This window comes from Gossypium hirsutum, chromosome D05 (genome assembly GCF_007990345.1).
Source record: "Gossypium hirsutum isolate 1008001.06 chromosome D05, Gossypium_hirsutum_v2.1, whole genome shotgun sequence".
NCBI classification, from domain to species: domain Eukaryota; kingdom Viridiplantae; phylum Streptophyta; class Magnoliopsida; order Malvales; family Malvaceae; genus Gossypium; species Gossypium hirsutum.
This window is the reverse complement of record NC_053441.1, coordinates 65,764,984-65,880,634: the sequence shown is the minus strand read 5'-3', so window position 1 is coordinate 65,880,634 and position 115,651 is coordinate 65,764,984. Positions and strand designations below refer to the sequence as shown.

Here is a 115,651-nt window from a genome sequence, read left to right as displayed (position 1 = left end):
ATAATTTCAAGATTTAAATGGAGTAGAAAATTACTTTTTTTAGGGATAAATTACACCCAATATCATTAAATTATTTGTAATTTTACGTTTTAGTCATTTAATTTAACTTCAAAAAGTTACAAAATGGACAATGAACTATTCAAAAGTTTTCATTAAGTAATTGAACTATTCAAAAGACAATGAGTTGTTAAGGTTTTTTTTTTTTAAAAAGGTCCAGTTAGTGAGCTCCAAATGATGATTCAAATATCAGTACGGTGGATCAATACCCATCGACAAGTAGAATAACATTAAATCCAAGTTGATTTAACGGTCAGTGTCAGGGATTGGAGAAGAAAGATGTTTGGACTTTAGTTTGCAGATTTATAACGTCCAAAATTGTTTCATGAAAAAGAAAAAGAACTATATAAGAGAATGAGAAGGATAGTTTTCAGTTAGTGTAGGCAGTGTGAATAGAAAAAGCCATATAGCAACGATTTCAACATCCTAATGACTTAAATAAAAAATTCGTATAATAAAGAGACCAAAGCTATAATTTTAGGATAATAAAGAGAGAACTGAATTTATTAAGGTTAAATTATAGCTTTGGTCTCTTTATTATCCTAAAATTTGAGATTTAAGATTTGATTGAAGAGTGGAAACAAAATTGGAATGATGGAAAATTAAAAGGGTAAAAAACTAAAAGGATGAAAAATGTAATTTTCTTTTTCCAAAATTTGAGTTACTGGTACAGTCCATATTAAATTAGATTTAAACAAAGCAATTTAAATAAATTATATAAAAATAAATTTTAATTAATTTTAATAAAAATATTTTTAATTATAAAAAGAGGGATTTCAGGAATCATGTCAGCTTTGGGTTGAAATTTTTAATTATAAAAATATTTACTTACCTTATTTCACTAACTTAATTTCTCCTCTCTCACATATATACAAATTATTCTAATTTTCTCTACCAAGAAAAATCTTCAAAAAATTGCTTCAATGGAATCTCGTGCAGAAATGGTAGATGATTTTATTTTTATTTTTATTTTTATTTTCTATCACTTCATCTCTAAACTAATTTATTTTCTTGGATTTTTTATTTTAATTTTTTTGCATGCAGTCTTGTGTTTTGAAAGTGAATATCAACTGTGATACATGCAGAAGGAAGGTGATGGATGTGTTACAAAATCTCCATGGTAATTCATTTCCTTTTCTCATATTGTAGTAATTTAAATAGAAGAAAAAAAACCCTTTTTTTCCCTAGAAAATGTTTTCCTAGAAAGTAATTTCCCCCTTCTTTTTGGATTCAGGGGTATATTCAGTTGATATTGATGCAGAGAAAGGGACAATGAAAGTTTCAGGGAATGTAAACCCAAATCTAATTTTGAACATCTTTGAAAAATATGGGAAACATGGGGAAATCTCTTGTGTTAAATTTGAAGGTGATACTAGGGACCCATTTTACCATCACCATTGTAACTATTATGGTGGAAATGGGTTCATTCCTTATGGATCAATTCACCCATATCCATTTATGCAAGGGCCAGACCCTTACTTTCCATGGTTTGATGGTCATCACTATGCCCCAACACCTTTTCCGCCACCGCCACCGCCACTGCCCCCTCCACCTCCACCGCCGTTGCAACCCGTGATTAACTATTTTCCACCTAAAGCACCACCAGCAGTTGAATTTGAACCCCCTGAGGAGATGAATCCAGATAGGTGCAATATAATGTAAAATGATGCTATATTGGTAGCATTGTTGGACATTGGATTTATTTACATTTTAAAGTTTAGTGTGATGAATCCGGGATGTACGTTTCATTATGTATCTTGATAGTCTATCCGTATTCGGGTAGTTTTGGAATCTAGGAGCAATCGTATGGATCATGCGTAATTGATATTACCTCGTTTTTTGTGTCTAGTAATTATAAAAGTATTATGCAAAGTCTTTATCAAGCCTCTTATCGAAGAGTAAACTGGTCATTTCTATTAAAGTTTATCAATTTCTATTGTTCAAAATTAGTGTAGCTGATGGAATAATCAGATAGTTATACTTGACAATTTTTAAAGGTAGCCCAATGGTCAAATTGCTTTTTAGGGCCTCCCAGAATTAAAAGATTTAGCTTTGGTCTCTTTAACCTTTGGTTAAATAAAAAAAACATTATAATTTTAGTCCTTTTGAAAAATTAATAATTCAATTCAAGTTTTTTGATACAAATTTTTAGCTTTGGCCCTCAGTCCCTCAAAACAAAATTTCTGGCTTCGCCCCTAGTAGAAATAGATGAAATTTTTAACAGAAGAACCATTTTGCTTTTTTATTTATTTAATATACGAGGACTAATTTACTTACTGTTTTTAGTAGAGGAGACAAAATGTAATTCGACTCTTAGTACAAAAACCTCCATAATACTTTTATCGTCTAATAACATAGCAAGGAAGATTTGGTATTGAATTGATTTCTTGTCTATATATTCTACAATTAGTACAACAAATAAGTATTGAGAAGTGAAGCTTTGTTTTGTATTTAGATAAACTTTTCTCAATGAATGTAAATAATTGATCTTCAAAATCTCATTAATATGTTTGTTCTTATGTGTGTATGTATATATATATACATATTCTTTTTGCTCCTTTTATATAACCACTTCATTCAGCCAAAAATCTATGTCATTTTTATTCAAGGGTCATTTTGATCTAGTCTTAAATGTATAATATTTTTTCTCGTGAATGTTGGAATCCTAATTAGAACCGAGAAACAAGTAAAGAGTTTTTAGGCATAATAACAAATTAAGCTTTTAATACTTATATTTTTTTTGTCAATTTGGTCATCAATCTTTAAAAACGAATCAAATTATTGTTTGTTTAATGGAAATATTGACTAAAGCGTTATATTTTCAAACATGGTAGCCAGTATGACAATCCATTTGTACATTTTTCTTTTTAAATTTTATGAACTTTTTTTATATCATTTTTTGGATTTTTTAAAATTTTTAAAATTTATTCTTTTTTAAATGTTAATAGTAAAATTTAGTTAAAAAAGAATAAGGATCAAATTGACAAAAATATAAACATTGAGGATTAAATTTAATTATATATTTTTTAATTTCAAATAGTTCAAAAGTGTACTTTCTAGAGCTTTTCACTACATATGTTATAGGAATCAAAATCTTGTTGATCCAATTTACTCATTGGTTTTATGTGATTGAAAATGAAAGCTCTTGAATTTGTAACCACAAAGGTGTAAAGGAACCCTGGATTGTTTAGGTCACTTTTCAAATTTCAATCTATTTTCTGTGTGAAATATCCAATTTTTTAAATTTCTTTTGCGGGTTTAGATTAAGTTAAAATATGTCATAAGTCTTTGTGCTTTTTGTGAGGTTAAATTTTTATTTTTAGAAATTTAGTCTTTTTTTTAATTTTAAAATTTAAGTCTAACTGTTAGCATTATTAAAATTATTTTATTAAATTTAAATTCATTATAATGTCATTCTTTTAGTTACATTGCTATCAAGTGAATATTTATTTTATTTTAAAATATCGCACCAACAAATTTAATAAACAATATTAACAGTTAAATTTAAATTTTAAAATTTAATCATGGTTGCAACTGTGAAAAAAAAGCAAATAATTGGAACAAATGTAACCCTATTTTTGGACACAATAGATTTGCCAGATGGCATTATTTGTAGCTTTCAAAATCATGACAATCAAGAACTGAAAAGAAGATGAATATATCAATGGGAATAGGTGCTTACAAGTGTCTTAAGCTTTTTAAAATTTGGTATAATTATAAATTAAATTTTTAATGTTTATATTTTTATCAATTTAGTCTTTTTTTTAATTAAATTTAGTTATTCACTTTTTAAAAAGAGTTAAATTTAACCACTAATTTTTCACCAAAGGTTGAATTGTTGTTTTTTTAATGGAAACATTGATTAAAATGTTAAATTTTTAAATACGACAACCTGCATGACTTTAATATTTTTATAAATTTTAAATTATTTGTTGATATGTTATATAAAACAAATAGAGTTATGTTAGCATGAAGTACATGTGAGTTGTCACGCCAATACCATTAAGTTTAACCAGCATTTCCCTTAAGAAAAAACGACTTGCCTCTGTGTAAAAGATTAATGATCAAGTTTAGTTTTTTTAAAAAGGAAATGTGATTAAATTAAAAAAAATTAAATGTTAAGGGCTAATTTATTATTTTGACATAATTTTTTAGTTATGAAGTATTGGTATCCAAGATTGCCTTATGGGTTAAGTCAATTGATTGCCATAAATGCTTATATTTAAGCCAGTTATTTTGTTCCAAGTTGCTTTAGTGCAAAGCTAGGAAGGCATTAATATATGTTATAGGGACATATAACAACTAATATTATCACAGTTTTGGTAAAAATATCATGGTGACTGTTGACACCATTTTTGGATGAAAAACGGAGTCGACTTGGGTTTTGAAAATGAAAACGAAAACGAGAGTCGCCACCAATCCTTTTTGATGAGGTGTGATTGGGTCACCTTGAAAAGATGGTTGTTTTTAATAAACAATTTAATTTTATTAAAACAACAAGTTTGGTCCACGAAATTCAGAAAAACGGGTTCGGGAGTCGGTTACGCACGAGGAAGGATTAGCACCCTCGATACGCCCAAAATTGGTACCTAGTTGATTACTTAATGTCTTAGTGTTGAAAAACTAAAAACTTTAAAGAAATTTAAAATACGATCCGAAAAAAAACTCGAATGGCATGGATTAAAATTCAAGAGGATATTTGGCTATTCGGTCAATCGGGAAATCGAAACCCAGCACATTAGGGCACGTTCCTTGAATTTTCGAATGCAAAATATTGCCTTATTTTGAAATTTTTGGAAGGATATTTAGCTATTTGGTTGAACGAGAAAAATCGACACCCAGCACCTTAGGGCATGTTTTCTCGAATTTCTAAACGCAAAATATTGCCTTTATTTAAAAAAATCCTCATCTCGAGAAAACGACATGTCATATCCAATGCATTAGGACACGACGTATCAAATTCCCGATGCGAGAGTACATGCCGAAAAATTTATTTATTTAAAAAGACTTTTAATTATCTCGGGTTTAGAAAAGGGATCATGCCCAGTAAGTTAGGACACGATCTTTTCTTAATTCCCGAGATCGTTTGAAAACTCGAGTTTGAAAATATTCACGTGTTTAGATTTATTGTGAAAATCGAAACCCAGTAAGTTAGGGCACAACTTTTCAAATATCTAAACACGAGATTTAATTTATTTGAAATGGATTTTGATATATTGGGCAAAATGAAACACGATGCTAATATGTATTGCGATATATATATAAAAAACATATGTATGTGAATTATAAAATATAGAAAATATGTAAGAAAAATATAGATTTTAAAATATAAATAATATGTATAAGTATGTGTATATATATATAAAAACACGTACATACACATGTATATATATTATAAAAGTATAAATATGTACATATATAAATAAAAAAATGGGTATGTGCATACATATATATTACATAAAATAAATGATATAAGTATGTATAAAACAGTGTAAGTATGTACATATATATGTAAAAAAAAGACATATATACATATATTTTATAAAAATGAATGATGGATATAGACGTATATGTATGTATGTATAACAAAACATATGTATGTATATAAGCTAAAAAAACGTGTCTATAAAGAGATATATAGATATATATAATAAGATATAAATATATAATAAGATGATATATATAAATAGTTATAATAATAATAATAATAATAGGACAAATATATTCAAAATTTAAATAAGTAAATATAAATAAAATATAACAATAACAATGTAAAACTAAATGGTATAATAATGGTGACGTAAATATACATATATATAATGGCAAAATATAATAATAATAGCTAGATTAGTTAATAAAACAACAAAAATAACAAAATGGGTCAATTTGTGATAAAAATAAAATTTAAAGGGTAAGACTATAATAAAATGCACAAAGGAGAACCAAAATAGAAGGGCGCGAAAGGAAGAAGGACCAAAGGGGTAATAAACCCGATTTTCAGGCCACGCGTCCCTTCCTTAGGGGCCCAACTAATTGAGGATCAAATTAAAAAAGGGAACAAATCCGTGGTCCAAATTAAAATAGGAGAAAAAAAGACAAATGGTCCAAATTGAAACAGACTGAAAATGCGGAAGGGCCTGAAGCGCAAATAACCCCTTGATAGAAAACACGCGGATCCTTGGCAGGCGGGTCGGGTGGATCGGGTCTAAAGACTAAACGACGTCGTTTTAGGGCTATGATGCCAAGCCCTAAACGACGCCGTTTAAGAGGGGTATAAAATTCTAATTTTTTAGCAAAAATTCATTCTCTTCCACTCTTCAAAAAAAAAAACACAAAATACTCTCTCAACTCTCCCTCTTCTCAGTCCCTCCTCCGGCTAGGGTCCGGCCGCCTCCGGTCATGGGGCCGTCGCGCCGGCCACCGTACACGGTGGCCGGAAAATTCAAAAGGTATGTTTTTTTTTGCCTTTTTTTATATGTTATATATATAGTTTTAAAAAATAAAAGAAACAAAATCGAACACAAATAATTCGAAAAGAAAAATAAAGAGAAAAAAAACTAGAAAAAGAAAATAAATATACCGAAAATGGGGTTGTTGAATTTGTTTTTTTATTTCTTATTTCTTGAATTTCTTTTTGCAAAAAAGGGGGGGGCTTGTTACAGAGATGATACTTGGCTTTATAGCCAATTTTACATGCTATTTTAGTCTTCTTTTTCTTTTTCTCTGTTTGCCACTGTGCTTTGCGTGATTTTCTTCTTTGCAGGCAAGTGGGGTGATGGGCGAGCGGCGCGAGTCAGAGGGTAGGTGGCTGAGATGATTGACGGCGGCGGCAGATGCAGAAGGCCCTAGGTGCGGCGCACCTAGGGTTAGGGTTTCTTTTTTTTATTTGTGTTTTGGGTAATGGGTTTTGTAATTGGGCTTGGGTAGGTTTTAAATTTTTGGGCCTGTTATTTGGTGAGGCCCGGGTAAATTTGGGCTGTACAGCTGCCCCTCTTTGCTCGTTGTCATGTAACGAGAACAGAGCAAAGACTAAGAAAGACCAAATTTGCCCGGTCTCGCCGAGTCTTGACCTCTTGGTGCCTTTCTTCTTCAGATAGCCTTTTCGCAATCCACTGTGCCTTGTTGTTTCGATCCACTCTACTGCCCTTCAGAGAGATCGAACTTGTAGCTTCAATCTTCTTCGTACCAACTTCAGGGGGACGAGATTCGTTGTTTTAATCTGCTCCGCTACAACTTCAGGGAGGTTGGATCTGTGGTTCTAATCCGCTCCACTGCAACTTCGGGGAGATAGGCATTGGCGCTCCGGCCCACTCCGCAATGTCGGGGAGATAGAATTATTGGCTTCTATGTACTCCACTGTAACCACAGGGAGGTAAAACCTAATGCGATCTACTCTACTGTAACTTCAGAGAGATAAGATCCTTTATTTTAATCCGCTCCACTGTAATCTCAGGGAGATAGGATTACTAGCTTCAATCTGCTCCGCTGTAATCTCAGGGAGATAAGATCTGAAATTCTTCAGTCTGTTCCACTGTAATCTTAGGGAAATAAGACCTGGTGCAATCTGTTCTACTGTAACTTCAGAGAGATAAGATCCTTGGTTTTAATCTGATGCGATCTACTCTGCTGTAACTTCAGAGAGATAAGATCTTTTATTTCAATCCGCTCCACTGTAACTTCAGGGAGATAGGATAGTGTCTTTGATCTGCTCCGCTGTAATCTCAGGGAGATAAGATCTCTGGCTTCAATCTGCTCTACTGTAACCTCAGGGAGATAAGATCTGAAATTCTTCGGTCTACTCCACTATAACCTCAAGGAGATAAGACCTGATGCGATCTACTCTGCTGTAACTTCAGAGAGATAAGATCCTTTATTTTAATCCACTCCACTGTAACTTTAGGGAGATAGGATAGTGTCTTTAATCTGCTCCGCTGCAATCTCAGGGAGATAAGATCTCTGGCTTCAATCTACTCCACTGCAACCGATGGAGGCAAGGCTTTGTTTTCGATCTGCTTCGTTGTTAACGCAGGAAAGCAAGATCTGCTATCTTCAACTAGCTCCATTGCAGCCAATGAAGGCAAGGCTTTGTTTTCGATCTGCTTCGTTGTTAATGCAGGAATGCAAGATATGCTATCTTTGACCAGCTCCACTGCAACCAATGAAGGCAATGCTTTGTTTTCGATCTGCTTCGTTGTTAATGCAGGAAGGCAAGATCTGCTTCTTTAACCAGCTCCACTGCAACCAATGAAGGCAAGGCTTTGTTTTCGATCTGCTTCGCTGTTAATGCAGTAAGGCAAGATCTGATTCTTTAACCAGCTCCACTGCAACCAATGAATGCAAGGCTTTATTTTCGATCTTCACTGATTTGTTCTCTGGGAAACATGACTTGTATAATGAACCTAATTATGCCTAAAGATTAGGATGGAATGATCAAAATGAATCAAATGCTCCTAACTAGACATGTGTGAACGGTGTTTGCATGAATGCAAAATTTTTTTTTTCCGAGAATGATCCTGCCGAGGTTATCATTACTCGAAGTTTATTAAGGCTTTGTGACTGACGTGCTACAACGTCTTCTCACTTGACTGACTTCTCCAAAGCATCACTTCAGTCAGATTGCCCCCACTGTGAAATCCACTAGGACACAAAATTTGTACCATCATTCTCCCACTGCAACCCAATAGTAGAAATATGTGGCCTTTCCTCAATCTTCTCCTATCACAATTCAAGGATACAGGACGCAAATCATTCTAGTTCCTCACACCATTCCCAAGGTGTCATTCTCATGTGCAAATAAATGATCTCTTCTCCGAGGTAAGCTCTTACTATTGCCTGATGATCATTGCTTGCTTGTTCATTTAAGCTTTGTCGCCAACATGACGTCTTGTCAATCAATACATTTGACAACAAAAATCCAAAGAGAGAGTCTAAATTTAGACTATTCCTTCTCAAATTTCCAACCTTTAAGTTTGGTGTGTTCTAAACAATAGTCCTGTTTCAGGTACCTGCATTATTTAGAAACTTTTCAGAGTAATATGTAAAACTTCCTTTGTGAAAGTTTTATTAGTCCATTAATCATTATTCCAATGCAACATGTTTGCAAAAAGGTCATAACAATAGATAAGAATAAAGTTGGTTCTGAGCATAACTCGAAAGAACAAATTATCAAAAATAGTAAAGAAGGATGACAAAGAAATTGATTAGGAACGTGTATCTTGGAAAAGAATGAAATATGCCAAGAACAACAAATAATATGAGAATTGGGTTCCCTAGATATCGCAGCTTGAACTTCTCTGTACAAACTTTCTGACGACCCTTTTGAGTTGGACATGTGTTTAGGAGATCTACAGTGCTCTGTCGATGCCCCCAAGATGTCGCCTATCCTTTCCTGTTGGTTCAGGCATAGCAAGATCACCACATGCCCCTAATCTGATCACTTCATGCCTCATTCTGATCAATATTTGAGCTGCCCTTTTCGGGTTTTCAACTCAAATCCCCTTTGGCCTAAGGTGCCCTTTGCGGGTTTTCCCTTAGCCTCTCTATTTTTACTTTTTCATTTTTTCATTTTTTTCACCCTTTTTTTTTTACTCAAAGTGCCCTTTTGCAGGTTTTCACCTTGGTCATTCCTTCCTCTTTAAACGAAGTGTTTCTTGACTGGATCCGAGTTTATAGGATTAGCAATCTCACTTAGGATCAGTGCTCCTCTAAAAATGGTCTTCTTTACAACATAGGGACATTCCTGGTTTGGCATTCATTTCCCTTTAGAATCCTTTCGTTAAGGACGAATCTTTTTCAACATCCAGCCCTCTTGTGGAATTCTCTGAGACGAGCCTGTTTATTATGGGCTCATATTATTTATTTTTGGTACATCTGACCCTGATGAATAGCATTTAACCCGTTTCCTAGGGCCAACTGATCACATTGCGATTGGATCTCTTCAACAAGCAATAATGAGATTTTAATAGGTAGAACTACCTCAATCCTGTAAACCAAAAAGAGAGGTGTTGCCCCAGTACAGATGTTCGACAAACAATGAGGGCATATGGTAATTTCTCACGTCAATCCTTGTAAGTCTCAGTCATTTTCCTTCAATTTTCGATGTTCAACTCTAGGAACTTCAGTGACGAATCATGGTGTCCACTTCTGAGTTAATTTGAGACCTCAGCTATCATGCTATTGTTTAAGCTCAAAGCATTCTCCAACACCATCCTCTCTGAAATTCTGTATCAGTATAAGATGACCTTGATCCATGCAGTAGCCTCTAAAAAAATGAAGCAATGCCCATCAGAAGTCTTCGATAATGGTGATGTCCATGCCCTATTTTGCTCAAAATTTGAGTCGCCCTTTTTCGGGTTTTCAACTCAGATCCACCTTTGGTCAAAGCGCCCTTTGCGAGTTTTCGCCTTGACCTCTCCTTTTTCTTTTTTTTTCCTATTTTTGACTTTGATTTTTTTTATTTTTATTGTTTTTCTTTTGATATTTTGATATTTTGATTTTTTTTTGAGTCTGAACTCATGAGATCAGGCAAGTCCTGGTCATGTTTTTCGACCAGAATCAATGTTATTCTAAAGTCTTCCACATAAGATCTTCCACTTTCATCTTGTATGCGAAAAACCTTCTTTGGTACCAGATTTCTTTCATAGAGCCCTTTTGGGACGCAACTACGATAGAAAACTTTGGATCTTCCTCTTTAATCAGGATAAAGTCCAACATCTTGAAGGGATGGAAACTCGACTTCAAATGGACAAAGCTATGCTGACTCAACGAGAGAGGCATTGCCCCGGTAAAGAATTGCATCGTTCGCACTGTAAATTTCTGCCATCGTGCTGTTGTGCAGGCTTTAAGAATCGAGGCATACCCTGGTATGATCATACAAAGACATCTTTGAACTCTAGAGGTAACTCAACAAGGTATTGCTTCGTTTCTGTGGTCAGGTCAATTCTAGTCTTCATCAAGCTCACAATTTCTAATGATTCCTTGAGAGGTAAGATCTGTTTATCCACTTGTTCTACCATCCTCAACAAGTCTAGAGATAGGCTACAATCTATGTCATCTTCAAAGGCGTGAGATCCCTCTAAACACATGTCTCACTCAAAAGGAGATTCTAAGTCTGTAACAGTGTCATTCATGTCATTGATATCCAGGGACCTACTGTAGGTACAAAAGAATATACAAAGAATGTATGAATTTAAGAATAATTATTTATACAGTATGATTATGAATAAATGAATGATGTGGAAGAAAATCCAAAAGAAAAATAATCAGACGTAATTATTCAAAAAGAATATTGGCTCAAAAGTGAATGCAAAGATGTATTTTATTAGAATAATAACGTTCAGACATTAGCCTATTTCACAAAGGAATTTCTATCGCTTCTAGGCTAAAAACAACAAAATGTTCTGAACATTACTCTAGATAAGCCCTAAAAACTAAAGGGATTTTTTCCGCAGCCCAGTTGCTTAGAACACTCCAGATTTATAAGGGCAGATATCTAACAAGGTTCCTTTTCATTCGTGTCTTCAAATATGTCATTGGTGTGAACGCTTGCCAACATTGAACGTATGTTTTCCTCCTCTTTAATTTCCTCACGAAGCTTCATCCCCTTATCGTCCATCATGTCTTGAACCAAGGCCTTGAATTCCACACTCTCTTGGGTCTCGAACCCCCTCTCATGATGGAAATCACAATGGTTCCGTGTCTTTCCCTTATTTCCTCCTGAATCAGAAATAACTGATCCCCTTCCTACCTTCATGTCTACCCCATTATCAATATGGCTAGGTAGTAGATTTTTTGCGCTAGACGAGTCATCAAATCTGACAACCCCCATATTAATGAGCTTTTCAACCCGTTTCTTGAAGGCAATGCAGTTCTCTATTGAATGCCCCGTAATTCCCGCATGGTAGTCGCATTGTACGTTCGTGTCATACCATTTGGGATACGGAGGCTGTATGGGTTTTAAGTAGAAGGGGGACACCACACGTGCATCAAATAAGCTTCGGTATAACTCACTATATGACATCGGAATTGGTATGAACTGGAGCTTCTCAGTACCTGGCTTCACTCCAGATTCTTACTTTGAAGACCTCTGATGGCTGGTGGTTTCTGTCTTTGATCGGCCCACGTGATTGGTTTTGAGTGGCCCTTGTTATATATATTCGCATTATTCCCCCTATTCCCCTTCTTCTTTGGGGCCTCTATAATATCTGGGTACTCTGCCCCTACCTGCTTCATTTCTTCTAGATCATCACGTGCAACAAGAAAATTGTTCCTCAAATTGGATCTTGGGCCCATCAAGCCACTTACTGGTGCTGTTGTACCAGTCTGATATTGTTGAGATCTTATGGTAAAGAGTGCCCCTTGTGGACGCCCATCCGGCTGGACTTGGACACTTATCGGAGTATAATCTAGGGAATGGGCAAGATCCTTATTATCAACCCCAAAGTGGACCACTGGGTCCTTCCTTTTTTCTAACTCTCCAGCTGGCAGTCGGTTGAACTGACTCATCAAGGTTCTTTGTAATTCTAGCATCTGATCTCTCATCTCCTGTTGAAATTCAGTCAATTGCTCCCGCATCTGAATCTACATTCACTCTAATCTCTCCAACCTTTGGCCCATTCCTTAGTTTCTATTCGGGTACCGCAATAATGTTGGTTTTCCAGATTTTCTGAAATGATTTTATTCGATTAGGTTTTTTTAATGGTCATTAATGCATAAGATGTGATGCAATGCATGAAAAGAATGCAAAGAAAAAAGAGGCACTGATTCTAATTCAACTTCATTAGAAAACTTTACTAGATAAAGAGTTTCTTTACATAAAATAGACTACATATATGGCTTTGCCCTTACACTCAAAGCCTTAACCTTTCTAAGAAGCCAAGCTAATTCTCTGCCCCTGTCCGACTCTGACTCATACTTCAAACTTAATAGATCAGCCTGAACCGCTAGAGTTTGCAGATGATCAGCTACTTCGCGCACTTGAGCCATCGCCTCTCCCATAATATAATCTCTTTCTCTAATCTGCTCTTGAGACCGACGGAATTGTCTTTGCCACTGCTCATTATTTTCTTCCAGAAGCTCTATCCGGATTTCACTATTTTGCAATGCATTCTCTAGCCCTCCTATTTGTCCTTTTAATTCTTCAATTTTGTCTAAGCTCGCCCTTAATTCAACCGTAGCATTACGATTACAGTACTGGTGAAGCGATCTTTCTAGTTCAGTTATCCGGACCTTCAACTCCGTCTTCTCGTCTTGGCAAACTAGTAGACTCTTTCCCAAGACGACTTCTCGAGCCCGAGTATCCTGAAATTTCTTTTCCCATTGATTAACTTTCGTCTTTTCCTCCTGAATTTCTTGTCGCCATTGCTCTGGCGTTTTACCCAAGCCAGCAGCTCTTACCGACCTACGCAACTTCTTGTAATCTGTCTTCAGGCTGTCCAAATCTTCTTCTGCTTTGTTATTTCCTTTTCTCAATTTATCGGCCTCTAATCTTTGAATGTCCACATCCAGTCCTAACTGCATTTTTTCTTCCTCTAGTTGTTCTATCTTCTTCCCCAATTCTAAACTCCTTTTTTCAAATTCTTGTTTGATGATTTCTATCTCAGAAGGCAAAACTTGTAAGTGTTCCTCTAAAGATCGAGCAGTTTCTGAATTTGACGCCGGGATGTTGTCGTTGATCCTTTGATCACGCCACTGACTATACTTGGGGGTAATTGTCGGACCTACGGCTAAGATCTTCATTCGACGAGTCTGGTTCCAGGCACTAGATATTTCTCGAACCTTCTTCTTGTAATTGTCCTTACTATAGGAAAAATCACAATAGGCCAACCCCTGCGTTGCTGGTATGAATTGTCGTGATCTATACTGTCTTGATACGAGTAGAGGAGCATATCCGATAGCTCCCCATATCCCGAGCAGCGGAACCCAGTCGAAATCTCCACATCGGTACAGTATCTCGTCAGGAATTAACCAAGGAGCCCTCCATTCAATATCTTCATCCTGGAGATTCTGGAGTATCTCTATCCATTTTTCTTCTGAAATATCATATCATCTTGGCGTGGCCACCAATTCTCCTAGAGGGGAGTAGCTATCAGAGAATACCCGATAAGAGACCTTTTCGACTTTCCAGAAGTGGCTATGGAACCATGCCAATAAGAGCTGCGCGCCTCCAATAAACCTTCTCTCCCCTGCTTTTCGACACGCATTCAAGGATCTAAAAGTTTCAGCGAGTATTGCCGGAACCGGTGTAACCCCTTTACTAAGCCGATCAAACAAATCAGATACAGCCTCATCTATGTGTCCTAAAGCTTTGGGGAAAACCACTAGTCCATAGATACCTAAAGCGAAGACATCGACCCTTTTCTTTAAGTCAGGATGTACAAGCACCAAATCTCGCAAACTTTTCCAAGGAACACATTTATTGTCGCCCTTCTGTTGGATCCGGGCGGCGACCCACTGCTCGCTCATCCCAGTGATGTTCATTAATTTCTTTAACAACGGAGGGACACAAGCAGCTCTGGAATAAGCCTTGTCGACTTGAATCTTTGGGCACCGAAGCAAGGTCGTATACTCCTCCACAGTAGGCGTCAGATCTACTTTCCCAAAAGTGAAACAACTGTAGGCAGGATTCCAAAACTGAGCAAGGGCTCGGAATAAATACTTGTCCACTTTGACACTAAGCAGATAAGGTAGGTCGCCGTAGTTACAATAGAACAGCTGCTTGGCCTTGACATCCCATTGATCCCAGACTTCTTTCATTCCTCGAAGGTTATTCTGGATTACACTGATACAGGTAAAATCCCACAATTCTGACACGTACCCTTCGATAAGACTATCGCCTTTCTCCCGTTGTGTTGTTTCAGCCCATATTCGCACAGCCGCATTATCCTCTACTTTATCAACAAACCCCTTTTCCATGATAAGCTTTCTACCAAGAAACTGAACGTAAATCGACACCTCTTTTAGAATGAAGATGCCATGCAATCACAAACAAAGTAAATTAGCATTAAACACAGAATAAGATTTAAAATAAGCGATAATAAATACAACATTCATTTAGGTAAGCACTAAAAATTTGGAGTAGCTCTACCTAGGTCAGTTCCTATGGCTCATTACATGTGGTTTGGTTCTAAAGTAGGGTACCTGAACCAGCAAATTCCTCGATCCTCACCCATTATAGGCTCATACGGACCAAGTTCGATTCAGGGGGATACATTTCCCTATGGCCATGCGGAGATGAAAATCTCACGAAGACATAGGTACGGATATATCCCGAAAGCGATTCACTATCCCATGCGGAGGTGAAAACCTCACGAAGGCGTAGCTTCTCACTCCCACTTAAAGGTGTGACCAACGGTCATGCAATGCAATGCAGAAAGATACCAAAATTTAAACAAACAGAGCAAATATAAACCCCAATGGTGATGATTATGATAAAGACAGATAAAATGCGATGAAAGGATCGTAATTTTAAACCGAATTTTCAATTTTTGACAAAAGACAAAAAGTAATCACCACGTGGCTTGACCCTCTTATCGGTCTCCCCAGCGGAGTCGCCAAGCTGTTGACACCATTTTTGGATGAAAAACGGAGTCGACTTGGGTTTTGAAAATGAAAACGAAAACGAGAGTCGCCACCAATCCTTTTTGATGAGGTGTGATTGGGTCACCTTGAAAAGATAGTTGTTTTTAATAAACAATTTAATTTTATTAAAACAACAAGTTTGGTCCACGAAATTCAGAAAAACGGGTTCGGGAGTCGGTTACCCACGAGGAAGGATTAGCACCCTCGATACGCCCAAAATTGGTACCTAGTTGATTACTTAATGTCTTAGTGTTGAAAAACTGAAAACTTTAAAGAAATTTAAAATACGATCCGAAAAAAACTCGAATGGCATGGATTAAAATTCAATAGGATATTTGGCTATTCGGTCAATCGGGAAATCGAAACCCAGCACATTAGGGCACGTTCCTTGAATTTTCGAATGCAAAATATTGCCTTATTTTGAAATTTTTGGAAGGATATTTAGCTATTTGGTTGAACGAAAAAAATCGACACCCAGCACCTTAGGGCATGTTTTCTCGAATTTCCAAACGCAAAATATTGCCTTTATTTAAAAAAATCCTCATCTCGAGAAAACGACATGTCATATCCAATGCATTAGGACACGACGTATCAAATTCCCGATGCGAGAGTACATGCCGAAAAATTTATTTATTTAAAAAGACTTTTAATTATCTCGGGTTTAGAAAAGGGATCATGCCCAGTAAGTTAGGACACGATCTTTTCTTAATTCCCGAGATCGTTTGAAAACTCGAGTTTGAAAATATTCACGTGTTTAGATTTATTGTGAAAATCGAAACCCAGTAAGTTAGGGCACAACTTTTCAAATATCTAAACACGAGATTTAATTTATTTGAAATGGATTTTGATATATTGGGCAAAATGAAACACGATGCTAATATGTATTGCGATATATATATAAAAAACATATGTATGTGAATTATAAAATATAGAAAATATGTAAGAAAAATATAGATTTTAAAATATAAATAATATGTATAAGTATGTGTATATATATATAAAAACACGTACATACACATGTATATATATTATAAAAGTATAAATATGTACATATATAAATAAAAAAATGGGTATGTGCATACATATATATTACATAAAATAAATGATATAAGTATGTATAAAACAGTGTAAGTATGTACATATATATGTAAAAAAAAGACATATATACATATATTTTATAAAAATGAATGATGGATATAGACGTATATGTATGTATGTATAACAAAACATATGTATGTATATAAGCTAAAAAAACGTGTCTATAAAGAGATATATAGATATATATAATAAGATATAAATATATAATAAGATGATAAATATAAATAGTTATAATAATAATAATAATAGGACAAATATATTCAAAATTTAAATAAGTAAATATAAATAAAATATAACAATAACAATGTAAAACTAAATGGTATAATAATGGTGACGTAAATATACATATATATAATGGCAAAATATAATAATAATAGCTAGATTAGTTAATAAAACAACAAAAATAACAAAATGGGTCAATTTGTGATAAAAATAAAATTTAAAGGGTAAGACTATAATAAAATGCACAAAGGAGAACCAAAATAGAAGGGCGCGAAAGGAAGAAGGACCAAAGGGGTAATAAACCCGATTTTTAGGCCACGCGTCCCTTCCTTAGGGGCCCAACTAATTGAGGATCAAATTAAAAAAGGGAACAAATCCGTGGTCCAAATTAAAATAGGAGAAAAAAAGACAAATGGTCCAAATTGAAACAGACTGAAAATGCGGAAGGGCCTGAAGCGCAAATAACCCCTTGATAGAAAACACGCGGATCCTTGGCAGGCGGGTCGGGTGGATCGGGTCTAAAGACTAAACGACGTCGTTTTAGGGCTATGATGCCAAGCCCTAAACGACGCCGTTTAAGAGGGGTATAAAATTCTAATTTTTTAGCAAAAATTCATTCTCTTCCACTCTTCAAAAAAAAAAACACAAAATACTCTCTCAACTCTCCCTCTTCTCAGTCCCTCCTCCGGCTAGGGTCCGGCCGCCTCCGGTCATGGGGTCGTCGCGCCGGCCACCGTACACGGTGGCCGGAAAATTCAAAAGGTATGTTTTTTTTGCCTTTTTTTATATGTTATATATATAGTTTTAAAAAATAAAAGAAACAAAATCGAACACAAATAATTCGAAAAGAAAAAATAAAGAGAAAAAAAACTAGAAAAGAAAATAAATATACCGAAAATGGGGTTGTTGAATTTGTTTTTTTATTTCTTATTTCTTGAATTTCTTTTTGCAAAAAAGGGGGGGGCTTGTTACAGAGATGATACTTGGCTTTATAGCCAATTTTACATGCTATTTTAGTCTTCTTTTTTCTTTTTCTCTGTTTGCCACTGTGCTTTGCGTGATTTTCTTCTTTGCAGGCAAGTGGGGTGATGGGCGAGCGGCGCGAGTCAGAGGGTAGGTGGCTGAGATGATTGACGGCGGCGGCAGATGCAGAAGGCCCTAGGTGCGGCGCACCTAGGGTTAGGGTTTCTTTTTTTTATTTGTGTTTTAGGTAATGGGTTTTGTAATTGGGCTTGGGTAGGTTTTAAATTTTTGGGCCTGTTATTTGGTGAGGCCCGGGTAAATTTGGGCTGTACAATGACTCTTATATTAGGAGTTATAGATTATATTTTTCTCCTTTTATTAAAAAATGAGTAAATTAATCTCTGTACATTAGATCAAATAGCAAATTGGTCATATCTATTAAAAATCTAATCAATATTTATTGTTAAAAATTGGCGTGATTGACAAAATAACCAAACAATTACGTTTAATGTGCCATGTGTACTTCATTTTGATGTACATGGATTGGTGAAAAACCGATTTGCTCTTTGATCTAACTTACATGTATTAATTTGTCTTTTTTTTTGTTGTAAAAATGGCAAAATGCAATCTAACCCCTAAGACAGTGACATTCATGATACTTTTACCTCTTAATTTTTTTTTCTTTTGGTTACAATATAGGAAGTTGAGACTTAATGCTCAACCAGATCGCCGACTTCAGCTGATTTACCCTTTGTCTCATGCCATAACATCTAGAACCATTTGAGCAGGGTTGTCAAAAACATGAAAACCAATTATGCAGCATCGAACCCATTTAGTCATTGCATCAACAACCATATTTGCCATTCTTGGAACCTATCTTATTTCTACCTTTCAATTCCTCTCCATCCAATTCCGGATTTCTTGGCTTAGTTTCGATAATCCCACCCTCTTTGGCCTAAGTATCAAAATCCACCCCTATTTTGCAATCACACTTGATTAGTAGTCGCCGTACCCCTTTATTCCAAGTCGTTTTTAGACCATCAACAATCGCTTGAAGCTTAGCACCTATATTTCGCCTATAACCAACTACCCATTGTCCTCCTGATCCTCTCACTAAAAAAAATATGCAAATTAATCTCTATACATTAGATCAAAAAGTAAATTGGTCATTTCTATTAAAATTTTTATCTATTTCTATTGTTAAAAACTGACGTGATTGACAGAATAACCAAACAGTTAAACTTAACGTGCCACGTGTGTCTCATTCTAATGTACATGGACTGATTTTTAATAGTAGAAACAGATGAAATTTTTAATAGAAAGACTGGTGTGCTCTTTGATCTAAGTTACATAGACTAATTTGCCCATTTTTTTAGTAGAGAGGGCAAAATGCAATTTGACCCTTAAAATTAAGACCTCCATGATACTTTTACCTTCCAATTTTTTTTTTAAAAATTTTTCTTGAAGTAATATTAGTGTTGATTTTCTTCTCATAACATAGATGAAACTTCATGGTGACATTTATGTGTAAATGCAATTCAAAATATCTTGGAAGCTGTCAGAAGGGGATTAGTTGTTAGATTAATTTTCCTTTATTGCTGTGGTGATGTGTAGTAAAATAAATCACTAATTTTTGCCACTACCAAACTATAATTTGTCTATTTACAAAAAGACACCCCAAAGTGTTGAAAAAGCATCATAGTCAATTTTACAACAGCAGAACACAATATCAACAAATCAATCAATTAACTTAATAACCCCTTGGACTAGTCCTAATTGCCATCATGTTCAAATTTTAGTATTTGCACCACATTCAATTTAATCTCATCTTTAAGAACTTTTGGATTTAATCACACTTTTTGTTTTTATGTTTAAATATACTATTAGTCTTTAGGCTTTGAAAAAAAATTAAAATCTATTTTCTAATTTAAAAAATTAAAAAAATTAAGTCCTTTTGTAATGATAAATTTAGCCTTCAACATTTACATCTTTTGTCAATTTAGCTGGTATTCTTTTCTTTTAGCTAAATTTGATTATTAATCTTTTGAAAAGAGCCAAATCACTTTTTTAACGGAAATACTAACTAAAACATTATATTTTTAGCGATATTGGCGTGACAACCTGCGTGGTAGTCCATGTATGCTCCATGCTAACATGACATTATTTGTCTATATATCACGTCAACAAATAATTTAAAAATTATAAAATATTCAAAAGTAGCATAAAATACACATGAATTGTCATGCGAACTACCATGCTTAAAAATTTAATGTTTTAGTCAATATTTTCGTTAAAAATACAACAATTTGACTTTTTTTTGAAAGGCTGATGGTAGTTTTAGGGGCTATGGATGAGTAGTTTTAGGCATTATGTTAAAAATAACAAATATGAACACAACTGAGATTGTTCAAAAAAAATTATTGCATCGGTCTTTTTTTATATTTTTTCTTGAAAAATAGTATTTTCCTTTAAAAAATAAATTTTAAAATTAAACATATATATTATTATGTTATAATTTCATAATAAAATTATCAATTATTTGTTATAAAAATTTAAAAAAATCATAAAAAATATAATCAAGTGTACAATGGATAGAGATGCAACCTAATGGGATACTAAATTAATGTGATTAATTAAAGCAATTGAAAGTGAAATTGAAAAGACCAGATATAAGATAGGAACCATAAGATACATAGAGGCATTGGAGTTTCCCATTTAATATTTTATTTTCTCTATCATCCACCTGTATCAATAAATTAGTTCTAACTGGTTGATTAGATCCTAAATAAGTTCATGAAATTGAAATGCCACCATGAATTTTCCTTTTATCTTTAAATTTGAAAGTTATTGGCAACTTTGAAAAAAATTGTGGCTGAAGTCTTAGTTCGATTAGTATAAGTATTGTTGTCAATGCAAGAGGACGTGAGTTAGAGTTAGCTGAAGCGTATTTTCTTCTTATTTATAGGTTAAGGAGGGGCTATGAGCTATGGGCTATGGGTAGCATTGTGTTAAAAAAAATAGATATGATTAAAACTTATAATTAGATCGTTCAAAAAAATTACCTATAATGATAGTGTTACTTGGATTTAGATTTGAGTTTTAAATACGTATAATGATTTATTTGATCTATTAACTTTATAACAAATCATTTTAAATTTTCATTTAAAATTTTTTTTATCCCTTTTAGCTTTTGGGTTTGTATTGTTTGTCAAATTACGCTAATAGATGAAAAAAATAATATATGTTAACTTTATTGATGTGGCATCCACATGGCAATCCACATGGATGCTACGTTAGTCATTAATTAATTTTAAAAAAATAAAAAAAGATTTTTTTATAAATTTATACTTTTAAATAATTTTATTGAATTTTTAAATTAAAAAATAATTAATTGTTGATGTGGCATCGTGCCATTCCATGTGAATGTCATGTCAGCAAAGTTAACAAATGTTAATTTTTCTATTTATTTTGAAGTGATTTGGTGAATAATGCAAGTTTAATAGCTAAAATAAATAAGAAATTAAATGGAGTGTTATTATTATTATTATTATTATTATTATTTGTAAGATTGAAGGGTCGAATAAATTATTTTATCTTTTAAATATAAGTATGTGTGTATTTTCTTTTGAAAAAAATATATTATTATAATCAGAATCTAGGGGATGGCAGGGGCCCGCCCCTTCTAAAATGTAAAATTTCTATTTAGGGCCTTAATTTTTTTTAAAATTTTAAATTAGTAAAAATAAAATTATACTTTAGCCCCTAAAATTATAAAAAATCGATTTAATCCTTTAAAAATTATAAAGATATAGACTATAAAAAATAAAAATTTCATTTGCCCCTAAAAAATTATTCTGACTTCACCCCTACTTATAATCATGTTCGGATATATATTAAATACGAAATATTTCAAAATAAAATAAGAGTCCAACATGAGTTAAAAGCAAAAACTAAAGGGGCTAATATTGTATTATCAAACACATGATTTACATGAGGTGAAAGCACGACATTAATCCTTTAAAACAACAAGGATTTTTATTGCAAATGAGCTATAACTAGACCTGCTAATTTCGACCTTAGTGCAAAAATTTAATGTGATTAATTCTAATTCAAATTTGATTCAACACAGTTTTATCATAAAAGTCATCCGTTTGAATCCGTTTACTAAACTCGGGAAAGAATTAAATAAAAATGATTTGAACCCGAATACTAAACTTAAATAAAAAACTTGAATTTAAATATCGAACCTAAATGACCTCTAAAAACTAACCCAAACATAAAAATTTTAGACCGACTCGACCCAGAATCAACCTGAATCATCCCATCCCATCAACAGGTCTGGTTACTGCTTCAGACTACCTAAACTACAACCATTTATGTACAAAATTATAGTGAAAAGGAGAAGAACAGAAATATATATATTATACAAACATGGAAACTATATGAACAATATGGAGATTTTGATTCTTTGATGATGATTAAACCATGACTAATTGTTGTTGAGCTTCGATCCTTAATCCTTCCTTCATTTTTCTGATAAATTCATCAAATCTTTTGTTCATCTCTTCAGTACTTAACACATTGTTTCCTTCCATTAATTCTTCTTCTTCTTCTTCTTCTTCTTCTTCTTCTTCTTCTGGTTCATAGTGTTCCCTTTCTTCAATATCTTCTTCTTCTTCTTCTTCTTCTTCTTCTTCTGGTTCATAGGTTTCACTTTCTTCATTGTCTTCAACAAAAGGTTCATCAATTGAGGACCCTTTTGCCTCTTCGTCAACAAAACCAGCGTTTTCTTCCTTCTCCAAGTCCAACAATGGTGTTGAGGCGTCCAAGCGGGTCGACTCAGTTTGAGGGATGTATGTATAGCTTTTGAAAGACTGATGATTATAGTGATCATCACTAAGATTACTCTGCTGTGATGAAGAACTAATGAGTCCAGAAAATTTTGCAAGGAAAACAAGGAGGCCATTGCAAAGAAGGAATATGAAGTTTTTATCTATGTTATGGCTAATAAACTTGAAAGCAAGTGTGTTATGGAAAGTGAAGCTAAAGGAATGGAACAAGGAAAGGCAATATGAGTGAGAAAAAAACAAGGAAAAAATAGAAACTGAAAGAAGCAACTGAGTCAGATTTCTATGGAACTGAGTTTCTATGAACTGACTCATCAGTGATTGCTTCTGCTTCTGGTTTCCTGTTTGATCCATTTTTTTCCTCTTTAAACTCTCCTTTTTGGTGTTGGAGACTTGAAATTGGGAGATGCAATGGGATGTCTATGTTTGGTAATTTGTAAGGCTAAGAAACTAAAGGGGTATGCCCTTTTTATAGAGGAATCAAATTGATTTGAGTTTTTATTTGATTTTTTAAAAATTTTATTTAACATTGCAACTACCAAGTTTGGGTTTAAATTTCCAAATACAACTTCTTTTATAATAATTAAATTAGGATTTTTTATAAAAAAAATTTCTCCTTATATCTAATGTCTAAGTCCTTAACTATTACCATCTTTCAATTAGGACTTCTCTGTAAATATATATTAAAAAAATTTTTCTTAATAAATATTGGAATAGGATAACATAACTTGAACTTATATCAGACGGGTGTTTGATAAAAATTTTAATCACCGCTTCATATAAGTAAAATGAAGAGCTAACTAATAAGTAGTATATGCGATTTTTTTTAAAGATTTAGTTATTATACTTAAAAACTCATCCAATCATTAATATTGTTAGTGTTATTCAGAAAAATACCAATTTGACATGTTGATTAGACTGCCTTTATATAATGTCGAGTTGACAAGTTTTGACGAAAAATACTAACGGTTTTGGTGATTGAACTAGAACTTTTAAAGTATATGGACTAAATCTCAAATTTCATAGAAGTATAGAGATTAACGACAAAATTTAACCATTTGTTAATATAATTAATGGAATACCAAATTAATGTCATTAAAACAAGACAATTATAGATGGAACTAAAGAGACCTGATATCATATAGGAACCATAAGATACATAGAGGCCTTGGCTAGGAGTGTCCTTTCTCTATCATCCGCCCGTATCAATACGTTAGTTCTAATTGTTTATCATCAACTCATTTAATTTGGGTTACAAATGAATATTTCTCTCTTTTAAGCCACTGTTATTTTGCTTTAGAATTGAGCTAATTCGAGTCTAAATACTGTTAAGTTTGACTTGAAATTTGAAGTTCAATACTTGGTTTGAACTTGATCGAATATCTATTTTTAAGTTTGATCTTGGGTCGAGATATAATTGAGTTACTCGAATTTGAGCTCAATTAAGCTCAATAATTAAACTTAGGGTTAATAATATATATATGTGATAAGGTAAGGTAGGAAGTTTGAGTGCACTTACGAAACTCTTTGAGCTTAACAACTTTTCCATAGAGCTTGAGATTAGGCTAGCATAACGTTTCTAATTACATTTATTTGAGTTACCATGTGTCATTAGAAATTATGTGAATACTTTATTTGACATTTGAACATGAGTATAACTCGAAATTAAGCTAGAATGAGCTTTAAAATGGTTTTGAAATTATTTTAGATTTATTGGTATCATATAATGATGTTTGGGATGACTCAGAAGTGTTTTTGAACTAATTTTGAGATCCCCAACATTAAGTCTTGAGATTAAACTCTTTTAGTAACGAGAATAGCAAGTCAATAGTAAAAATTTGTAGTAGGAAGTCCAAGTCTCAAGACCTATAGGCCCAGTATTGAGATTTGTTGCCTAAGTCTCGAGACTTAAGCCAATATTACACCTTCAAAACTTGTATTTTTTTTTTGTCATTCTAGGTTCTCGGAACCCCATTTTATGTTGTGGGTAAATTCAAACACCTTGGGAATGGTTCAAAATAATTTCAAACATGTGTTCAAAGCTTGGTAAAAGTCTGAAATTGTATTAAATAATCTTGTTAAGTGATATTGCTATTCCATGTCGGTAGTCGAACCATATAAGGGGTGTTACAATGTCTTCCGTCATTGTACTTTCAATTTAAAAATCTCAATTTAGATATTAATATCGTTTGTATTTTTCGAAAAAAATGTCAATTTGGCATACTAATTAGGCTACCCTCGTATAATACCAAGTTGATAAATTTTGACGAAAACTAGTAACGGTTTTAGTGATTGCACAAGGATTTTTAAATTGAAAAAGTAAGATACTTAAATTATTTGCATTTAAAGTATATAGACTAAATGTCAAATTTTAGAAAAGTATAAAGACTAACAACAAAATTTTAACATTTTGTTAATATAAATGGAATACCAAATTAATGTCATTAAAGCAAAACAATTATAGATGGAACTAAAAAGACTTGATATCATATAGGAACCATAAGATATCATATATAAGCTATTCGATTTTGAGCTCATTTATCAATTTTATACTCAATTAAGCTTAGGGTTAATAATATATGTGAATGGTAATAACATAATTTAATAATATAAAAAAATTAAAAGTTCGATGAAGCTCGTGAGTTGTTTGAGTGAAATATTACTAAATTTGAATTTGACTGTGTCCATTAACGATACCAAAAACATCGTCATCCTCAGCTTTTTCACTGTGTCCATCAGCGTCGTGTATGGGTGAACCAATATACATTGTCCACCCACTGGCTCTTCTGGACCTTGTTGGTTAGATTGTGTTTCCTCTGTGTAACTTTATCAAGGTTCCAAGGCCCCGAGCATCGTGAACCCTGATTTACTACTGTGCCATTCTTCGATGCCTTCATTACCCAACCTAAAAAATTCATTACCCAAAACCCGAAATGATTTGACAAATGATCAACAATGACTAACTGTTGTCAAGCTTCCGTGCTTAATTCCTCTTTCACCTTTCTGATAAATTCATCAAACCTTTTGTTCAAAGATTAGTATTTGCACCACATTCAATTTCATCTCATCTTTTAAAACTTTTGGATTTAATCACAATTTTTCTAATTTTTATGTTTAAATATACTATTAGTCTTTAGGCTTTGAAAATAAATTAAAATCTAATTTCTAATTTAAAAAATTAAAAAATTTAAGTCCTTTATAATGATAAATTTAGCCTTTAATATTTACATCTTTTGTCGATTTAGCTGTAATTCTTTTTTTTTAGCTAAATTTGATTCTTGATCTTTTGAGAAGAGCCAAATCACTTTTTTAATGAAAATGCTAACTAAAATATTATATTTTTAGCGATGTTGGCGCGAAAACCTACATGGTAGTCCATGTATGCTCCATGCTAACATATACACGACACTATTTATCTATGTACCACGTCAGCAAATAATTTAAAAATTATAAAATATTAAAAAAAACATGAAGTACACATGAATTGTCATGCGAACTGCCATGCTTAAAAATTTAATATTTTATTCAATATTTTCGTTAAAAATACAACAATTTGACTTTTTTTTGAAAGGTTGATGGTAGTTTTAGGAGCTATGGATTGGGAATGAACTATGAGTAGTTTTAGCCATTATGTTAAAAATAGCAAATATGAACATAATTGAGATTGTTCAAAACAAATATTGTATCGGTTTTTTAATATTTTTCCTTAAAAAATAGTATTTTTCTTTAAAAAATAAATTTTAAAATTAAAAATGTTATAATCTCATAATAAAATTATCAATTATTTGTTATAAAAATTAAAAAAAATCATAAAAAATATAATCAAGTGTACAATTGATACAGATGCAACCTAATAGGATCCTAAATTAATGTGATTAAAACAATTGAAAGTGAAATTGAAAAGACCAGATATAAGATAGGAACCATAAGATACATAGAGGCATAGGAGTTTCCCATTTAATATTTTATTTTCTCTATCATCCACCTGTATCAATAAATTAGTTCTAATTGGTTGATTAGATCCTAAAATGAAATTGAAATGCCACCATGAATTTTCCTTTTCTCTTTAAATTTGAATAGTTATTGGCAACTAAATTACTTTCAAAAAAATTGTCCTTCAAGTTTTAGTTCGATTGATATAAATATTATTGTCAATACAAAAGGACGTGGGTTCGAGCGCGCTGAAGCGCATTATCCTCTTATTCATGGGTTAAGGAGGGGCTATGGGCTATGGGCTATGGGTAATTCTAAGCATTGTGTTTAAAAAAATAGATATGATCAAAACTTATAATGAGATCGTTCAAAAAAAATTACCTATAATGATAGTGTTACTTGGATTTAGATTTGAGTTTTAAATACGTATAATGATTTATTTGATCCATCAACTTTATAAAAAAATTATTTTAAATTTTCATTTATTTTTTTATCCTTTTTAGCTTTTCGGTTTGTATTGTTTGTCAAATTACGCTAAAATAGATAAAAAATTAATGTCTGTTAACTTTGCTGATGTGGCATCCACATGGATGTTACGTTAGTAATTAATTAATTTTTAAAAAATAAAAAAATATTTTCTATAAATTTATACTTTTTAATAATTTTATTGAATTTTTAAATTAAAAAAATAATTAATTGTTGATGTGACATCATGCCATTCCATTTGAATGTTAGTCAGCAAAGTTAATAAATGTTAATTTTTCTATTTATTTTGAGGTGATTTGGCGAATAATACAAGTTTAATAGCTAAAATAAATAAGAAATTAAACGGAGTGTTATTATTATTATTTTTTTGTAAAATTGAATTGTCAAATAAGTTATTTTATCTTTTAAATATAAGTATGTGTGCATTTTCTTTTGAAAAAAATATATTCTTATAATCGGTGGCGAATCTAGGGGATGGCAAGGGCCTGCCAGCCTGGCCCCCCTAAAATGTAAAAATACTATTTAGGTTCTTAATTTTTTTAAGATTTTAAATTAGTAAAGGTAAAATTATACTTTAACCCCCCTAAAATTATAAAAAATCGATTTAATCATTTAAAAATTATAAAGATAAATACTATAAAAAACAAAAATTTCATCCACCCCTAAAAAATTGTTCTGACTTCACCCCTGCTTATAATCATGTTTGGATATATATTAAATACGAAATATTTCAAAATAAAATAAGAGTCCAACATGAGTTAAAAGCAAAAATTAAAGGGGCTAATATTGTATTATCAAACACATGATTTACATGAGGTGAAACTACGACATTAATCCTTTAAAACAACAAGGATTATTATTGCAAATGAGCTATAACTAGACCTGCTAACCTCGACCTCAGTACGAAAATTTAATGTGATTAATTCTAATTCAAATTTGATTCAACACAGTTTTTATCATAAAAATCAACAGTTTGAATCCGTTTAATATTAAACTCAAGAAAGAACTAAATAAAAATGATTTGAACCCGAATACTAAACTTAAATAAGAAAACCCGACTCGACCCAGAATTATCCCATCCCATCAACAGGTCTGGTTAATGCTTCATACAACTAAGACTACTACCATTTATGTACAAAATTATAGTGAAAAGGAGAAGAACAGAAAAACATATATATTATACAAACATGGAAACTATATGAACAATATGGAGATTTTGATTCTTTGATGATGATTAAACCATGACTAATTGTTGTTGAGCTTCGATCCTTAATCCTTCCTTCATTTTTCTGATAAATTCATCAAATCTTTTGTTCATCTCTTCAGTACTTAACACATTGTTTCCTTCCATTAATTCTTCTTCTTCTTCTTCTGGTTCATAGTTTTCACTTTCTTCAATATCTTCTTCTTCTTCTTCTGGTTCATAGGTTTCACTTTCTTCATTGTCTTCGACAAAAGGTTCATCACTTGAGGACCCTTTTGCCTCTTCGTCAACAAAACCAGCGTTTTCTTCCTTCTCCAAGTCCAACAATGGTGTTGAGGTGTCCAAGCGGGTCGACTCAGTTTGAGGGATGTATGTATAGCTTTTGAAAGACTGATGATTATAGTAATCATCACTAAGATTACTCTGCTGTGATGAAGAACTAATGAGTCCAGAAAATTTTGCAAGGAAAACAAGGAGGCCATTGCAAAGAAGGAATATGAAGTTTTTATCTATGTTATGGCTAATAAACTTGAAAGCAAGTGTGTTATGGAAAGTGAAGCTAAAGGAATGGAACAAGGAAAGGCAATATGAGTGAGAAAAAAACAAGGAAAAAATAGAAACTGAAAGAAGCAACTGAGTCAGATTTCTATGGAACTGAGTTTCTATGAACTGACTCATCAGTGATTGCTTCTGCTTCTGGTTTCCTGTTTGATCCATTTTTTCCCCTTCAAACTCTCCTTTTTGGTGTTGGAGACTTGAAATTGGAAGATGCAATGGGATGTCTATGTTTGGTAATTTGTAAGGCTAAGAAACTAAAGGGGTATGCCCTTTTTATAGATGAATCAAATTGATTTGAGTTTTTATTTGATTTTTAAAAATTTTTATTTAACATTGTAACTACCAAGTTTGGGTTTAAATTTCCAAATACAACTTCTTTTATAATAATTAAATTAGGATTTTTTTTAAAAAAAAAATTCTCTTTATATCTAATGTCTAAGTCCTTAACTATTACCATCTTTCAACTAGGACTTCTTTGTAAATATATATTAAAAAAACTTTTCTTAATAAATATTGGGATAGGATAACATAATTTGAACTTGTATCAAACGGGTGTTTGATAAAAATTTTAATCGCCGCTTCATATAAGTAAAATGAAGAACTAACTAATAAGTAGTATATTCGATTTTTTTTTTAAGATTTAGTCATTATACTTAAAAAGTCATCCAATCATTAACATTGTTAGTATTTTTTAGAAAAATACCAATTTGACATGTTGATTAGACTGCCTTTATATAATATCGAGTTGACAAATTTTGACGAAAAGTACTAATGGTTTTAGTGACTGGACTAGAACTTTTAAAACATATGGACTAAATCTCAAAGTTCATAGAAGTATAGAGATTAACGACAAAATTTAACCATTTGTTAAAATAAATGGAATACCAAATTAATGTCATTAAAACAAGGCAATTATAGATGGAACTAAAAAGACCTGATATCATATAGGAACCATAAGATAGGGTCCTTGGCTAGGAGTGTCCTTTCTCTATCATCCGCCCATATCAGTACGTTAGTTCTAATTGGTTATCATCAACTCATTTAATTTGGGTTACAAATGAATATTTCTCTCTTTTAAGCCACTATTATTTTGCTTTAGAATTGAGCTAATCCGAGTCTAAATACTGTTAAGTTCGACTTGAAATTTGAAGCTCGATACTTGGTTTGAACTTAATCGAATATTTATTTTTAAGTTTGATCTTGGGTCGAGATATAATTGAGCTACTCGAGTTTGAGCTCAATTAAGCTCAATAATTAAACTCAGGGTTAATAATATATATATATATGAGATAAGGTAAGGTAGGAAGCTTGAGTGTACTTATGGAACTCTTTGAGCTTAACGTGTTAGTTATTTGAACCCATAGGTAAAAACTTTTCCAAAGAGCTTGAGATCGTATATAGGGAGGATCGCATTAGAGTATGAGGTCGGAAGGCTGTAAAGTAATTAATTTTATGTATTAGTTATGATGGTGTAATGACATGTACATAAAGTTTTAGGCTAGTCTAACTGTTTATAATTACATTTATTTGAGTTACCATGTGTCATTTGAAATTATGTGAATATTTTATTTGACATTTGAACATGAGTATAACTTGAAATTAAGTTAGAATGAGCTTTAAAATGGTTTTGAAATTATTTGAGATTTACTGGTATCATATGATGATGTTTGGGGATGATTCAAAGTGTTTTTGAACCAATTTTGAGGTCCCCAACATTAAGTCTTGAGATTAAACCCTTCTAGTAACAAGACTGGCTAGTCAATAGTAAAAATTTGTAGTAGGAAGTCCAACTCTCAAGACCTATATATAGGCGCAGTATTAGGATTTGTTGCCTGAGTCTCGAGACTTAAGCCACTACACCTTGTATTTTTAGTCATTCCAGGTCCTTGGAACCCCATTTTATTCTGTGGGTAAATTCAAACACCTTGGGAATAGTTCAAAATAATTTCAAACATGTGTTCAAAGCTTAGTAAAAGTCTGAAATTGTATTAAATAATCTTGTTAACTGATATTGCTCATCTTTGCCAGCTTCTTCATCAGTGTGATCTCCATTAACGATACCAAAAACATCGTCATCCTCAGCTTTTTCACTGTGTCCATCAGCGTCGTGTATGGGTGAGCCAATATACATTGTCCACCCACTGGCTCTTCTGGACCTTGTTGGTTAGATTGTGTTTACTCCGTGTAACTTTATCAAGGTTCCAAGGCCCCAAACATCGTCAACCCTGATTTACTACTGTGCCATTCTTCGATGCCTTCATTACCCAACCTAAAAAATTCATTGCCCAAAACCCGAAATGATTTGACAAATTATAAACAATGACTAACTGTTGTCAAGCTTCCGTGCTTAATTCTTCTTTCACCTTTCTGATAAATTCATCAAACCTTTTGTTCATCTCTTCAACAAAAGGTTCATCAACTGATGCCCGTTTTAACTCTTCTTCACCAAGACCAGCATTTTCTTCCTTCTCTAACAATGGTGTTTTGGGATCCAAACTAGTTGACTCAGTTTGAGTAACATATTCATAGCTCTTGAAAGACTGATGATCATTATTATGCTTTGATGAAGAACTGATGAGTCCAGAAAATTTTGCAAGGAAAACAAGGAGGCCATTGCAAAGAAGGAATATGAAGTTTTTTTCTATGTTATGGCTAAGAAACTTGAAAGCAAGTGTGTCATGGAAAGTGGAGTTTAAGGAATGGAACAAAGAATGAGAAAAAAACAAGGAAAAAATAGAAACTGAAAGAAGCAACCGAGTCAGTTTTCTATGGAACTGACTCAGTGATTGCTTCTGCTTCTGCTTTTCTGTTTGATCCATTTTATTTCTTCAACCTTTCCTTTTTGTTGTTGGAATCTTGAAATTGGAAGAATGCAACGAGATTTGTAGGTTTGGTAATTTTTAAGGCTAACAACACAAGGGTCTTTGATTGAAATATATATATATATATATAGATAGATAGATAGATGGATAGAAATGGAAGTTTAACTATAAGGCTCAACTAAGAAAGTTAAAAGTTGGGTTGTTTAACATTTATCTCTTATCATTACATCTTGAACCATTGAAGGGGGTGAATGAAGAAGTGAAATCCCTTTGCATTACTCCTAACCTTTCTGGTTATAGCATTTGCTGCCATATTTGTTGTTCATGGCACATATTGAACCTTAACTTGTCAGTCCCTCCCTATCCAATTGCAAATTTCCAAACCCAGTCTTGGTAGTACAACCCTATCGGTCCCATGAATCAAATCAACCGCCGCTTTGCTGTCACTTCTGTCGACGTATCCTTTCCTCCCGAGACGTTTTGAGCCCATCAACATGTAATTAGCAAGTTAGATTGAAATATTCATTGATGTTGTTTTGAAGAAAGATATTGTTTAACATGTAATTAGCAAGTTGTGGTTTAATCTCAATATAAAATATTTTTTAATTACAATAGTAGTGGTTCAATTATGATTTTTTTTGTTACGCAACTACGAAAGTAGCTTTTAGAAAAGCTTTCATATTCTTCTCTCCTCAGTACCACCCCAAAGGTCTCCTCCGAAAGTGATGCAAAATGAGAATATCTTCAACTTCGGATCGAATTGGTAGCCATGGCTGACAATGGAGAACACAGGGTTGAGTTTCTTCATATTTACTTGTTATACAGTTTTATTTTTACTTCGCATTTTACAGATTGAGTTGGGGTTTGTACTTGCTCCTTTCAATAATGTTGTCTCCAAGGTTTGAAATCATTGAACCCAATCACTTGATGGTTTACTTGGTTATACCTTAATATCTTCTTGAACTTGGCAATTAAGTTCACTTTGATGCTTGTACTTTTTTTTTGTTTACTTTGGCACTTGAATTTGATAACTAAATCCATTTTGATCCTTGAACTTGAATTCTATCAATATTTGATCAAGTAACTAGTGTTCTTGGAACATGACCGGATCGGTGGATCGAAAATGACTGGATCGAGAACCGATTGATATATTGGTCCAAACAAAAGGGTTGAACTAATTGAATCGAAAATAACTCAAAACTGACAAAATTGAAAATTGATAATGGACCATGTTTAATAAAAATTATTTTTTATGAATTTTTAATTATTTATTTAATCATTGTTTGTCTAGCAGTTGAATTGATCAAATTGATCGAATCGAGCACCAATGGTTTGATCGGTTTAACCAACTAGTTCGATTATTAGATTGTTGTATGTTACACTCTATGATTGTACCACGTCATCACCTAAAAATTTATATAATTTTTTTTAGTTTTCAAGTGATGATGTGGCACAAAATTAAAGTGTTGCGCTATAATTTTTTAAATTTAGGGACCAAAATGAATTTAGTTGTCAAATTCAAGTGTTAAAATAGAGAAAGAAATACAAATACTAAATAAACCTCATTATCGGACCAAAAATGATATTACCCCTTTTCTGTTTCATGGAAGTTTTAGTATGTAAGCCATTGCTTTTCGGGGGTCCCCAATTGATTATATTATAGAGTAAATATGTCAATTTAGTGAAGTTGGTTTTAGACGAGGGTTTAGGTACTTTTTAGTTTTGTTGTAATTCAATTTAGGTTTTTTTAATTTTGGATTATGTCGATTTTATGATTTAAATTTTTTTTAGTTTGGATCATTTTAGGTTTGAATCATTTTGATTATTTATTTGGATTTAAGTCATTTAAGATTTTAATTCTATTGGATTTAAATCAACTTTAAATTCGAAGCAGTTTAGATTCGAGTTGTTAACGTTTTATTATTAAATTAGGTTGAATCGAATTTGGGTTTTAATTAATAAAGTTTATTTATGTACTTCTTTCTCTAAACGAGGTTTACAATTGGTATTGTGATACATTTTGCAAAAGTAAATTTTCTCGAATTCCATTTTAATTAAGGATTCTTTACTAAAAAAAAATTACCATACATGTCCAAGATTAGATTTTCTAAGAATATATATATATATTAAGATTAGCTAATTACACACATAATTATTCTCTAAAAAAATGGACAAGTTATTCCCTATACATTAGATCAAAAAGTAAATTGGTCATTTCTATTAAAATTTTTATCTATTTTTATTGTTAAAAATTGACGTGATTGACAGAATAACCAAACAGTTAAACTTAACGTGCCACATGTATCTCATTCTAATGTATATGGACTAATTTTTAATAGTAGAAATGGATGAAATTTTTAATAGAAAAACTAGTTTGCTCTTTGATCTAAGTTACATAGACTAATTTACCCATTTTTTTAATAAATAGAGCAAAATATAATTTGACCCTTAAAATATTCTTAAAATATTTTAAACTGCCATTATACTTTTACCTTCCAATTTTTTTTTTAAAATTTTTCTTGAAGTAATATTAGTGTTGATTTTCTTCTCATAACATAGATGAAACTTCATGTTGACATTTATGTGTAAATGCAATTCAAAATATCTTGGAAGCTGTCAAAAGGGGATTAGTTGTTAGATTAATTTTCCTTTATTGCTGTGGTGATGTGTAGTAAAATAAATCACTAATTTTGGCCTCTACCAAACTATAATTTGTCTATTTGCAAAAAGACACCCCAAAGTGTTGAAAAAGCATCATAGTCAATCTTATCAACAAATCAATCAAAACTAGTCCTAATTGTCATTATGTTCAAATATTAGTATTTGCACCACATTCAATTTCATCTCATCTTTTAAAACTTTTGGATTTAATCACACTTTTTTTTTATGTTTAAATATACTATTAGTCTTTAGGCTTAGAAAAAAATTTAAAATCTAATTTCTATTTTAAAAAATTAAAAAATTAAGTCCTTTATAATGATAAATTTAACCTTCAACATTTATATCTTTTGTCAATTTAGCTGTTATTTTTTTTTTTTAGCTAAATTTGATTATTAATCTTTTGAAAACAGTCAAATCACTTTTTTAAGTTAAATGCTAACTAAAACATTATATTTTTAGTGATGTTGGCGCGACAACCTGCGTGATAGTCCATGTATGCTCCATGCTAACATGACACTATTTGTCTATATACCACGTCAATAAATATTTTAAAAATTATAAAATATTAAACTATTTTATTTTCTCTATCATTCACCTGTATCAATAAATTAGTTCTAATTGGTTGATTAGATCCTAAATAAGTCCATGAAATTGAAATGCCACCATGAATTTTCTTTTTCTCTTTAAATTTGAAAGTTACTGGCAACTAAATTACTTTGAAAAAAAATGGTGGTTGAAGTCTTAGTTCGATTAGTATAAGTATTATTGTCAATGCAAGAGGACGTGGGTTAGAGCTAGCTGAAGCGCATTTTCTTCTTATTTATGGGTTAAGGAGGGGCTATGGGCTATTGGTAGCATTGTGTTAAAAAAATAGATATGATCAAAACTTATAATGAGATTGTTCAAAAAAATTACCTATAATGATAGAGTTACTCGGATTTAGATTTGAGTTTTAAATACGTATAATGATTTATTTGATCTATCAACTTTATAATAAATCATGTTAAATTTTTATTAATTTTTTTATCCTTTTTGGCTTTTGGGTTTGTATTGTTTGTCAAATTACGCTAAAATAGATGAAAAAAATTAATGTATGTTAACTTTGCTGATGTGGTATCCATATGGCAATCACATGGATGCTACGTTAGTCATTAATTAATTTTAAAAAAATATTTTTTTTATAAATTTATACTTTTAAATAATTTTATTGAATTTTTAAATTAAAAAATAATTAATTGTTGATGTGGCATCGTACCATTCCATGTGCATGTCATGTCAACAAAGTTAACAAATGTTAATTTTTCTATTTATTTTGAAGTGATTTGGTGAATAATGCAAGTTTAATAGCTAAAATAAATAAGAAATTAAATGGAGTGTTATTATTATTATTATTATTATTTGTAAATTGAAGGGTCGAATAAATTATTTTATCTTTTAAGTATAAGTATGTGTGCATTTTCTTTTGAAAAAATATATTATTATAATCAGTGGCGAATCTAGGGAATGGCAAGGGGCCAACCCCCCTAAAATGTAAAACTACTATTTAGGCCCTTAATTATTTTTAAAATTTAAATTAGTAAAGGTAAAATTATACTTTAGCTCCCCTAAAATTATAAAAAATCGATTTAATCCTTTAAAAATGATAAAGATATAGACTCTAAAAAATAAAACTTTCATCCGCCCCTAAAAAGTTGTTCTGATATAATCATCCACCCCTACTTATAATCATGTTCAGATATATATTAAATACGAAATATTTCAAAATAAAATAAGAGTCCAACATGAGTTAAAAGCAAAAACTAAAGGAGCTAATATTGTATTATCAAACACATGGTTTACATAAGGTGAAACTACGACATTAATCCTTTAAAACAACAAGGATTTTTATTGCAAATGAGCTATAACTATAACTAGACCTGCTAATTTCGACCTTAGTACGAAAAATTAATGTGATTAATTCTAATTCAAATTTGATTCCCCAATCATCCCATCCCATCAACAGGTCTGGTTAATGCTTCAGACTACTAAAACTACTACCATTTATGTACAAAATTATAGTGAAAAGGAGAAGAACAGAAAAATATATATATTATACAAACATGGAAACTATATGAACAATATGGAGATTTTGATTCTTTGGTGATGATTAAACCTGCATGACTAATTGTTGTTGAGCTTCGATCCTTAATCCTTCCTTCATTTTTCTGATAAATTCATCAAATCTTTTGTTCATCTCTTCAGTACTTAACACATTGTTTCCTTCCATTAATTCTTCTTCTTCTTCTTCTTCTGGTTCATAGTTTTCACTTTCTTCAATATCTTCTTCTTCTTCTTCTTCTGGTTCATAGGCTTCACTTTCTTCGTTGTCTTCAACAAAAGGTTCATCAATTGAGGACCCTTTTGCCTCTTCTTCAACAAAACCAGCATTTTCTTCCTTCTCCAAGTCCAACAATGGTGTTTGAGGGATGTATGTATAGCTTTTGAAAGACTGATGATTATAGTGATCATCACTAAGATTACTATGCTGTGATGAAGAACTAATGAGTCCAGAAAATTTTGCAAGGAAAACAAGGATGCCATTGCAAAGAAGGAATATGAAGTTTTTATCTATGTTATGGCTAATAAACTTGAAAGCAAGTGTGTTATGGAAAGTGAAGCTAAAGGAATGAAACAAGGAAAGGCAATATGAGTGAGAAAAAAACAAGGAAAAAATAGAAACTGAAAGAAGCAACTGAGTCAGATTTATATGGAACTGAGTTTCTATGAACTGACTCAGTGATTGCTTCTGCTTCTGGTTTCCTGTTTGATCCATTTTTTTTCCCTTCAAACTCTCCTTTTTGGTGTTGGAGACTTGAAATTGGAAGATGCAATGGGATGTCTATGTTTGGTAATTTGTAAGGCTAAGAAACTAAGGGGGTATGCCCTTTTTATAGAGGAATCAAATTGATTTGAGTTTTTATTTGATTTTTTAAAAATTTTATTTAACATTGTAACTACCAAGTTTGGGTTTAAATTTCCAAATACAACTTCTTTTATAATAATTAAATTAGGACTTTTTATAAAAAAAAAATTTCTCTTTATATCTAATGTCTAAGTCCTTAACTATTACCATCTTTCAACTAGGACTTCTTTATAAATATATATTAAAAAACTTTTCTTAATAAATATTGGAATAGGATAACATAACTTGAACTTGTATCAAACGGGTGTTTGATAAAAATTTTAATCACCGCTTCATATAAGTGAAATGAAGAATTAACTCATAAATATTGGAATAGGATAACATAACTTGAACTTGTATCAAACGGGTGTTTGATAAAAATACATAGAGGCCTTGGCTAGGAGTGTCCTTTCTCTATCATCCGCCCGTATCAATACGTTAGTTCTAATTGGTTATCATCAACTCATTTAATTTGGGTTACAAATGAATATTTCTCTCTTTTAAGCCACTGTTATTTTGCTTTAGAATTGAGCTAATCCGAGTCTAAATACTGTTAAGTTCGACTTGAAATTTGAAGCTCGATACTTGGTTTGAACTTGATCGAAATTTATTTTTAAGTTTGATCTTGGGTCGAGATATAATTGAGCTACTCGAGTTTGAGCTCAATTAAGCTCAATAATTAAACTCGGGGTTAATAATATATATATATATATATATGAGATAAGGTAGGAAGCTTGAGTGTACTTATGGAACTCTTTGAGCTTAACGTGTTAGTTATTTGAACCCATAGGTAAAAACTTTTTCAAAGAGCTTGAGATCGTATATAGGGAGGATCGTATTAGTGTATGAGGTCGGAAGGTTGTAAAGTAATTAATTTTATGTATTAGTTATGATGGTGTAATGACATATACAGAAAGGTTTAGGCTAGTATAACTGTTTATAATTACATTTATTTGAGTTACCATCTATCATTTGAAATTATGTGAATACTTTATTTGACATTTGAACATGAGTATAACTCGAAATTAAGTTAGAATGAGCTTTAAAATGGTTTTGAAATCATTTTAGATTTATTGGTATCATATGATGATGTTTGGGATGACTCGAAGTGTTTTTGAACTAATTTTGAGATCCCAACATTAAGTCTTGAGATTAAACTTTTTTAGTAACGAGACTAGCAAGTCAATAGTAAAAAATTGTAGTAGGAAGTCCAAGTCTCAAGACCTATAGGCCCAGTATTGAGATTTGTTGCCTAAGGGTGAGTTTGGATGGACGATTGGGTGCGGTGCGTTTAGCTTACTTTTTATCTCACGCTACAGTATCGCTACAGTATCTAATCTCACCGCCACCGTTGTTTTTACACTAACCACAGCTAAACGCGCCGCACATCCAAACCCACCCTAAGTCTCGAGACTTAAGCCATTACACCTTCAAAACTTGTATTTTTTGTCATTCTAGGTTCTCCGAACCCCATTTTATGTTGTGGGTAAATTCAAACACCTTGGGAATGGTTCAAAATAATTTCAAACATGTGTTCAAAGCTTGGTAAAAGCCTGAAATTGTATTAAATAATCTTGTTAAGTGATATTGCTATTCCATGTCGGTGGTCGAACCATATAAGGGGTGTTACAATGTCTTCCGTCATTGTACTTTCAATTTAAAAATCTCAATTTAGATATTAACATCGTTTGTATTTTTCAAAAAAATGTCAATTTGGCATACTAATTAGGCTACCCTCGTACAATACCAAGTTGATAAATTTTGACGAAAACTAGTAACGGTTTTAGTGATTGGACAAGGATTTTTAAATTGAAAAAGTAAGATACTTAAAATATATTTACATTTAAAGTATATGGACTAAATCTCAAATTTTATAAAAGTATAAAGACTAGCAACAAAATTTTAACATTTTGTTAATATAAATGGAATACCAAATTAATGTCATTAAAGCAAAACAATTATAGATGGAACTAAAAAGACTTGATATCATATAGGAACCATAAGATATCATATAAGTTACTCGAATTTGAGCTCGTTTATCAATTTTGTACTTAATTAAGCTTAGGGTTAATAATATATATGAATGGTAATAGCATAATTTAATAATATAAAAAATTTAAAAGTTCGATAAAGTTCATGAGTCGTTTGAGTCAAATATTACTAAATTTGAATTTGACACGATTGATAACTCGAGCTGAGCTCTATAATTACCAAATTGAATTTGAATTTTTTTGAGTCAAACATGAATAGCTTGTAAGCATATCAATGTCTCATTTACTTAGTGGTGGATAAAGTTTTTTTTTTTAATCATGGGATCAAATTTTGACCCTTTCATCCTGAAGAAGCATCAGACGCCATTGAATCATCTTTGCTAGCTTCTTCATCAGTGTGATCTCCATTAACGATACCAAAAACATTGTCATCCTCAGCTTTTTCACTGTGTCCATCAGCTTCGTGTATGGGTGAACCAATATACATTGTCCACCCACTGGCTCTTCTGGACCTTGTTGGTTAGATTGTGTTTACTCTGTGTAACTTTATCAAGGTTCCAAGGCCCCAAACATCGTCAACCCTGATTTACTACTGTGCCATTCTTCAATGCCTTCATTACCCAACCTAAAAAATTCATTACCCAAAACCCGAAATGATTTGACAAATTATCAACAATGACTAACTGTTGTCAAGCTTCCGTGCTTAATTCTTCTTTCACCTTTCTAATAAATTCATCAAACCTTTTGCTCATCTCTTCAACAAAAGGTTCATCAACTGATGCCTGTTTTAACTCTTCTTCATCAAGACCAGCATTTTCTTCCTTCCCTAACAATGGTGTTTTGGGATCCAAACTAGTTGACTCAGTTTGAGTAACATATTCATAGCTCTTGAAAGACTGATGATCATTATTATGCTCTGATGAAGAACTGATGAGTCCAGAAAATTTTGCAAGGAAAACAAGGAGGCCATTGCAAAGAAGGAATATGAAGTTTTTTTTTCTATGTTATGGTTAAGAAACTTGAAAGCAAATGTGTTATGGAAAGTGGGGTTTAAGGAATGGAACAAAGAATGAGAAAAAAACAAGGAAAAAAATATAGAAACTAAAAGAAGCAACTGAGTCAGTTTTCTATGGAATTGACTCAGTGATTGCTTCTGCTTCTGCTTTTCTGTTTGATCCATTTTGTTTCTTCAACCTTTCCTTTTTGGTATTGGAATCTTGAAATTGGAAGAATGCAATGAGATTTGTAGGTTTGGTAATTTTTAAGGCTAACAACACAAGGGACTTTGATTGAAATATATATATAGATAGATAGATGGATAGAAATGGAAGTTTAACTATAAGGCTGAACTAAGAAAGTTAAAAAATGGGTTGTTTAACATTTATCTCGTATCATTACATCTTGAACCATTGAAGGGGGTGAATGAAGAAGTGAAATCCCGTTGTATTACTCCTAACCTTTCTGGTTATAGCGTTTGCTGCCATATTTGTAGTTCATGGCACATATTGAACCTTAACTTGTCAGTTCCTCTCCATCCAATTGCAAATTTCCAAACCCAGTCTTGGTAGTACAACTACTACAACAAAACAGGCTTTTAGCGGCGCTTTTTTAGGCCTTTAGCGGCACTTTTTAGCGCCGGTAAAGGTATTTACGGCGCTTCTCAAAGCGCCGAAAAAAACGCCGCTAAATCCCTCGTCGCTAACTTTAACGGCGCTTCCAGTAAAAAATGCCGCTAAAGGCCGAGACCTTTAGCGGCGCTTCCAACACAAACGCCGCCAAAGTCCAAGATCTTTAGCGGCGCTTTCGACACAAACGCCGCTAAAGACCAAGACCTTTACCGGCGCTTTTCACACAAACGCCGCTAAAGACCAAGACCTTTAGCGGCGCATCCAGCACAAACGCCGCTAAAGAGCAAGACCTTTAGCGGCGCTTCCCACACAAACGCCGCTAAAGACAACGACCTTTAGCGGCGCTTCCCACACAAACGCCGCTAAAGACAACGACCATTTAGCGGCGCTTACACGACAAACGCCGCTAAAGATCAAGACCTTTAGCGGCGCTTTTCTCACAAATGCCGCAAAAGACTAAGGCCTTTTAGCGGCGCTTTTCCCAAAAACGCCGCTAATTTTGGCAGATTTGTAAAAGAATTTTTTTTATATTTTTAGCCCTCCTGTAAAAAAAATCAGAAGAAACCAAATCGAAACCAACCAAAAGCAATAAATATATATAATATTTACAATTAAACGAATAATATATAATAAATATCAATAAATAAAATAAAAATCGTATTATTCGTACAAAAATGATAAATTTTAAAATGATAATTAAAAGTCAAAATTGAAACATATTTACACAATAGTCTAAGACGGCGACTGTTGCGGCTGTTGCGGCTGCTGCGGCTGTTGCGACTGCTGAAACATATTCATCATATTCTGAAGCTGCAGCTGGAGTTCATCGAACTTTTTACGCTGCTCTGCTTCTCTCGCTGCTGCCTCCGCTTTAAGTTGTGTAATTTGCTCAACTGTTGTTGCTTGCATCTGAGCCATCTGGTCTCTGAACCTCAGCTTTAGCCTGACTTCCCGAAGGCATGTATTGTTGCGAGCTGGATCCGAAATATTGGGATGGGCTAAGAAAAGATCCTTGAAATCGAACCCGACCGTACCTTTCAGGACCCAAAACATCAGTGATAATTCGGTTATCAATGTCGTCAATATGAACAGAACTATCACTGGAAGCCATCGCTTCGTACTTCGCTTTTTTATCCTTTAGTTTTTCCTAATAAATAAATCACATAGTTAGGAACGATATATATATTTAAAAAATAAATGTTGCCTAACTTAACAATATTTGCATTTCAATAAATGACATAAACCATTAGAAAATAAACACTATAAATAATTAAAACAAGTCAAATTGTATTAAGCAAACGTACCATAATATCTGCAGCTTCAGGAGTCATAGGGTTTTCATTTTTCTTCCTATGTGTAATGTCAAAAAGTTGAAGGCGTCCAACTTTTTGACCGGACAACAGTTCCTACAATACAGTAGTAAAAATATTATTTGTTGGAAAGTAATAAATATATGATAGACTTACAAAATTAATACTACCTGGGCCTGAGCTACAAAAGCAAAACCTTTCGACCCAGCTGTGTGAGTGAATTTCTGTTTCTGCCTACTACTTTTTCCAATGCGTTCACGATCCTACGTTATGAAATTATTAGTTCGTTAATTAGTAAGTACTATAAACCAAAATAATTACAAGATTTTTGTAGTAACACATACCTCTCTTTTTTTTGAAGTCCAAAATCTAACGACCTCTTCCCATTGGTACCTCAGCATTCCGGGTGGGACATTTTGTAATTTCTCGTCCAGTGTTGTTTTTGTCTTAAAATATTCTTTCTTTAAAGTGCTCTTATGGTCTCTCCATCTTTTTCCCAATGCCTTCTTTACATAAGCATCGGAGACCTCTAGAGCAAATCTCGCCTAAAAAAAACACAAGTTAAGAAAGTAAATATAAATGAAACTTAAACCCAAGTATTATAAATGACATTAATTTTTTGTTACCTTAATGTTATCGAGAGCTTGGTTCTTGTTACTATCAGGCATCGCTCACCATGACTCGTAATTAATTGGCAACATATTTGCATTCTGCGGAAGAATGCCCAGGTATCTTGCTAAAAGGCAAGCTTCTGATCCAACAGGCTGACCAAAGCTATTACTGCAGACTTTGACACGCTCGGCTGGATCTAGCTCGTATAAATCCCTAAGTAGCGTACGTCCTCGAACTCTCCGCGTCCCACCACTTTCAGCTGAAAAATATTATATAATAATATAAGAATTTTTTTAAAAAATAAACAATATGTCAACACGTATGTAAATTAAATGTTAAATTACTTTGAACTTGTGTAGGTTCCTCAGGTGTAACCGGAACATTCGAAGATCCGATAGCAGTCTGTTGTCCACTGCTGTTTGTTTCCGCCGAGTTTGGAGTAGCTTGAACAATGCCTAGCTCTCGCACTTTTCTTCTAGTCATTTTATCTGCAATACAAATAAAATAGTTGAAAACTTAGTATACAATTACAACAATAATAGCACATATAAAATAGTTGGAATATATAATAATAGCAATATTTATATTATTATATTACATATAAAAAAATAATCATAAAAGCTTACTACATTATAAGTCGTAAATATCTTCATCCGTATCCTGGCGGACCCATTGAAATTGTGTACTAGTACTAGGAATGTTTTCGTTTAAGTTTTGTTCTGGAAAGGGAAAAGTTTGTGTTCTGTCGTCAATGACATCTCTACTTCCACTGCCCATGTCAAATAAGTCTCTAGGGATGTTACGGAGTACAATGTACCAACCCTCATCAGTTTAATCTTTTGAGTAAAAAACTTGTTTGACTTGAGAAGAAAATACATACGGCTCATCAATCAATTGTTGTCCTCCGTGAATCAATCGAGCGAAGTTCACCATTGTGAAACCAAATTGATCTTGCTTGATTCCACGAGCAGTATTAACATCGGCCCAATCACCTCGAAATAAGACAACTTTCCATTTGCCGTAGTAATCCAACTCAATTATGTCAGTAAGAAGTCCAAAATATTCCACATTTCCCTCGACAGGATTATTGTCTCTAGCACTAGCATAACTTGTAATTGAGGAATTAACAACTATTCCACAATTTTGCGTTCTCCTCAATCTCTCGCGATATTTTGTATGAAACCTGAATCCGTTGATGATGAACGCACTATATCTTTTAACCACCCGATTTGGACCTTGGGAAAGCCATTTAACTTCGTCAGTGACGTTCTTCCCACTCCAAACCTATTGAGTGAAAAGTAAACTGAGTAATTAAAAATGTTATGAGAAAACATTATGAATTGTGATAGTCATGCTCCAATTTCATACCGTTTGGCTTAACCATTCATGGAAAGATTCTGTGAACAACTTATTGATATCTCGATGTTGTGTTCTTCTGGAGCGCGAACGAGATCTTTGTACTCACTAAGTAGAAAATATGTTCCGTTTGTTAGAAGATAAACAATATTTGATTGATGAATATTTATCAAAGTTGTATAACTTACTTGCGTAAAGGTTCCATTGCTTTGTGGTGAAACAAAACATATCGATGTGCTTGTACCCACGATAAATCATCTAATTCTGCAATTTCAACTTTACCGATTGCTTCTCCAAAACTTTGGAACAAATAAGTATCGGCGAATTTATGATCTGTGAGTCCATCATTTCTATTTGGTCTGTTCACCCTTGTTTCAACATCTTCCAAATATCTTGAACAGAAGGTCATACATTCCTCTGCCAAGTAGCCTTCAGCAATCGATCCCTCTGGATAACGCTTGTTGCGACAGTAAGACTTTAATTTGGATAGGAACCTAAACACGATATACAATAATATCAAAAGTTGTAACTAAAGGCATATAGCTGAATGAATGAAAATTTTAAAAAATTTTAATTAACACATTTCTATGGGATACATCCATCGATAGAAAACGGGTTCGCCAAGAATTGCTTCATGCGGAAGTTGGATTATCAAGTGAACCATAATAGTGAAGAAGGGAGGGGGAAAGATTTTCTCCATGTTGCATAACGTCAAAATAACGTCAAAGTGGCTCAATCCTGTACCTTCTGAAGTTCTTGAACATCCAAAACTTTGCCACAAATGGCTTTCATTATATTGGATAGTTCAATTATACAAGACGTCACCTTCTTCGACATACAACATCGTAGAGCAACTGGCAGTAAATCTTGCATCAAGATGTGATAGTCATGTGATTTTAGCGAATACAGTCTTCGATCTTTTACACTAACACATCGAGATATATTTGATGCATATGCATTTGGAACCTTTATATCCTTCAACACCATGCAGAATACTTCTTTCTCCGTCTTCGACATTGAAAAAATAGACGGCGGCAACCGATATTTTCCATTCAAAAGTGGAATAGGATGAAGATCAGGCCGAATTCCCATTTGGACTAAATCAAGTCGACTCTGAAGATTGTCTTTTGATTTTCCGTCGACATTCAAAATTGTACCCACAATGTTCTCGCAGATATTTTTCTCAATGTGCATAACATCAAGATTGTAGCGTAAAAGGTGATGCTCCCAATAACGCAACTCAAAAAAAATACTTCTTTTTTTCCACAAGTCCGCCTCATTAAGATCATCCTCTTCATCAGAGTCACCATCAGCTTCATCATTTGATCTTCTATTTCTTTGTGTGTTTTGCGATTGGCTCATCTTCCCATAAATAAAATTCATATCTTCCAACATGAACAAGATTTCAGAGCCACTGGTCTGCGAAAGAGCTTCTCTGAACTCTTTATTACCGTCAAATACAGAACTCTGAAATCTAAATCTATGATTTTTCGGTAACCACCGATGATGCCCCATGTAAGAGAACTTCTTTCCATTGTACAACCATTGCGAACATGTTTGTGCAGCACAACAAGGACACGCATAATGACCCTTGGTACTCCAACCGGATAAATTGGCATAAGCGGGGAAGTCATTAATGGTCCACATCAAAGCTGCACGTAAATTAAAGTTCTCCTTCCTCAGCACATCATATGTCTCGATACCAGCCCATAATTGATTTAACTCTTCAATAAGTGGCTATAAATAAATGTCAATATCATTCCCGGGCCCTTTCTCTCCAGGGATAATCATAGATAAGATAAGGGAAGATTGCTTCATGCAAATCCATAGAGGCATATTGTACGGAACAAGCACTACTGGCCAAGTACTGTACGCAGTACTCATGATCTTGAAAGGATTAAATCCATCAGATGCTAGCCCAAGCCTCACACTCCTAGGATCGCTTGCAAAGCTTGGAAATTTATTGTCAAATGATTTCCAAGCTAAAGAATCTACCGGATGCCTTAATAATCCATCATCGGTTCGTCCATCATGGTGCCACGTCATAAACTCCGCTGTCTTCGACGACATGAAAAGCCTTTGAAGCCTTGGTATCAACGGAAAATACCGTAAAATCTTCGCTGGCTTCTTTCTTGATTGTGCATCATTTTCATCATCATTCCCATCTTCTGTATTTTTATATATCCAACGGGATTCACCGCATACGTGACAGCACTGTTGGTTATTCCGATCTCCTCAATACAATATGCAGTCATTCGGGCAACTATGGATTTTGTTGTACCCAAGGCCTAAATCTTTTATCATTTTCTTCATATCTTTGCATGTTTGAGGGATTTTTGCAAACGGAAACATTTCTCTCAAAAACTCTAACAACATTGTTAATGAGTTTCCAGTCCACCCTCCCAAACATTTTAATTGAAAAAGACGAACGCAGAAAGACATTTTTGAAAATTTTGATCCCTCATACAGTTCTTCGTTCATGTCATTAAGTAGCGCGTAGAGCTTTACCGCTTCTCCATTCGGCTCTTCATGAGGTACACTTGTTCCCGGTTCGGTAAATGTATTTCCACCAAGATTACTACCATCATATGCCACAAATTCGGCTGGGAACGACTGCGGATGATGATTGTGCATATTAAATGCATCCCGCAACATACCTTCCATGTCATCCCCCACAACGGACTGATGGTAAGCAGTACCAGGATAAGATACATCCATCGTTGAAGAGGAGGTACTAGGCAGGCATTCTCCATGAAAAAGCCATTTTTTATAACCCCGAACAAACCCATCCACAATTAGATGCTCATATACAACTTCACGATAATGCCAGTTTGTGTTGATACAGTTGTTACACGGGCAAAGAATCATTTTCTCTTGGCTTGCATGTTGAAATGCAAAATTTAGAAAATACTGTACTCCATTTCGATAACCGTTGCTTACCCTTAACAAATTCATCCAAGAACGGTCCATTTCTAAATTCTTGCAGTCTGCTTTTCACCAGAAACTACAAGGGTAAGTTGTTCAGTTATAAGTATATATGAGTTATGAAGGTTATGTATTATGTAAGTTGTGTATTATGTAAGTTATGTAGGTTAAATATTTATATAAGTCCGACAACTTAATGTATACTATTAATTAATTTAGTTATGTACGTTACGTATCATATTAATGTAAGTTATGTATTATATAAGTTATTTAAGTTATGTAAGTTGTGTAAGTTATGTATAATATTAACGTAAGTTATGTATTATGTAAGTTATGTATAATATTAATGTGATAGTTATGTATTATGTTAATATTTAGAAAATAGCATTTACAATTATTTCTAAAATTATAAAATTTATTATTGAAAATATAGATGTTAATATTTAGAAAATAACATTTACAATTATTTCTAAAATTATAAAAATTATTTTTGAAAATATAGGTTTTATTATTTAAAAATAACATTTACAATTATTTTTAAAATTAAAAGTTTATTACCAATAAAATTTAAATATAGCTTATATACGTAAATTGATTACGTTTTTTCACGAATGATTGCGTGATTTTTTAAAAATCTTCTCAAAATTTTTTAGAAAAATAGGTTATATATGTGAAAAATAAAATAGGGTTAAGCCAAAAAGAACGAGATCAGCTGGCATAATATATGTTTAAAAATAACATATAATTATAATACATAATAAATAAAAAATAGTTTGAATAATAACTCTCATTAAATATGTTAAAGGTGGAAAAAGTGGAGTCCACTAATAATTTCTTCTCTAGATTTAGGCTTCGAATAAAGTAGTTTATGGTGGTTTTGGAAATTTGAATTTGATTACAAATTTTAAGTATTGATTTTTAAAAAGTAAATTACATCAGGGTTATTTTAAAATAGTGTTTGGTTATTTTAATTTTTTTCTTGTTAATTTAGTCACTTTAATTAAAATTATTGTTTGAATTAGTTACTATTATTAAAAATTTTGTTAATCCACTAATTGGTTGCTAATTGATTTTTTTAACTAAAGCTAGAGATCTCTGTATAATTATTTCAAAATACTTTTTTTTGGTTTATTTGCATCATAAAAACTATCATTTATCCCTAATGTCCAACACTAACCATAAGAATCATCAACCCTCATCACTGTCCATCCCCTTTTTTCTCATTTTTATCGCTCCTCGCCGTTGCCTCTACACCACAAAAATCACCTTACCGGACTGCTTCTTCAACAAAGATGATGCAATTATTTGATGAATTTTAGCATTAAAAACAAAAACCCAGATTACCACAATAATTAAACCCATCTGCTAAAATTTGTGGGTGTTGAATCTCATAAGCTAAAAAAACCATGAATTTAACTCAACTCCATTCAAGAAATAACCCCAAACACAGTGTAATGAAATTACCCATCTTTTTTAGCTTTAAAAACAATAAGATACTAGAATTCGAAGACCCAACAGCTGAAATTAAAAACTCTATGCAAAGCAATTAAAAAGATTCGGTCTTTTTCCAGTTTTTTAAACACCCAAGTTCACTAAAATTTAATATATCCAATAATTGGGTTTTGTTAGAGGAGAAGTGAACTTTTATAGATTAAAACTCAACTATTTACGCACAGAAAAGAAAGAGGAAAACCTTACCGATTGTTTTACCCAAGCGACGGCAGAGGAGTGCGGTGGTACACGACTGTCACGGTCAACGGTCGACGAGCAACAACAGAAGGGTCAGTAAACGGCAATGTAGCAGTGATAGTTGGGGGCTCAGCAGACTAGGGTTCTAGATTTGGGGGATTTTTGGGGAAAATTTGGGGGGAATTTTTGGGGGGAAAAGTGATTTGTCAGGTAAGGGATGAGACTATTTGGGATGAAATACAGACACTATAAAACGACAGCGTCTTACCAGAATGAACATTTGTGGCGTTTCTAATATAGCGCCACTAATCCGTTTAAGGTGTCATGTAAAACGACAGCGTTTCTCTAAAATGGGCGGAAAATTTGCGGCGTTTTATTTGATAGCGCCGCTAAAACCTACCTTCAGTGGCGTTTTAGGGGTTGCGCCGCTAAAGCCGAAAAGAATTCCTAAACAAAAATTACACCGTTTTGCCCAAACTAATAATATTTTTCCGGCGTTTATGAATAAAACGCCGCTAAATCAAATTTTCTTGGCGTTTTATACAAAAATGCCACTAATACATTAATTTCTTTTATTGAAACGCCATCGTTTTCAGAAATTTTAAAACGTTGTTTTTTTAATTAATATTAAAAAAACAATATAAAATTAAAAATTGCGGTGTTTTCACCTGAGCGCCGCTAATACCGTTAATATGCCACACAAAACGTCAACGTTTTAATTACAGACTACAGAGCAACGTTGCGGCGTTTTCTTCCTAGCGCCGCTAATTCCCAGATTTAGTGGCGTTTTCGACGTTACGCCGCGAAGGCCGTTAAATTCCCAGCCAAAAACTACACCGTTTTCTCCAAATTATTAAAAACTTTTGCGGCGTTTTTTTCTGAAAATGCCGTTAAATCTCACATATTTTATTTATTTATTTATTTATTTCTTCTATGTTTCATTAAAATTTTAATTAAATAATTATTAAAATTTTAAGTAATATTTAAAAGTTTTTGATAAAATTATATAATTTAGTTTTTTTTATTTCAACTATGGATATTTTTTTTAGTTTTTCTAATATTTTGATCCTATCCAAATTCAATAATTAATTACCTATATATATATCCATATAAAAAATATCCAATTGTTAAAGTTAAATATTATTAAATATAAAAGTATTAATTAATTGTATCATTTAACAAGTCTCAAATAAACCTTAAACCCTTAACCATTCAATATACATCGATCTTTGAAATATCTTAAACCCTAATATATATATTATATCTCTTAACTAAATAATATAAATTAACTATACATATTTGAAATATCTTAAATGATCACTGAGCCTCCACGTACCAATTGTAGGATTCTTGACATGTGCTATCGGTGCCCTAGGAACATTACCAAAAAACCGAAAGGGGGCTTCTAGCTTCCAACAATCCAAATCCCGTCGTTCATCAATAAATATATTTAAAACAATCCTTTCTACTATAAAGAAGGGTGAACTAGATTTTGTAGAGTACTGACAAAAAATTGGAGAAACAAAACCGGGCAGTCACTACTTACTCGACTGCTAGCACATACTCAAGGCCGATAAGACGTAATATATACTCATAATTTAAATATATTAAATTTATCATTATATATTTTACAAACATATAAGAACATATTTAATATATAAATTAATTAAACTAATTAATCTAAGCAACCAACCCTAACTTGAGTACCCTTGACACCCTAACCCCTAAATCCCTAACCCTTAACCCCTAAATCCCCCTAAACCCTAACCCCTAAATTCCTAACCCCTAACCCCTAACCCCTAAACTTTAATCCCAAACCCTAATCCATACCCCTTACTCCTTAAAATATACCTTCCAAAAAATTCCCTAAATTTTTAATAATCATAAAATATTATAGTTTCAATCGATTAAACAATAATTAATAGTTAAAAATTTTGTATAAAGTAGCAATAAACAATATTAATCTTTATAAAATTTATTTTTTATATAAAGTATGGAATTTTTAATATTTTATTTTATTGATAAATGAATAAATTTCTCTGATTAACAAATTTATTATATTCTTAATTTCTCAATTAGATAAATGAAAACAAGAAGGATGAACAACTATATATATATATATACATATAGCATTTTTTTTTAATATTGAAGTGATAACAAAAGGAATGATAGCGAGTTAGGTATATCCATTTAATTTGAATGATTTCAATTAAAATTCACAAATTTATTTTAGTATTTAATTAAATGTTTGTCATGAATTATTAAAGTATTACTATTCCAACCTTGAATTTAAATTAAATAATATTATCCATCGAATATTTTACATATTCTAGAATTAAGTTGAATTTTATTTAATTAATCTAAATAATATTAAACCAATTAAGATAAAATGTATTTTGCGGCGTTTCCATCAAAACGCCGCTAAAACTCCAACATTAGCGGCGCTTTACAAACAAACGCCACTAAAAACCTTAACTATAGCGGCGCATTATCAAAAACGCCGCTAAAAGCCCTAAAGTTAGCGGCGCTCAGAAACAAACGCCACTAAAAACCATAACATTAGCGGCGTTTGTTTAAAAACGCCACTAAGTCCCTCTGAAGGTCACCAAACGACGCCGTTGGGTTTGGAGTTTTTGTGGCGTTTGATCAGAAGCGCCGCTAATGCATATTATTAGCGGCGTTTTTTTGTAAGCGCCGCTAAAGGCCTATTTTTTGTGGCGCTTTATAACAAACGCCGCTAATTCCCGATTTTTACCGGCGTTTTTACACAAAACGCCACTAAAAGTGCCGCTAAAAGCCTGTTTTGGTGTAGTGAACCCTATTGGTCCCATGAATTAAATCAACCGCTGCTTTGCTGTCACTTTTGTTGATGTACCCCTTCCTCCCAGGACGTTTTTAACCCATCAACATGTAATTAGCAAGTTAGATTAAAATATTAATCTCAATATAAAATATTTTTTAATTACAATAGTAGTGATTCAATTATGATTTTTTTCATTCAACTGTTAGTATTTTTTTGTCACGCAACTATGAAAAATTATAAAATGATTAATCAACTATTTAATTTTATCTTTTTGTCACTTAACTATTTTGAATTTTTGAGTGTTTTTATTTTTATGTTAACCAGCTGATGACCAAAAAGACAAAATTGAATAATTGGATGATAATTTTGTAATTTTTCATTGTTGGGTGCCCAAAAAGAAAAGAAAAAAACTATAATTGAGTGATTATGTTATAACTTTTCATAATTCGATGACTAAAAACCATTTACTATCTATGAACTCTCTTTTCCCATCTATAAACTAGGACTTCTTTGTAAATATAGGGAATTTAATCTCTCTATTTTTTTATTTAAAAAATTAAGTCTAATTGTTAACATTATTAAATTTTTTTGTTAAATTCAAATTTATTGCAACATAAATATTTTTTTTGTTACATGGCTACTAAGTGATTTTTTTTTATTTTCAAATTTCACAACAGTGAATTTACAAAAAAAAATGATATTAATAATTGAATCAAAGTATTGAAATTTGAAAAATAAAATAAAAATTTCTAAAAATAAAAGTAAAATAATTAAATTCCAAATATGTGAAGAGTGTAGGGACTAAAAGTATATTTTAACCTATATATATTTTAGAAGGCCCTTTTAAATTAAATCTTTAAAGCAAGAAAACCAAGCTTTATATGATTGAGAAATGATCATGTATGTGGCAATCAATGGGAACCAGGGACCTTACATAAAAAAAAATGAGAACTTGGGTCCAAAATCCATAAAAAAAATTGAAAATGAAAGATTCATATCCACATTTCAAAGTTACCTCTCATTTGTATTACGCATGTTTGTTTTACTGTATATGTTTAAGATTCATGATTGTTCTTACCAACACTGTTATTTTTAAAATTCAAACTTACATTCTCCTCTTGAAGTTTGGATGTTGATATTGTTTACTATTTGTTATGATACATGTTTTTATGTTATTAATGCTATCTTTCTTAGTGCATTAATGTTTGATTTCATAGTTTGATTGATTAGATTAACGGGGAATAGATCTATTCATGGGTTGGGTTATCCGTCCAGACTCAAAGGTAAGTTTAAAATTTGGGAGGGTTTAGACAAAAATATTAGGCCTGAAAAATGAGCTTGGACAAAAAATGAAGACTATGCATGATCGTATTTGTTTAATGGCATAATGAGTTATTTGACTTTCTAACTTTATGAAAAAAGTCATTTTAACCCTTTAATTTATTTTTGGGCTCTTTTTTTAGAAGATGCTATTGAATTTATAGTTTAGGCTAGAGTTGTCAATGGGTTAGGTCGGGTCCTAACAAAATTTTAGGCCCGATTGGTAGCCCAGGGTCGATTCGAAAAATGAGCCTAAGTTTTTACTCAAATTCGCCCAGATAAAATGCTAAAGTCCGAGCCCGACCTAACTCGCCCGTATTAATTTTTTTAATTTTATTTTTAAATAAAAAATTAAAAAATATAATACACCAAATACACTAAAATATTAAAATAAATGTATTTCAACAAATTAAAAATAATTTTTTAAAAAAATATTTATACCCAAATAACACTAAGATAAGTGTATTAACAAAAAAAAAATAGCACCAAAATTAACAAAAAAAGTATTATACAATATCCAAATATTAACAACAAAATAATAGTAGCCTAGCTAATAGTGAACTTGTAGCAAAACAGTGAAAAAATAACAACAAAACATGAAAAAACAACAAGGTTTTCTTTTTGTTGCAAATTTGGGTCGAATCGGACGCGGGCCAAAAAACCTTACCCAAGGCCTGACCCATTTTCTAAACGGGCATTATTTTTTTGCCAAAAACCTTTTTTCGAGTCTATATTTTTATTTAAATTCTCTCATTTTTAGGGAAGCCTTCGGGCCAAGTGACCCGACCCATGAACAACTCTAATTTAGCTTATTATTATAAGCCTCTTTGTGGAAAAAAAAATAGCATTCATCATCTATAGCACGGCTCCAAACCTTACCTTCAAACAAATTTTTTTCTCATTCTCCAAGTTTCACAATAATATTCTTTTTGCTTGGTTTACATACTTTTAATATTTATGTGTCTAACAACAAAGTAGCTTTTAGAAAAGCTTTCATATTCTTCTCCTCAGTACCACCCCAAAGGTCTCCTCCGAAAGTGATGCAAAATGAGAATATCTTCAACTTGGGATCGAAGTTGGTAGCCATGGCTGACAATGGAGAACAAAGTGTTGAGTTTCTTCATATTTACTTGTTATACGTTTTTTTTCTTTTTTACTTGGACTTTTACAGATTGAGTTGAGGTTCATAGTTACTCATTTCAACAATGTTGTCTCCAAAGTTTGAAATCATTGCACCCAATCACTTGATGCTTGTACTTTTTTTTGTTTACTTTAGCAATTGAATTTAATAACTAAATCCGTTTTTGGGTTGAATCGGATTTAGGTTTTAATTAATAGAGTTGATATATGTATTTCTTTCTCTAAACAACGTTTACAATTGGTATTGTGATACATTTTGCAAAAGCAAATTTTCTTGAATTCCATTTTAATTAAGGATTCTTTACTAAAAAAAATACCGTACAGGTCCAAGATTAGATTTTCTAAGAATATATATATATATATATATATATAACTATATTAAGATCAGCTAATTACACACATAATTTCCTTACAAATCATGCTAAGGCATGGTTAATTACTACAACTCAATATCACCAAAGCATAAATAAAAGCATCCCTTTTGCAAGCACTTCCTAATCACACAATCTACCAATCAAACATGATATACATACATGTATATATGTAACTTAAAGTTGGTCAGGCCAAAGAAAAGCTCCCATGGCAAAAGCCCTTTTCTCATCGACGGTGCCACCATTAAAGCTGAATCCATATTCCTTCAACAACATATCGATCCTCCATTCTTCCATCTTCTCATAATCGGCCTTCGAGTATCGAGGATAATGAACTGGCATTTGGAAGCCATTAGGGTAGTCTTCCTTGCAGGTTTTGATGCTGGTGATCCCTCCTTCCATTTCCTTGCAACCGATAAGTCCTTCGTTAGGGCACGATACCACTGCCTTGGCATGCAAGTGACCGCCATCGGTATGGCCAAAAACTTGAGTAAATGCCGAACTGAGAAACCATTTGAGAGCCATGTTTTTTGAAGTTTGGAGCAGGAAACTCAAAGCTTTACTGGAAAGGAGGGGCTAGTATTTATATGTAAATATGATGAGGGTTCAATTATTTGTATCAATTTATTTCTAGAAAGTTACATGAGAAATATCTTGGGGACTCCATCATTGAGGGGTGGTTTTAAAAATAGTGCCTTGTTCTGCAAGAAATTGTATGTATTGGCTGATATGAAGGCCACGTCCATGGTTTGCATTAATGTGGTAGTTTTATGTCGCTTTTGATCTTTAAAAATGTGCACCTTATTTTAGCATTTTAAGTAATCAATGCTATTCAGGGTTTTGTCTTTATAAAGTAATTGCGTAAGATTAAGTGTATCAAAGTACAATTAGATATGAGTAATTATAATTCCTTAAATATATAAATGGAAAATTAAAACTTAATAAATGAATAATTTATAATTTATGTTATAAATTAAAGGGTTTAGTGGGTTTATTATTATTATTATTTTGATTTTAAGATTTATGGATTGCTAATAAATAATCACGAGAGTTAGGTTTTTAACCAGTGATTGAGAGTTCGGTCCTCACATTGGGTATGAAGCAGCTTTAAAACTCGTGGCCACCATCTAAACCTTAATAGGTCTACATAATGTGGAGGATTAACTATTGGGTTCGCTCTGATAAATACCTTGAGTAGGGGTGAGCAAAACTCGATTCGATTCGAAAAAAAATGAAAATAATTTTGATTTTTGAGTTAATCGAATCAAAATTTTCAGTTATTCAAATTATTCGAGTTATTTGAATTTTGAAATTCAAATACCCTTTTTGTCCCTGTCAACTTTGAAAATAAGCAAATTGGTCTCTCTCAACAAAAAAAATTCACAATAATTTTTAAAATTCAAAATATTTATAAAAATTTCAAAATTTATATTTAAAAAATTTTAAAATTTTCTAAAAAAATATGAAAAAGCTAAAATTTTAAAAATTTTCTAAAATAATAATTTTAGGATCTAATTAATGATTCAAATTTATCATACTCAAGTATCTTATTATTATTTTTTTTAAAAAAAAAATTCAAATATATATGGTTTCAAATTTATGTGCTCTAACATTGAATTATTTATACTGTAATAATATTTTTATTTGACATATTTAAAATTTTTAATTTAACTCGAATAATTCACTCGATTCGAATCAAATTTCTTTTCACTTGGCTTGATTCAAAAATAAATTCAAATTGAGCTAGGATGATAAAATATGACTCGAGAACTCGATTAATTCAAAAATTTTATTACTTAATTTGATTCGACTTAACTCGATTGAACACTCCCTCTAACATTGACAAATAAAAAAAATGCTAATAAATGTCATAAAAGGTACCTACCATGTATATTATATTATGCGAAATTCACGACGTGGGTAAAAGAAATTATATAGGAAATTTATAAAAATAATTTTTATAAAAATTAATTATAACTTTTGTTGAAATGATAAAACTGGAGTAAGAAAGATTTTGAGGTTTTTAGTTTAAATTCTGTCATGTGAATGTGTTTTTCTAAATTGTATTTAAAAGGGATAAATTTTAAAATTATATATAAACTTTGATTTAATGCATAATTATATACATGAATTTTAATTTGGTATACAATTATATACATTTAATGTATACAATTACACATTAAACCATACTTTGTATATAGTTTTGAGATTTATCTCTAGCTACCTAAAAAGACAAAATACTCTTAAATTATTTGTTGCTTTATAAAAATATCGAGTTTTTATTAATTTCACAATTGAGTTGGAAACCAATTGAGGGTGACATCAATTTAGTCAAATCCAAGCTTTAAATAATAGTATAGATTGATCATTATAAAAGAGATTCATGACGGTAGAAGTATCATAGCAGTCCTTGTACTATACTTCATATTGGGTTTGGTCACTCTATTTAAAAATGGACAAATTGGTTCTTATACGTTAGATGAATGAGTAAAATAGTCTCTCTGTTAAAATTCTATCGATAAATGGTTATTTTGATGTTTTACATATAAAGACCAATTTGCCAAATTTTCAGTAGAAACAAAATGCAATTTGGGGTATAGTACAATGATTGCTACAGTACTTTTACCAATTCATGAACATACCCATCTTTTTTTCCCTTTCTTTTGGTCATTATAAGATAATGGTTAGATTATAATTCTGATTTCTTATTATGCTTACATTTGGGATTTAGTCTTTTATGTCTTAATTTGACATAATTTGGTCTTCTACTTTTACAATGACACTAGTTAGTACAAATAGTTAACATCCCTAACCATTTTAATTGACATGCTAATGCGAAATTTGATTTAAATAACATTTCTAACACACACACACTTGACATGATAAGTTGTAATATTTTTAAGAAAAAGTCTAGCTTAAGCATACCGAAATAATTAAGAGTGTCAACTATTGGCCTAACTAATGATGTTATTATTATTGAAAAAAAAAATTCAAATAATATGGTTTTAAATTTATGTACTCTAACATGAAATTATTTATACTGTAATAATATTTTTATTTGACATGTTTAAATTTTTTAATTTAACTCGAATAATTTCTCTCGATTCGATTCGAATCGAATTTCATTTCACTTGACTTGATTCAAAGTAAATTCAAATTGAGCTAGGATGATAAAATAGGACTTGAGAACTTGATTAACTCAATTTTTTTTTACTCGATTTGATTCGACTTAACTCGATTGAACACTCGCCTCTAACATTAACAAATAAAAAAAATTGTTAATAAATGTCATAAAAGGTACCTACCATGTATATTATATTATGCGAAATTCATGACGTGGGTAAAAGAAATTATATAGGAAATTTATAAAAATAATTTTTATAAAAATTAATTATAACTTTTGTTGAAATGATAAAACTGGAGTAAGAAAGATTTTGAGGTTTTTAGTTTAAATTCTGTCATGTGAATGTGTTTTTCTAAATTGTATTTAAAAGGGATAAATTTTAAAATTATATATGAATTTTGATTTAATGCGTAATTATATACATGAATTTTAATTTGGTATAATTATACACATGAAACTTTAATTGTGGTTCAAATTAATGTATACTTGAAACTTTAATTTTAATTTAACCATCATTTAAATACATAAATACATCAGTTTATTTTTATATTGGATAAATATAATTATTTATGTATGCAATATATAAACATAAAATGATGCTTATATCAATAATTATGTTAATAATTTACAAGATTTGGATCAAATTAAAATTTAATGTATACAATTACACATTAAACCATACTTTATATATAGTTTTGAGATTTATCTCTATCTAAAAAGACAAAATACTCTTAAATTATTTGTTGCTTTATAAAAATTTTGAATTTTTTTTAATTAATTTCACAATTGAGTTGGAAACCAATTGAGGGTGACATTGACTTAGTCAAGTCGAAGCTTTAAATAATAGTATATATAGATTGGTAATTAAAAAATAGATTCATGACGGTAGAAGTATCATAGCAGTCCTTGTACTATACTTCATATTGGGTTTGGTCACTCTACTAAAAAAAATGGACAAATTGGTTCCTATACGTTAGATGATTATTTTGATGTTTTACATATAAAGGATAATAACAAATTTAGCCCTCAACTTTTACACATTTATTCAATTTGCCACATCTATTATAGTATAAGGACCAATTTGCCAAATTTTTAGTAGAAACAAAATGCAATCCAAGGTATAGTACAATGGTTGTTATAGTACTTTTACCAATTCATGAACATACCCATATTTTTTTCCCTTTCTTTTGGTCATTATAAGAATAATGATTAGATTATAATTTTGATCTCTTATTATGCTCACATTTGGGATTTAGTCTTTATGTCTTAATTCGACATAATTTGGTCGTCTACTTTTATAATGACACAAGTTAGTCCAGATAGTTAACATCCTTAACTATTCTAGTTGACATGCTAATGTGAAATTTGATTTAAATCACCTTTCTAATAACACACACAAAAAATAAAAAAGGATCTATTTTGACATGATAAGTTGTAATAAGAAAAAGTTTAGCTTAAGCGCACCGAAATAATTAAGGGTGTCAACTATTGGCCTAACTAATGATGTTATAAAAGTAGAGGTAGGGGCAGAATTAAATTGTATATTTTTATGATAATAAAAAATTAATTTCACCATTTTAATAGCTTATATCTTTATAATTTTTAAAGGATTAAATCAATTTTTATCAATTAGAGGGTCAAAGTGTAATTTTACCATTACTAATTTATAAATTTATAAATTATAAAGGAACTTAAATAAAAAATTTTTCATTTAGGAGTTGCCAGCTCCTTAACTTCGCCACTGATTAAAGTATATATACATACTCTAAAATTTAAACATAATAGAAGTATTGTAACTATGATTTAACCTTAAACAAGATATACTTAACACAATCATTTATCATTTAATTTAATTTAAAAAAATATTTTTAATTAAAATTCTTAATCAATAAAAATAATTTTAGTTATTACAATTATATTAAAATAAGACGTGTCACCATCTAAAGCGTTGCACGGATGAATCATGAACACCACATGACGGGTTTCTATGGGTTTTGGAGGTTCCAAATTACAAATTAAATTGCACTGCATTCAATGCTTTGGAAAAAGCTTGTGGCTATGATTCTTATTCATAAATGAGGTTGAAACACACATTTATTAAGCCATCCCCATCCATTTCATCTTCATCAATGTTGAATCAAGGACAAAAGTTAAAAACCTTTCCTCCAACATTTAAAAATTTAAAATTTTGATTTTTTATCGAGGATTAGTTTGATTAATATGGATATCATTGACAATAAAGAGGGGCGTGAGTTTGAGTATACTGAAACATATTATTCTCTTATTTATGATTAAAGAGGAATTACGGGTAATTCTAAACACTATGAGAAAAAAATAGATGATCATAATCTATAATAAAATTATTAAAAAACGAAAAAAAATTCTATTTAGGAAGAACAAAATTTGAGACCTTTCCTCAATCATGTTTAACAATTTAATTTCTATTTACCTCAGTGGCGAAGTTAGGTGCTGGTAGGGGTTCTGATCCCCTTAAAATGGAAAATTTTCCATTTAAACTCTTTCATAATTTATAAAACTATTAGTAATGATAAAATTACATTTTGGTTACTCCAAAAATGATAAAAATTTAAATTAATCATTTAAAAATTATAAAAATACAGACTATTAAGTTGATCATTTGCATTTTTTACCATCATAAAAATATATAATTTAATTATGATTTCCCTAAAAATTTTCTAACTTCATCCCTAATTCCATCTCTATTTTAAAGCCACTTGTGGTGGTTTTAAAGAGCTTGGAGAGGAAATGAAAGGTTCTAAAAGAGGTGTGGTTCAACGGTGGAGAAGTATGTAGCCAGATGCAAGTCTCCTAAATAGATGTTTTACCAAGGAAATTGATGGTTGAATCATGATAAACTATCTGCATGTGTATTGGCTAAGATTGAAGGACTTGTGATCCTGCTATACAGCCCTACTGACAAATCTTGATGTGATTTAGCCATGATTCATATGCTAGTTTAGTCATCACGATTATACATATAATAATTATCCCTTAGCCAATGTATTGTAGCAGGCCGTGAACTCTTAATTTGGGAGACAATGTGTTGGCATAGTTTGTGATGCTTAGTAATGTTTTTTTATTAGACATCATAATGGATTGAGTAAGTATAAAATTTTAGGCTTGTTTTTAAGTTTGGGTTTGATTTGACTAAAAAAAGTTAGTTTAAAATTTTATTTAAATTTGTTCCAAAAAAAAAGAAGAAGCTAAATTTAAGTTTAATCTATTTATATTAAATTTTTTTGTATAAAAATTAAATTAAAAATAAAATATATCAAATACACTAAAAATATCAAAGTAAACATTTCTCAACAAATTAAAAATACATTAAAAAAATTATATTTAAATAATACTAAAATAGTTGCAATTTCACAAGTAAATACTTCTAAAATAGTAACAAAATTTTTCGTGACACTCCACACTTAATTTAGTCATTAAATTTGAATACGTAACATTACATTATATTATCGGAGTAATTAATTTGGATTATTTCATTTTATTATATCAAATAATTCGACGGTCAATTATGATAATTTTTATATAATCTTAATTACATATATAAATATAATAAATTAATGTTAAATAATCTCATATAAAATATTTTAAAATTTAATAGGATAAAAACAAAGTTAAGATTCAAATCTAAACTCGAAGATGTGAAATTTTCTTAGGAAACTTTTTGTTTTTTTCTTTTCTTTTCCTTTCCTTTCCATCCATTTCTTTTCCTTTTTAAATTACTCAATAACCAATCAAATTCGACCACTTGTCCTACATCTTCATCACTTTTCCTTTATTTTATGAGATTATGTGTACATTATAATAATTACCTCATACAAATATATTGTAATCATGGTCTAATATTTTTTTACTAAATATTATAATTATACTTTAGTCCCTTAATTTGTTGAATTCTTAGCAATTTAGTCCTTACTCTATTCTTGACATTTCATGCTAAACTTTACTATTAATTTTTTTATATCTATTTTATCCCAACAATATCATACAATTAACTCGATACACATTCTTGGAAATTTATTTATTTTTCTTATATTTTTCTAAAATTACGCGATTTACAAGATTGGAAAAATTTAGACATATTACACTGAAGGACTCTTATTTAATGTGGGTAAGGAAGTGATTGAAATGGAGAAATTGCTACTTGAGTGAAATTAGTAGATCCCTTCAAATGTTGCTTACAATGGCCCTTTTAGCTACAACATTTAGTTGTAGGCAAATAGTATATAATTGTACTAAAAGACTCGAAGAAAAAAAGAGCTAAATCCCTCAAGGAATCTTAGAAGAAAGTTAGAGAGTCCAATGATAAGTTAAAGGAAGAAATATGGAAAATGGCCAAGGTGGTGGATAGTGTGAATCTTAGTCTATAGGTGGAGTAGTCCAAGGAAAAAATATTGGAAAGAGGGTAAAGTTTTTCTATAGAGTAAGGTTGAGTAACTTCAAAAAATGTGACAAATGAGAAGGCTTAAGTTCAAATAATTTTTTTAGGAAAAAGCAACCCATTTTGGACTTTGAAACTTAACATGATAAACAAATGCCCAGGAAAGGCTTACCTAGTCTGTGAGTGCTATGATGCATGCTATTGACGAACCTTTAGGCTTTGTGTTAGAGTCAACTTTCTCTAACACTATTATAGGGTTAATTAAATATGAGTGGTAATCTGATATGCATGATCTTAATTATTTGCTTGTTTAATGGTATCAAATTGCTTGATACATTAGAATTGATGCCTCTAGTGAAATATTTAGATAGATGAGATTCTATCATGTAGAATTTTAATACAATTGTGCCAAATGGTGAGGTCGAGAGGAGATCCTAGGCGGTAATTCGTATGTTACGGTGAGATTACGTTAGGGTGAGACTAAGAGAAGATACCTACTTAAGAGTGATAATCAATATGCACATTAGCTTCGTAAGTAGTTAGTTAACGAATTGACCATTACCTTGATTATTTGCATAGTCTAAGACAAGAAAAAGGGAAATTAGGTTAATTTGTTTGATTGTTAAGCTAGGTTACTTTCTTTATGATTTTCATTCAACTTGGACTAATAATTCTTGAGTCAATTAAATTAGTAATTACCTTTTATATGGGTTAATCAATTAATGCTTTCACTTACTAATCCCAATGGAAGAACGATCCTTAGAATATTTACTGAAGTGTTTCATTGTAAGTTACTATATTATAATTTGATACCGTCATGCTTGTACTATTGATATTATTGATTATATTTGTTGCTTTTTATAGTGTGATCGGGCCGATAAACTCCTCTAAGATAGCAACTGTAAAGTTAGACATGAGTTTCTAATCATACTGACTTCTATCAACACCTAGATCTTCCTAGCCACCAACTCTATTTGCTACACCTATTGCTTGTTCATATACACATATGAAGTGAGTATCCTTTCATTCGATATCTTCTTTGCTAAGAGAAGGAAGATATCATGATCCCGAAAGCAGTTTCAGAATCTAGTCATGATTGTCAAACATAACATAAATATAAAACACGAAGATATTGTAGTAATTTAGGAAAAGGAAATTGAGAAGTTCACAAAAACATACTTATATGATGTTTCCTTTGATAAATTTACAAGTGAAGAACAAGGTAAGAAAAGAAATAAAGAAATAAAAGAAAAAGGAACAAAGAAAATAAAAGAAAAAAAATTGAAGTGTTCAAAAAGAAAATGTATAGGGATTACTTGTCCAATTTGACTTAAATTTTTCATTCGAAATGATGATATAACGTGCCAAGTCAGCTTGTTGCTACATTGTTAACGGCTTAGTAACCAAAACGTAACAAATCGATAATTATAGTGACCATATCATAACTTTTTAAAAGTTAGTGACAAAACTATAATTTAACTGTATGTAAGTGACTAAAACTGTAGTTTACCCAAGAAGAAAAACGAAGTCAACTGCCAAACAACGAATTCCACAATCCCCATTCTACACTCAACGTAGAATAGTTCAATACCAACTTCCAAACACTCCCCTTAAATTCTACATTTTGATTTCATCGCTCACTTTCGATTTCTAAAACCCTAAACCCTAATTAATTTAAAATCTCCATCAATCACAAAAAAAAAAGGAAAAAAGAAAAAAGAAGAAGAAGCCAAATCAAAAACTCTAATAAAAATGTCTTCCATTATTCTTAGATCTCGAACAATTTCAAATAATTTCAGTTCAAAGATTATTTCTCAAAGGGGTTTATGTTCAGGAGTGGTTTCTTCTTCTTCGGATCCTTCTAAAGGAACAATAATTTCTTCACAATCCATTCTCTCCGATCAGTCGACACCTCCTCCTCCGGAGCCGGAAGTTTCCCCACAGGGTTCGGGAGGGAAAATTTGGAGCTTTGTCTAGTACGGACTCATTGCAGGTGTTACTGGAACTACTGGCTATGCTGGTTATCTCTCTTATAGTAAGTTTCTTTTTCCCCTTTTTAAAAGATCGGATCATTTGTGATTTTGGGTTTTTTTTATATGATTAAAAGTGGTTTAAAAAAAAAGAATTTAATATGATTTGCAGAGTGTTCATGTGAGGAGTAGATCATAAAGCAAAGGCATTGCGGGCTGCAGCGAGTTATACTCCTAGTGAAGATGCTTCTGCTATTGATGTGAGTTTGATTTTGTTTATAAATTGATTTTTTAAAGGATTTCCCTATTTATTTTAGTTGTTTAGGTGTAATTCTGATTGATCATTGGGCCTCCTAGTTCATCCTTTATGATTGATCATTTGAATGTATATCTGCGGTACCTTAGCTAAGTCTTAATAATGTGATATATCCATTGTTTAGTTTGTCCTAATACTATGAAGAAATTAGATATGAAAGTAATGATTCTTTTTTTTTTCATATATTTTTCAGAAATATGGAGGCTTGCTCTACTCTGCTGCAATGACAGGTGATGACCTTATTGTGTTTCTCTATCTCTTATTGCTTCTTTGTTTGTTCATGGTTACAATTATCTCTAAAGTCTTTGTTCTGTATGTCAACCTAATTATTAGCACAATATTTGCATAACAGGGCATTTGGTTTGCATTGTCTAGTGCCTGGAGATATTCCGGTAAAAATACCATGGAGGCCCCTGTACTAGGTGTCAGATTGCATTTTATTCCCTCTACTAAAAAATAGACAAATTAGTCTTTGTACATTAGATCAAAAAGCAAAATGGTCATTTCTTTTAAAAATTTTATTCATTTTCTACTGTTAAAAACTGGGATGGTTGACAGAATAACTGAACAGTTTTTAATAGATGGACCAATTTACTTTTTGATCTAACATATAGGTGCTAATTTGTCAATTATTTGAGTAGAGGGGTCAAAATTCAATTCAGCTCTTAGTACAAGGGCCTCCATGGTATTTTTTACCAAAATATTCCTTTAGAAAATTTGGGCTGCTTTATTGTAAATGGATTCATTGAGACAGAAAAGAAAATTCCATTGGTGCTGATTGCTGTCTATTATGTTGGTCAATTATTTATTTGTTTACATGTTCTGGTTCAACCCCAATTTATTCCTGGTTTCTTTGCTTGTAACATTTCAGTTCCGGCTAAAGCACTTGAATCTTATTTGGATCTCAGGAGGTTAGTGGAAGAGCATTTGCTGGTGAGAAGCATTCTTCTTTCTCTTGTTTCCGGTTTTCTATTATTGACAGCCTATCTTTTGTTTTGTTCTTATAATTCTATCTCGTATTTTCAGGAATATACTGAACCAACTTCAGATCAGCTTCTTCCTGATTTGCATCCTCTAGAACAGCATGTTTTTGCTCTTGTCCTAGATCTGAACGAGACATTACTTTATACAGACTGGAAGGTAAGAATTTGACTTAAAATTATTTTCCATTTCACCTTTATGAAATCTAAAACCTTCCCTTTTTGGTTGGCAAAGCGAGAGAGAGGCTGGCGTACCTTCAAAAGACCTGGAGTTGATGCCTTTCTAGAACATCTAGCAAAATTCTATGAAATTGTCGTCTATTCTGACCAGATGAATATGGTAATTTGATATTTTTCATTGTGGCTACCATTTTAAATACACAAGTATATGATAACTGATGTTGCCTGCAAGTTCATGATTAGTTTGTTTTCGACCGTGCAGTATGTTGATCCTGTTTGTGAAAGGTTGGACACTGACCATTGTATACGATATAGGCTATCAAGGGGTGCTACTAAATATCAGGATGGCAAGCATTATAGAGTATGTTATAGTGGTAAAAGTACCATGGAGGCCTTTATACTAGGAGTCAAATTGCATTTTGCCCCCTCTACTAAAAAAATAGCAAATTAGTCCATGTACATTAGATTAAAAAACAAATTGGTCTTTCTATTACAAATTCTATCCATTTCTACAATTAAAAATTTGTCCTTGTATACTAGCATGAGGTACATGTGACATATCACGCGCAACTGTCTAGTTATTCTATTAACTACACCAATAACAGTAGCAATGAATGAAATTTTTAACAGAAAGGACTAGTTTGCTCTTTAATCTAATATATAGGTACTAATTTGTCTAGGCTTTGAGTAAAGGGGGCAAAATGCAATCTGACTTCTAATATATGAGTTTCCATGATACTTTTACCATGTTATAGTCAATCTCTTCCCTTCAAAACATTTTGTTTTTGGTTTTTGCCTCCTTAGTTTCTACAATACTATGTGTATTAATCTATGGCCCTATTGTTAACAAATAGTTCCTGTTGGCAGGATCTTTCAAAGCTAAACAGGGATCCAGCCAAGATTTTATATGTGAGTGCTCATGCATTTGATTCTAGCCTTCAACCAGAAAATTGTGTCCCTATTAAGCCATATAAGCTCGAGACAGATTATACCGCACTTTTAGACCTTATTCCATTTCTTGAATGTAAGTCTATGTTGTTGCTTTTTCCTCTGCATGTTGCCTTTGTTCAAATTTTATGTTTCCCATATTCGTTTGTTGATTATAGTACCATTTGTTTTGATTTGTCCACAGATGTAGCCCGCAATAGTCCGGCTGATATCAGACAAGTATTGCAATCCTATGAAAGAAAAGATATCGCAAAAGAGTTTCTCGAGCGTTCTAAAAAGTATCAAAGGTGAAGTATCTTCATACATGTGTGTATTGTTTTTATAACATTGATAAATGCTCATTGCCTTTGATGACACAGGCGAGTTCAAGAACTGAAACAACAAGGTCGGCTCTGGCGGCGCTGACAAAAGGGTTACGTATAGTCGATGATTGCAGTTTACGGAGATCATTTGGCATAGAAGAATGTGAAAGACACTACGTATCAAGTTTTCCAGTAAAAAGGCTATTTTATGATAAAAAGATCATACATTGATGACTCTTTGCATTGCATCATTTAAATTGTCTGATGAAAGAATTGTAATTTTTTTCTGCCGAGATGTAGGCAGGCTTTCAATATGTTGAAACTAAAAATTATTGCCGCAGCAAATGAAATCAAAATTCAGTTTCTTTCTCTACAAGAATAAGCTTGTCTAAGGGTACTCCAATCTGAGTGAATCAACGCATCTTTTATAAAAACAGTTGTTTCATTTGTACTTTGCATGCTTGAAATTTAGTTTCTTTATTTTTTTTATTTTAAAAAAATTAATCTTTTTTTTTCCAATCTCAAAGTTTAATGGAATTCAAAAATTGAAAAAATTTGCAATGTAATTGAAAAAATCTGCAATGTTTCAAGACTAATGCGAAAAAAAAAACTTCAAGGAATAAGTGGGAGAAGTTAGAAAGTTATCCCAAATGGAAAATCCCAGGTATGGTTCTATGGGCGTCGGACTGGTGGACTTCGTCCCAATTTGCTAAGCTACAAAATGTTATTTCATCAATTCTTAAAAATTTTTCAACTTTATTTTTGTGGTCGTCTTACTTACATTTCTGGTTTGTCTTCTCTCATTATCAGCTGCTGTATGCCAAAGCCTCTGCAACTTCTAAACTACCCTTCAAAAATGTCTCTTTTAGGCTCTCCTTTTTGCACCACTTACTCCATCTTATTTCCTCACCTTTATTTTCCTTCACTATCTCGTGTTCCACACATCAAAACAAAGACAAATTCTTTAACTTTCACCTTTTGTGAAAACCTGAATTTTTCCCAAAGAGGATCTTGTTTTGAGGCTAAATATTGTATGTTTAGGTTTAAAGGAAAGTACTCATTTTCCTTTATTAATTGGTGATTCTCTTGGTTTAGTGAGTCGTAGCCATATTTGCTCCCTTTTGGTTCTTTCAAGCTTGGACTTTAGTCATGAGGTTTATCTCTTACTAACTGCAGATCTTCACGGATCAGCTTTTACTGAGTTCTGGTTAGTTTTTCTTTTTCCTAATTTCCTTCTTTTGTTTATTATTATTCCTTGAAAGTTCAACTGGAGATTGATGGTGACCTCTTTGGGGTTAATGCAGTTAATCATTTGTTCATTTTGAAGTGGGCAAAGTCATTAATTTAGCAAGTTTTCTGAGATGCCTAGTTCTTATTCTTCTGTGGTAGAAAGAGCATTTTTAAGATAATAGCTTATTTCCATATTGAAGCTGTTTACTGAATGAATGAATGTATGGTGGTTGTCTTTTTGGCAGCTAATGTACGATTTTAGAAGAACCCCTTGCCAGTTTCATCGGACATCTTTTAGCTATGTGAACAAGTAGTGAAGCAGATTGCGTATTGTATATCAAAATGTCTGGAAATGGTCATTGTTTCGAGTGGATGGAGGAGTTTATTTCACAGGAGCGCGGTAATCATATGGTTCAATATTTCTTTAAGGATTCCATCGGTGAATCTGTCTGTGCAGTTATCAGTTCTCAGAGGAGTGTTAGGCATATGTTTTATGTTGTTGCAGAGGAGTTTGTGAGGGTATATGGTGCTGAGAATTCAATTCATGCTGGTTTCAAATCGAGGTTGAGGAGAGGTTGTTGATTGGCTTACATCCATGCTCTCAAAGCAGTAGTTTCAGGGAGACCGATCTAGTATGTAATCGAACCTTTGGTCTTTGAATTCTGTCATTTTCTTGGCTTCAAAGATGATAAATCGCAATAGCATGCATCGGTCTCAATGTACTTACAAAAATAATACCATAGCAAAGCAGTTTAGACTTAGGAACTGAACTAAAACTATGCTTATCAAGCGTCAGAAAAGCTTAAAAATTAAGCTTTGCATCTTCAGTTGTCTTTTATATAAGAGTTCAATAATACATCTAGGTCTTGTATGAGTTATGTCTGCTAGTTATCACATGCTTGTACGTTGTAACTTGATCTCATTGTTCATCCATTTCCCCCTCAAATTTATAATCCCTACAAGTCATTTTTAGTGTTATAGAAAATGTTATTATCGATTATTGTTGACTGGTCTTGTTGTTCTTACCATTTTTTATTGAAGCAACAAACTTGGCAGAGTAGTTGATCTTTGGAATTCATGTTTCCTTGGAAAGTAAACACCATGTCAAACATCTCTGAAATTTACATTTTCTTATAGAACTTTCTGTGACAGAGTCACTGAAACATGACACGCTGCTAGCTTTGCGCTTCCTGATTGTGAAATGATTGAGATTAGTGCTTGGAAAGCCCAAGCACTGGATAATATGGTATACTATTTTGATTTTCTACTAGTTCAGTTCCTTACTCTTTCCTTGGCCTTTTCTGACACTGATTCCTATGTTGCATATTACAGGGCTATCTTTTGAGGAACTTGACTGAACAAAGTTCAGATATTGCGTGAGCAGGCACTGCATGAACATGTGGTAAAAGGCTCAAACATTTCCCAGCATTTTGCCTCAATGGGACCTCAGTAGCAGTAAGCATTGACATCTAAGAAAAAGAATGATGGCATGGGTTTTGGATGCTGTACTTTATCATCTGTTTTTTCTGACTGTAATGTCCACTGACATATTTTCCTGATGTTTAGGTTCAATTTTTGATCTTCATGATCTCTAAAGGAGAAAATAATTATCTTGCTTACTTGGAGGACATGTACGAAGACAAGCGCGGGCAGCTCTGGTGATGGAGGTTATTAATTTTCATTCAGTTGCCTTATGTTTCTTCAAAGTTTAAAATTTAGGCCATTAATTCAAATTATGCATATTGAACTGAATTAATTAGTGGGAAAGTAATATGGATATCATGACTTGATAATATAAATGACACTACAACGATGCAATTTGGTTTTCTGGGCCTGGTGCGGTGCATGATCTGTTATTGCCTTTTGTTTTCAATGTTGTTGGTTTTTCTGCTTGTTGATTGTGTGCTTTGCATTCTGACTTTTTTATTTGGCTGAGTTATAATCCTTTACTTTTAAAAAATAAAAATGGACATGCCCTTTTTTTTTTTTTCAAATTTAATCTTAACTGGAAAATTGATGTAATAAAATTTCTTTCTTAGAAGTTTCCTGTTCTTTTTCGTTTTTATTGTTTGAATTTAAAGCCTATGGATGAATTAGAAATGCAATTTCACTGGTAGTTTTCTTGCAAGTAATGGCATACACATTTTCTAGTCTTGTGGAAAATATGTTTGTTAGATACCACTGTTCAGCATATATAGGATACACATGGTTTGAATTTTCAAGCAGTAAACTTTGAATATATAGAAGACAAGTGATAAGGGATTGTATATCATTGACGTGTTTTCTATAATACAATCATTCAAGTGTTATTTACTCTGAAACTTTGAGCTTCTTTTCCTGCTTTGGATATGTGGGGACAAAATTATGTCTTTTTGTGTGTGTGGGGAATTACTGACATTGTGGCGACTTGTAGATTAGGTTTGGGTGACATTGACAGTTTTGGTCTTCTTCACACTTTTAGCTTTTCTCCATCAGAAATAAAAACATGATGGTTACCCACAATTTCCATAAAATTTCTTAGAATCTTCCTTATCAATGGACTATACCATTAAAATTCTTAGTTTCTATCGGTTTTGTTCTACCTATAAATAGGGTTCTCATAATTCATACCATGTTAACCTTATTTGAAAACATAACATGGCCTCCTTACTCACATCCTATCACTTCCTTTACCTATTTTTCTTCTTCCCTCATCTTTCTGCCTCTTCAGTAACACACTTGTGCTCTCATCACGAAGCTACTGCATTGATCCATTTCAAGAACTCATTTTCCATCATCAAAACAGAGTTTACTTCTCTTCTTTGTGATGATATTGCTGGCCTTAAATCTTATCCTAAGACAAATTCATGGAAAGAGGGTACAGATTGCTGCTCATGGGATGGGGTCACTTGTGATCACCTAAATGCTCATGTCATTGCCCTTGACTTGAGTTGCAGTTGGTTGTATGGCAACTTCCCTTCCAATAGTACTCTTTTCCTTCTTCCTTATATTCAAAAACTCAACCTTGCCTACAATGATTTTAATTATTCCAAGATGCCCTTTGAGTTTGGTCAGTTTACAAGGCTGGTGTATCTTAACATCTCAGAAACGTTATTTGCAGGAAAAGTCCCATCCCAAATCTCCCACTTGTCAAAATTGGTTTCACTTGATCTCTCTCATAATGTGTTTTTTGACCAATTAACACTTGACAAAAATATTTTGGAGGGACTTGTTCACAACCTAACTGAGGTGAGACATCTTTTTCTTGATAGAATTATCATGCCTTCTATTAATCCTAATGTTTTCATGAATCTATCCTCTTCTATAAAGTCTCTCAGTCTTGGTGGTTGTGATTTGCAAGGAAAATTCCCAAGTAACATTCTTCATTCGCCAAATCTCAATTTGCTCAACTTAGGATACAACCGAAACCTTAGTCTTGATCTTCTGAAGTTCAATCAGAGCAGTAATCTTGAACATTTGGATCTGTCATGGATGTCCTTTACAAAATTGATTGATTCGATTGATAACCTACATGCCTTGAAATATTTGGATCTGTCTCATTCCAATTTACGGGGATCAATTTCGAGATCATTGGGGAACCTCTTGCAACTCACTTATTTAGACTTGTCCTGGAACCAATTGAGTGGACAAGTTCCATTGTCAATTCTAAACCTGACACAGCTTCAACACTTGAGAATAGCTGAAAATTCTTTAGAAGGTCCCATTCCAGATGAGGTAGCTGCTTTCCCTAATCTAATATCTTTAGACTTATCTAACAATTTACTAAATGGAAAACTTCCGTCATGGTTGTATACTGCTTCCTCCTTAATGGAAATATATCTCTCTCAAAATCAATTCAGTGGACACATCAAAGAATTCCAATCCAAATCACTAGAAATGATAGTGTTAGGGAATAATAAACTCCAAGGTCCTCTTCCATCTTCAATATTCCAATCTCTCAATCTTACCTGGCTCCTTTTATACTCAAATAATCTCAGTGGTGTTATAGAGTTTAGCATGTTCTCAAATCTCCCAAATCTTGAATATCTTGACCTTTCACAAAACAGCCTATCCTTAAGCTCAAATAATGTCAGCCAATTCCCCCCATTTTTGAAAGGGTCAAAAAAGTTGAAAGCTTTAGACCTTTCTAACAATAGAATTGAAGGAAAGATTCCACAATGGCTGCAAGAGGTGACTTGTGACTCTTTGAGTTACTTAAATTTATCTCACAACTCATTGACAGAAGTTGAGCAACTGCCATGGAAGAATATTAATATTCTTGACTTAAGCTCCAATTTGATCCATGGAAATCTTCCAATTCCATCTTCGACAATCAATGTGTTCTTGATCTCAAACAATAGTTTAGGTGGAGAGATCTCTTCTTTGATATGCAATGTGAGTGCTCTCCAAGTTCTTGACTTGTCCCACAATAAATTGATTGGAACTATTCCACAATGTTTTGGAAATTTGAGCAACACCCTTGAATTTTTGAATCTAAAGAAGAACAAGTTTTATGGAATGATTCTTCCAACATTTGCAAAGGGATGTCAATTGAGTTATCTCAACTTAAATGGAAATCAATTTGAAGGGCCTTTGTCACCATCCATCCTCAATTGTAGGTCTTTGGAAGTGCTAGATCTTGGGAACAACAAGATCAATGATACATTTCCTCATTGGTTGGGAAGTCTTCCACGGCTACAAGTTCTTGTACTAAAGTCAAATCAAATGCATGGTTCCTTGCATGACCATAGCTCCAAGTCTAGCCCTTGTTTCTCTAAAATCCAAATTTTTGACCTTTCAAGTAATTATTTTTCTGGACCCCTACCTGGGAGATACATCAACAGCTTCAAGGCTATCATAAATCTCTCTAAGGATGCAAGTACGATGACATACATGGGTGTGCAAGATGTTAATGGTAGTGGTGGCTTTTATAGCTATTCCATTGGAATTGTGATGAAAGGACAAGATATAGCATTGAATAAAATTTTCGTCATGTGGGCAATCATTGATCTCTCAAATAATAAGTTCGATGGAGAGATTCCCAAGGTTATTGGAAAGCTTGGATCACTCAAAGGGCTAAACCTTTCTCATAATAACCTTAATGGTTACATTCCCACATCAATAGGGAGTTTGACCAACCTTGAATGGCTAGACCTCTCTTCAAACAAACTGGTTGGATGGATTCCAAGAGAACTGCTAAATTTAACGGCTCTTTCTATGTTAAACCTTTCAATGAATGAATTGGTTGGGTGCATCCCTCAAGGAAAACAATTCAATACCTTTGGAAATACTTCCTATGAAGGGAACAAAGGATTACATGGTTTTCCATTGTCAAGTGATTGCAACAATAATGAGCAACCACCACCTTCAAACTTATCAGAAGAAGGTGGATTAAAATCAAACATTGATTTTGGGTGGAAAGTAGTGTTGTTGGGTTATGGATGTGGAGTGGTGTTAGGATTGGGCGTGGGATATGTTGTTTTCCAAAATGGTAAGCCAAAGTGGATTGTGAGTTTGGTTGAAGATCATATTGAGAAGAGGCGGAGAAGAAAGCCAATGACAGGGAATCGCAGCAATGGGGGAAGAAGGATCTAGGCAGAGCAAATGATGTTCAAGCATTTCTGTTGTATTTTCAAGCATTTCTGTTGTATTTTCATATATATATATTTATAGCGTGTCTAATGTTTAGCTATATGTCTTTATCTTTAGTATGGTATTTCAATAACGTGTAAGGATCTATTCTCAATGTTAAACTCTTACACAGTTGCAGCTGTTTATGTCTTCTTGAATGACTTCAATTGTTTTCCTACAAAAAAATCCATATTACAACTCTCCTAAAGCAATCAAGAAAAAGCAAATCTCCTTCATGAAATTATATCTAATGGTAGTAATGATGGAATTAAAAAAAAATGAATTAAAGTTTAATTAACAGGTTAAGTTTATAGCTAACAAGACAATCAAGCTGCAGAGATATATATGTGATAAATGGAAAATTAAAACTTAATAAATTGTATGTATTGGCTGATATGAAGGCCACGTCCATGGTTTGCATTAATGTGGTAGTTTTATGTCGCTTTTGATCTTTAAAAATGTGCACCTTATTTTAGCATTTTAAGTAATCAATGCTATTCAGGGTTTTGTCTTTATAAAGTAATTGCGTAAGATTAAGTGTATCAAAGTACAATTAGATATGAGTAATTATAATTCCTTAAATATATAAATGGAAAATTAAAACTTAATAAATGAATAATTTATAATTTATGTTATAAATTAAAGGGTTTAGTGGGTTTATTATTATTATTATTTTGATTTTAAGATTTATGGATTGCTAATAAATAATCACGAGAGTTAGGTTGGATGGCAAGGGTTTCTGCTATTTTAACCAGTGATTGAGAGTTCAGTCCTCACATTGGGTATGAAGCACCTTTAAAACTCGTGGTCACCATTTAAACCTTAATGGGTCTACATAATGTTGAAGATTAGTTACTGGGTTCCCTTTAATAACTACCTTGAGTAGGGGTGAGCAAAACTCGATTCGATTCGAAAAAATTGAAAATAATTTTGAATTTTGAGTTAACCGAATCGAATTATTCAGTTATGCAAATTATTTGAGTTATTCAAATTTTAAAATTCAAATACCCTTTTTGTCCCTACCAACTTCGAAAATAAGCAAATTGGCTCAACAAAAAAAAATTCAAAATATTTTTTAAAAATTACAATAATTTTTAAATTTTAAAATATTTATAAAAATGTCAAAATTTATATTTAAAAATTTTAAAATTTTCTAAAAAAATAAAAAAGCTAAAATTTTAAAAATTTTCTAAAATAATAATTTTGGGATCTAATTAATGATTCAAATTTATTTGTTGAAAAAAAATTAAATATATATGATTTCAAATTTATGTGCTCTAACATGGAATTATTTATACTGTAATAATATATTTTTTGACATGTTTAAATTTTTTAATTTAACTCGAATAATTTCACATGATTCGATTCGAATTTCATTTCACTTGACTTGATTCAAAAATAAATTCAAATTGAGTTAGGATGATAAAATAGGACTCGAGAACTCGATTAACTCAAAATTTTTTTACTCGATTTGATTCGACTTAACTCGATTAAATACTCGCCTCTAACCTTGACAAATAAAAAAAAAGATTGCTAATAAATGTCATAAAAGGTACCTACCATGTATATTATATTATGCGAAATTCACGACGTGGGTAAAAGAAATTATATAGGAAATTTATAGAAATAATTTATATGAAAATTAATTATAACTTTTGTTGAAATGGTAAAACTGGAATAAGAAAGATTTTGAGGTTTTTAGTTTAAATTCTGTCATGTGGATGTGTTTTTCTAAATTGTGTTTAAAAGGGATAAATTTTAAAATTATACATGAACTTTGATTTAATGTGTAATTATATACATAAATTTTAATTTGATATAATTATACACGTGAAAGTCTAATTGTAGTTCAAATGTATATTTGAAACTTTAATTTTAATTTAATCATATACATTTAAAGAAATAAACACATCAATTTATTTTTATATTGGATAAAGATAATTATTTACGTATGCAATATATAAACATAAAATTATGTTTATATCAATAATTGTATTAATAATTTACAAGAACTGGATCAAATCAAAATTTAATGTATACAATTGCACATTAAACCATACTTTATATATAGTTTTGAGATTTATCTCTATCTAAAAAGACAAAATACTCTTAAATTATTTGTTGCTTTATAAAAATATCGAGTTTTTATTAATTTCATAATTGAGTTGGAAACCAATTGAGGGTGACATCAACTTAGTTAAGTCGAAGCTTTAAATAATAGTATAGATTAATCATTATAAAAGAGATTCATGACGGTAGAAGTATCATAGCAGTCCTTGTACTGTACTTCATATTGGGTTTGATCACTCTACTAAAAAATGGACAAATTGATTCTTATACATTAGATGAATGAGTAAAATAGTCTCTCTATTAAAATTTTATCGATAAATGGTTATTTTGATGTTTTACATATAAGGACTAATTTGCCAAATTTTCAGTAGAAACAAAATGCAAACCGGGGTATAGTACAATGATTGCTATAGTACTTTTACCGATTCATGAACATACCCATCCTTTTTTCCCTTTCTTTTGGTCATTATTATAAGATAATGGATAGATTATAATTTTGATATCTTATTATGCTCACATTTGGGATTTAGTCTTTTATGTCTTAATTTGACATAATTTGGTCTTCTACTTTTACAATGACACTAGTTAGTCCAAACAGTTAACATCCCTAACCATTTTAATTGACATGCTAATGCAAAATTTGATTTAAATCACATTTCTAACACACACACTTGACATGATAAGTTGTAATATTTTTAAGAAAAAGTCTAGCTTAAGCATACCGAAATAATTAAGGGTGTCAACTATTGGCCTAACTAATGATGTTATAAAAGTAGAGGTAGGGGCGGAATTAAATTGTATAGTAAAAATTTAATTTCACTATTTTAATACCTTATATCTTTATAATTTTTAAAGGATTAAATCAAATTTTTATCAATTAGAGAGTCAAAGTGTAATTTTACTATTACTAATTTATAAATTAAAAATGAGCTTAAATGGAAAATTTTTCATTTGAGGCTGCCAGACCTTAGCTTCGCCACTGATTAGAGGAACCGAATCATGTCAAATTAAAGTATATATACTCTAAAATTTAAACATAATAGAAGTATTGTAACTACAATTTAACCTTAAACAAGATGTACTTCACACAATCATTTATCATTTAATTTAATTTTTAAAAAATATTTTTAGTTAAAATTCTTAATCAATAAAAATAAATTTAGTTATTACAATTATATTAAAATAAGACTTGTCACCGTCTAAAGCGCTGCATGGATGAATCATGAACACCACATTCGATGGGTTTGCATTCAATGCTTTGAAAAAAGTTTGCGGCTATGATTCTTATTCATTAATGAGGTTGAAACACACATTTATTAAGTCATCCCCATCCATTTCATCTTCATCAATATTGGATCAAGGACAAAATTTAAAACCTTCCCTCCAACATTTAAAAATTTAAAATTTTGATTTTTATCGAGGATTAGTCCCGATTGGATTAATATGGACATTATTGATAATAAAGAAAGACGTGAATTTGAGTATGCTGAAGTGTATTATAAGGAAAAAAAAGATGATTATAATAAAATTACATTTTGGTTCTTCCAAAAATAATAAAAATTTGAATTAATCTTTTAAAAGTTATAAATATATAGACTATTAAGATAATGAATTTACATTTTTATTATCATAAAAATATACAATTTAATTATGATTTCCTCAAATTTTTTTTGACTTCCCCTTGACTCCATCTCTATTTTAAAGCCACTTGTGGTGGTTTTAAACAGCTTGGAGAGGAAATGAAAGGTTCTAAAAGAGGTGTGGTTCAACGGTGAAGTATGTAGCCAGATGCAAGTCTCCTAAATAGATGTTTTACCAAGGAAATTGATGGTTGAATCATGATAAACTATCTGCATGTGTATTGGCTAAGATTGAAGGACTTGTGATCCTGCTATACAGCCCTAGTGGCAAATCTTGATGTGATTTAGCCATGATTCATATGCTAAACTTAGAAGAGAGAGGTGTTGATAAAGGATACATACAATGTGTTGTAGCAGGGTGAACTCTTAATTTGGGAGGTAGTCTAACGAGAGGGACATAATGTGTTGGCATAGTTTGTGATGCTTAGTAATTTTCTTTTATTAGGCATTATAATGGGTTGGGATAGTATACAATTTTAGGTTTGTTTTTTAAGTTTGGGTCTGATTTAATTTTAAAAAATGAGTTTAAAATTTTATCCCAGATAAAAAAATACTAAATTTGAGTCCGACCCACATTAAATACACTAAAAACATTAAAATAAATGTTTCTCAACAGATTGAAATTATATTAAAGAAAAATTTTATATTTAAATAACATTAAAACAGTTACAATTTAGCAAGTAAATGTCTCTAAAATAATAAGAATATAATAGTAAAATAATAGCTAAACAGCAACAAAATAACAATAGGAGAGAAAAAATTTAAATAGATTAAGATAGGGCCTAACTGAAAAAATATACATGAAACACGATCCATTTAAAAAATAGACTTTATCTTTTATTTAAACTCAGTTTTTAAATCTATAATTTTACTCAAATGTTTTGTATTTTTCATTATTTACTAAAATTTAGTCATTAAATTCGAATACTTAACATTACATTATATTATTGGAGCAATGTAGATTATTTCATTTTATGATATCAAATAATTCGATAATCAATTATAATAATTTTCATATAATTCTAATTACATGTATAAATATAATAAATTAATGCTAAATAAGTTCATATAAAATATATCAAAATTTAAAAAGATCAAATACGAAGTTAAGATTCGAATCTAAACTCGAGAAATGTGAATTTTTCTTAGGAAACTTTTTGTTTTTTCTTTTCCTTTCTACTTAACCGTTTGTCCCATGGAAAGGCCTAATTTCCTTTCCATTTCCATTTCCTTTCCCTTTGAAATGATTAACTCAATAACCAATCAAACTCGACCACTTGTCCTACATCTTCATCACATTTTTATACTGTAATCATGGTCTAATAATTTTTTTATAAATACTATAATTATCCTTTAGTCCCTCAATTTTTTAATCCTTAGCAATTTAGTCCTTACTCTATTCTTAACATTTCATGCTAAACTTTACTATTAATTTTTTATATCTATTTTATTCCAACAATATCATACAATTAACTCGATACACATTCTTAGAAATTTATTAGTTTTTTATATATTTTTTAAAATTACGCGATTTACAAGATCGAAAAAATTTAGACATATTACACTGAAGGACTCTTAGTTAATGTGGGTAAGAAAGTGATTGAAATTGAGAAATTGCTACTTGAGTGAAATTAGTAGATCCCTTCAAATGTTGCTTGCAATGGCCCTTTTAGCTACAACATTTAGTTGTAGGCAAATAGTATATAATTGTACTAAAAGACTCGAAGAAAAAAAAAAAGGTAAACCCCTTGAGGAATCTTAAAAGAAAGTTAGAGAGTTCAATGATAAGTTAATGAAGAAATATGGAAAATGGCCAAGGTGGTGGATAGTGTGAATCTTAGTCTAGAGGTGGAGCAGTCCAAGGAAAAAAATATTGGAAAGAGGGTAAAGTTTTTCTATAGAGTAAGGTGGAGTAACTTTAAAAAAAATGTGACAAATGAGTAGGCTTAAGTTCAAATAATTATTTTAGGAAACAGCAACCCATATTCGATTGTGAAACTTAACATGATAAACAAAGCCCAGAAAAGGCTTACTTAGTCTATGAGTGCTATGATGCATGCTATTAAGGAACCTTTAGGCTTTGTGTTAGAGTGAACTTTTTCAAAGACTCTTGTAGGGTTAATTAAACCTTTAGGCTTATGTGGAGTGGCAATTTGATGTATGTCAATATGATTGTTTCATATAGTGTGTTTTCGAGTCTTTCTATGTACTTAATAATTTGTGCGTCGAATTTAAATTTTATCTTATTTTCGTGCTTAATCTAGTGTTCTCATGTCATTTTGGGTTTTAGTAGCAAATGACGCTTAATCAGTTTTAAATGATTGAAGTGGCTGAATAGTGAATCAAGTTGTGAGATTGAGCTTTCTAGGGTCATGACATCATGCAACATGAACATAGGAGAAGGACTCGATAGTTAATCATGTCGCAAGAGAGGACTCAAAGTTGCAATATCGGGTTGCTAAGTCACAATGGACTTGTGATGAGATTGCGATGTTGGAGCCATTCTTGGGGAGAAGACGTTTGTCAGTGCCGCAACATCGCGAAAGTGGAGGTCACGGCGTTGGCTATGTAGATCCAGATCTGAAACGATTACTAGTGGCATTTTTGTGTTTTTAGCCTTTATTAAGTGGATTTTAGTAAGGGTACAAAGATCTTTTGGTTCATTGCTATATAAACCATTTCTCTACAATATTTTTAGATGTCATGCAATACACATTTTATGTTACATTAAAATTATGTGAGAATAGAGTAGAGAGAGATAGTTTTGCTGTAGCTTTTTCATTTTTTCTTGTTGAAGGCTATGTAAATAGAGATCAAGAAAGTTTTAGCTTTGAATTGGATTATTCTCCATGAATGAGCATTTCTATCTTTTGTTCTTATTCATCTTTTATCGATTGAATGTTAGAATGGTTGCTTGCATTTTGAAATTTATGTTGTTCTAAACCTTCTTGATGGTTGATTGTGATACTAATTGCTAATCTAAGTTGATATGCATGATCTCGATTATTTGCTTGTTCAATTGTATCAAATTGCTTAGTACATTACAATTAACTTCTCTAGTGGAGGATTTAGATAGATGAGATCTAGAGGAGATTATATCATGTAGAATTTTGATACAATTGCGCCAAATGATGAGACCGAAAGGTGACCTGTTACCTAGGCGAGACTGAGAGAAGATCCTAGGAGGTAATTCTTATGTTAGGGTGAGACAGAGAGAAGATTCCTACTTAAGAGTGACAATAAATGTAACCAGGATATGCATATTAGCTTCATAAATAGTTAGTTGACTAATCGACCATCACCTTGATTATTTGCATAGTCTAAGACAAGAAAAAGGGAAATTAGGTTAATTTGTTTGATTGCTAAGCTAGTATACTTTCTTTATGATTTTCATTCGACTTGCACTAATAATACTTGAGTAAATTAGATTAGTAAATTACCTTATACATGAGGTAATCGATTAATGCTTTCCCTTATGAATCCTTATGGAAAGAACGGTCCTTGGAATACTTGTTAAAATGTTTCATTGTAAACTACTATATTATAGTCTGACACCGTTATGCTTGCAATAACACCATGCTTGTACTGTTGGTATTATTGATTATATTTGTTGCTTTTTATGTGAGTGTGGTTGGGTCGATCAGCTCCTCTAGAATATCAAATGTAACGTTCGACATGAGTTTCTAATAATAGTAACTAGCTACCAACTCTATTTACTACACCTATTGCTTGTTCATATGCACATATGAAGTGAGTATCCTTTCCTCCGGTATCTTCTTTGCTAGGACAAGGAAGATATCATGATCCCAAAAGCAGCTTCAGACATGGCATAAATATAAGACACTAAGGTATTGTAATAATTTAGTAAAAGAAAGTTGAGAAGTTCACAAAAACATACTTTTATGATGTTTCCTTTGATAATTTTGGAAGTGAAGAACAAGGTAACAAAAGAAATAAAGAAATAAAAGAAAGAAGAAAAAAAATTAAAATGTTATAAAATATATAGGGATTACTTATGTGCAATTTGACTTAAAATTTTTGTTTAAAATGATGATATAACGTACCAAGTCAACTTATTACTACACTGTTAATGGCTTAGTGATCAAAATATAACAGATCGATAACTATAGTGACCATATCAAACCTTTTAAAAGTTAGTGACTAAACTATAATTTAACTATATGTAAGTGACTAAATCTGTAGTTTACCCAAAAGAAAAACAAAGTCAAATACCAAGCAACGAATTCCACAATCTCCATTCTAGACTCTAGGTAGAATAGTTCAACTCCAACTTCCAAACACTCCTCTTAAATTCAACATTTTGATTTCATCGCCCACTTTCGATTTCTAAAACCCTAAACCCTAATTAGTTTAAAATCTCCATCAATCAAAAAAAAAAAAGCCAAATCAAAAACTCTAATAAAAATGTCTTCCATTGTTCTTAGATCGCGAACAATTTCAAATAATTTCAGTTCAAAGAGTATTTCTCAAAGGGGTTTATGTTCAGGAGTGGTTTCTTCTTCTTCGGATCCTTCTAAAGGAACAATACCTTCTTCACAATCCATTCTCTCCGATCAGTCGACACCTCCTCCTCCGGCGCCGAAAGTTGCCCCACAGGTTTCGGGAGGGAAAATTTGGAGCTTTGTCAAGTACGGACTCATTGCAGGTGTTACTGGAACTACTGGCTATGCTGGTTATCTCTCTTATAGTAAGTTTTCTTTTTCCCCTTTTAAAAAGATCGGATCATTTGTGATTTTGGGTTTTTTTTTTATATGATTAAAAGTGGTTTTAAAAAAAGAATTTAATATGATTTGCAGAGTGTTCATGTGAGGAAGTAGATCATAAAGCAAAGGCATTGCGGGCGGCAGCGAGTTATGCTCCTAGTGAAGATGCTTCTGCAATTGATGTGAGTTTGATTTTGTTTAGAAATTGATTATTTTAAAGGATTTTCTCTATTTATTTTAGTTGTTTGATTGATATAATGTGCAATTGGCTTTAGACATATAACTGGTTTAGGTGTAATTTTTTTTTAAATGATTGATCATTTGAATGTATATCTGCGGTACCTTAGCTAAGTCTTAATAATGTGATATATCCATTGTTTAGTTTGTCCTAATACTATGAAGAAATTAGATATGAAAGTAACAGTTTTTTTTTTTTTCCATATCTTTTTCAGAAATATGGAGGCTTGCTTTACTCTGCTGCAATGACAGGTGAGGACCTTATTGTGTTTCTCTCTCTTATTGCTTCTTTGTTTGTTCATGGTTACAATTATCTCTAAAGTCTTTGTTCTGTATGTCAACCTAATTACTAGCACAATATTTGCATAACAGGGCATTCAGTTTGCATTGTCTAGTGCCCGGAGATATTCCGGTAAAAAAACCTTGGAAGCTACTGTATTAGGTGTTAGATTGCATTTTGCCCCCTCTACTAAGAAAATGGGCAAATTAGTCATTGTATATTAGATCAAAAAGCAAAATTGTCCTTTCTGTTAAAAATTTTGTTTTTTTCTACTGATAAAAACTAGCATGGTTGACAGAATAATCGAAGAGTTTTTACTAGAAGGACCAATTTACTTTTTGATCCAACATATAGGGACTAATTTGCCAATTTTTTGAGTAGAGGGGTCAAAATGCAATTCATCTCTTAGAGGCCTCCATGGTACTTTTACCAAAATATTCCTTTAGAAATTCGGGCTGCTTTATTATAAATGGATTTGTTGAGACAGAAAAGAAAATTCCGTTGGTGCTGGTTGCTGTCTATCATGTTGGTCAATGATTGATTTGTTTACATGCTCTGGTTCGAACCCAATTTATTCCTGGTTTCTTTGCTTGTAACATTTCAGTTCCGGCTAAAGCACTTGAATCTTATCTGGATCTCAGGAGGTTAGTGGAAGAACATTTGCTGGTGAGGAGTGTTCTTCTTTCTCTTGTTTCCGGTTTTCTATTATTGTCGGCCTATCTTTTGTTTTGTTCTCATAATTTTATCTCGTATTTTCAGGAATATACTGAACCGACTTCGGATAAGCTTCTTCCTGATTTGCATCCTCTAGAACAGCATGTTTTCACTCTTGTCCTAGATCTGAACGAGACATTACTTTATACAGACTGGAAGGTAAGAATTTGACTTAAAATTATTTTCCATTACACGTTTACGATATCTAACACGTTCCCTCTTTGATTGGCAAAGCGAGAGAGAGGCTGGCGTACCTTCAAAAGACCTGGTGTTGATGCCTTTCTGGAACATCTAGCAAAGTTCTATGAAATTGTTGTCTATTCTGACCAGATGAATATGGTAATTTGATATTTTTCATTGTGGCTACCATTTTAAATACACAAGTATATCATAACCGTTGTTGCCTGCAAGTTCATAATTAGTTTGTTTTTGGCTATGCAGTATGTTGATCCTGTTTGTGAAAGGTTGGACACTAACCATTGTATACGATATAGGCTATCAAGGGGTGCTACTAAATATCAGGATGGCAAGCATTATAGAGTATGTTATAGTGGTAAAAGTACCATGGAGGCCTTATACTAGGAGTCGTATTGCATTTCACCCCCTCTACTAAAAAAATGGGCAAATTAATCCCTGTACATTAGATTAAAAAGCAAACCAGCCTTTCTGTTGCAAGTTCCATCCATTTTTACTGATAAAAATTGGTCTTTGTACATTAGCATGAGGTATACGTGACACATTAGGTGTAACTGTTTGGTTATTTTATCAACTGCACCAGTTTTTAACAATAGCAATGGATGAAGTTTTTAACAGAAAGTCTAGTTTACTCTTTAATCTAACATACAGGGACTAATTTATCCAGTTTTTGAGTAAAGGGGGCAAAATGCAATCTAACTCCTAACACAGGGGCCTCCATAATACTTTTACCATGTCATAGTCAATCTCTTCCCTTCAAAACATTTTGCTTTTGGTTTTCGCCTCCTTAGTTTCTACAATACTATGCGTATTAATCTATGAGACAGTGCCTTTACAAGCTGCTCCTTAAAAAGAAGTCTTATTGTTAACAAATAGTTCCTGTTGGCAGGATCTTTCAAAGCTAAACAGGGATCCAACCAAGATTTTATATGTGAGTGCTCATGCATTTGATTCTAGCCTTCAACCAGAAAATTGTGTCCCTATTAAGCCATATAAGCTCGAGACTGATGATACCGCACTTTTAGACCTTATTCCGTTTCTTGAATGTAAGTCTTATGTTGTTGCTTTTTCCTCTGCACATCGCCTTTGTTCAAATTTTATGTTCCTATATTCATTTGTTGATTATAGTACCATTTGTTTTGATTTGTTCACAGATGTAGCCCGCAATAGTCCGGCTGATATCAGACAAGTATTGCAATCATATGAAAGAAAAGATATCGCGAAAGAGTTTCTCGAGCGTTCTAAAGAGTATCAAAGGTGAATTATCTTCTTACATTTGTGCATTGTCAAGTAAAATCTGACTTCGATGTGCCATTTTTATAACATTGATAAATGTTCACTGCCTTTGATGACACAGGCGAGTTCAAGAACAGAAACAACAAGGTCGGCTTTGGCGGCGCTGAGGAATGGGTTATCTATAGTTGATGATTGCAGTTTTCGGAGGCCATTCAGCACAGAAGAATGTGAAAGACAATACATATCAAGTTTTCCAGTAAAACAGCCATTTTATGATAAAAAGATCATACATTGATGAATCTTAGCACTGCATCATTTAAATTGTCTGATGAAAGAATTTGTAAATTTTTCTGCCGAGATGTAGGCAGGCTTTCAATATGTTATACTGTTGTTGAAATTAAAAATTTTGCCACAGCAAATGAAATCAAAATTCAGTTTCTTTCTCTACAAGAATAAACTTGTTTAAGTGTACTCCAATCTGAGTGAAGTAACTCATCTTTTATAAATACAGTTCTTTCTTTTGTACTTTGCATGCTTGAAATTTAGTTTCTTTATTTTTTCTTTAATTTTAAAAAATTAAAATTTTTTTTTCCAATCTCAAAGTGATATGTTATCTTACAAATCAGATCAAATTGAAAAAATCTGCAAAGTTTCAAGACTAGTGGGAGAAGTTAGAAAGTTAGCCCAAATAGAAAATCCCAGGTATGGATCTATGGGCATCAGACTAGTGGACTTCGTCCCAATTCTCTAAGCTACAAAATGTTATTTCATCCATTCTTAAAATTTTTTTAACTTTATTTTTGTCGTCGCCGTACTTACGTTTCTGGTTTGTCTTCTCTCACTATCAGCTGCTGTATGCCAAAGCCTCTGCAGCTTCTAGACTACCCTTCAAAAATGCCTCTTTTAGGCTCTCCTTTTTCACCACTTACTCCATCTTATTTCCTCACCTCTATTTTCCTTCACTATCTCGTGTTCCACAAATCAAAACAAAGACAAGTTCTTTAACTTTCACCCTCTTTCTTAAACCCTTTGTGAAAACCTGATTTTTTGCCAAAGAGGATCTTGTTTTGAGGCTAAATGTTGTATGTTTAGGTATAAAGGAAAGTGCCTGTTTTCCTTTATTCATTGGTGATTCTTTTGGTCCAGTGAGTCATAGCCATATGATGCTTCCTTTTGGTTCTTTCAAGCTTGGACTTTAGTCGTCATGGGGTTTCTCTCTTACTACCTGCAGATCTTCAAGGCTCAGTTTTTACTGAGTTCTGGTTAGTTTTTTCCCCCCCCTTGTTTCCTTCTATTGTTTATTATTATTCCTTGAAAGTTTAACTGGAGGTTGATGGTGACCTCTTTGGGGTTAATGCAGTTAATCATTTGTTTATTTTGAAGGGAGCAAAGTCATTAATTTAGCAAATTTTCTGAGATGCCTAGTTCTTATTCTTCTGTGGTAGAAAAAGCATTTTTAAGATAATAGCTTATTGCCATATTGAAGCTGTTTACTGAATGAATGAATGTATGGTGGTTGTCTTTTTGGCAGCTAATGTACCATTTTGGAAGAACCCTTTGCCAGTTTCATTAGACATCTTTTAGCTATGTGAGTAAGTAGTGAAGCAAATTGTGTATTGTCTATCAAAATGTCTGGAAATGGTCATTGTTTCGAGTGGCAGGAGGAGTTTATTTCACAGGAGTGTGGTAATTGTGTGGTTCAATATTTCTTGAAGGATTCCACCAGTGAATCTGTCTGTGCAGTTATCGGTTCTCAAAGGAGTATTAGGCAGATGTTTTATGTTGTTGCTGAGGAGTTTGTGAGGGTATATGCGGCTGAGAATTCAAATCATGCTGGTTTCAAATGGAGGTCGAGGAGAGAGGTTGTAGATTGGTTTACAGCCATGATCTAGTATGTAATCGAACCTTTTGGTCTTTGAATTCTGTAATTTCCTTGGCATCAAAGATAATAAATCGCAATAGCATGCATTGATCTCGGAACTGAACTAAAACTATGCTTATCAAGCATCAGAAAAGCTTAACAATTAAGCTTTGCATCTTCAGTTGTCTTTTATATAAGAGTTCAATAATACATCTAGGTCTTGTATGAGTTATGTCTGCTAGTTATCACATGCTTGTAAGTTGTAATTGATCCCATTGTTCATACATTTCCCCCTCAAATTTATAATCCCTACGAGTCATTTTTAGTGTTGTAGAAAATGTTATTATTGATTATTGTTAACTGGTCTTGTTGTTCTTACCATTTTTTATTGAAGCGACAAACTCAGTGGAGTCGTTGATCTTTGGAATTCATGTTTCCTTGGAAAATAAACACCATGTCAAATATCTCTGAAATTTACAATTTTTTTTTAATAAAACTCAGTGACAGTCATTGAAACATGGCATGCTGCTAGCTTTCTGTTTCCTGATTGTGCAATGAGTGAGATTAGTGCTCTGAAAGCCCCAGCACTGGATAATATGGTATATTATCTTGATTTTCTACTAGTTCAGTTCCGTACTCTTTCTTTGGCCTTTTCTGACACTGATTCATATGTTGCATATTACAGGACTATCTTTTGAGGAACTTGTCTGAACAAAGTTCAGATCTTGTGTGAGCAGGCACTGCATGGACATGTGGTAAAAGGCTCAAACATTTCCCAGCATTTTGCCTCAATGGGACCACAGTAGCAGTAAGCATTGACAACTAAGAAAAAGAATGACGGCATGGATTTTGAAATTGGTTTCACTTGATCTCTCTCATAATGTTTTTTCTGACCAATTAACACCTAACAAAAATACTTTGGAGGGACTTGTTCACAACCTAATTGAGGTGAGACATCTTTTTCTTGATAGAATTATCATGCCTTCTATTAATCCTAATATTTTCATGAATCTATCCTCTTCTATAAAGTCTCTTAGTCCTGGTGGTTGTGATTTGCAAGGAAAATTCTCAAGAAACATTCTTCATTCGCCAAACCTCAATTTGCTCAACTTAGGATACAACCGAAACCTTAGTCTTGATCTTCTGAAGTTCTATCAGAGCAGTAATCTTGAACATTTGGATCTGTCATGGATGTCCTTTACGAAATTGATTGATTTGATTGACAACCTGCATGTCTTGAAATATTTGTCTCTCTCTAATTCCAATTTACAGGGATCAATTTCGAGATCATTGGGGAACCTCTTGTGGCTCATATATTTAGACTTGTCATGGAACCAATTGAGTGGACAAGTTCCATTGTCAATTGTAAACCTAACACAACTTGAACACTTGAGAATAGCTGAAAATTCTTTAGAAGGTCCCATTCCAGATGAGGTAGCTGCTTTCCCTAATCTAATATATTTAGACTTATCTAACATTTTACCCAATGAAAAACTTCTGTCATGGTTGTATAATGCTTCCTCCTCAATGGAAGTATATCTCTCTCAAAATCAATTTAGTGGACACATCAAAGAATTCCAATCTAAATCACTAGAATGATAGTGTTAGGGAATAATAAACTCCAAGGTCATCTTCCATCTTCAATATTCCAATTTCTCAACCTTACCTGGCTCCTTTTATACTCAAATAATCTCAGTGGTGTTATAGAGTTTGGAATGTTCTCAAATCTCCCAAATCTCGAATATCTTGACCTTTCACTAAACAACCTATCCTTAAGCTCAAATAATGTCAGCCAATTCCCCCATTTTTGAAAGGGTTAAAAAAGTTGAAAACTTTGGACCTTTCTAACAATAGGATTGAAGGGAAGATTCCACAATGGCTGTAAGAAGTGGCGTGTGACTCTTTGAGTTACTTAAATTTATCTCACAATTCATTGACAGAAGTTGAGCAAACTTCCATGGAAGAATATTAATATTCTTGACTTAAGGTCTAGGTGGGTTTGGGTAGTTGGGTAGGGTTTGTAATTGGGCCTTGGGTTTGGGTTTTGTTTTTGTTTGGGTTAAGGGTTAGTTGGGTCTTGGGTAGGTTTAGGTTGTTTTGGGTTCTTGGGCTTGGGTTTAAAATTGGGCTTGTACAGCTATCCCTCTTTGCTCATTGTCGTGTAACGATAACAGAGCAAAGACTAAAAAAGACTAATTTTTGCTCGGTCTCGTCGAGGAAATAAGATTCGCTGTTGCAGCTTCAATCTTTTAGTTACAATGTCGGAAAAGCAAGATTCGTCATCGTAACTTCAATCTGTTCCACTGTACCGCCAGGGAGGTGAGATTCACTGTTATAGCTTCAATCTATTTGACTGTAATGTCGGGGAAGGAAGATTTGTCGTTGTAGCTTCAATCTGTTCTGCTGCATCGCCTAGGAAGTAAGATTCGCCGTTGTGGCTTCAATCTTTTAAATTGTAATGTTGGGGAAGCAAGATTCACCGCCGTAGCTTTAATCTGTTCTGCTGCATCGTCTGGGAAGTAAGATTCGCCGTTGTGGCTTTAATTTTTTAAATTGCAATGTTGGGGAAGCAAGATTCGTCGTCGTAGCTTCAATCTATTCCGCTGCATCGCCTGAGAAGTAAGATTCGCCGTTGTAGCTTCAATCTTTTAAATTGCAATGTATAGTTTCTTCGATCTGCTTCACTGTCAACTCAGGAAGGCAAGACCTGCCATCTTCATTGATCTGTTCTTTAGGGAACATGACCTATATGAACCTATTTATGCTTAGTGATCATGATCGAAATGAATCAAAATATCCTGGCTAAATGTGTATGCATGAATGCAAAATGAAAATGATCTTTCAATGTTTGAGTTGTTATTGCCCATTGCTCAATAAGGCTTTATTGCTAAGGCGTCCGAATGCTATCTTGTTCGGTTGATAATGCTCATCTCTTACTTGGTCGGATTGCCCCCACTATAATCTTCAAAGTTTAACTCGAGATTTTCAAGGTTAAGCCCATCGTAATTTAGGACATAAAATTCAAAACCATCCTTTTACCCACACTATTTTCAGGGTGTCGCGCCAAAATTTTACGCATAATTGCAAAATTTTCTCTTCTGAGAAACCTCTTCTTATCATTCATTCATTCTTTGTTCATGGAAGCTTTGTCACCAATATGACATCTTGTCATTTTGTTTCGACAACAAAGTTTGAAAGGATAGTCCTGACTTAGACTTTTCCCTTTTAGACACTTTAAATTTGGTGTGTTCTAAACAATGGTCCTGTTTCAGATTCCTTCATTATTTAGAAATTTCTAGAGTAATATACAAAACTCCTTTTGTTTGAACATTCAGTCTATTAATTGTTATTTCAAATGTTTGAAAAAGATTATCACAATAGACAAACAAAATATTATTTAGAACAAATCTCGAAATGAATAAGTTAATCAAGAGAGCAAATTTTGTTAAGATAAAATGAAAAAAGATAATAAACAAGATGGAATTTTATTAGGAGCAAAACTTGAAACAAATACATTAATCAAGACAATAAATTTTGCCAAGATTCAAAATAGATAAGATGATGACAGGTGCCTCAGATATCGCAGCACGAGCTTCCTGCATAAGCTTTCTAAAAACCATTCTGAATTTAATATGCGTTTAGGGAATCTACAGTACTTTGTTGATGCCCCAAGATGTTGACTACTCTTTCTTGTTGATTCAGGTATAGCGAGACCATCTCATGCCCTAGATCTTGACAAAAGTTTAAACTATTTCGTTCACCTCATGCCTTTATCAAAATTTGAGCTGCCTTTTTTAAGTTTTCAACTCAAATCCCGTTTGGTCTCAAGGCGCCCTTTATGAGTTTTCACATTGGCCTCTCTTTTTTTTTTTAACTTTAAAGTGCTTTTTACAGGTTTTCACTTTGATCCTCTTTCTTCAAGTAAAATATTTCTTAACTGAATCTGAGTTTACAGGATTTGGCAGGCTTTTACCAACTATCTCGATCAAGATTAAAGCTCCTCCAGAAAAGGCCTTCTTTATCACATAAGGGCCTTTCCAATTTGGCATCCATTTTCTTCTAAAATCCTTTTGTAGAGGAAGAATCTTTTTTAAAACTAAGCCCCCTTCGTGAAATTCTCTGGGACGAACTTTCTTGTTATAGGCTCGCATCATTCGTTTCAAATACATCTGACCCTGACGAATAGCTTTTAACCTCTTTTCTTCTATCAAGTTTAGTTGATCATATCGAGATTGAATCTATTCGGTCTCATCTAACTTTAATTTAGCTAATACTTGGAGAGAAAGGATTTTCACTTTTATGAGTAAAACTACCTACGTCCAATAGACTAAGGAAAACGGTGTTGCCCCATTAGAGGTTCTAACAGAGGTACGATATGCCAGGAGAGCGAAAGGTAATTTCTCGTGCCAATCTTTGTAAGTTTCAGTCATTTCCCCTATAATTTTCTTGATATTTTTGTTAGTTGTTTTCACGGCACCATTCATTTTTGGACGGTACGGTGACGAATTATGATGTCTGATCTTGAACTGACTACAAACTTCCGCTATTAAGTTTTGTTCAAGTTCAGCGCATTATCAGATATGATCCTTTCAAGCATCCCGTACTGACATATAATCTCTTTTTTCAGAAACTTGCTAGCTGCTGACTTCGTGACATTAGCATATGAAGCAGTCTCTACCCATTTAGTGAAGTAATCAATAACCACAAAGATAAAACGATGCCCATTAGAAGCCTTTGGAGATATTGGCCCGATGGCATCCATTCTCCACATGGAGAACGGCCATAGAGAAACCATAACGTGAAGGGGTAAAGGTGGCGTATTTATTTTGTCACTATAAATTTGGCATTTATGGCACCTTTTGGCGCAACTAATGCAATCCCCTTCCATGGTGGATCAATAGTACCCAAATCTTATAATTTGTCTGGCCATCGTGAAGCCGTTGGCATGCGTTCCACAGATACCTTCATGCATTTCTTCCAAAATTTTCTTAGCCTTGACAGCATCCATACATATCAACAATACTTAATCTTTTCCCTTTTTATACAAAATCTCCCCATATAAAACATAATCAATTGCTAATCTCCTTAATGTTCTCTTATCATTTTCCGTCGCACGGGCGGGGTACTCACGACTCTTTACATATCGCAATATGTCATGATACTAGGGGTGATCATCCTTTTCCTCTTCATCGTCAATGTTGTAACAATAGGCTGGAGCCTCATGAATGCTGATCTGAATAGGCTTCATTTTTCAACCCAAATGGCATCACTTTATAACAAAAGGTCCCCCATAAGGTTATGAATGTAGTTTTTTTCATATCTTCAAGATGTATATTAATTTGGTTATACCCAAAGAAACCATCCATGAAAGAAAATAGTGAATGCCCTGCTGTGTTATCTACCAAGGCGTCGATGTGTGGCAAAGGAAAATCATCTTTTGGGCTAGCCTTATTTAAATCTCTATAATCTACACACATTCGTACTTTCACATCTTTCTTAGGGACAGGTACGATGTTGGCTACCCATTCGGAGTATTTAACTACTTGTAAGAATCCAGCATCGAATTGCTTTTACACCTCCTCTTTTATTTTTAATACAGCATCAGGCCTCATTCTTCAGAGTTTTTGCTGAATGGGTCTGCAATCTTTCTTCATAGGAAGATGGTGAACTATAATATCAATACTTAACTCAGGCATATCTTGTTATGACCATGCGAAGACATCTTTGAACTCTCGAAGCAACTTAATAAGATCTTGTTTTACTTCTTCAGCTATGCATGTGTCAATCTTCACCGCCTTTCCCTCTTTTAGGATCACCGTCTCCACCGTTTTCTCGTGAGGTATGATTTGTTTGTTCTTCCTGCTCTATCATCGTCAACAATTCCGAAGATAGGTTGCAATCTAAGTTATCTTCAAAATCTTGAGCTTCCTTTAAACACATATCTCTTTCAAAAGGATTTTCTAAGTCCATAATAAAGTCACTCATGCCATTGATATCTTGAGACCTGTTATAGGTACCAAGAATATACAAGGAACGTATGAATTTAAGAATTCCTATTTATAGTATGATCATGAATTGATGAATGAATGATTTGGAATAAAAGCATACAAAATGACTATTCGTATGAAAGAATGAAAAGAATCTTAAAAGAATCTTAAAAGAATATATACTCAAAAAGAAATTGCAAAGATATATTTCATTGAAGTTAAAATGTTCAAATATAAGCTCATTTCATTTCACAAAAAAGTTTCCATTTTCTCTAGGCTTAAAACAATTAGTATGTTTTGAATATTACTCTGGAAAAGCTCTAAACACTTCAGGCATTTCTTCAGCAGTCCAATTATTTAAAACACTCCCAGGTTCAAAGGGACAGATGCTTGATGTGCTTCCTTCTTCAGATTCTTCTTCCAATATGGCATTGATGTTCAGTGTTCCTAACATTTCCTCCGTGGTCTTCTTTCTTGGAGTCCTCAGTCTAGAATACATGGTTCACCCTGATACGAAGGTCCTGGATATGTGGGGAAAGTCATAGGTTTCCAATCAACTTCTTCTCCATTCAAATGCGCCTTCCTCCTCTCTTATCTTTTCTCTGACTCTTTCATTCTTTGCTTAACATTTGGCTTAAATCATAAACCAAAGTGGTCTCGTTTATCCTTCACCATTGGTGCCTCTATCCTTTTGTAAAGGCATTTTCCCAGTCCTCTTCCAGGCATAGCTCCTTTCCCAACTGTCATTTGCAGTCCCATCCTCGTGGCTCTAGATATGCTGGGCATCGGGATCTTTTTTCCCTCAACGACAAAGGTCGCATTTACGAATTTTAAGGACCGAAATAAACATTCGATTGCATAATCATCCGTTCCCAAATTGGTACGTTGCTGGTTACCGATGCAATGATGTCTTCCTCAGCGTTAATCGTAATTAATCAGCCTTCTGTTACCAATTTCAACTTTTGGTGCAGTGATAAAGGCACCGCTCCTACTGAATAAATCCAGGGTCTTTCCAACAAGCAATTATACGAAGGCTTAATATCCATCACTAGAAAATTCACCTCGTACGTATTCGGGCAAATCAAGAGTGGTATTTTTATTCTCCTCATCACCCTCCTTTCGGTACCATCAAATGCTCTCACTATATTCTGGCATGATTTCATGTGAGAGCTATCCACCGGTAACCTATTTAAGGTGGATAGGGGTAAAATATTCAAGGCTGATCCATTATCAATTAGCACACCCGGTAACGTATATTCCCCGCAGTGAGTAATGATATGTAAGGCTTTGGTAGCTCCTCTTCCTCTTGGCTGTATTTCATCATCATTAAAGAAAATAAAATTGTCGGCACTGATATTGTTAACCAAATGGTCCAACTTATTCACTAAGATATCGTTAGCGACATAAATTTCATTTAGCGCCTTAATCAACGCATTACGATGTATCTCTGAACTTAAAAGCAACTCAAGTACCGAGATATGAGCCGGTTGCTTATGTAATTATTTTACCACGCTGTACTCGCTATATTTTAAGAATTTCAGAAATTCTCTAGCCTCATTTTCAGTTATTGGCTAATTGACATGCGATTCAATTGTCTGTTTTTGCTTTTCTCAGCTCAACTGCTAAGGCTTTTCCTTTTCCAGATTCCACTCTTGCATTCGTCGGATCATAGCATTTTCCACTTCGTGTATAGAATCCTTCATTCTCTTTTGAAGCGTTTACCAAGCTCTCATTTCCTGGGATTGTCACATTGTAGTTGTAATTCAAAAGAACATTTTTGCTATCCTTATAAGGAAATGATACAGGTTTTTGGATTATGACATTTGGCGCTATTTGTATTCCAGATTCTCTGCTTATTGGCTTTGAAATAATCACCACTAGGTGATTAGCCTTTTGGGTTTTCCCCGTAGATCCTTCCTCTGAAGCACAAACTTCTCCCTCTTCTAGTCCCTTGATCTCTTAATAAAACTCTAACTCTTTGTTATCCATTAAGTTTTGCACTATGGTTTCGAACTCGGTGTATTTTTGGATGTCATGGCCTTCTTCTACGTGGAACTTACAAAACTTCCTTGCTCCTTCAGGCCTTTCTATTGAATATTGCTTGATGAGACCTCATTCCATCTTTCATTTCCAAACCCACTCGATGTCTGGAGAAATGATAGAGAACGCCATAAGATGTGGCAATATAGAAGTAGGAGAAAGCACTAAAAGGTCAGTACCAAAAAAGAAGGAGCACGAGATAAACAATACAAGCATGTTTAACAAAGACCATTCTAAATCAATCACGGCGGGACAAGCAAGAGCAGTAACCGCTAATCAACAAGGTTCTTCGAAACAGGAATCCAATCTAAGGCCAAATATAAAGAGACTTCAATTCACACCCATCCCAATGATGTATAGTGAATTGTACCAGAACTTATTCGATGCACATGTGGCATCTCCATTTTACCTAAAACCTATGTTACCTCCATACACTAAGTGGTATGACGCAAATGCCCAATGCGAGTATCACGCGGGGACTAAGGGGCACTCGATTGAGAATTGCACTGCATTCAAGAAGTTAGTTGAAAAACTTATCAATTTGGGGATCATAAAGATTAGCGACTCATCAGGACCGAGCGTAGCAATGAATTCGTTACCCAATCATGATGATAAAAAGGTGAACACGATAATTGAGAATGAAGGAAGGAGAGTCAAAGCCAACGTAGCAGAGATAAAGACCCCCTCGAGTGGGTTTGGAAATGAATGATGGAATGAGGTCTCATCAAGCAATATTCAATAGAAAGACTTGAAGTAACGAGGAAGTTTTGTAAGTTCCACGTAGAAGAAGGCCACGACATCTAAAAATGTACCGAGTTCAAAACCATAGTGCAAAACTTAATGGATAAAAAGAGTTGGAGTTTTATGAAGAGATCAAGGGACTAGAAGTGGGAGAAGTTTATGCTTTAGAGGAAGGATCCACGGGGAAAGCCCAAAAGGCTAATCACCTAGTGGTGATTATTTCAAAGCTAATAAGCAGAGAATCTGGAATACAAATAGCGCCAAAGGTCATAATCCAAAAACCTGTATCCTTTCTTTATAAGGATAGCAAAAAGGTTCTTTGGAATTACAACTACAATGTGACAATCCCAGGAAAGGAGAGCTTGGTAAACGCTTCAAAAGAGAATGAAGGATTCTATACACGAAGTGGCAAACGCTATGATCCGGCGAATGCAAGAGTGGAATCTGAAAAAGGAAAAGCCTTAACAGTTGAGCTGGGAAAAGCAAAAACAGACAAAATTGAATCGCATGTCAATCAGCCGGTAACTAAAAATGAGGTTGGAGAATTTCTTAAATTCTTAAAACATAGCAAGTACAGCGTGGTAGAACAATTACATAAGCAACCGGCTCGTATCTCGGTACTTGAGTTGCTTCTAAGTTTAGAGATATATCGTAATGCGCTGATTAAGGCGCTAAATGAAACTTATATCGCTAACGATATCTCAGTGAATAAGTTGGACCGTTTGGTTAACAATATCAGTGCCGATAATTTCATTTTCTTTAATGATGATAAAATACCGCAGGAGGAAAGAGGAGCCGCCAAAGCCTTACATATCACTACTCACTGCGGGGAATATACGTTATCGGGTGTGCTAATTGATAATGGATCAGCCTTAAATGTTTTACCCCTATCCACCTTAAATAGGTTACCGGTGGATAGTTCTCACATGAAATCATGCCAGAATATAGTGAGAGTATTTGATGGTACCGAAAGAAGGGTGATGGAGAGAATAGAAGTACCTCTTTTGATTGGCCCGAATACATACGAGGTGGATTTCCTAGTGATAGATATCAAGCTTTCGTATAATTTCTTGTTGGGAAGACCCTAGACTTATTCAGCAGGAGAGGTGCCTTCATCACTGCACCAGAAGTTGAAATTAGTAACAGAAGGCCGGTTAATTACGATTAACGTTGAGGAAGACATCATTGCATCGGTAACCAGCAACGCACCATATTTGGGAACGAATGATGAGGCAATTGAATGTTCGTTTCGATCTTTAGAATTCGTAAATACGACCTTTGTCGTTGAGGAAAAAAGATCCTGACGCCCAGCATATCTAGAGCCACGAGGATGAGACTGCAAATGACAGTTGGGAAAGGAGCTGTGCCTTGATGAAGATTGGGAAGATGCCTTCAATGAACGATAGAGGCACCAATAGTAAAGGATAAACGAGACCGCTTTGGTTTAGGATTTAAGCTAAATGCTAAGCAAAGAAGGAAAGAGTCGGAGAAAAGACAAGAGAGGAGGAAGGCGCGTTTGAATGGAGAAGAAGTTGATTGGGAACCTATGACTTTCCCCCACATTTCCAGGACCCTCGTATTAGGGGGAACCATGTATTCCGGACTGAGGACTCCAAGAAGAAGACCACAGAGGAAATGTTAGGAACACTGAACATCAATGCCATATTGGAAGAAGAATCTGAAGAAGGAAGCGCATCAGGCATCTGTCCCTTTGAACCTGTGAGTGTTTTAAATAATTGGACTGCTGAAGAAATGCCTGAAGTTTTTAGAGCTTTTCCAGAGTAATATTCAAAACATACTAATTGTTTTAAGCCTAGAGAAAATGGAAACTTTTTGTGAAATGAAATGAGCTTATATTTGAACATTTTGACTTCAATGAAACATATCTTTGCAATTTCTTTTTGAGTATATATTCTTTTAAGATTCTTTTCATTCTTTCATACGAATAGTCATTTTGGATGCTTTTATTCCAAATCATTCCTTCATCAATTCATGATCATACTATAAATAAGAATTCTTAAATTCATACGTTCATTGTATATTCTTTGGTACCTATAACAGGTCTTAAGATATCAATGGAATGAGTGACTCTATTATGGACTTAGAAAATCTTTTTGAAAGAGATATGTGTTTAGAGGAATCTCAAGATTTTGAAGATAACCTAGATTGCAACCTATCTCTGGACTTGTTGAAGACAATAGAGCAGGAAAAGAAAAATCATACCTCACGAGGAGACGGTGATCCTGGAAGAGGGAAAGGCGGTGAAGATTGGCACATGCATAGCTGAAGAAGTAAAACAAGATCTTATTGAGTTGCTTCGAAAGTTTAAAGATGTCTTCGCATGGTCATACCAAGATATGCCTGGGTTAAGTACTGATCTCGTAGTTCACTGTCTTCCTATAAAGGAAGATTGCAGGCTCGTTCAGTAAAAACTCTGAAGAATGAGGCCTGATGTTGTATTAAAATAAAAGAGGGGTGCAAAAGCAATTCGATGCTGGATTACTGTAAGTTGTTAAATACTCTGAATGGGTAGCCAACATCGTACCGGTCCCTAAGAAAGTACGAATGTGTGTAGATTATAGAGATTTAAATAAGGCTAGCCCAAAATATAATTTTCCTTTGCCACATATCAACACCCTAGTAGATAACATAGCAGGACATTCACTATTTTCTTTAATGGATGGTTTCTCTGGATATAACCAAATTAAGATGCATTCTGAAGATATGACGAAAACTACATTCATAACCATATGGGGGACCTTTTGTTATAAAGTGATGCCATTTGGGTTGAAAAATGCAGGGGCAACGTATCAGAGGGCCATGGTAGCATTATTTCATGACATGATGCATAAGGAGTTAGAAGTCTATATTGATGACAGGATCGCAAAATCCCGGACGGAAACAGAACATGTGCGAGTATTAAGAAAGTTGTTCTTAAGGTTAAGAAAGTTCCAACTCAAACTTAATCCAGCCAAATGTATCTTCGGAGCTAAGACAGGAAAATTTTTGGGGTTTGCAGTCAGTGAAAAAGGGATTGAAATTTACCCTGACAAAGTCAGGGCAATTAGAGATTTGCCTCCACCACGTACTCAGAAAGAAGTTCGAGGTTTCTTAGGGAGGCTGAATTATATTGCTCGATTTATTTCCCAATTGACTGAAAAATGTGACCCCATATTTCGTCTTTTGAAAAAACACAATCCAGATGTGTGGAATAAAGAACGCTAGGAGGCTTTTGACAAGATAAAATAGTACTTGTCCAATACTCCAGTATTGTCACCACCAAGGCCAGATAAGCCATTAATATTGTATTTAGTAGTGTTCGACAATTCTATGGGATGTGTGCTTGGTCAACATGATGAGACGGGAAAGAAAGAGAAGGCGATCTAGTATCTTAGTAAGAAATTTACTGACTGTGAAATGATGTATTCGCCTATTGAAAAATTATGTTGCGCTCTGGTCTGGACGGCACGAAGATTGAGACAATACATGCTCTATCTTACGACTTGGTTAATTTCAAAGTTAGACCCTTTAAAGTATATGATGGAGTCGACTGCGTTGAATGGGAGGATGGCTAGGTGGCAGATTCTACTCTCCGAATTTGATATAGCCTATGTAAATCAGAAAGCCGTTAAAGGAAGCGCGATAGCAGAATTTTTGGCCAGCAGAGCTTTAGAAGACTATGAACCTCTGAATTTTGATTTCTCGAATGAAGATTTGATGTATGTTGCAACCGCTAAAGAGGATTCTCACAAAAATCACCTTTGGAAGCTAAGCTTCGACGGAGCTTCAAATGCTATAGGCAATGAAATTAGGGCAGTCCTCGTTTCCCCTAGTGGAGATAATTATCCTTTCACTAGCAAATTGAACTTTGATTGCACCAATAACATGGCTGAGTATGAAGCTTGCGTTATGGCTAACTGGACAACCATAGAGCGAAAAATTAAGGTGCTAGAGATATAAGGAGACTCTGCATTGGTAATATACCAGCTCAAAGGAGAATGGGAAACAAGAGACCCAAAGTTAGTCCAATATCGGAAGTTGGTTCTAAAATTGATTGAGGAGTTTGATAGCGTCACCTTTTGTTATCTCCAACGAGACGAAAACCATATGGCAGATGCTTTGGCCACTTTAGCCTCTATGATCAAGGTGAACAAACCCGAAGATATGAAGCCTATTCAGATCAGCATTCATGAGGCTCCAGCCTATTGTTACAACATTGACGATGAAGAGGAAATGGATGATCATCCCTGGTATCATGACATATTGCGATATGTAAAGAGTCGTGAGTACCCCACCCATGCGACGGAAAATGATAAGAGGACATTAAGGAGATTAGCCATTGATTATGTCCTAGATGGGGAGATTTTGTATAAAAAGGGAAAAGATCAATTGTTGAGATGTGTGGATGTTGTCGAGGCCAATAAAATTTTGGAAGAAGTGCATGAAGGTATCTGTGGAACGTATGCCAACTACTTCACGATGGCCAGAGAAATTATGAGATTTGGGTACTATTAGTCCACCATGAAAGGGGATTGCATTAGTTACGCCAAAAGGTGCCAGAAATGCCAAATTTATGGTGAAAAAATGCATGCGCCACCTTCACCCCTTCACGTTATGGTTTTTCCATGACAGTTCTCCATGTGGGGAATAGATGTTATCGGACCAATATCTCCAAAGGCTTCTAATGGGCATCGTTTTATCTTTATAGTTATTTATTACTTCACTAAATGGGTAGGGGTTGCTTCATATGCTAATGTCACAAAGTCAGTAGTTAGCAGGTTTTTAAAAAAAGAGATTATATGTCGGTATGAGATACCTGAAAGGATCATATCCGATAATGCGTTGAACTTGAACAACTTAATAGCGGAAGTTTGTAGTCAGTTCAAGATCAGACACCATAATTCGTCACCGTACCGTCCAAAAATGAATGGTGTTGTGGAAGCAACTAACAAAAATATCAAGAAAATTGTAGGGAAAATGACTGAAACCTATAAAGATTGGCACGAGAAATTATCTTTCGCTCTCCCGGCATATCGTACCTCTGTTAGAACTTTTACTAGGGCAACACCGTTTTCCTTAGTCTATGGGATGGAGGCAGTTTACCCATAGAAGTGGAAATCCCTTCTCTCTAAGTATTAGCTGAATTAAAGTTAGATGAGGCTGTATGGATTCAATCTCGATATGATCAACTAAACTTGATAGAAGAAAATAGGTTAAAAGTTATTCATTACGGTCAGATATATTAGAAACGAATGATTATAACAAAAAGTTCATCCCAGAGAATTTCACGAGGGGGACCTAGTTTTGAAAAAGATTCTTCATCTACAAAAGGATTTTAGAGGAAAATGGATGCCAAATTGGGAAGGTCCTTATGTGGTAAAGAAGACCTTTTCTGGAGGAGCTTTAATCTTGAGCGAGATGGATGATAAAAGCCTGCCAAATCCTGTAAACTCAGATTCAGTCAAGAAATATTTCACTTGAAGAAGGAGGATCAAAGTGAAAACCTGTAAAGGGCACTTTAAAGTTGAGAAAAAGGGGAGAGGCCAATGTGAAAACCCATAAAAGGCGCATTGAGACCAAAGGGGATTTGAGTTGAAAACATGAAAAAGGCGGCTCAAATTTTACTAAAGGCAAGAGGTGAACGAAATAGTTCAAACTTTGATCAAGATCTGGGGCATGTGATGCTCTCGCTATACCTGAATCAACAATAAAGAGTAGGCGACAAAGTACTGTAGATTCCCTAAACGTAAATTAAATTCAGAATGGTCTTTAGAAAGCTTATGCAGGGAAGCTCGTGCTGCGATATTTGGGGCACCTGTCATCATCTTATCTATTTTGAATCTTGGCAAAATTTGTTGTCTTGATTAATGTATTTGTTTCAAGCTTTGCTCCCAATAAAGTTCCATCTTATTTATTATCTTTTTTCATTTTATCTTAACAAAATTTAATGTCTTGATTAACTTATTCATTTCGAGATTTGTTCTCAATAATATTTTGTTTGTCCATTGTGATAATCTTTTTCAAACATTTGAAATAATAATTAATGGACTGAATGTTCAAACAAAAAGAGTTTTGTATATTACTTTAGAAATTTCTAAATAATTAAGGAACCTGAAACAGGACCGTTGTTTAGAACACACCAAATTTAAAGTGTCTAAAAGGGAAAAGTCTAAGTCAGGACTATCCTTTCAAACTTTGTTGTCCAAACAAAATGACAAGATGTCGTATTGGTGACAAAGCTTCAATGAACAAACAAGTAATGAATGATAAGAAGAGGTTTCTCGGAAGAGAAAATTTTGCAATTATGCGTAAAATTTTGGCGCGACACCCTAGAAATGGTGTAGGTAAAAGGATGGTTTTCAATTTTATGTCCTAAATTACGGTGGGCTTAACCTTGAAAATCACGAGTTGAACTTTGAAGATTATAGTGGGGGTAATCCGACCAAGTAAGAGATGAGCATTACCAACCGAACTAGATAGCATTCGGACGCCTTGGTAATAAAGCCTTATTGAGCAATGGGCAATAACAACTCAAACATTGAAAGATCATTTTCATTTTGCATTAATGCATACACATTTAGCCAAGATATTTTGATTCATTTCGATCATGATCACTAGGCATAAACAGGTTCATATAGGTCATGTTCCCCAAAGAACAGATTAATGAAGATGGCAGGTCCTGCCTTCCTGAGTTGACAGCGAAGCAGATCGAAGAAACTATACATTGCAATTTAAAAGATTGAAGCCACAATGGCGAATCTTACTTCTCAGGCGATGCAGCGGAATAGATTGAAGCTACGATGGTGAATCTTGCTTCCCCGACATTGCAATTTAAAAGATTAAAGCCACAACGGTGAATCTTAATTCCCAGGCGATGTAGCGGAACAGATTGAAGCTACGAGGGCGAATCTTGCTTCCCCAACATTGCAATTTAAAAGATTGAAGCCACAACGGTGAATCTTACTTCCCAGGTAATGCAGCGAGACATATTGAAGCTACGACGACGAATCTTGCTTCCCCAACATTGCAATTTTAAAGATTGAAGCCACAACGGTGAATCTTACTTTCCAGGCGATGCAACAAAACAGATTGAAGCTAGGACGACGAATCTTGCTTCCCCAACATTGCAATTTAAAAGATTGATGCCACAACGGCGAATCTTACTTCCCAGGCGATGCAGCGGAATAGATTGAAGCTACAACAATGAATCTTCCTTCCCCGACTTTGCAGTCAAATAGATTGAAGCTACAACAGTAAATCTCACCTCCCTGCAGATACAGTGGAACAGATTGAAGCTACGATGGCGAATCTTGCTTTTCTGACATTGAAACTAAAAGATTGAAGTCGCAACAGCGAATTTTATTTCCTCGACGAGACCGGGCAAAAATTGGTATTTCTTAGTCTTTGCTCTGTTATCGTTACACGACAACGAGCAAAGAGGGGCAGCTGTAGAAGCCCAATTTTAAACTCGGGCCCAAGAGCCCAAAACAACCTAAACCTACCCAAGACCCAACTAACCCTTAACCCAAACAAAAACAAAACCCAAACCCAAGGCCCAATTACAAACCCTACCCAGCTACCCAAACCCACCTAGACCTAACCTAATATCCCAGGCCAAAAAACTCAAATCAGAAAAAAAACAAACCCTAGGTGCGCCGCACCTAGGGTCTTCTGACCAACAGGCGCCGCCAGTTACCTGTAAATAGAGAAACAAGCAAGAAAAAGAAGCAACAACAACAAACAGAAAGAAAAAAAGTTGGCTATAAAAGCCGAATATGTAACTCTTTTCTCTTCTTTAGCTAGTGATTTATGTAACACAAAAACAGAGAGTAGCAAAAAAGAAAACAAAAATAAACAGATTCAAGGTGATTTTGGCCATTCTATTTTTCTATTTCTTTTTTTTTCTTTTTGCAAGTTCTTTTTATTATTCATTTAGATTTTATCTCATTAAAAATAAAAAAAGAGTGAAAAAGGATACCTTTGTTAGCGACGCGCCGCCGTCGGTGTGCCTCTTCGTGCGCCAAGGCTGTAAAAACCCCTTGGGGTTCGCTAGGGCTGCGCTAAAGGGGGGAGAGGGGAGCATCGTCTTTTAAAAAAAAAACAGAGAAAGGCCTTTTTTATTTTTTGCAGTTAAATGAAATTTTTTGTTGAAAAATTAATTTAAATAAGATTTTTAAAACGGCGCCGTTTGGGCTTAGGGTTCAGAGACAAAAAATGACGTTGTTTTGGTCTCTGACCCGCGCGGTGACCCGACCCAAGGGGGAGGATCCACGTGTTTTCTTCGAATAGATTATTTGAGCGCGTAGTCCCTCCGACTTTGAAGTGCGTCGCAATTTGGCCCTTTTCGCTATTTTCTTTTATTTTTTAATTTGGCCACAAAGTTTTATTTTTCTCTCAATTCGGTCCATTATAGCGCAGCGTTTTGGGGCTATAGTTTATTTTCTTTTTTGGTCCCCCCTCTTTTAGCGCGTGTAGTGATTTAGTCTTTTTTTTATTCCGAATTCGCCCTGTATTTTTGTTTATATTTTGATTCAATCCCTTTTTTAGTAATTTTATTATTTCGTACATTACTTTCATTATTATTATTATTATTATTGTTATCCTTACTATTATTATTAGTATTATTATTAATATTATTGTTATTATTGTTATGTTTTAGCTTATATTTACATATTTAGATTTTAGATATATGTGTTTATTATATTATTATATAATTGTTTATACATATATATATTAATTTATTTAATATATGTGAATACTCATTTTTTATATACATACCTATATACACTTATATCTATATTTTTCTCACAAATGTGTAAATACATACTCATATATATATATTTTTATGTGTATATATTATCTTTTTATCTTACTTTTTTTTTATATAATTCCTATATATGTTTTTCTTATACGTGCACATATATTTTCATATTTTTATAATAGTTATACCTACCTGCATACATTCACGTTTATATATATATTTCATTTGCATAAATATACATACATATATATATTTACTTACCCTTTATATTATTAAAATACATATCTTGTATATACTCTTTATTTTATGACTCGTATACGTACCAATATATGCTTTTTATATTTGATGTTTGCTACATAAATATGCATGTACATACACTTATATAATTCTTCATGCATAGTAGTTTTAAAAAAGATGTATACATGCACATGTTTCTCGTAGTTTCATCATTTTATACGTGTATATGTTTATATATCTTCCATAATTATATGATTTTTGCTAAATATGGTTCATTTATTTATTTGCATGTCTATTATTGTTTATTTTCCTACTTTAGTTTCTTATTATTTGTTATTTTGCCCGTATGATTATTTTTTATTGTTTATTGTTTATTTGTTTCATTTTATTTTATTTATTGTTTATTTGTTTCATTTTATTTACATTGCATCATTATTGTTATTTTACACTTACTTTTACTTGGATTTATCAAAAAAAAAAAGGGAAAATTCCAAAATAAAAGTAACACTCGGTATTTGAGATCCTCAAAAGAATCGAGCCTTAACGTATTGGGTTTCGATTTTCTTCGCTGAATCTAAATAATTGAGGTTACTCTTTTTTAAAAAAGACATAAATAAAAACTCATTACCGAGAATTCAATACGTCGTGTCCTAATGCATTGGACATGATACGTTGATTTCTCGAGACGAGGATTTTTCAAAATAAATGCAATATTCAATGTTTAACATTTGAAGAAATTGTACCCTAACGGATTGGGTTGCAATTTTTTCATATGACTTAAACAATCAAACACTCTTTTAAATTTTTCTATGTAAGTTTAGACTTGCTCATTTCTGAAGAGGTAAGATATCGTACCCTAACGCATTGGGTGTGACATTTTCTCTTTCTGAAATGAAAAAGTCTTAATGAGCAGCTCGATTTTTATAAATTTTCTTTCAAAAGAAGGATCGTATTTTTTTAATTCTTCCAAGTTTTCAATTTTCGACATCAAGACATTAGCTAATCAACTAGGTACCAATTTTTGGGCGTTACGAGGGTGCTAATCCTTCCTCGTACGTAACTGACTCCTGAACCCGTTCTCTGAATTTCGTGGACCAAACTCGTTATTTATTAAAATTAAATTATTTATTAAAAACAACCATCTTTTCAAGGTGACCCAATCACACCTTATCAAAAAGGGTTGGTGGCGACTCCCACATTCGATTTCGTTTTCGTCAAAACCAAAGTTGACCCCGTTTTTCATCAAAAAATGGTGTCAACACTTTGATAGGCAATGTGATTGCTCTCCAAATTCTTGACTTGTCCCACAATAAATTGAGTGGAACTGTTCTACAATGTTTTGGAAATTTGAGCAACAACCTCGAATTTTTTAATCTAAAGAAGAACAAGTTTTATGGATTGATTCCTCCAACATTTGCAAAGGGATGCCAATTGAGTAATCTCAACTTAAATGGAAATCAATTTGAAGGGCCTTTGTCACCATCCATCCTCAATCGTAGGTCTTTGGAAGTGCTAGATCTTGGGAACAACAAGATCAATGATACATTTCCTCATTGGTAGGGAAGTCTTCCACGGCTACAAGTTCTTGTACTAAAGTCAAATCAAATGCATGGTTCCTTGCATGACCATAGCTCCAAGTCTATTGCTTGTTTCTCTAAAATCCAAAATTTTGACCTTTCAAGTAATTATTTTTCTGGACCCCTACCTCTGAGATACATCAACAGCTTCAAGGCTATCATAAATTTCACTAAAGATGCAAGTACGATGGCGTACATGGGTGTGCAGGATGTTAATGGTAGTGGTGGCATTTATAGCTATTCCATTGGAATTGTGATGGAAGGACAAGATATAGCATTGAATAAAATTTCCGTCATGTGGGCGATCATTGAACTCTCAAATAATAAGTTTAATGGAGAGATTCCCTAGGTTATTGGAAAGCTTAGATCACTCAAAGGGCTAAACCTTTCTCATAATAACCTTAGTGGTAACATTCCCACATCAATAGGGAGTTTGACCAACCTTGAATGGCTAGACCTCTCTTCAAACAAGCTGGTCGGAAGGATTCCAAGAGAACTGCTAAATTTGATGGCTCTTTCTATGTTAAACCTTTCAATGAATGAATTGGTTGGGTGCATCCCTCAAGGAAACAATTCAATACCTTTGGAAATGCTTCCTATGAAGGCAACAAAGGATTACATGGTTTTCCATTGTCAAGTGATTGCAACAATAATGAGCTACCACCACCTTCAAACTCATCAGAAGAAGGTGGATCAAAATCAAACGTTGATTTTGGGTGGAAAATAGTGTTATTGGGTTATGGATGTGGAGTGGTGTTAGGATTGGGCGTGGGATATGTTGTTTTTCAAACTGGTAAGCCAAAGTGGATTGTGAGTTTGGTTGAAGATCATATTCAGAAGAGGCAGAGAAGAGAGCCAATGACTGGGAATCGCAGCAATGGAGGAAGAAGGATTAGGCAGAGCAAATGATGTTCCAGCATTTCTGTTGTATTTTCATATATATATTTTTATGGTGTGTCTAACGTTTAGCTATATGTCTTTATCTTTAGTATGGTATTTCAATAACGTGTAAGGATCTATTCTCAATGTTAAACTCTTACATAGTTGCAGCTGTTTATATCTTCTTGAATGACTTCAACTGTTTTCCTACTAAAAAATCTCCCCCATCAAAATATATCTAATGGTATTAATGATGGAATTAACAGGTTATGTTTATAGCTAACAAGACAATCAAGCTGCAGAGATATATATTACAAACTCATGAGTTTTATATGATTTATATTCGTTCTGAATCTACATTGTTTTTCCTTATTTATTCACTACCATTCTTGATTATTTAACTCAAATTGTATTTACCAAATACAAAACAATAATCGATTCTTTGTTGGTGCATGTTCTTGCTCATTTCTTGTCTTCAAATTTGAGGTTGTCTCCTTTCAAGATTTTTGCCAATAATAGTACATAGCAGAGCGCATGATGAATGAATTCAAACAAACATTGGTGGATCTAATGTCCTTATTGCTTTTAAATAGCTGGTTTAAAGAAGATAGAATTGTAGCAGTCTTTCTTCTTGAGGTAATAGCAAGAGTTGAAGTCAATTGACGTTGCCAGTCTTCGACCAAACTTTACGAGTTATATAGTCTTTTGAACTGAGTTAATTCCAGAGATATTGGCAGATCCGGCATTTCGTTCCTTAAACGTTTCTGAAAATCAACTCCATGGTCAGATTTTCAATACATTTGGAAACAATTCATATGAAGGAAACAGAGGCATCAATGAGACACCACCTCCAAATGTGCTGGAAAAGGATGGCTCAAAAGCAAACATTGTTTTTGGTTGGAAAGTGGTGTTGATAGGTTATGGATGCGGGGTGGTGTTTGGAATGGCCATGGGATGTGTTTTTTTCCAAACCGGTAAGGCGAAAAGGTTTGTGAATTTGGTTGAAGACCAACATGAGGAGGCGAAGAAGAAAGCCAAAATTTAGCAATCGCATCAATGGATGAAGAAGGATCTAGTTGGTGCAAATGAAGTTAAAGCATTTGTGCTGTGTCTTCATAATTTCTTGTTTAGTAGTCTGTCAGAAAGTTTTTCCTATAGTGAAAAGTTGCATTGGTATGTGTCTATCTTTATGATTGTACCAATTCCTCTGTATTTCATTGCATTTCGTACTATTTGTAAGGATTTAGTTCAAGTGTAACAACTTGTATGGTGCAACTCTGTATGTCTTCTTTCTTGAATTTCAATTTTTAGTAAACATTATATTGCTCACCATAAAAAAAATACATGTAGAATTACAAAAGATTCAATTATTCAAGTTTGAGTTGCATTTATAAACATGTGATGATGAGAATTCATGAACATTTAAGGTATGGTTTGAGCCCTTTTGCCATATGCATTTAAGTTGCAGATGTTCAAACATGGAATAATTCAACCTGCCTTTGTGTATTCTTAATTTTGTGCCAAACCTATATATCTATCGACAAATTTAAGAGTAATATTTACAATAGCATTGCGGAGTAACATATTTAAGATTGGATTATACTGTCAAAAGATTGCAGCAACGATGACATTAATCCAATTACAGGAATTGATATCCTAAATGGCTTTTAGGTACGTAGCTTCATTGACGGTACAAACTAGTTAAAATTTCCAGCATTCATGTCTTTGTTTTCCCTCAAGTAAACGTAGTCAATACTGCAAATGGTGTGGAAGTATTGTACATTGTGGCCCAAATGTCCAAAATTTCCACATTGCTTGTAAATTAAGTTTGGGTGAGAGAGATAGGAGGAAGCAGCAGCTAGTGTGAAGTCAATAGACAATTGATGGTCTTAGTCTTATTCTTTTGTGTGGAAAATTATTTGGGGCCAAATTTGACGTGCTATAAGGAAGAAGACTTTGTAATCTCAGGAATGTTAATTATTTTACTTCTTTGGTAAAAAAGTAATCAATTTTATGAATGAAAAATATATGGTAAAAAGGAAGTAGTTGTTGATCACTAACAACATGATAATTATGGAAATACAAAAATTCCCATATATGTGTTGAATTTTGCAATAGACCAAACTTTAGGTGTTATAGTCCTTTAAACTGAGTTAATGAAAAGTAACCATTTTTATCAAAATTAGTTATACTCTTAATTTACAACAAAGGAAAGAGTAATTTGAGTTTAACTCAAGGGTTAATATGTCATCAATGGGCGATGGCATGGCGCTACCATGTCGGCGATTATTGATCATGTGGCATTGTCACCTCAACAAACAGTGTTGGTGTGCTATCTGTTAACAACTACGTAGGTGTTGCCATTAACTACTAAGGGTTAACATCAGCCACGTAGGTGCTAGTTTTGTTAGTTTTTTTCATTATTTTTTTGAGTGATTTAACGAACCATATAAATTTTAAGACTAAAAGAGAAAAAAAATTGAAAGCTAAAATGACTTTTTGTTTGTAAAGTTAAAAAATGCCAAATAAATCATTGTCTTTTTAATTTTAAAATTTTTACTTGATTAAAAGAAAATAATTAACGAATAAAAAATAACTATTCTCAAATAAATTTATCAGAATTTATAACAAATGAGATTTTAGATTTGAATTATGAGGTTATAAATATATATATGTATACACGTTTTTATGGAATCGGTGGATTAAATTTCTAGCAGTCTTCTTCCTCAAACGTAGTGGATAGAGCACAATTTTGTTCTTTTGTGTGGAAAAGAATTTCTACATTAATTTGCTTTGGTTGACAGACAAGTGATTGGAGACACATATTTTTTATGTGGTATAGGGAAGAAGACTAAGTCAATCTACTTTGTAATCTTATTAATCTTAATCTTATATTTTAGTTGAAATGAAATACAAGATTTTGCCAAAAGAAAAGCATCAAATGAAATACAAGATTTTGCCAAAAGAAAAGCATCCAATTTTAAGAATGAAAAATATATGGTAAAAAGGAGACTAAGTGGTTGTTGATGATTGTGAAAAATACAAAAATTTTAAAAATCTAATATCCATAGCTTTTCAATGTAAAATAAAAAAAAGACTGTAACACCAATGTTGTGGTATTATTTGTTGCCTATAAATACCATTCCTATCCTTCATCTTCCTCTACCAACATAACATGGCCTCCTATCTCTTTCTCTGCCTATTCCTCTTCTTTCTCCATCTTTATGCTTCTTTTTCTTCTTCAGGATCTCACTCCTGCTCTTCACTAATCCAGTTCAAGAACTCTTTTTCCATCAATCAGACAAAGGCTGCTTATTTGTCTTGCGATGAGATTGCTGGCCTTAAATCTTATCCCAAGACAAATTCATGGAAGGAGGGTACAGATTGCTGCTCATGGGATGGGGTCACTTGTGACCACCTAAATGCTCATGTTATTGCCCTTGACTTGAGCTGCAGTTGGCTATATGGCAACTTCCCTTCCAATACCACTCTCTTCCTTCTTCCTCACCTTCAAAAACTCAACCTTGCCTACAATGATTTTAATCTTTCCAAAATTCCATCCGAGTTTGGTCGGTTTACAAGCCTATTCTACCTCAACCTTTCCAATGCAAGGTTTGTAGGAGACAAACATGCTCTGGAGGGACTTGTTCACAACCTAACCGAGGTCAGACATCTATTTTTGGATGGAGTCAACATGTCTTCTGTTAATGCTCATGTCTTCATGAATCTATCCTCTTCTCTAAGGTCTCTCATTCTTGCTTATTGTGATTTGCAAGGAAAATTCCCAAAAAGCATTTTTGATTTGCCAAACCTCAATCTCCTCGACTTGGGGCGCAACCAAAACCTCAATCTCGATTCTTTGAAGTTCAATCGGAGCAGCAATCTTGAACATTTGGATCTGTCGTGGGTGTCCTTCTCTACAGAATCCATTGATTCAGTTGATAATCTACGGGCCTTAAAGTACTTAGGTCTATCAGGAAATTCTTTCATTCAAGGATTGTCTGTCTCAATCACAAATTTATCATCTTTGGAGCAATTGATGATTTTAGGCGCAAAGTTTTCTGGAGGATTGCCTGACTCGATGGGGAATCTTGTGTCCTTGAAGTTTTTAGTTCTCTCCTATTCCAACTTATCAGGACCGGTTCCAAGATCACTAGGGAACCTCTTGCAACTCACTCATTTAGACTTGTCGCTGAACCAATTGAGTGGACAAATTCCAAGATCATTGGGGAACCTCTTGCAACTCACTCATTTAGACTTGTCAGAGAACCAATTGAGTGGACAAATTCCAAGATCATTGGGGAACCTCTTGCAACTCACTCATTTAGACTTGTCAGAGAACCAATTGAGTGGACAAATTCCAAGATCATTGGGAAACCTCTTGCAACTCACTCATTTATACTTGGTGCAGAACCAATTGAGTGGACAAATTCCAAGATCATTGGGGAACCTCTTGCAACTCATTCATTTACGCTTGTCGCTGAACCAATTGAGTGGACAAATTCCAAGATCATTGGGGAACCTCTTGCAACTCACTTATTTAGACTTGTCGGAGAACCAATTGAGTCGAAAAATTCCAAGATCATTAGGGAACCTGTTGCAACTCACTCAGTTAGACTTGTTGCAGAACCAATTGAGTGGACAAATTCCATCGTCAATTCTAAACCTAACGCAGTTGGAATACTTGAGAATATCTGAAAATTCATTAGAAGGTTCCATTCCAGATGAGGTAACCGCTTTTCCTAATCTAATATATTTTATCTTATCTGACAATTTACTCAATGGAACACTTCCGTAATGGTTGTATACTGCTCCCTCCTTAAAGTATATAGATCTCTCTCAAAATCAACTCAGCGGGCAAATCAAAGAATTCCAATCCAAATCACTAGCATATTTATATCTAAACAATAATAAACTCCAAGGTCTTCTTCCGTCTTCAATATTCCAACTTCTCAATCTTACCGGACTCAGGTTATCCTCAAATAATCTTAGTGGTGTCATAGAGTTTCGTATGTTCTCAAACCTTCCAAATCTCGAATATCTCGACCTTTCATATAACAACCTATCCTTAACATCTAATACTACTTCTACTGTTAATCTTAGATACTTATATTTGTCATCTTGCAATCTTAGTGAATTCCCCCAGTTTTTAAAAGGGCTTAAAATTTTGGAAAGGTTAAACCTCTCTTGCAACAAAATTGAAGGCAAGATTCCACAGTGGATGCAAGAGGTGGGGAATGACTCTTTGACTTACTTAAACGTATCTCACAACTCTTTGACAGAAGTTGAGCACTTTCCATGGAAGAATATTGAATTTCTTGACTTAAGCTCCAATTTGATCCGTGCAAATCTTCCGATTCCAGCTTCAATGATCAATGTCTTTTTGATCTCAAATAACAGTTTCAATGGAGAGGTCTCTTCTTTAATATGCAATGCCAGTTCTCTTCAAATTCTTGATTTGTCCCACAATTACTTGAGTGGAACAATTCCGCAATGTTTTGGAAATTTGAGCAACAGCCTTCAATTCTTGAATCTGAGGAAGAACAAGTTCTATGGGACGATTCCTCCAACATTTGCAGAGGGATGCCAATTGAGTAATTTCAACTTAAATGGAAATCTGTTAGAAGGGCCTTTGACACCATCCATCCTTAATTGTAATGGTCTGGAAGTGCTAGATCTTGGTAACAACAAGATCAATGATACATTTCTTCATTGGTTGGGAAGTCTTCCACAGCTACAAGTTCTTGTATTGAAGTCAAATCATATGCATGGTCCCTTATGTGTCAATAGCTCCAAGTCTAGCCCTTTTTTCTCTAAAATCCAAATTTTTGATCTCTCAAGTAATTATTTTTCTGGACCCCTACCAGTGAGATACATCAACAGCTTCAAGGCTATCATAAATCTAGAGAAGATTGGTAGTACAGTGTCGTACATGGGGGTGAATGATCCTGGAGGTGGTGGCTTCTATACCTATTCCATTGGAATTGTTATGAAAGGAGGAGGTGGAATTGGTGAAAATTTTCACCATGTGGATGATCATTGATCTATCAAACAATCAGTTTGAAGGGGGTATTCCAAAGGTTATTGGGAAGCTTAACTTACTGAAAGGGCTCAACCTTTCTCATAATAACCTTAATGGTGATATCCCCACCTCAATAGGGAATTTGACGAATCTTGAATGGTTGGACCTATCTTCAAACAGGTTGTCTGGGACGATTCCAAATAGATTGGCAGATCTGACATCTCTTTCGTCCTTCTATGTTTCTGAAAATCAACTCCATGGTCAGATTCCTCAAGGCAAACAGTTCAACACATTTGGAAATGAATCATATGAAGGAAACAAGGGATTATGTGGATTTCCGGTCTCGAAAGGTTGCAACATGATTGAGCCACCACCTCCAAATGTGCTTGAAAAAGATGGCTCAAAATCAAACATTACTTTTGGTTGGAAAGTGGTGTTGATAGGTTATGGATGCGGAGTGGTGTTCGGAATGTCCGTGGGATATGTTGTTTTCCAAACTGGTAAGCCGAAATGGTTGGTGAATTTGGTTGAAAACCAGCAGGAGAAGAGGCGAAGAAGAAAGTCAAAGAAAGGCAATCGAAGCACTAGACAAAGAAGGATCTAATTACTGCAAATGATGTTCAAGAATGAGTGTTGTATTTTCATAATTTATTGTTCTGTAGACCGTTTTGCCTATGGTGAAGGGTTGCATTGGTATGTGTCTGTCTTTATTATTGTACCAATTCCTGTGTCTTTCATTGCATTTCGTACAATCTGTAATGGTTTGTTTGAGTGTAACATTTTGTATGGTGGTGCTGTTTATGTCTTCTTTCATGGATTTCAGTTTAGTCTCGATAATCTTTGCTACTGCTCAGTAAAGGAGAAAGGAGAACAAAATGTCTCAATTTATGTCAATTTATGCTTGTAGATTTGACGTGGAATGTAGATGAACTGAAGGCTGTTTTAACTTTTGTCTTATAGGTTATATACGAACATATGGGATGTGACAAATATTATTTTAGGTTTTGCTTATGAAATGTTGAAATGGTAAGTTTATATTAATTCTGATTCATATCCTTGTTTGATTAAAATTCCTTAATTAATAAAAAGGAAGTGGTGTTAATAATAATAATAATAATAATAATAATAATAATAATAATAATAATAATAATAATAATAATAATAATAATAATAATAATAATAATAATAAAGCAATTTAGTCTATGATCTGTAAAATGATTAATACCTAATTTGATCCTTGAATTATAGTTCAAAAAGTTTTTTTATATTTTCAAATTTTCATAAAAATAATTGTAACAAAATTTAAAAATCTTAAAAATAAATACAAATTTTATATAAAAAAGCAATTGGCGCAAGAAAAAAAAAATTCCAACTAATATTTACACATCCAAACTCATAAATAATCAGTCTTTGAACTTTCACAAAAAAAAAATATTAAAAACCCATTCACTTTAATTCTACTATTCTTAGATCATTATAAATATAATATATGATTTTTTTGTTCTCCTTTTCATGTAGATTGGCATTGACTCTACTACTCTTAGATCATTATAAATATAATATATGTTTTATTTATAGTTCAAAGTAAAACCTTGAGTTGAAATTTGATAGAAAAAATTATGGGTTTGGAGAAGAAGAGCACTTCGTATTTAAATTTAAAAAATCTAAAATTCCAAAATCGAAAGTTACTCAAAACCCTAAACAATCTAATAATTGGAGTTATAGAAAAGAAATATGGGTTTTAGGTACGTAGCTTCGTTGACGGTACAAACTAGTTAAAATTTCCAGCATTCATGTCTTTGTTTTCCTTCAAGTAAACGTAGTCAATACTGCAAATGGTGTGGAAGTATTGTACGTTGTGGCGCAAATGTCCAAAATTTCCACATCGCTTGTAAACTAAGTTTGGGTGAGAGAGATAGGAGGAAGCAACAGCAAGTGTGAAGTTGAAAGAAACTAGGTAATACAAGAATTGTAAACAAATCTGATTTCAATTTTTATTTCTTTTCTGTTTACTTGATTCAATAGCAAGTCAAATGACTCTATTTATAGGAAGAAAATAGCTTCCTTGCTTAACTACTTTGCTAACAACTCAGCTGATCTAACTGCCTCTCTAACTGATATTATCACTAACATGCATCCATCTTCCCTACGGGAACAACCCGAAGAAAATATCTAAATCGAGAAAAACACGAAACAGACAATGGTTTAGTTAAAACATCGGCAATTTGATCTGACGCAGGAACCTCGCCGATCAAAACAGAACCATCGGCAACCTTCTCACGAACAAAGAATAAATCTAACTCCACATGTTTAAACTTAGAGTGTAGCACAGGATTGGCGGCAACAACTATTGCACTGGAGCTATCACACCAAATATTGGGCTGAGTAGACAACCCAATATGTAACTCTTGAAGTAACGAAAGTATCCACAAAATATCACTAGTGATAACAGCCAGACTTCGATATTCAGCTTCGGCCGTAGACCGAGACACTACTTGCTATTTTTTAGAAGACCACGACACAGGATTAGACCCAAAAAATACACAATATCCCGAAGTAGACCGCCGGTCATCAAAATCCAACCCCCAGTTTGCATCCGAAAAACCAACTAAGGACAAGGAATCAGATTGACGAAAAACAATTCCAAAATCAAGAGTACCCGACAAGTATCGCAATATTCTTTTAAGGGCAGCCATATGTACCGTGGTCGGATTATGCATGAATTGACAAATCCTGTTCACTGCATATGCAATATCAGGCCTAGTCATGACAACATACTGTAATGCACCAGCCAAACTTCTATACTCCGTTGGATCGGAGAAAGGATCACCGTCACTCTTAGAAATATGTAACGAACTAA

At 33.0% G+C, this 115,651-nt stretch overlaps 12 protein-coding genes and 1 long non-coding RNA gene across 19 annotated transcripts; 7 read left to right on the top strand and 6 right to left on the bottom strand.

The window, feature by feature from the left end:
• The first annotated feature begins 980 nt into the window (after nucleotides 1–980).
• Nucleotides 981–1,719, top strand: LOC107921746 (heavy metal-associated isoprenylated plant protein 21). The gene is made up of 3 exons (XM_016851564.1): nucleotides 981–1,001; nucleotides 1,102–1,177; nucleotides 1,292–1,719. The coding sequence occupies exons 1-3, from the start codon at nucleotides 981–983 to the stop codon at nucleotides 1,717–1,719; spliced, it is 525 nt and encodes a 174-aa protein (XP_016707053.1).
• A 20,678-nt stretch (nucleotides 1,720–22,397) lies between these two features.
• Nucleotides 22,398–23,120, bottom strand: LOC107921745 (VID27-like protein). Its single transcript, XM_016851563.2, has one exon. It carries the CDS (start codon nucleotides 23,118–23,120, stop codon nucleotides 22,398–22,400), a length of 723 nt encoding a protein of 240 aa, XP_016707052.2.
• A 4,823-nt stretch (nucleotides 23,121–27,943) lies between these two features.
• LOC107921744 (DNA-directed RNA polymerase I subunit RPA1) lies at nucleotides 27,944–29,201 on the bottom strand. The gene is made up of 2 exons (XM_041092568.1): nucleotides 28,587–29,201; nucleotides 27,944–28,556 (listed from the first exon to the last, which is right to left on the bottom strand). Exons 1-2 carry the CDS (start codon nucleotides 29,104–29,106, stop codon nucleotides 28,420–28,422), a joined length of 657 nt encoding a protein of 218 aa, XP_040948502.1. The 5' UTR covers nucleotides 29,107–29,201; the 3' UTR covers nucleotides 27,944–28,419.
• Nucleotides 29,202–31,280: 2,079 nt separating this feature from the next.
• LOC107921743 (uncharacterized) lies at nucleotides 31,281–31,766 on the bottom strand. The gene has a single exon (XM_016851561.1). The coding sequence runs from the start codon at nucleotides 31,764–31,766 to the stop codon at nucleotides 31,281–31,283; it is 486 nt and encodes a 161-aa protein (XP_016707050.1).
• A 4,450-nt stretch (nucleotides 31,767–36,216) lies between these two features.
• Nucleotides 36,217–37,316, bottom strand: LOC107922627 (NAD-dependent protein deacetylase HST1). 2 transcript variants are annotated; one of them, XM_041092567.1, is made up of 2 exons: nucleotides 36,750–37,316; nucleotides 36,217–36,713 (listed from the first exon to the last, which is right to left on the bottom strand). In XM_041092567.1, exons 1-2 carry the CDS (start codon nucleotides 37,240–37,242, stop codon nucleotides 36,577–36,579), a joined length of 630 nt encoding a protein of 209 aa, XP_040948501.1. In that variant the 5' UTR covers nucleotides 37,243–37,316; the 3' UTR covers nucleotides 36,217–36,576. The 2 variants fall into 2 exon arrangements, with proteins under 2 accessions (XP_040948501.1, XP_016708227.1); XM_016852738.1 differs by having other exon boundaries at nucleotides 36,217–37,316.
• A 4,285-nt stretch (nucleotides 37,317–41,601) lies between these two features.
• LOC107922630 (uncharacterized) lies at nucleotides 41,602–49,103 on the bottom strand. Its single transcript, XM_041092566.1, has 7 exons — nucleotides 48,892–49,103; nucleotides 43,257–43,400; nucleotides 42,927–43,171; nucleotides 42,645–42,845; nucleotides 42,471–42,563; nucleotides 42,295–42,396; nucleotides 41,602–42,137 (listed from the first exon to the last, which is right to left on the bottom strand). Exons 3-7 carry the CDS (start codon nucleotides 42,966–42,968, stop codon nucleotides 41,880–41,882), a joined length of 696 nt encoding a protein of 231 aa, XP_040948500.1. The 5' UTR covers nucleotides 42,969–43,171; nucleotides 43,257–43,400; nucleotides 48,892–49,103; the 3' UTR covers nucleotides 41,602–41,879.
• A 5,434-nt stretch (nucleotides 49,104–54,537) lies between these two features.
• Nucleotides 54,538–55,209, bottom strand: LOC107922628 (uncharacterized). Its single transcript, XM_016852739.2, has one exon. The coding sequence runs from the start codon at nucleotides 55,039–55,041 to the stop codon at nucleotides 54,694–54,696; it is 348 nt and encodes a 115-aa protein (XP_016708228.1). The 5' UTR covers nucleotides 55,042–55,209; the 3' UTR covers nucleotides 54,538–54,693.
• Nucleotides 55,210–63,708: 8,499 nt separating this feature from the next.
• Nucleotides 63,709–67,113, top strand: LOC107921343 (mitochondrial import inner membrane translocase subunit TIM50). Of its 2 annotated transcripts, XM_016851216.2 has the most exons (10): nucleotides 63,711–64,089; nucleotides 64,197–64,284; nucleotides 64,534–64,570; nucleotides 65,212–65,273; nucleotides 65,367–65,480; nucleotides 65,556–65,660; nucleotides 65,763–65,861; nucleotides 66,368–66,524; nucleotides 66,633–66,735; nucleotides 66,808–67,113. In XM_016851216.2, the coding sequence occupies exons 3-10, from the start codon at nucleotides 64,564–64,566 to the stop codon at nucleotides 66,851–66,853; spliced, it is 693 nt and encodes a 230-aa protein (XP_016706705.1). In that variant the 5' UTR covers nucleotides 63,711–64,089; nucleotides 64,197–64,284; nucleotides 64,534–64,563; the 3' UTR covers nucleotides 66,854–67,113. The 2 variants fall into 2 exon arrangements, with proteins under 2 accessions (XP_040948499.1, XP_016706705.1); XM_041092565.1 differs by lacking the exon at nucleotides 65,763–65,861 and having other exon boundaries at nucleotides 63,709–64,089.
• A 299-nt stretch (nucleotides 67,114–67,412) lies between these two features.
• LOC107921282 (receptor-like protein 7) lies at nucleotides 67,413–73,742 on the top strand. 3 transcript variants are annotated; one of them, XM_041092564.1, is made up of 6 exons: nucleotides 67,413–67,957; nucleotides 68,226–68,380; nucleotides 68,486–68,612; nucleotides 69,133–69,226; nucleotides 69,313–69,435; nucleotides 69,547–73,742. In XM_041092564.1, the coding sequence occupies exon 6, from the start codon at nucleotides 70,618–70,620 to the stop codon at nucleotides 73,552–73,554; it is 2,937 nt and encodes a 978-aa protein (XP_040948498.1). In that variant the 5' UTR covers nucleotides 67,413–67,957; nucleotides 68,226–68,380; nucleotides 68,486–68,612; nucleotides 69,133–69,226; nucleotides 69,313–69,435; nucleotides 69,547–70,617; the 3' UTR covers nucleotides 73,555–73,742. The 3 variants fall into 3 exon arrangements, with proteins under 3 accessions (XP_040948498.1, XP_016706643.1, XP_016706642.1); XM_016851154.2 differs by having other exon boundaries at nucleotides 69,118–69,226; XM_016851153.2 differs by having other exon boundaries at nucleotides 68,226–68,612.
• Nucleotides 73,743–81,562: 7,820 nt separating this feature from the next.
• LOC107921098 (mitochondrial import inner membrane translocase subunit TIM50) lies at nucleotides 81,563–85,116 on the top strand. Its single transcript, XM_016850966.2, has 10 exons — nucleotides 81,563–82,008; nucleotides 82,118–82,206; nucleotides 82,477–82,513; nucleotides 83,146–83,207; nucleotides 83,301–83,414; nucleotides 83,490–83,594; nucleotides 83,697–83,795; nucleotides 84,340–84,496; nucleotides 84,605–84,707; nucleotides 84,808–85,116. The coding sequence occupies exons 1-10, from the start codon at nucleotides 81,726–81,728 to the stop codon at nucleotides 84,851–84,853; spliced, it is 1,095 nt and encodes a 364-aa protein (XP_016706455.1). The 5' UTR covers nucleotides 81,563–81,725; the 3' UTR covers nucleotides 84,854–85,116.
• Nucleotides 85,117–85,426: 310 nt separating this feature from the next.
• Nucleotides 85,427–93,541, top strand: LOC107921366 (uncharacterized). Of its 3 annotated transcripts, none has more exons than XR_001691039.2 (5): nucleotides 85,427–85,948; nucleotides 86,218–86,577; nucleotides 87,049–87,146; nucleotides 87,233–87,495; nucleotides 87,820–93,541. It is a non-coding gene; the product is annotated as an uncharacterized lncRNA (long non-coding RNA). The 3 variants fall into 3 exon arrangements; XR_005913231.1 differs by lacking the exon at nucleotides 87,820–93,541 and adding an exon at nucleotides 87,608–87,773; XR_001691038.2 differs by lacking the exon at nucleotides 87,820–93,541 and having other exon boundaries at nucleotides 85,432–85,948; nucleotides 87,233–87,773.
• Nucleotides 93,542–98,855: 5,314 nt separating this feature from the next.
• LOC107921742 (uncharacterized) lies at nucleotides 98,856–99,830 on the top strand. The gene is made up of 2 exons (XM_016851560.1): nucleotides 98,856–99,260; nucleotides 99,303–99,830. The coding sequence occupies exons 1-2, from the start codon at nucleotides 98,856–98,858 to the stop codon at nucleotides 99,828–99,830; spliced, it is 933 nt and encodes a 310-aa protein (XP_016707049.1).
• A 6,247-nt stretch (nucleotides 99,831–106,077) lies between these two features.
• LOC107921741 (receptor like protein 22-like) lies at nucleotides 106,078–113,395 on the top strand. Its single transcript, XM_041092858.1, has 6 exons — nucleotides 106,078–106,187; nucleotides 106,457–106,683; nucleotides 107,495–107,743; nucleotides 110,015–111,498; nucleotides 111,595–112,780; nucleotides 112,836–113,395. The coding sequence occupies exons 1-6, from the start codon at nucleotides 106,078–106,080 to the stop codon at nucleotides 113,393–113,395; spliced, it is 3,816 nt and encodes a 1,271-aa protein (XP_040948792.1).
• The last annotated feature ends 2,256 nt before the right edge of the window (nucleotides 113,396–115,651 follow it).

Coding starts and splice junctions, on each gene's coding strand:
- LOC107921746 (XM_016851564.1), top strand. CDS start 981: ATGGAATCTCGTGCAGAAATG. Junction 1,002..1,101: donor TGGAATCTCGTGCAGAAATG/GTAGATGATTTT, acceptor TTTTGCATGCAG/TCTTGTGTTTTGAAAGTGAA. Junction 1,178..1,291: donor TGTGTTACAAAATCTCCATG/GTAATTCATTTC, acceptor TTTTGGATTCAG/GGGTATATTCAGTTGATATT.
- LOC107921745 (XM_016851563.2), bottom strand. CDS start 23,120: ATGGATCAAACAGGAAACCAGAAGCAGAAGCAATCACTGATGAGTCAG.
- LOC107921744 (XM_041092568.1), bottom strand. CDS start 29,106: ATGGATCAAACAGGAAACCAGAAGCAGAAGCAATCACTGATGAGTCAG. Junction 28,557..28,586: donor ACCAGAAGAAGAAGAAGAAG/ATATTGAAGAAA, acceptor ACTATGAACCAG/AAGAAGAAGAAGAAGAATTA.
- LOC107921743 (XM_016851561.1), bottom strand. CDS start 31,766: ATGGATCAAACAGAAAAGCAGAAGCAGAAGCAATCACTGAGTCAGTTC.
- LOC107922627 (XM_016852738.1), bottom strand. CDS start 37,242: ATGGATCAAACAGGAAACCAGAAGCAGAAGCAATCACTGAGTCAGTTC.
- LOC107922630 (XM_041092566.1), bottom strand. CDS start 42,968: ATGCCTGATAGTAACAAGAACCAAGCTCTCGATAACATTAAG. Junction 42,564..42,644: donor GGACTTCAAAAAAAAGAGAG/GTATGTGTTACT, acceptor TTCATAACGTAG/GATCGTGAACGCATTGGAAA. Junction 42,138..42,294: donor CTGAAGCTGCAGATATTATG/GTACGTTTGCTT, acceptor TTTATTTATTAG/GAAAAACTAAAGGATAAAAA.
- LOC107922628 (XM_016852739.2), bottom strand. CDS start 55,041: ATGGCTCTCAAATGGTTTCTCAGTTCGGCATTTACTCAAGTTTTTGGC.
- LOC107921343 (XM_016851216.2), top strand. Junction 65,481..65,555: donor TACTTTATACAGACTGGAAG/GTAAGAATTTGA, acceptor TGGTTGGCAAAG/CGAGAGAGAGGCTGGCGTAC. Junction 66,736..66,807: donor CGTTCTAAAAAGTATCAAAG/GTGAAGTATCTT, acceptor TTGATGACACAG/GCGAGTTCAAGAACTGAAAC.
- LOC107921282 (XM_041092564.1), top strand. CDS start 70,618: ATGGCCTCCTTACTCACATCCTATCACTTCCTTTACCTATTTTTCTTC.
- LOC107921098 (XM_016850966.2), top strand. CDS start 81,726: ATGTCTTCCATTGTTCTTAGATCGCGAACAATTTCAAATAATTTCAGT. Junction 83,796..84,339: donor AGGATGGCAAGCATTATAGA/GTATGTTATAGT, acceptor TCCTGTTGGCAG/GATCTTTCAAAGCTAAACAG. Junction 84,497..84,604: donor CCTTATTCCGTTTCTTGAAT/GTAAGTCTTATG, acceptor ATTTGTTCACAG/ATGTAGCCCGCAATAGTCCG.
- LOC107921742 (XM_016851560.1), top strand. CDS start 98,856: ATGGAGTCGACTGCGTTGAATGGGAGGATGGCTAGGTGGCAGATTCTA. Junction 99,261..99,302: donor CCATAGAGCGAAAAATTAAG/GTGCTAGAGATA, acceptor GTAATATACCAG/CTCAAAGGAGAATGGGAAAC.
- LOC107921741 (XM_041092858.1), top strand. CDS start 106,078: ATGGCGTACATGGGTGTGCAGGATGTTAATGGTAGTGGTGGCATTTAT. Junction 106,188..106,456: donor TTGAATAAAATTTCCGTCAT/GTGGGCGATCAT, acceptor GCATCCCTCAAG/GAAACAATTCAATACCTTTG. Junction 107,744..110,014: donor ATGTGTTTTTTTCCAAACCG/GTAAGGCGAAAA, acceptor TTTCTTCTTCAG/GATCTCACTCCTGCTCTTCA.